This window comes from Podarcis bocagei (genome assembly GCF_964188305.1).
Source record: "Podarcis bocagei genome assembly, chromosome: 12".
Taxonomy (NCBI): Eukaryota; Metazoa; Chordata; class Lepidosauria; order Squamata; family Lacertidae; genus Podarcis; species Podarcis bocagei.
The window spans coordinates 32,487,240-32,614,666 of NC_138137.1; the positions used below are offsets into that span (position 1 = coordinate 32,487,240).

General features: G+C 46.2%; 2 protein-coding genes and 1 long non-coding RNA gene across 3 annotated transcripts; 2 read left to right on the plus strand and 1 right to left on the minus strand.

Annotated features, from left to right (window-relative positions):
* Positions 1 to 27,108: 27,108 nt before the first annotated feature.
* On the plus strand, positions 27,109 to 32,197 carry DLX5 (distal-less homeobox 5). The gene is made up of 3 exons (XM_081164915.1): positions 27,109 to 27,595; positions 29,479 to 29,663; positions 31,306 to 32,197. Exons 1-3 carry the CDS (start codon positions 27,235 to 27,237, stop codon positions 31,630 to 31,632), a joined length of 873 nt encoding a protein of 290 aa, XP_081021041.1. The 5' UTR covers positions 27,109 to 27,234; the 3' UTR covers positions 31,633 to 32,197.
* Positions 32,198 to 43,725: 11,528 nt separating this feature from the next.
* DLX6 (distal-less homeobox 6) lies at positions 43,726 to 49,524 on the minus strand. The gene is made up of 3 exons (XM_081164872.1): positions 48,776 to 49,524; positions 46,653 to 46,846; positions 43,726 to 44,472 (listed from the first exon to the last, which is right to left on the minus strand). The coding sequence occupies exons 1-3, from the start codon at positions 49,362 to 49,364 to the stop codon at positions 44,221 to 44,223; spliced, it is 1,035 nt and encodes a 344-aa protein (XP_081020998.1). The 5' UTR covers positions 49,365 to 49,524; the 3' UTR covers positions 43,726 to 44,220.
* A 1,964-nt stretch (positions 49,525 to 51,488) lies between these two features.
* Positions 51,489 to 121,308, plus strand: LOC308570268. The gene is made up of 3 exons (XR_014001059.1): positions 51,489 to 51,699; positions 117,241 to 117,437; positions 119,555 to 121,308. It is a non-coding gene; the product is annotated as an uncharacterized lncRNA (long non-coding RNA).
* The last annotated feature ends 6,119 nt before the right edge of the window (positions 121,309 to 127,427 follow it).

Sequence of the window (127,427 nt, forward strand, 5' to 3'; positions counted from 1 at the left end):
CTTGTAATCTGGGAAACCGGGTTCGCGTCTCCGCTCCTCCACATGCGGCTGCTGGGTGACCTTGGGCTAGTCACACTTCTCTGAAGTCTCTCAGCCCCACTCACCTCAGAGTGTTTGTTGTGGGGGAGGAAGGGAAAGGAGATTGTTAGCCACTTCGAGACTCCTTCGGGCAGTGGCGTTGCGTGGGTTGTCAGCACCCGGGGCAAGGCAAGTAATTTGCGCCCCCTAACCCGTGGATTTGCGCCCCCTAACCCGTGGATTTGCGCCCCCTAACCCTACCCCCCAGATGTTGCGCCTGGTGCGGCCGCCCCCCCCCCTGCACCCCCCACGCTACGCCACTGCCTTCGGGTAGTGATAAAGCGGGATATCACATCCAAACTCTTCTTCTTCTGTTTGGTATTTACGGTTTTGTACAGTAAAATCATGTTGCCTTATGAGAGAAACATTACGCAGTACATTTCTTTTGTCCTGCCGCCCTACCATTTCTGTACATGTCAGACAAAAGGGTAAAACATGGCTGCCAAGGGGCGTAGCTAGCTGCTCCGGCACCTGGAGCGGCAGGGGCAGGGTGAGCCATCCATGGGGGCACTGCGGTGATCCGCCCGGGGGGGATGCTGTGGCGAGCTGCCAACAAAATCTGCCTGGCAGACGCAAGCCCCACGCTGCCATTTCTGGCAGCGCGGGGCCCAAAGCCACCGCGTCACTCCCAGGAGAGACGTGTGGCTCAGGCGTGCTGCAGGGCAGGCCCCACGGTAAGTGCCGCTCCCGCAGTGTGCTATTTTGTCACCCCCTCAGGGATGACACCTGAGGCGGACCGCACCCCCACCCCTTCCTATGCCCCTGATGCTGACTCCTCCACGTATAGGCAGCAATTCCAAAGGCCACGTAGACCCTTGGAAATATATTTCAATGACAGTGGATTGAAAAGAAATGAGATGGGGTGATGGATTCCACCCCAGCATGGATTGCAGCTACTGTTAGTAAATGTACGAGTACTGTTAGACGTGCACTCAGCCCCTGCTATAAAGATTTCTGCCAGAATCTTCTGTAGTCTTCTCTTAGCATATCTAGGTTTTCCTGCTTCACAAAATCCAACGGGGGGGTTACTCTCAGGAGTACTCTTATAGTTCTGCCAGATGGCCTGTTTAGTCAACACTCATTGTGTGCACAAAGCTTATGCAGTGGTTAGATAATACCTGGTTTTTGTTGTGCATCCGCTCTGATTTGTTCACAGGGCAGCCATTCAGCAATTCTTTCTCCTCCTCCTCCTCCTCCTTATTCTTATTAATAATTGCATTAATATCCCAACTTTTTCTCCAAAAAGCTACATGGTTTCCCCATTCCTCATTTAATCTCCACAACAACCCTGTGAGGTAGATCAGACTAAGAGGCAGAGGCTGGCCCAAGGTCACAGTCTAACCATTACACCACAGACCTTCCCATTAGTCATTTGGACATCGATGCGTTTTTCTGTCAGTTTGAAAACCGTAACAAGGCCAAGCTTTTGTTTTTAAGTAGATTTGTTGTGCTAGGGCGACACAGAGCTTGGGTCCACAAAACTAAAGTTCTGGTATGCTCTTGAGCCTCCTCACAAAACACTGGCAGAGGCACCCTTTAGTCAAAATAGAGCATGTGGAGGTTTTTCCTAGTCATCAGGAAACGTCCCAAGTGACTCATATGAGAGTGACGCAAATAATTGAAATGGTCCTTCATTTTAACAAATACTGAGCCACCTATCATATAATATAATGGCCCAGGAACTGCCATTAGTAACAATTACAACCAAAAGAAATGTCAAGGGGAAAGCTCTCTGTCATAGAACTGCCATGAGACTTCCTTGAAAAATAATTTATGGCCATCATTTTAATCAAGATTATTGAGAAGTTATGATTTAAAGTGTGTTTTTAAAGCAATTTAACTGAACGCTTGAAAGTCGAAGGGGTTTCTTATTATTATTTTTCCCCATGATCATATCTCAAAGAATGTTATAGCTTTCCCAATATACAGTATATAATTGTATTTATAATATATCTAACCCATTTCGGTGAAGGTCATAATGTATGATGACTCAAGAGCAAAGACCTGGCAGTAATCCCAGATTTAGGTTTTATAAAATGATTCAACTTTCTGGCTCCTATGGCTAGAAGCAAAGCACCAAGCCAGGAAGAGAGAGAGAGAGAGAGAGAGAGAGAGAGAGAGAGAGAGAGAGAGAGAGAGAGAGAGAGATGTTTAATTTCTGATTGACTCCAAGGCTGCTGCTATGGGGGTGTTAACATAACACTTCTAACACTTCTTGAGGTGTTAATACTGTGAACCCCTCCATCATAGGCTCAGGTTGTATATATGTGTAAATAAACTATATATTATAAAGACACCACAGTCTCCTCTGCACCATTCCCAAAGGAAACACAGACCTCCAAAACGTTGCACCGCTCAGAGACTGGGGTAGCATGCAACGTTATGTTTCCAGTGTGACCCTGACTGCCAGTGGTCAATAGTAATTGTTGTTGTTGTTGTTTCAGAAGTTGTCTGAACTACTCCAGAAAACTGAGTATGTGGGAACCATTAATTTCTGCAAGATTTTGTTCTGTAATCATGATTGCCCATGTTTTCAACTGGTGCTTTCTGTATTACTATCACAACACACTCCTGGGATTCTCAGTGCACAAAAAAACCTCATCGAGGTAATATAATGATGTCAAGATGAAACGCTGTCAGTGCCTAGCTATAAAGATGACATAAGGGTGTCAGAAATGAAAGGGAATTATATCAATGTGTGTTGTACAGCCACTCAACAAATTGTAAAAATAGGAAAGGCTCCACAATTTAGGGCACTGCTTTGTTATGACAGACATGCTCAAACATCTTTAAAGAGAGAGAGAGAGAGAGAGAATGCCATTTTCCAGCAGCCAAATAGTTCTCTTTCCCACCCCTTGCAAATAGATCCATCAAAAAAAAAATCATATCTCAAATGGATATACTTTTTGGCGCAGGACAGTAGAGTGCATTTTTAAATTTTCTTAAAGAATATCTCACCCAATTTTCAGCCTGTTCATGCCTTTTTGTTTCTTCCTCAAGATGTCCTTTTAAGGTCTGTGATTCATTTTAAAGATAATGGTCACCTTTCCTTTGGGGCTAGATGAAAAGATGCATAAAGCAAAAGCCCCACCACATTCAGTTTCTTCTGTGAAAGGCGCGGAAGTTGCCTTTCACAGAGATAAAATGACACTCTATCCTTAGCGAAAGACGATATTGGCATTGTTGGCAGGATCAATCTCCGCCTGTCATTCCTCTAGTGTTCTCCTTACCGGTGTTCACAAATACTTAGAAAAACTGACACCCTCGGAGGGGTGGGGGGTGGGGAATCTCAGTGTGCTTCAATCACCCAATTATAGATTTCAGCACAATACCGAACATCATGGATGATCAGTATTGTTCAGCGGCAGAAAAGAATTCTGACAGGATGATTTATAAATATGGAGGCCTCAACCTCCCCAGTGTATTTAAATGGTCTAACTCCTTGGAAACATGCTAAAATGAATAAAAATTATGTGTCTCTTGCAAAATCGTTTAAAGGGGGGGGGAGGTTGGGTTGTAGCCTTCAGTTTTTGAAGAACAATCTGCTTTCAAGAAGTTTCCCAAACCATGCTGAATAGATCAGAATCAATAGGATCGTTCAACTTTATTTGCCGCACGTATGCGATTCTGCTGACTCCCTTTATAAAGTATGAACATTTACAAAATGTTGTTTAAGTACGACGTGTTGCTTATATGCTTGTATCTAGGAAAGGTGGGTGAAGGCCCAAAACACTGAAGCTCAATTCCAACAAGATGGAGGGATAAGGTCAAGAGGAGGTGTCCAATCTGTTCTGGAAAGGGTTCTATCCCCACTAAAGCAAGGCTGAGGACCTCCAGGTGTGGTCCTCCAGGTGGATTTGCAGCTCTCTTCATCCTCATCCATAACTGCTGGTGATCAGGGAGGGTGGGTAGTTGAAGTTCAACATCATTTGGAGGGTACCAGGCTGGCTGCCCTTGGATTACACTGGCCACATCCAGATGTTCCACTAAACCAAGGGTAGCCAATGTGGTGCCTTTTGGATGCCGCTGGACTACAAACCCCTTTTCCACCAGCCAGCTTGGCCAATGGTTAAGGATGATGGGAGTTGTAGTCTGACATCTGGAAGGCAGTCCTGGGGGTGATCAGATGCAAAGGAAGTTGGGGAGCTTGTACCTAATATATGCTGTTGTGTTGTTTTGCCAATTATTTTTTATTGCTTTTTCCATTTTTATAAAATGAATTAACATCAAATTAATTTGAATTTAGTACAAATTTTACAGTTGACTTCCCACCCTACTGCCACAATGCTTTACTACCCAGCCTTATTTGCAGCTCAATATTACACACATTTCCAAATTACATTAAAAAAAACTTAACATATTTTAGCATATTTAGGGAAGTTTTAATATTTAATGCTGTATTGTTTTTAACACTTGATTGGGAGCCACCCAGAGTGGCTGGGGAAACTCAGCCAGATGGGTGGGGTATAAATAAATTATTATTATTATTATTATTATTATTATTATTATTATTATTATTATCTTATCCTTATTTTTTTCTATTTTCCTCTTACTGCTGTTGCGTTTTTGTATACAGTGGTACTTCGAGTTAAGTACTTAATTCGTTCCGGAGGTCTGTTCTTAACCTGAAACTGTTCTTAACCTGAAGCACCACTTTAGCTAATGGGGCCTCCTGCTGCCGCCGCGCCGCCAAAGCATGATTTCTGTTCTCATCCTGAAGCAAAATTCTTAACCTGAGGTACTATTTCTGGGTTAGCGGAGTCTGCCACCTGAAGCATATGTAACCTGAAGCGTATGTAACCTGAGGTACCACTGTACTCTGTTGGAAGCCGCCCGGAGTGGTTGGATGTCAGAGGAGGAATGGTGGAGACTGTCTCCCCAACCTGACCCTTCCGGAGAAGAAGACAGTTCAGAATTACAACAGGGGTTTGAGGGAGGTCACAGCTCAGAGGCAGATGAGGGGGGAAGCTGGGAAATAATGGAAGAGGAGGCAGAGGAAGAAGAAGAAGCACCAGGAGGACGACAACTGATGGACACAGTGTCTTCAGAAAACATTCAAGACCCCCCCTCCCAGAACCCGGTGAGCCTTGAAAGTAGGAGGACAAAGGGCTCAGAAGCAAAGGACCTCAGCGCTACCCATAGGGGAGAAGGTAACGAATGAGAAAGTGGGAGGGGGTGGAGAGTCACTCAGGACAACGCCATTATTCCAAGAGGTTACATTCCAAGCCTCTCTCTCTAAATACTGAATAAAAAGCAGATGGTAAGGACTTTTCCTTGACTTATCCACAGAGGCAGAGCTAGCCGCTCCGGCACCCAGAGTGGCGCACATGCTGTGCACCCGGGGGCAGGACTAGTGTCCCAGGGGGGCGGGGCAACAATGTCACCCCCCTCAGGGATGACACCCAGGGCAGGCCGCATCCACTGCACCCCATTCCTCCGCCAGTGCTTATCTGGTCCTGGTAACCTGCCATGGGGGTTGTTTCCACTGCTGCCCTGACACTGGGGCAACCCAACCAGATGGGCAGCGTATAAATATTATTATTATTAACACTTCTATAGTACAGCATGCAGCGTTTTGTTCCTAAGCTATAGACCATGGGTAGGCAAATAAGGACCGGGGGCCGGATCTGGCCCAATCACCTTCTGAATCCAGCCCATAGACGGTCCGGGAATCAGCATGTTTTTACATGAGTAGAATGTGTCCTTTTATTTAAAATGCATCTCTGAGTTATTTGTGGGGCATAGGAATTCGTTCATTATTTTTTTCCAAAGCATAGTCCGCCCCCCCCACAAGGTCTGAGGGACAGTGGACCGGCCCCCTGCTGAAAAAGTTTGCTGATCCCTGCTATAGACTGTCTGCATCCCGTTCCCACATTCCCCCACCCAGCAGTTCCACTCAGAACCAAACCTATGATCAAGGGACTGAGAAACAAAAAAGGTTCTGACTGCTGGTCACCTAGGATGTTACTCTGTGCTGGTAGGGTAGAAGGCAGGGAGCCCGACAGTAGGTGGCGCCAGAGGCCAATGACAGGGAAAGCCAGGTAATTCAAGTTCTGTCCCGTTCTCCCTCCTGTTGAGTTCTACAAGGGCGACATCGAGGCTAAGGTGGAGGAAGTTGCCAGGCAACGTCACCCCTGGGACCCTTCAGAAGGCAAGCAGATGGGGCTAGCTGAAGTCAGACTGAGACTGGCAGAGCACTGCCCCATTTGCCCTAATGGACCCGCCTCCCCTGGTGTCACTCAAGGAGATCAGTTCAAACAGTCCGAGACTCTCTTACATTGATTAGCAATGTGTTTCACTAAATGATCTGCAATTCACAACCCATTTGTTGCTGAATAGTTTTATTAAAGCCGTTGAAGAGACAAGCTGCTCTGGAGGAAATGGGAGAGTGGATTGCAGATGAAAGATACTTTCTGTTGAAATATGACTCTTCACTTCACACTTGGATTATTTCCATTTCAAGCCATTATATATACAATAGCGTGAGTTGACCCTTTCATTGCTAATTGGAAATTCAGCCTTCTGGGTTCTCATCATAGGAGAATGGAGAACGGTGTGTTAGAAAGATTCTCTCCCCATTAGGAGGTAATGTAATGATTCGGGGGTGATTTAAATCTCTTTTCTACAAATTAGTCAATTGTGACTAACCATATTCAATTATATTCAGATAAGGGAGAAATAGGGGAGCTCATTTAGTTTTGTTACCTTGACCAAAGAAGTACACTACCCAGGTCAACCAGAAATAAGGCAGTTTATTCAGACAGTGTCTACTGTAAAAACCTGGGGATATTCTAATACTAGGGGCAGCACCTCTGCTCAGCAACCATACGACCATTCCCCCCACTTTAACCCCCTTTCTCCATGCACCAACTGAGCTCATTTTTCTGCTTCCCAACTCCATTTCTTTTTTTCATTTGGGGGGGGGGGCATAATTAATTTTTTAAAATATTTATATACTTTTCAAGTTTATACATTTCACTAATTTTACAATCATTTTGACATTTCAAAACTTGACTTCCTTCCCCCTCTTTCTACTGTTCCTTAAAATTATTTTTAATGTCTTCTGCATATCCAAATTAACGTAATTTGCTCATTTAGTCATCTTCTTTAAATATATACTCTTATGAAACTGCAGGTTATTACAATAATCCTGCCAATGTTTTTATCTGTTTACAATTTATCTGTAAAAAATATTCAATAAACCATTTCCATTCTTTTATGAAAAAATTGTTATCTTGATTTCTTATTCTTCCAGTAAGTTTTGCCATTTCTGCATATTCCGTACGTTTTTGTATCCATTCTTCCTTTGCTGGGACTTCTACTTCTTTCCATTTGGGGGCAAGTAAAATTCTTGCCACTGTAGTAGCATACATAAATAAGTTTCTGTACAGTTTAGGTAGTTCTGTCCCTATAATTCCCAAAAGAAAAGCTTCTGGGTTTGTTTGTTTGTTTGTTTGTTTGTTACAAAGGTTATTTTAAACATCCTTTTCATTTCATTATATATCATTTCCCAATAAGCTTTAACCTTACTACAAGACCACCACATACGATAAAAAGAACCTTCTTTCTCTTTACATTTCCAACACTTATTTGACTTAGATTTATACATTTTTGCCAATTTCCTCGGTGTTAGATACCATCAATATATCATTTTCATATAATTTCCTCTTAAACCATAACATGCTGTAAATTTTATATCCATATTCCACAACTGTTCCCATTTCTCAACTCCATTTCTAAAGTCACTTCTCTCGTCTATTCTGCAGCCCCACTGACGTACCTGTAAGATGAACGGGATCTTAAGAGCAAGCCTGTCAGCTTGTTCAATAAGAGAAGGTAAAATTCAGTTGATGGGTGCTGTGCATATATGGGTGTTTGCTTGTTAATAAAACATTTCTTCTAAATTACAACACTGAATCTGGAACATCATGTTGAATACAGCAGGTGGTACCAGGAGTGAAATACACTGTAGAAAGGTACTATGGGATATTTGAGACCCTGCATCCTTTATCTTACACAAGGCAACTGAGGAACAGAAGAAAGTGAAGTTTCTTTCAGTGCTGCTCCCTTCTTGCTGTACTCAAACAACAGTGGATGTTGACTTAAATCTGGGGTGAGAGGGACATGGAGGTGAAAATTGTGGTTTAAAAACAACAACAGAGGTTTGAGTAAAGCAGGGATGGAGGAACGCCGGTTTGTAAAACAAAATCTGTTTTAACAAGGAGAAATCGCAGAATGGGAGCTTTTTACAAATTATCTAAAAAGACAACAAATTTATTGGTTGATAACAGATAGATAGATTATGATAGATGATAGATAGATAGATAGATAGATGATAGATAGATAGATAGATAGATAGATAGATAGATAGATAGATGATAGATAGATAGATAGATAGATAGATAGATAGATGATAGATAGATTAGATAGATAGATGATAGATAGATTAGATAGATAGATGATAGATAGATAGATAGATAGATAGATAGATGATAGATAGATAGATGATAGATAGATGATAGATGATAGATAGATAGATAGATAGATAGATAGATAGATAGATAGATGATAGATAGATAGATAGATAGATAGATGATAGATATAGATGATAGATAGGTGATAGATGATAGATAGATAGAGATAGATGATAGATGATAGATGATAGATAGATGATAGATGATAGATGATAGATGATAGATGATAGATGATAGATGATAGATGATAGATGATAGATGATAGATGATAGATAGATAGATGATATAGATAGATAGATAGATTAGATAGATAGATAGATAGATAGATAGATAGATAAGGTAAAGATATGTATAACTTTATAACATGCAGAGAATAATATGTGTAGAGGAATCAGAGAGAGGAGCTGAAGGAAGTCCCTGGTGGGAGGGAGGGTGGGAGGGGGTGGGGAAAAGGGGGGGAATAATGTATGTGATTATATTGTTTGATAATTTGTTATGTTGAAATTGCTTAATAAAAATATTTATATATAAAAAACAAAACAAGGAGAAATAGCAGAGATGGGTACAACACAGAAGCGGGCACTAACAAGCTAACACAATAGAGCCTTTTCCCAACTTCCCTTCCCAACATAGCTGTCAAGTGTCCCTTATTTGAAGGGACAGTCCCTTATTCCAGCGCCATGTCCCGCTGCTGTCCCTTATTGATGGATGTCCCTTAAATGATGTCCCTTAAATTTCAAATGAAGCAACTCCTCTCCCTCCCTCCCTGCCAGCCAGGGAGGAGGCAGGCTCCAACTGTATTGCTTGGCTGTGTTGCTCACCCAATAAGAAGTCTAAGAACAACTGGGGAGTGGAGCTTGCATGCCTTGTGTGTGGCTAGTTAATGCAAGCTGAGGGAGTTTTTGAATGCTGGACGCCATTTTGTTGCACCTGCTGCTGCAAACTTTGCAGTGCAGAGCCAGGCCAGGGAGCCATCTTAAGTTGAGGCTGCATAGGCCTTGTGGTGCATGTGATTCAGATTCTATTCAGTTGAACCTCTGGTTACAAAGTTGGTTGGACAGTTTTCTCGAAGCTACCAGCATGAGTTTGACCAGACTGCAGGAGGACAGGAAGACTGGAGTGCCTGGAACAGGTGAGGCTGCAGGTCCCTTATTTTGGCTGCTGGTCCCTTATTTTCAAGGCTGCTGGTCCCTTATTTTCAAATCTGTAAGTTGACAGCTATGCTTCCCAATGAACTCAAACCTTAATTTAAATAACCACATTACATGGCTGGAGAACTGCATTGCAAAATTCAGAGAGTTGAGAATTTTGAACGTCGGCGATGTTCTGGTTCCTGCATTGTTTCAGAAAGCATGAAGTAAGGAAATTCACTTTTAATGTGAACAGGATTGACCTTCTATCCCCTCCCTACTCAGAAGTAAGTGCAATTAAGTTCAATGGGACTGAGTTCCAGAAACGTGAATGTAAAATTGCAGCTTGTTCATCTGAAGCCAATCAGGCTTTATATTATTATTTAGCTTTATATTCCACCTTTCATCACTTTTGTCATCTCCAGAGCAGATCCTGCAACTTCCAAGCTCATCTCTGGAACTTCTGCTTTCTGGAACAAGCAACCCCTTATTGTGCTCCAAGCCATTTCTCTTCCAAAGGGGTCAGATTTAAATCAAGAAGAAATATTATTTAAGTAGGGTTTTTAGAAAGAAAGAAAGAAAGAAAGAAAGAAAGAAAGAAAGAAAGAAAGAAAGAAAGAAAGAAAGAAAGAATTTAAGTTAAGTTTTGCTCCTAACCCATCTAGGATTTCAGTGAAGGATGAGTGTGTAATTTTTTGGAGGCTTCTGAAAATTTTAGCCTGAACCACTAAGGAATAAAAACAAGCTGGGAATAAGGATTTTTGGATGAAAAGGAGAGAATTAAAGACCTGGTTTTAAAATAAAATAAAATAAAATAGGGGGGTCCCTTTCCGGGAAATGTGTCCTGCTTTCACCTTACGATCCAAACATCAGTAATGTCAAAAAGGTCCACAGTGTGGAACTCATTAAAACTAGTTCATTAACCTCTGTATTTATTGAAACTGGTTTTTTAAAATCTTATTTTCCTCCTCCCTCCTCCATCAAGAAAAGTAGCTGAGCATTTTTCTTGTGCACAGAAAAGGTATGTTTAAAAAACACAAAATATTCAAAATGTCAATGTTATGACAACATATTTCCCAGGTTGAATTATATGGTGCCTTGAGTCATCCACTTTGCAAATGCCAAATTCTCATACAAAGTAACAACAAAGCCTGACGTTATTATTCAGGTCACAGATGTATTAAGAAACAGATGTGATTTCTTTAAAGAGTTGATCACCCATTTCTTTATTTCCTGTATAATCAAGACTCCCACAGAAAACTGACACTTCAAGGTCTTTCGTGCATTTATATCTTTAAAGAAACAAGCGTGTCTGTCGCCCTGTTAGTTGGCCCTTCTTGGAAAAACTATTGACTTTTCCATTCTGCTGCTTCTGCGTTCTGCAGGGCTTAAGAATACACCAGGTGATTCCTGCCTGCACAACTGATTATTCTGTGTTACACAGCAGGGATGCCTCTTATCAAAGTCTGGTTGCCCTGCTCAGAAACAGGCACATGTAAGGTAGTAAACACAGCTGCAGAAGAATTTGTTGCCGTCATTTCATTTCCATGCTCCAAAAATAATATAAATGCAGAAATAGGGAGGGCTGGGGAAGATTCCCTAGATGCAAAATACATTCTTATATATAGACTCTGACAAAAGCTGATATCCAATAGTAGGCACACTCAGAGTGGGTCCAACGAAATCAGTGGACTTAAGTAACTTGCATCTATTAATTTCAAAGGGTTTAGTCTAAGTATGGCAATAGATGGATATCACCCAGTAAGTCCCATCTAACAGATTTGGGGAACATGTGGCCTTTCAGGGTTTTGTTGGACTACAACTCCCATCATCCCTAACCACTGGCCACACTAGGTGCGGCTAATGAGCGTTGGAGTCCAACAACATCTGGAGAGTCGCATATTCCCCACTTGTTTTAGTAGCCAATTCAGAAGTTGAAATTGCTTTTTTTTTAATGGCTGCAATTCTATGCTGAAGCCAGTGTGGCTGACCTCTGCGTAGGATTCTGCCATTGTAGCCCACACATGTCTACTCAGAAGTAGGCACTCCTGTACCTTTAATAGTTGTATAGCAGAGAGGTTCGAATCCCCACGACGGTGTGAGCTCCCGTTGCTCTGTCCCAGCTCCTGCCAACCTAGCAATGAGAAAGCACACTAGTGCAAGTAGATAAATAGGTACCGCTGTGGTGGGAAGGTAAACAGTGTTTCCATACTTTCTTTCCCTTTGCGTCAGAAGGGGTTTAGTCATACTGGCCACATGACCTGGAAAGCTGTCTGTGGACAAACGCCGGCTCCCTCAGCCTGAAAGTGGGATGAGTGCCACAACCCCATGCAGTGGTACCTCGCAAGACGAATGCCTCGCAAGACAAAAAACTCGCTAGACGAAAGGTTTTTCCGTTTTCGAGTTGCCTCGCAAGATGAATTTCCCTATGGGCTTGCTTCGCAAGACGAAAACGTCTTGCAAGTTTGTTTCCTTTTTCTTAACACTGTTAATACAGTTGCGACTTGACTTCGAGGAGCAACTCATAGAACGCAGTGTACATAGTAGCCTTTTTTGAGGTTTTTAAAGACTTTGGTGATTTTTGAAGCTTTTCCAGAACTTCTTTTGCAGCCATTTGGTAAGTTAAGTTTTTAAAACTTTTTGGGGGGGTTTTGGATTTTGGGTTGGGGTGTTTGGAATTCAAGGACTTGGTGTTGGGGAGGGGTTTGCAAGAATCTGGAAGCTTGTGTGTTTTTTTCTGCATTTTTATGATTTTCTGTGACCATTGGGGCACTCTGCTGTTTTTTCAAAAAAAAATCTGGATTTGAATTTCTGTGTGCTGGGTGGCTGGAGGAACAGTTGGGGAGGGGTTTGCAAGAATCTGGAAGCTTGTGTGTTTTTTTCTGCATTTTTATGATTTTTTGTGACCATTGGGGCACTCTGCTGTTTTTTCAAAAAAAATTCTGGATTTGAATTTCTGTGTGCTGGGTGGCTGGGGGAACAGTTGGGGAGGGGTTTGCAAGAATCTGGAAGCTTGTGTGTTTTTTTCTGCATTTTTATGATTTTCTGTGACCATTGGGCCACTCTGCTCTTTTTTAAAAAAAATTCTGGATTTGAATTTCTGTGTGCTGGGTGGCTGGGGGAACAGTTGGAGAGGGGTTTGCAAGAATCTGGAAGCTTGTGTGTTTTTTTCTGCATTTTTATGATTTTCTGTGACCATTGGGCCACTCTGCTGTTTTTTTAAAAAAAATCTGGATTTGAATTTCTGTGTGCTGGGTGGCTGGGGAAACAGTTGGAGAGGGGTTTGCAAGAATCTGGAAGCTTGTGTGTTTTTTTCTGGCATGGAGAGGCTGCCAGTTCTGATGTTTCTGCGGCTGAAGACTTTGCAGCGGAGTTCCTGGAGGTTGTGAAGACGGAGGGCTACGTTCCACAGCAGGTCTTCAACTGCGACGAGACCGGGCTGTTTTGGAAGAGGATGCCCAAAAGGACTTTCATCACACAGGAGGAGGCCAAGTTGCCTGGCCACAAGCCCATGAAGGACCGTCTGACCCTGCTCTTCTGTGCCAACGCAAGCGGCGACCTGAAGATCAAGCCCTTGCTGGTGTACCACTCGGAGAACCCACGGGCCTTCAAGAGACACAAGATCGACAAGGAGCGGCTGAGTGTCATGTGGCGATCCAACAGCAAGGCTTGGGTCACACGTGTGCTGTTTGTGGACTGGGTCAATCTTGCTTTTGGCCCTGCTGTCAAGCAGTACCTGCTGGACAACGACCTGCCGCTGAAGGCTTTGCTTCTGATGGACAATGCTCCTGCCCATCCTAAAGGCCTTGAGGTGGACTTGTTGGAGGAGTTCAGCTTCATCAACATCATGTTCCTGCCGCCTAACACCACGCCACTGCTCCAGCCGATGGATCAGCAGGTCATCGCCAATTTCAAAAAACTCTACACCAAGGAGCTTTTCAGGCGATGCTTCGAGGTGACTGACTGCACCACCATCACCCTGCGGGAATTCTGGAAGGACCACTTCGACATCGTCACCTGCTTGAAGATGATCACCACGGCCTGGAACGGGATCAGCCAGAGAAATTTGAATTGCGCTTGGCGCAGCCTGTGGCCGGACTGTGTGGCACCAAGTGACTCTGATGCACCAGAGTCAACAGTGGTGCAGGACATTGTTGCCTTGGGGAGGACCATGGGCCTGGAGGTCACGGAGGAGGACGTCTGCGAGCTGGTGGAGGAGCACGACGACGAGCTGACCACCGTGGAGCTGGTCGAACTGCAGGCAGAGGCTGCGCAGGAGCAGGCCTTACTGGAAGAGGAGGAAGCAACTGAGGAACGGCTGTCCTCCGAAAAACTGAGGGACATTTGCCTGAAGTGGAAGGAGGTGCAGACTTTTGCAGAGCAGCACCACCCTGAGAAGCACGTGGCACATGACGTTGGGAACATTTTTGATACGAGGGTCATGTCGCCTTTTAGGGAGGTGCTGAAAAGGCGGATGAAGCAGCAGACTATGGACAGGTTCTTGAGCAAGAAGCAAAGAGTGGAAGAGGAGCCTTCTTCGAGTGGTCCCCCAGAGTCTTAGAAAATGTACTGTACACTTTGTTGATTTTTAAATGTTTTTCTGTCATGTTTATAAAGTTAATTTATTTTCCCTTCAGTTTTTGAACTGCTCTTTACAGTATGTGTGACTTTAAAGAGCAGTTAATAAACTCTTGTTGTACCAAATTTGGCTTTGTTTGGACTTTTTTTGACCATAGGAACGCATTAATTGATTTTCAATGCATTCCTATGGGATTTCGTGATTCGCAAGACGAAAAATTCGCTAGACGACAAAACTTGCGGAACAAATTAATTTCGTCTTGCGGGGCACCACTGTAGTCACCTTTGACTGGACTTAACTGTCATGGGGTCCTTTATCTTTTACCTTTTTTAGCAGAGAGGATTTGCATGCCAAGCTATACCGTCTAGAATTCCCTCTTTGACACACAACTATTAATGGCTTTCTTTTGTACCTGGCCAACTTCAGATTGAGGCAAGGCAACCAGGATGAGGAATGTACCAACTGAGTGGAGCAAATGGTGTGCTGCCCAACCAACTTCAGTCAACCCCCACCTGGCTGTCTTCTTACTTATGGCAAACCTGGAGGTGACCCTAGCTGTCAGCTTTCTTCTCCGTAGTCTTGGTGTTGCCCTTATAAAACTGTGGACAGGGACAGAACTAGAATTAGTTGGCTGTGTCTGACATTGTCTCTGACTCCACCTACTGTTGGGCTCCCTGCTCTCCACCCTACCTGCCCCAATGGGCATCAGCCACCACTGTACCAATCTGATTGTGGGTGGCGGGTTGCCTAATAAGAGTGGCAGCAAGCTCAGCCACTCAGATGCAGGCTTTCAGTTTGTGGCGCCAATGAGCATGTCTTCATGGAGAAGGGGTAAATGGCACCTGAGTGGCTGAGCTCACTGTCACTCTCTTTGTGGATGTTTTAAAGTTAATGTAAAATGACTATAGCCTCAGCTTCTGGCCGCAATACATATTGCAGAGTGCTGCTGCCAGACTCGTGTGTGTGTGTGTGTGTAAAAGAGAGAAGAGAGAGATTCTTTTTATTTAATTTCAGATTATATATCCTACCTGCTAAACAATTCCCTTGTTCTTTTGACAGCATTTGTTCCTCTATTTCATTCTGGGAGAACATCTTTCGCAACACACAGTGATTGATTTAACTGACAAATTATTCTCTGCACTATTATTTTTAAAACAAAATATGATCTATTCTCTCCTCCCCAAAAAAGAACTTGTTATAATCAATAATAATAATAATAATAATAATAATAATAATAATAATAATAATAATAAATAAAAATAAAGTCACTTTAAGGAGAAAAGAAATCACTTTCTCAACCCAAATGCTTTTATGAAAGCAAAGTAAACTGCAAATAAATTCTAATATGCTCTATCAAGCCTGGCAAACTCATGTAAGTTATGCAAAGGCCACATCATAAAATGAGGGAAATGATTTGTCAAAATAAACCACACACACACACACACACACACACACACACACACACACTTTAACAAATTATATAATGTAACAAAAATGTGAAAGAAAATATGGAAAGAGCTCTCTTATAATTATAATGTTGCACTTCATGTTTATATTTCCTTCTATTTTGAAGACTCTACAGCCCTACTCAGGTGTTCCAAATCCCTTGCATCAGGAGTGTGGAACCATTTACAGGCTGAGGGACAAATTCCTTTCTGGGCTATCTTCTGAGGTACACACAGACAGGCCAGCGGTGGTCTTGGTCGGAGACAAAAGTGAGCAGAGTAATGAATGAAAATTGTACAGATGGCTGGTTCTACACACCCCTCTGTGTCCTCCGTCCAACAGAGCAAGCAAGAAGCATTGCTCAGTGATGCATTGCAGACCAAAAACATTCAAGGTGCCAAATATGGGCTGGTGAGGGCTGGGGCCTGTGGAAAATCCCAAAGGACACATTTGTTCCCAGCCCTGAGGTTCCCCCATTATGTGATGAGGAAAAGTGGGGATGAGCATACTAGCTCTCCTCCCCTGTCCCGAAAGCCCTCCATGAGTTGGAGGATAGCTTCTGAAGCAGAAAACCCGGCCTACTCATGTAGCTTCTGTGGGTGATATAGAATCCTGGAAAATCAGGATTTGAAATTGCCTGGAGAGCTGCCGTGAGTACCGAAGGCTCTGTACTGAAGGAGCTGGTCCTTCAACTCATGGAGTGATGTAAACAAGGGGAAAGCGACGTGCCAAAAGTGTTGGGGCTTGCCAGCATGCCCCACTCTCCTTCGTGTGAAGAAAAAGAACACCCAAATAAGGCTGCTGTTGTATTCATATTGAATGTTCCTTATTCTTTTCACAAGCCAGGCAGGGTCTGATCATTTCTACACATACAGAGCAACTTCCAATAGTCAAATGTAGGCCCGTATTCCTCTACAAGTTCTGTTGGAATCAAAGGACTGGTTTCAGAGTAGGCATGAATAAAAATGTGCTGGTACTCTTTTAGCCAAATAGTTAAGCTTCCCAGAGCCCTCATGGAGCCTTATGGTATTCTAATGATGTCTAAATACCATGTAGGAATGAGGTCAGGAAAATGAAAAGGGTGCTGTGATAGAGACTGAGAAGGAAGCAGTCTGGTGGAGAACGTTAAAAAGTTCAAAACCTCTATAAGAATAAAAGAAAATTATTATAAATTAGTTTGGAGATGGTATTTAACACCAGTCAGATTAAATCAAATAAAGAAGGAATATTTGGTGTTATGTTAGAGGGGATGCCAGGAAACCAGAAATTCATAGAATCATAGAGTTGGAAGAGACCACAAGGGCCATCGAGTCCAACCCCCTGCCAAGCAGGAAACACCATCAGAGCACTCCTGACATATGGTTGTCAAGCCTCTGCTTAAAGACCTCCAAAGTAGGAGACTCCACCACACTCCTTGGCAGCAAATTCCACTGTCGAACAGCTCTTACTGTCAGGAAGTTCTTCCTAATGTTTAGGTGGAATCTTCTTTCTTGTAGATCCATTGCTCCGTGTCCGCTTCTCTGGAGCAGCAGAAAACAACCTTTCTCCCTCCTCTATGTGACATCCTTTTATATATTTGAACATGGCTATCATATCACCCCTTAACCTCCTCTTCTCCAGGCTAAACATGCCCAGCTCCCTTAGCCGTTCCTCATAAGGCATCGTTTCCAGGCCTTTGACCATTTTGGTTGCCCATGTTCACATGTGCTGGGGGTGTAAATATGTTCAATTTTTCTGGCAAAGGGTGATTAAGGAGATAACAGAAATCACTGGGTTAAAGCTGACCGAAAGTCCAGAGGTAGCATTACAGTGGTACCTTGGGTTACATACGCTTCAGGTTACAGACTCCGCTAACCCAGAAATAGTACCTTGGGTTAAGAACTTTGCTTCAGGATGAGAACAGAAATCATGCTCTGGCGACACCACGGCAGCAGGAGGCCCCATTAGGTAAAGTGGTGCTTCAGGTTAAGAACAGTTTCAGGTTAAGAATGGACCTCTGGAACGAATTAAGTACTTAACCTGAGGTACCACTGTATTAATTTACGATGGGGTGGAAAGTTCACAGGCTATGAAGGACTTGCTCACAGATTTATTGACAGCTGCATGAATTATGATAGCTACGGAAGTGGAAGGGGCAAGCAGAATATAAAATGGAAGAATGGATTAAAGAGGTGTGGGATATAGCTATGAATGATAAATTGACATGTGCCATTATGGTAAGACGGGGAATATGCAGGAGAAATGATTTCGAGGAGATATGGAAGATGTTTGTAGAATTTGTACTGTTAAAACGGAAAGGGGTCAAACCATCGCAAGAGATGTTGAAATTTTGGGAGGTTGGATAGTTACAATGGAATGGTCTCAGTGGTGGGGTGCACATTTTTATTCTTATTTATTTATTATTATTACTTCGTAAAAAAAAATAATGTTCAAAACCTATCATAGTCACCATACATTTCCCAAGTTTTCCTTTGGACTGAAGTGTGCAGTGACAGGTAGTATATCTGCGTTCCAACTTGTCGCTGACATCCCAAGTGACTCCTGTGGTCAGGAGTACTTATTATGCCCTGCTATAGCCATTCCTGGATCAAAGTAGCCTGGCCTTGGTTGTACATGCTCTGGTGACCTCCCACTTAGGCTCTACATGGGGCCGCCCTTGAAGATGGACTGGGGGCTGCAGCTAGTGCAGCTGCAAGGTTGGAAAAGTGGGTCAGCCTGATGCAGCCATGTGTCACCAGTCCTGAAGCTCTGTACTGAATGCTAGTGAGCTACTGAGCCTAATTCAAGATGTTAGTGGTAGCATACAATGTTCTAACTGGCTTGGGACCTGGGTGCCTAAAGGAGCAACTCCCCCAATATCAAGCATCTCAGCCCCTACAATCAGCAGAGGAGGTCCTGTTAGTACCATCTCTAGCTACTAAGCAGTTACTGCTGACAGGGCCTACTTAGTGCTGGTTCCCTGCTGGTGGAAAGCCCTCTGGAGAAATCACCTTTTGAAATGTGTTCAGCAGAGCAGGACTTGGTTTAATTACAATACAGAAGGGGTTAGAATGCCAGTGGGCAAGTGTAAATCACCTGCTTTGTATATGTTAATTGGCATTTTTACTGGTACCCAAAGGTTATACTGTGTCCAGGGTTTTTGGTTCCCACAAATACTTCTCATATGATTAAATTAGATATACAGTAAATAAGTTAATAAAAGAATCTCCATTGATGTGGAAAGGTGTGTCCTCCTTAAGCTTAGTATTAAGGTCAACACACTTAAGATTAATGTACTGCGAGAAATAATATATGTACTGAATGGTATTTGACTACACATTCCCTGAGCATATTTTCAAAAGATTCGTGTGTTATTTTCAGAAGTTTATTTGGGGTAATTCTCCACCTTGTATCTCATTTGAGTCTAGTGATATCTCCTTTTTGGTCTGAAGTTGTTGTATGTGTTAATCTTGATTTAGTGGAATATTTGGTATTTGTGGGTGTTGATGTACAGTAGTGTGGGGACTAACAGGTAAAAGGTAAAGGCACCCCTGACCGTTAGGTCCAGTCATGGACGACTCTGGGGTTGCAGCGCTCATCTCGCTTTATTGGCCGAGGGAGCCAGCGTACAGCTTCCGGCCTATAGAGCAAGATGAGCACCACAACCCCAGAGTCATCTGTGACTGGACCTAATGGTCAAGGGTACCTTTACCTTACCAAAATTGAACGAAGCTCTTTGTTCTGTCACCTGGCAAACCACTGCCAAGTTTTCATCATTTCAGCAAGGTAAGTTAGTGTGAAAGGGGGAATCGTTTTTGCAATTTTTAAAACTACCAGGAGTCAGAAATCCTTGGGGATCTAGTGCAAATCACCCAGAGATAATAATAATAATAATAATAATAATAATAATAATAATAATAATAATAATAATAATAATAATAATTTATTTATACCCCGCCCATCTGGCTGGGTTTCCCCAGCCACTCTGGGTGGCTTCCAACTGAATATTAAAAACAGATCAACCAGGAGATCCATTTCTACCTTTTCTACCCATCCTTGTCCTAAAAGCCATAGTCTGTCACATTAGAGTGTGGAGGGCTACCAAATTCAAAAATAAGTGACTTCCAGGGGTGTCCATTCTTTACCAATTAAATATTGCTAAGCAAAGGGAGGGCTCCTTCAAGGGTCATTTGCCTTTTACTGCTTTTATGCTTGTCTCCACTACAGCACCTGCTTTGCCTCAGTATCTCCAGCTGTCATCTGAAGCCAGTTGCTCAGTGACCAGGCTCTCTTCCCTTCCCTTTGGTTTACACCTTCACTGGCTCCTGGGGATGGGAGAGAGATTCATTTCTGCTTGCATTTTAACAAGAAATTGCCTAATTTGGGTGTCTCAAACCAATGTAAGAAATAATAACCATAAATAATAATAATAATAATAATAATAATAATAATAATAATAATAATAATAATAATAATAATTATTATTATTATTATTATTATTATTATTATTATTTATACTCCGCCCATCTGGCTGGGTTTTCCAAGCCACTCTGGGTAGCTCCCAATATAATAACAAAGAGATCAAACATTAAAAACTTCCCTAAACAGGGCTGCCTTCAGATGTTTTATAAAAGTCAGGTAGTTGTTTATTTCCTTGACATCTGATGGGAGGGCGTTCCACAGGACAGGCACCACCACCAAGAAGGCCCTCTAGGTCTGGTCGTTATTGAGCATGTGTTTCAGTTCATTTGTGGAGAGGTTAGGTGAGCATTCACACCCTGATTTTGCTGGCAGGGTGCTTATACATCTTCACATTCATAATCCATTCAATGCATTTCCTACCACAAAAAGGCAGTTTTGTTGCAGATGGGCAACAGTGTGCTTTAACTGTACATATGTAACTTTCTCAGTATCCCCTCCCTGCCTTGCCTCATTTCCCCCACCCATTGTCTAGTTTAAATGGTAAGCTCCATGGAGACAGGGACCTGCCCACTTTTGGCCAGTATGTAACTTGGTCTGTTGGCATCTGTGTGCCCTGGAGACAATGGAGGAGTGCGCCTTTGGGGGTGAAGTCAAACCGTTCAGTGGCGTAGCGTGGGTTGTCAGCACCCGGGGCAAGGCAAGTAATTTGCGCCCCCTAACCCATGGATTTGTGCCCCCTAACCCGTGGATTTGCGCCCCCTAACCCCCAGATGTTGCGCCCAGTGCGGCTGGCCCCCCCTGCACCCCCCACGCTACGCCACTGAAACTGTTGGAAGGTTACAGTGTCTGCTGTGGCTGTCAAGACCGATACGGGAGAGACATGTTTTGTGGCAGCAGTTTCTTCTCTCTGCCCTCCTCCCAGCAGTCATTCCTCCTCTGGTCGCTGATATGGATCCTGTCTCCAAGCTCTGCGGTCATCTGCAAGGGATTCCCACATGACAGGGTTGATGTTGCCAGCCTTCACGTCACGGTTACAGACATCTTTGACATGCAGAATTGGTCTGCCAACAGGATGGGTGCCAGAAAAGTGCCACATCCAGCTGTCCAGGCGAGTGCCATTGCCATAGGAGCCAACTCTGAGGGACCAAGGTCCCTTTGGCCTCCCCCCAATAAAATATTTGAGGGGCCTGGGGCCTCCCAAAGTTGATGGGCATTGCCATTCAAATGGGGTGAATATGCCATGTCATGTGGTAATGTGGGGTGGACCTTACCTACCCCTGCCCCCCCTATTTTATTCAAGCTGGCACCCATTGCTGGATTTACGTATAAGCTAAACAAGCTATAGCTTAGGGCCTCACTTTCTTGGGGATCCCAAAAAAATTTAAAGGGGGAAAAACTGGATGTACATTTCCAAAATATAAGATAAAAAACAAATAAAATAAAACCTACATACAGTTAGAGCTTAATAATTATTTCACTATTAATATACTTCTACTTAGACACAACAATACAGTAAGAGTAAATTTTTTGAGGTCTTAGAACAAAGGAAGGAAGTCAATTTGTGTTTATGTACGTAATGATGTGGTTTTTTCTGTAGATGTGTGCTTTTTCGTTTTTGTTTAGTTTAGTTTTGTTTCCTTTGCTTTTTTTCCTTTTTCTTTTCTGTTTTTTTTTTGGGAGGGTATGTTCCGGGGGTTTTTTTGTTTGTATAGTATTATTTTGGATTCAATGTTTGTAATTTTTGTTATGATTCTGCATTGAAAATAAAAAAATTCAAATATATATATATATACTTCTTTATTGTATTTCACTATTAATATACTTGATGGGACGTGGGTGGCGCTGTGGGTTAAACCACAGAGCCTAGGGCTTGCTGATCAGAAGGTCGGCGATTCGAATCCCCGCGACAGGGTGAGCTCCCGTTGCTCGGTCCCTGCTCCTGCCAACCTAGCAGTTTGAAATCACATCAAAGTGCAAGTAGATAAATAGGTACCGCTCCGGCGGGAAGATAAACGGTGTTTCCGTGCGCTGCTCTGGTTCGCCAGAAGCAGCATAGTCATGCTAGCCACATGACCCGGAAGCTATACGCCGGCTCCCTCGGCCAATAAAGCGAGATGAGCGCCGCAACCCCAGAGTCGGTCACGACTGGACCTAATGGTCAGTGTTCCCTTTACCTTTACATTTATTAATATACTTCTTCTTAATTGTATTTCAGTTCAACAATTACTTTGATAAAATACATATTGTGTTATGTGCAAATGGCTTTAGATACCTATTAGGGCCATAAATTACCATATAGCACATATTCAACGCAAAAAACAGTGACAATTTGTTGTTGACAAAGGACAGCTGGACATATAAAGGGCCCCATTACCTTCAGTCGCTTAGGGCCTCATCAGACCTAAATCCAGCCCTGCTGGCACCTCTGATGTTGCTTTTGTAGCCAAAATAGCACACCACCCACCCACAACTGCGGGCAGGCAGCAGCAGCCTTGGAAATGCCCATGGTTTGCAGGTAGAGGGGTGTGTGTGTTGCCAGGATGGGGGACCTGAAACCAGGAGCAGCTTCCTGAAGAATGAGCAGGCTCAGAGACTACAGAAAGCTGACTGACTGGTGCGGGTGGGTGGGTGAGAGCTGGGGGGAGGCAGCTACACAGAGAGGGGGCATAATGGAGTGGCTGAGACCTCACTCCACGTTACAGCATCTTCTCTGGTGTCCCATATATTATTGTTGTTGTTTCTGGGAGTTGATGGTTTGCGTCCTGCCTTTCTGGGGAAGAAGGATAAGCTGAAGCGGCCTTTCCTGTGGCTCTGCTGGTCCATGCAATTGCGCGAGGTTCTGTTTAACCTGACCAGGCCGTCACCGGGTCCTGCGGATCCGACCTGCAACACTTGCGCGCAGAGCACGGCTGCGAGGGTCTTCTTTGGCTACTTTAAACCTGCGCTCGGATTGAGTCCCCAACTTCCGGCCCCTTCTCCAGACTCCTTCGCGGAGCAGCTCGCCTCTGGGCCACAAGATGGCACTCCTAGTAAAGACTTCAGCCGCTCCTCGCTGCCTTTGGTGATGCTGGAAATCAGAAGTTCTCCAAAAAAAGAAGACCAAGGAAAAGAATGACTCCCATTCTTCCTACGTGTCATGCCGCTGGGATGGCACCGAGGTTCCTTCCTGCCCCGCGCGGCATCCTTATTTGTAGCAAGGAGAGGCTGCTGCTGCAAGAAACTCCAAACTCAGCAGAACACGAGGCTGAGGTTGGGGTTGAGCTGAAGGCTTTTTCCAACCCGAGTGCCGCCGCCACAGGCTCCTGCCGTGACCACTTCAGCCAGCCAGCCGACCGCCCCCACCCCCCACCTCCCTGGTCCCGGATCCCCGAACCCTAAACAATGAGCAGATTGTGCACGGACCAAACCGGCTCCGGCTTTCTTGCTGAACGCTCCCTGGACTCTCCGCTCCGGATGTGCCAAATATAAACCAGCGAAGGAGAGAGTCCAGAAATCGGGTGGGGAGGATGGAGAAAGGCTGGGACAGGGAAAGGGTGGCTTACACGTGTCAAATCAAGCATCTCATCATCTTCGCTTGATGGGCTTTCATTCAATCTAAAAACCAAATCAAACTTCTAATCCTTACACAGGAATCCCCGTCCAAGTAATTTATTGCAAATGACTACACTTAATCCGGAGTAGCTCCTAATGAAACTCCCAGATCGTGCTCCTTCTCGCCGAAAATTCAGCCCCACCGAGTTCAACGGGGTTAACTTTCCAAGAAAGTGTGTGCAGGATTGCAGCCTACTTCTACGGCGTAACCAAAGCACCACGCTATTCTGAATCGGTGCACGATTCAATACAACGTTTCACGTGGAAGGAAGTCCTCTTTTATCAACTGGGGTTTACTGCTCCAGTAAGGTTACAGGTTTAATCTGAAATTGATTTGGGACTGGCATGCTAAAACCATAAATCGGCGGGGCTTATCTCCAAGCAGATGTGTCTGAAGGTGGGGTGCATTGAAACGATCGACAGGACCGAAGCTCCAGTCCTTGGGAGTGAAGTAGCCAGAGATGCTGTGCTTTGAATCGATTGGATTAAACGAGGCACATCTTGCAAAGACGGCGAACGCAGCAGACGCCCTATAGCTCGGGTAGAACAGTAACTTTTCCCAGGTCCATGTAGGCTGTTATCCCGCACTATGCATTTAAAGCACGTCCAATCCCACCCCAATGATCCTGGGAATTGTAGTTTGTTAAGGGTCCTGGGAACTGTAGATTCTTGGGGTGGGTGTCTCTTCGATCTGTCTCTCGTGTCTCAGCCTTCCCATGGCAGCTCTCCTCCAGGCCTCTTCAAATACACATCACTTGGAGAGGTGACAGGAATGGCGGAAGCTGGAGTCTAGCAAGGGGCCTCCTCGGCCTTGATTTATGGCCTTGGCGATTTCCCTGACCCTTCTCCTGCCTATACACGCCCCCTTTCAAAAGACCATCGTTCCTACTCAACGACTGTCAAGTGGGCATTTTCATACAACACCGTCGCCACCAAACCAGTCGTGAATGTACCCCGCTTCCACCCATCAGTGTGTGCGTGTTATAAAAAAAAGTTATTTGCCATTGATTTGGGTAAAGTGATTCCTATAATTAAACTGTAAGGGATTTGCTTAATGTGATTTTATAAGAGCTGCGGCCATTTCCAAAGCAAACAGACACGCTGGAAGCCAACACACTCACACACACACGGTAGAGTCGCAAGAGTTACCCAGCTGGCTACGAGATCTTGAGTGAGCAAACAGTCTAAATCTGGAGGGTAAACAGCCTGGAGGAAAAGCGACAACTCCAGGCCACTGAAAAACAGCCTTGGATTTGTCTGCCTGCCTGATGCCTAGTGAAAAAAAGAAAAACCCTCATCCCTTCCTACCTTCATCCCTCCTGTCTCCCACCCCTCCGCAAGAGACTCTGAAAGGCGTTCGGGGTTATTTCTGGGGGAAAGAGATGCTCCTTGGGTTTGTCCCCTCCAGAGATGAGAAACCCGGGGAGAAGCATGATGCGGCCCTCCAGACCTCACCATCCGGCCCTGGGACTCAGCCTCACTGGATCTGCTCTGCACCCTACCTGGCTGGCCTATGACGATCCCTCTAGCTAGCCTATATAGCAGGTGGAGAGTGCTGTGTGTTTGGCCACGCCCACCTTGGCCACACTGGAATCCGGCCCCCCAAAGGGTTGCCCAGGAGGGAATGTGGCCCTCCGAGCCGAACAAATGGCCTGAGCGTGCCATCCCTGTCCTAAACGAATGAATGAGACTATGAACATGAATTGGAGGTGGGGGATCCTGAGACTCTCCAGATGTTGATGGACTCCAACTCCCATCCTCCCTGACCATTGGCCGTGCTGGTTGGGGCTGATGGGAGTTGGAGTCCAACGACGTTTGGAAGGTCACAATTTCCCCATCACTGGGTTTAACAAGTATTCTTCAGAGATACATCAAGCCCTGCTGGGATATTCAACTCACGCTGTGATGCGCCAGAGGCAGTAAAAAAGTATGAATCTGAGGGGTTTGGGCTGGAGGAGAAAAAGAATACTGGGATAATTAGCCCGAAGTCCCGGTTCAACATATTGCTCAATGGAACATTCCCACTGAATGCGCAGGCGGGCGCGCACAGGTTTCCTGGGGGACACACCTCGTAGTTCAGCAGTCTTGCTCAAACCATAGCGAAAGGATGGTTATGTTGTGGGTCGTCTTGTGCATTTCACTTGTTGGAAGAGGGTTGAGAAGGTCCTGAATGGTTCCCTTCCTCTCCCGGTGTTCGATTACTGTGTCAAAGTGGGCGATTCAAGGACTGTAGGGGGGTATTTCATATATTGGTCGCTTTCAGCCACTTCTCCACAGGCCCCATGCTGTTATCGGTTGGCCTGCCAATACACACACTTTTCCCCAACACTGTAAGCTACTCGGGGCTTGTATATTCGGTGGAGGGATTCCGAAGTACATTACATCGCATATTGCTAGGTTCCATGCGTGCTTCCTTCAGAAATAAGTCCCACCTAAGTAAATGGTGCTTACTTCCAAGACAACGCGCACGTTGCATTCTAAGCCACAGACTAGTATAGCAGAGCATTCTGTTCAGAACACGGTCTCCATCTAGCCTTGATTTTATTTCAGAAGTTTCCCTGTATTTACGAAGATCACTCCGAATTAAGGAGTGGAAATACGGAGCACTCGTCCGAAAGACTCCAGTGGGGTCTGAATCCCCAGTATGTTGTCATGATTATTTGTCACTAACTGTCGTCTGTTGAGGATTTGTAGGCTATAGAGCTCCTTGATCTGGGAGAGATCTGCCAGGTTTCTTATCCCCATTTTGCAGACGGGAAAACTGAGGGACAAGTTCAAAAGCTTTCTCCTGTGTTATCCATGGCCGAGTACAAACCCGGATTCAGTCCTATTTGCATTCTACAGCCATTATATCCTGGCACATGCGTTATTGAAAAGCTGCAACCTTCCTATTTAACAATTGCCCATAAATTCCCTGATCAGGGAACGCTGGTTGTCTGAGAAGTATGGGACTTTCCTAGAACATCCAACATCTTTCCACCCCTGGAGTAAGCCCCCTTTTGTCGGCCTTCCACTGCATCTGCATCTTGAAACACGAGTGTCACGCGTTCACACATATAGACGCTTGCTGCACCACCGTCTTCCTATTGCACAAACTTCGACGGTTCTTTTCTTTTTCCCTAACGCCCAAAATTCCCATCCTTGCTGGCTAGGAGAAGAGAACCCCGAGATAATGGTGCTGCTCGTATTGCTTTTTTTTTAAAAGGAGCTTGAATGGAACTTAAAAAAAGGGAAAGAATGAAAAAAGCAGAGCGCTTTGTTGTGCTAAACTAGTTGGACGAGTTAGGGTGTCGCTGCTGCTCCGGAGTGCTCTGGCCAATGGAACCCAATCCACCCCGCTGTGCGTAAGAGCGCAATTAAGGATTTAACCAAGCCTCTCCGCTCCCTGCGAGCAGTCTGCCAGAGCCAGAGCCAGCCCCAGAGAGCTCCCAGCCGCCGCCGCCTCCTCCGCCTCCTCCCTCGGTCCCTCCCCCCTGCCATGGCTGCCTAGAAGACCCAGCCGCCCGCCCGCCTGCTTGCTGCCTCGCCAACTACTATGACCGGAGTGTTTGACAGAAGAGTGCCAGCCATCCGATCCGGAGACTTCCAAGGTCCTTTTCAGACGGCTGCAGCCACCATGCACGGGCACCCGCCGCAGGAGTCTCCCACTTTGCCCGAGTCGTCCGCCACGGACCCCGACTATTACAATTCCCCCGGAGGAGCCCCGCACGGCTATTGCTCGCCTTCGTCGGCTTCCTACGGCAAAGCGCTCCATCCTTACCAGTACCAGTACCAGGGCATGAACGGAACCGCCGCCAGCTACCCAGCCAAAGCCTATGCAGACTACAGCTACGCCAGCCCTTACCACCAGTACGGCGGCGCGTATAACCGGGCGCAGAGCGCAGCCAGCCAGCCAGGTGAGAGGCGCCGGCGGGGAGAGGGCTGGAGGCGGGGGGCTAGGAAGATGCCCGAGGAGGGGGCTCCTCCTCGCGATCTGGGGGTCACCGAGGACCCTTCTGGTGACGGGGACAGTTTGACCCCATCCCACCCGATTTTTTTCTCCCCAATCTGGGCTGGGGGGCGACGAAGGAGGTTCACAGCCTCTCCTTCCACCGCCGTGCAAAAAAATTCCGGGTTGAAAAGCCAGAGAGAGGCGGAAAGAGAAACCATTCAATCTGGATTCTTTGTTGTCTCCAACTCCGGAATGGGAGGCAATACATTGAGGGGAATGGGAACAGGGGCTCCGATATTGTGGGGGGTGTGTGTGTGTCCCTTCCCGACGCTGAGGTAATAGAAAGCCACGGTAAGTAGCTGTGGCGAGGAGGGGGTAGGTACTGGCAAGATTTCTACCCTCCCGCACACAAGTTTTTATTGCAAAGGACAGGACGACGTCGGCGGCACCCCGCCGTCCTTACGCGAAGACAGGCCGATTTTTTTTGGGGGGGGGACACACAGCAGACGTGTGGGGAGAGGGAAGGGGAAGGATCTGATCTCGTGCCTTCTTTCTTTCTCCCCACCCCCTCCCCCACCAAAACAGCCCTCGCGCCCGAAGAGTCTTGCTAATATTAGCTTCCAAAATGGAATGAGGGATTAATCCCACACACGGAGACGCGCGGTTAAACTGTTTCCGTGTGGGTTCCACAAGAAGCAAACTCAGGGAAATCCAGGGCTAGGCAGGAACAGCTCAAATCCTCGTCTCTCCTCCATGCCCCCCCCATTAAAAAAAACAAAACAAAAACACCGTTGTGGAACAGGCTTATCCAATGCGATCCCGGAACAATTTCAGCTGAATGCACGAAGCCTCTCAAATTCATGTTTTGCTGTGTTTCAAACTCTCTAATTTTTCAGACTATATATATATATATAGTCTGAATATATATGAATGAGAAATATTTTTTGCTTCCACCCCCTCGCCCTATTGCCTCTCCTACTTGCGCGCGAGTGTTCATTTCTTGAGATACGTTGTTTGTTGCTCCCATCAAAGGCGAGGGGAAATGCCAGTGGCGCGTTAAGTATTTGTAAAAGGAACCAGACGCATCTGTGCCGCTTCTCTCTCTCGCTCTCTCCCACCAACCCCCGATCGGCGGCGAGGTTATTCTGAATAATCGGCTCTCTGTCTGGGCCGGATTTGGCTACTTTCGGCTGAAACGGAGGAGAACCGTTTTCTTGTGGCGATGCGGCCTTTGAACTCCCTAGACCTCAAAATTGCGTGTCCCTAGTCTGCAGAGCTTGGGCTGGGCTGAATTCATGAGGCTTCCATTCAAATGGAGAGAGGGAGAGGGAGACTGTCTGCTTGTTTCCATGCATGAAAAATCAATAGACACTGAATTGTGACCTAAAAACGCCCGGGAACTTTGCTGCTTGTTAGGTTTTTTAATTACGGGAAGACAAAATGGTAAAATCTAACCTGGGTCCCTTCCTCTCTCTTTTACGAAAACCAATGAGCCAAATACCCCCTGGGGAAATAAAATATGAAATAATATTTCGGTGGAAACCTGGGTGCTGTTTATATCCTCTCTCAAATTCACTCACTCCCAAATACATAGAAGCACTCCAAACAATCTTCCCTTTGCAAGAAATAGTCACGACGGCTGTTTCTACCATGTCACTTTCCTTCTCCCCCCGCCCTCCCACGTCCCAATTTTCCAGGGGTCTCCCGCGCTTGTTTGTCGACTTCGCGGCCGCCACGTCGGGGTCAGGGCTGCGATCCTGGCCTCTCCACCTAGGTGCGGGCTCCTTCCTGTATTCTGCCCCAGTTCTAAGCTTCCTTTCTGATTTCCTCCCCGCTCCGATTGTTTAGAAAAAGAGGTGGCTGAGCCGGAGGTGAGGATGGTGAACGGCAAACCAAAGAAAGTGCGCAAACCAAGGACTATTTACTCCAGTTTTCAGCTGGCGGCCTTGCAGAGGAGGTTCCAGAAAACCCAGTACTTAGCCCTGCCGGAAAGAGCCGAGCTGGCCGCGTCTTTAGGCCTGACGCAGACACAGGTAAGGCCAGGGGGGAAGGAACGGCGACCCTGAACATAAAAAAAAAACTATCCAGATCCTTCGCAATAATTCCTACTTGAGCGGGACCCACCCGTTCCCTGGACATAAATACTATGTAATTTTTTTTCAAGAATTCCTGCTGGAAGGGTCTAAAGTATGTTTCTGAGGGGCCTTATTTCCCTGGTCATGTATACAGAATGTATAGATATACACACTCAAATTCGGGTTATTTCTCCTTTTGTACCTTGGGGTAAGGCCAAGAGGGCGCACCGCGCGGGAGTTTTTTGCTGCTGCTCCCTTCCCTTGTTGCTCTGCGGGGCTTTTCTTTTCAGCTCTCTCCCCAAATCTTGCTTGCAAGATTGCAGTGGCCTTTAACTTCCACGCAAGCCTTTGCTTACTTTTTAGAAAAGTTAATGAGATTGAATCCAGTTGGGCGGTTTGGGGTGGCGGGGTCAGTTGTTTTGGTGAGGATCGGGGGAGAGAGATCTTCAAGTGCGCACCAGCCCCGCGGATTGCGAAAGCGCACCGGCTTGCGGCAGAGAAGACCGTGAGCCTGACTTCCATCTCGCCCTGTTGACGACGCGCAGTATTTTTGTTTTAACTGTAGCTGCAGGCTTTAGCTCTCTCTCTCTCTCTCTCTCGATCTTGTCGCACAAAAGATTGGAGCGGAGGGGGATGGGGGGGAGAAACCGCACGTGGGTGGATCTCCTGCGTTAGGAGCTTGCAAAGTGCAGCTGGACCCGGGAGGGGCTGCTTGTCAGACCATTTCGGTGCAAAGGGGGAAAAGAGTCTTTTGTGCGAAAGCAGGTTATCTCGGGATTGGGCTGGTATTGTTGCGCTGGGGCGGGTGTGGGGAGGCTGCTGAGTTGGGAACACAAAACCGACTGCAGCGAGAACAAAAGCACTCGTGCGCGCACTCACCCACTGAGTAATGTAGGAGTTAGGATCTGCTGCTGGTCCTTGGCAGACCATAATCAAGACAGCCATCGTGCCCTCGAGGCCCCCCGCCCCGCTTTAGCCTTTGTTCCTTTTGCTTTTCTTTAATTGAAAATAATATTATTTTTTAAAAAAAGAAATCCCTTAGGCAGCTGCCGCAGGGGGGGGGGGGAGGCAGGCCTGGTGTCCAAAAAATCAGAGGCCAAAGAGTGTCTGGGTTTTAGCATCCTCAGAGTCCAGATCCTGCTTTTCTGATGCCCCGAGAGAGGCCCGATCTAGCACGTGAGCGCATGATGATCCCTACTGTAAATATTAAAGTAGATGGGGCAACTAGACTCTGGGATCTTCCTTGATTCCATTGCTGCCGGCTCCCCTCTAGGATCGCCTTGCAAGTGCCATTTGAATCCTCGGGGCCTGTTTCACCGTCCCTGCCGTTTCCATGGAAATCGTTTCCTTGGGAGTCCAACACATAGCAGCCCCCCGGACTGACCTGCGCGCACAGGGCATGCATAGATTTAGAGTGAGACCTCGTGCTTCTGAAGCAAAAACGAGAATGAAATCAAGGCGTCCAAATAAACGTCCGTGGGTTGTTGTTTTTTAAAAAGGGTTTATTTCCTAATTTCTTGTCACCCATTTACTTATTTTCTTTCCCTCTTTTTCTTTCTTTCCTTCACTTCCCTCTTCTCCCCCCCCCCTCTTCCTTCAGGTGAAAATCTGGTTTCAGAACAAAAGATCGAAGATCAAAAAGATCATGAAGAATGGCGAGATGCCCCCGGAGCACAGCCCTAGCGCCAGCGACCCCATGGCTTGCAACTCCCCGCAGTCTCCCGCCGTGTGGGAACCGCAGGGCAGCGCCAGGTCTCTGAGCCACCATCCCCACGCCCACGGGGCCAACTCCAACCCGTCGCCCGCCGCCACTTACCTGGAGAACTCCTCGTCCTGGTATTCCAGCGGTAACGCTCTCAGTGGTCACCTGCAGCCCCACGGCTCTCTACAGCACCCCTTAGCTCTGGCTTCTGGGACAATCTACTAGAATAGGATTCTTTTAAAAAAAACAAAACAAAAAAACCCTCTTTCCTCGTTTTAAAACTCTTTACCTTTTTTTTGGACACTTGGCGTTTTGTTGATAAAAGGAAAAAATGCATATGGTTGACTCTCTTTTTTGTTTTGTTTTTTGTTTCGGGTTTTCCTTTTTTCCAGGGAAAGGGGGAAAAAACACTATACAGGATGAAATGTGTACAGCTCCTGCATGTAACTTATTGCATTTCAAAGGAAGTTTTCTCCCGGCCTCTTTTTTATTTTTATTTTTTAACCAAAAAAAAGAGAGACACGGACGGACTTTGGGGTTGTTTTTTGGGGGAGGGAGGGGGAAATGAATGGTGGCTTATTTTTTACTTCATCAACTGTGGACACTTTCAAAGGTGCCTTGAGAAATCTGATGACCTCAACCTTTTCCCCCCAGAGACTTTCATTTTCCCCTCCCAACAATGTCATTTTAACCCTGTACATAAGTGTAGATAGAAGGAATTAAACTGTATATTCTGAATAAATAAAATTATTTCCACCATGAGAACAGGAGAAGAGAAAGAGGAAAAATATGACGCGTTTCCCCTCTCTCCGTTTGTCGAAAGGGACTAGCTGGGGGGGGGGCAGGTTGTGTGTTATCTCAGACTCCTTGCTACATCTTTTAGATTCATTTTATTTGTGGGGAGGGGGAAAGATTGCCCCGTATGGCCCGATCCTCTGCTCACCTATATACCTGTAAGGCTGGGTAGTCGTTTAAAATGCTGGACTGGGCTTATAGAACCCGGCACGTACAAAATAACTCCCCCCTATAACATCCCTATTTTAAAGCCTCCATCATAAACTCCCCCTCTCCCACCCCAGCTATACAAAAAGCGACTAACCCTCGAACGAAAATGATCTGGAGATGAAAAGAAGCGCTGGGAAGTGGCGGGGGGGGGGGTTGCAAATCGCTCTGTGTGCTTCTCTCTACTATAAAAGCAATTATCTGGGAGAAAGCCAGCATCCCATCGTCTAATTATACAAATTACATTTGCTTTTTTTTTTTAAGCTGCTAAACAGGGCAGAAGACTAAAATGTGGACCATCCCCTCCCATCTCGATTCCTTCTCTCTTTCCCCCCGGGTTGGGAACACAAAGGCGATCTGCAAAACGGGGCCTGGGTGGTTGTTAGCCGAGGAGCCCTTTCAAAGGCGAAGGCGATCATTATCTTTTCCTTCGCTCCTGACGTCCTCCTCCTCTTCGCCGAAACTCTGCACCCTCCTCCAACCGAATCCCGAAATTAAATTCCGGGCGAGCCACCCGAGGGCGACCGGAGAATGGGGAGGGAAAGGAAGAGGGACCCCGTGTGGCCATCCACACGTGGCATCGCAGCCCTCTGTGTCCCGGCGTTGCGGGATGGAAGCAAAATGCTCGAAGGGAGAGGCCAGATACCGGATAGCTGCCTTCTCTCCCCAATCCCCGTACGGACTGGAAAACAAAACGAACCCCCTGTTTCCCCACCCAAAAATTATTTTGTCTTTCCGGATCTCCGCTTGGCCCAGGAGCAAATTGAGAAAAGGGTTCAGAGCATGCTTGGAAAAAGCACCTTTGGGTTTTTAAAATTATTTTAAAATGCATTGGGAACCCTGACCCCGTCTGTAAGTAGGAAGTAATACTTCAGGAGATACAGCAGCGAAGAATAACAGCTGGGTTGTATATTTTTTTAATGTTGTTGTTGTTAAAAAAGAAAGAGGGTTAGAACTTTTTTAAAAAACAAAACACCACCATAAAAATTACATCCTGTCATCTGCTTATTTCAGTAAGAGATGTTCCAGGGTTTGGAGACAAAAACCTGAAAAGGCACGCTTTGTAGCCTCGGGCGAATTTACCTGTCTCTGGTAGACTCTGCCTTTCTCTCCCATCCCCCACCTTTCTTTCTCCTCTTTCGGTTTTGGTCTCCCCTTCTAATTTAATTTGGAGACACACAGAGAGAGAGAGCTAAGCCATTTTTTTTGGATGGGGTGCAGTAATAAGTTTGGTGGAACATTATCTTGTGCACATATATATTAGAATAAGATATTTGTTCGTTTGGAACGCGCGGGACTCGGTGTGTGTGCGCGTGTAAACGGAGCTCCAAGCCACACGCGCCTTGCCCCATTGTTCTCCCCCCTCAGCGGCCGAACCTTCCCTTTCTTGATGGGGTGGGGAGGGGGAGAGAAGAAGAGAGCTTGTTCCAGATCACCCTCCCCTCCCCCATAAAAAGATCTCTTTCGATATGCACTCACGCACTCTTGCAGTGCTTTTCATGAGTATTATTTTAGCAGAACAGGTATATATATATACATCTCCTGCGCCGTTTGATCTGTTCAGCATTCAGTGTGGGATTTCCCTGTTTCTCCCACTGTTCAACTCTGGCCTGTTCTGTGGCCTACTTTCCATTAAAATAACCCTTCCTACGGCTCGGCAGTCTTTTTCTTTCCTTTGCAACCCCCTTACAAATATCACCTTCTCCTCTCAGAGTTTGCCTTTGCTCTCAACGTGCCTGGCTCATTAACCTGCTACGCGTTAAGCCCTGGTTGGGGACAGAAGGATTTTTATAGACAAATATGGCTGTGTCTCCTAGTTTGGGTGTGTGTGTGTGAGGTTTTAACAGCGTGATATAATGGACACCTCTTTTCTCTCTTTCTTTATGGTCCGGTCCATCTTGCCCGCGATGCTCGTGGACATTACGCCGCTCGGTTTCAATAGTATCCGCGGCTGGGATTTCATTATCGCCTCCCGTCTAAAAATGGCGCTAGTCCTCATGATCTCTCTCCCCCTCTTTCCTTGGGGCAGACAGTGGTGTCATGATGTGGAGACTATCTAGAACAAACTGAACTCTTCCCAGTCCCCAAGGTCAAGCTCTGGGGAAGTCGACTCCCCATAATCTATTGTTGTTGTGGGCACAAACGTAATCATGTACGGCGCTGCACTCAGGCGTGCATATGTGGGCTTGTATATACGTGTGTGTGTGCACACCATATACACATATACTTTTTTGGAGAGTAGGAATCGCTCCGTCGTGCCTTCCCACCCTAAGGCAAGGATATAATCAAGTGTCCTCGGTAGTTTTTAACCTTTGAAGAAGTTTTTCTTCCCTTCTCCTTTCTCTCCCTCGCTTCCAAGTGGAGCTGGGGAGCCACAGCGGGGCGGGCGGAGAGGGAGAGGGAGCCGAGAAGGAGACGCATTCCTGTGGGTGCCGGATGGCTCCAGGGCTCCGCCGCAAGGGCCTACGAGAGGGACACAGACCGGAGAGAGAGAGCAGCCCGCAAACTTCGCCTGCCTTGATCTGGTTCCTCTGGGCTCCAGCTCCACCCAGGGGTTCACCCACCAAACCACCCACAGGAGCACCCACCCTCGCTCGCTCTCTCCCTCCCTTTCTCTGGGCAAGGGAAGGTCAGGCGCGCTCCACCAGCGCGACCCACCGCGCAGCTGGGCAAGACCGAGGCGATGGGAGTTTGAGAACCTCTTTGGAGCTCAAGACACAGAATTTTCCCCCCCTCGGGTCTGCAGAAGCTGTTTGTCCTTCTGCCTTTTCCTCTGAGACGCGGGCGCGCTTGCTTGCTTTGCGATTTCTCTCTGCCACCCTCCGCCCTCGATCACGTCTCCCACCCTAGCGCGCTTTCAGGTTGGCATGGCGGGGATGAGTTTCCTGACCTGTGACTCTCCTTTAGAAACTCTTTTTTGGCTTTTTTGTTGTTGTTGTTGTTGTTGTTGTTGCACAGTTTGTTTCTTTCCCCCTCCACCTCCTCCGCGGGAGACCTTAATTAAACCCCATCTATAACCCCGCAGCGAGAGCGTAGTCTCCGTCGAACATCGCTTTTAATTTAGACCAAAGAGCTCCGCGCAAAAGCCCAGCCAGACCAACGCGAGCCGTTTCCTCCCAGGAGCGCAACTGAACCAAAGGTTTTCGGGTGAAAGCTGGCAGCAGTTGAGTTACCCCTGGATTTGCTTCGGTTGAGATTTTAAAAATCGGTTGAGCTTCAAGTGAGAGCTTTTTAATTGCGGTTTGGATGCGATGCTTGACTCGGGAACTTCCTCCTGCCTTCTTCACCTCTAACGCGGAGCTCTGTGTCTTTGGAATAGACCCGCACACCGCTTCACTTCTGCTCCTTTTTTTCTGGCGTGGGCAATTGGGCCCCTCAATATAGAAGTAAATATCTGGCACAACCCTCTATCACGTTGCAGTGGTGGTGCCTTAAATGGAAGGAGTGCTGTTAGAGCACGAAGGTACATTTCCACAGAGCAGCAGTACACATGTGCGTGTGTAAAAAGGGCCAATCCGTATGAATGCAACAACCTGCTTTTATAGGTCATTCCTGGAGAGGTGCATGGATCGTGTGCGCGCGCGCGTATTTTGAAAAATCCACTGTCGCCGCAGATCATCATCATTTTGCATTTATTTGCTTGTTTATTGGGGCCTAAAACATCTTTCCCAGCTCTGCGAGCCTTCGGGGTCCAATCCCCAATCCCGAGGCGCGTTTTTTATTGCCAGCCGCCAAATGCCAGATATTACGACCTTTAACCAAATGAAAACACCTTTAACAAGCTCGGAGCCTTTTAATGCTTTTGCTGTACTGAGAGGCTCAGTCTACACACACACAACCCCTTGCCAGCTTCCTCCAGCTTTCGTGGTCTGCAATATATGTGGGTTCTCTGGCGGGCGGCGGGTTTTCTTTTTAACCCTTCATTTCCCCGAACCTGATCACAGGAAGAGTGGGTGGGGTGGAAAAGCGAGACAAAATTGTGCTCTAGGGGGGGCATCACTGGGTGGTGTGTGTTTTTTTTAATGGTGGGTGGAGAAGAAACACACCCGCTCTGGGATTTTTGAAAATCAATGCAGTAGAAGCGCGTTTCATTTTTCTGGCCTCCCCGAGACTTCTCTGTGGCAGTGATCCTGTACACGCTCGCTTTGTTGGGGAGCAAGTCCTGGCTGAACTCAGCGGGTCTTCCTCCTGAGGAGACAAGGACAGGTTGGCTCGCTGCTTCTCCATCTCACGCAGCTGCAAGGCTTCTTCTTCTTCCGCAGGATTGCGGGCCCGCTTCTCTCTACCCCAAACACTCCAGCATCCCGAGCAACCTCCTCTCCGACATCCGAGAATGAAGGCAGCTCAAAGAGCGGGCCAGTTGGGGGAAAGGACACAAGGAAACTCCTCGGATCCGGGAATCTGGAGTCCACGAAGCACAAAGGAGGGCCTAGTAGCCATTGCCAGTTTTGTTCCTCACCTCCCGGGCTACCGATCGCCCACGTTCAAACCCAAAAACCAGTTTGCGGGGAGGGATACCGATTCTCTGGCAGAACCCTCTGCCCGTTCCCCCAAACCTAGCCTTTTGACCTTTCCACAAATCAGTTCCACGACTCGCGATGGATGCTGTGATATATCCACTTTCTTCTGCCCGTTTTACTGCCACGCCTGCGTCTATCAGTTTATAACTGTCGTGCAATCCCACTCATGTCTACTCAGAGTAGGCCCCGTTGGATTCAGTGGGGCTTACTCCCAGGGAAATGAGCATAGATAGGATGGTAAATTTGCTTGGAAAGGGGCCTATTGATTTCAACCGTGTTTCGCTTCCCCAGTAAATAAGATACGCATTGAGTTTACTTGCTAGGAAACTGTTCAGCAACACTAAGCGAGTCTACAGCCCCGATTAGAAATTTCTAAATAATCCCTCCCCGCCCCCCGCCCCAGTTTATTTCTCTCCAACCGTTTCCACGTCTAAGTGGCTTAGGATCGCTGTGTATGTGTGAATATGCATAAGAGCGCGTGTATCAAGTACCTCCTTTGATGCTTCCAATACGCAACAGCCAAAGCAAACTCTGTTTGCATTGTGCATTTATCAGACACCAGAGACAATAGACGAGAGCATTAATCTGCGACAGGCTGCTTGGTTTAATTAATTGCAATTAAAAACCTGCCCGGCTAATTGCCTTTGGGGTTCCCAAGGGCTTGTCCAATGAGTAAATGCGAACGAGGAAAATAAAGGAATATTCATTCCCTATGTGGAGACAGCGCGCAATGAAATCGAATTTGGTCTTCTAAGAACAACGACGGCTACTACTGCTCTATTTTATTTTTAAACAAAGAGCATAACCTCAGAGGTTCACAGCCGGATCCTAGCCACTATCCTTGGAGTAAACCTGCGATCTCCGTAGGGATATACTCTTGGAAGCAAAGGTCCCTTTTCAAATAAATGGGTCCACAATCCAGTGTGCTTGGGATCTGGTTATAAATAAATAAAAATCAGTGGGTTGAGGGAATTCCCTTGTAGTCTGTAGCAAACCCTGATGCCTAACCGGAAAAAGAGAGCTATACCTCTGGAAATCAAAGTCTTGAAGGCCAAACAGCCGTGGTAAGCGAATACTTCCATGGCCTGCTCCTGCGCTTCCCGGAGGCATGTGTGGCTGTCCGCTGTTGGAAACAGGATAGTGGCCTTGATGAGCGCTTGGTCTGATCCTGCAGGGATCTTTCTCTCTTTAAACAAAAACCGGAACCAGTGACATTTGGCTCCACGTATGGTTCAGTCTGTGCCACTTCCAGCATGGGACTTGTACGCCCTCTTCCCTCTCTTTCGCGGTGCAGCGAAATAGAGAGAGGTGAGAGGGTGTGGGGAGGAGGATTTCATGCACACGCGCGCGCGCGCTTACACACAAACACACAAACGGGGGGGGGGTGGACCAGCAGCCCTTGAATACACAACGAAGCCTCAGTCCCCTGATTTGCTCTGTTCTTAATTCCCGCTCTTCTTATTCCTCCTCCCCCCCTTCCCTCCCTCCACCAGAATCAACCCCGGCTCTCTCTCTCTCTCTCTCTTTCTCGCTCTTTACCCCCTCCCCCTCCCGATTTTGATTTGATCGCTCCCGTTCACATTTCACTTTTGTATTTCTCCCCCCCTCTTCCTCTATCATTACTCATTGAGTGCCCCGTGAAATTACAATCGTACATTTTCAGCTCAGCAACCCATTTGTAGTGGAGGAGAGAAGGAGGAGAGAGAGAAAAAAAGAGAGAGAGAGAGGTCTAAATAATGGCCGAATTAGCCCTACTGGACAGTTTCAGATGTAACACTCTGTAATAATTATATTGCAGGCTGGATTAGGATGCTATTATCATAATCTGGACGTTTACAATTATCTGTAATTTGCAAAGATGCGCCAGGTCTTGATTACAGCGGTGTTTTTTTTTATCAAGCTAACCATCACTAAACAGTGACAGTAATAACAGCTAATTTTGCTGGCAATATAAGAGGTGCTGGGGTGTGCAAACAATTTCACACCTGGATATGCTCAGTCAACCAAGAATATAGAGAAAGAGCTTCTGCCCTGAGACTCAGAAAAATATTCTCCTCTGCTTCTCTCCACTATAGATTTCCTTAGACCCTCATCTCTGCTTAACAGGTTTTGCACGGGGGTAAGTTTTTTTTTGTTCGGTTTTAAACCTCCTCGACTGCTGCCGCATATCCCATCAGCTGTACCTCTTCACGTTTTAATGATGGTTACTTTTATTATTATTATTTTTATTATTTCAAAAAGGAAAGAAAGAAAAAGAAAAGGAAAAGGAAACCCTGGTCATTCTAATTTCTCGATTTTCCTTACTTAGACCTTTCGATAAGCGAGTTACACGGACGCACATTTATTTATTTACTTGTCTGTTTGTTTGCCTGCTTTTATTGTAGCTTTTATTGGGGGGCGCTCTGCGGTTTGGGTGGGCGGCTCAGGATTCCCACATTTTCAGTGACTCACGTAGAGGTTCAGAAATAAGGGGGGTGTATATTGGAAGGGGGTGTTGTCTCGAAAACGAACCGGTGAATGTGCGTTGCGAGGCGGGGGGGGGGGTTGGACTCGCTATGTTGTCAACATCAGTGAAGTGCCATTTGGGAACTCCCGGTTGAGAATGACAAAGAAATACTCCACGGTGTTTTCCCTTCGAAATCTGGGTTTCCATGTTTAATGCAGAGTCGTCTCATTGCTTGAAAGTGGTCTGATCCACTGTGTTAGCTGGTGTGCGTGTGTGCTTCATCTTCTCTAAGTCTGGAAGGATATTGCACGCTTACTTACAAGTAAATCCCATTCGTGGGAAATTTCGGAGTAGACAAGTAAAGAATAGGGCTGTGAAACCCCCTTCGGGATTTCCCCTAGGTAAATGTTCTTAAAAGCAAGTGTGTGGTTTTTTTTCCCTTTTGTTTTTAAGAGGGGTATGTCGATTACAGCTCAGCTAGACACCCAGCCCAGCAATCAGGCTGCCGAAATACCGATTCTACTTCCCGCTCCTACTTTATGCGAGACACACCAAACTGGGAAAGAAATCCCATGTATTTCAATGGCGCACCGCCCTGCTTCTACTTTGGCCCTTTCACGAGCCTTTTCACGGTCTCATCTCGCAAAGCAGCCCGTTGCGGGGGAGGGGGGGAGTGAGAGGGTTAAAATCCAGGTTGCTTGAACAGACTGGAGAACCTCTTCTCGGTTTAAAGGGGTTATAAATTTGGCCTGGCTGAGTTCCGCCAGTTTCTTTCCCTGTTCTACTTCAGAACATTTACACACACAAACAAACACTCCAGTTCTGCGTGGGTTGTTTATTGCTTTTGAGGCTCCGATTCCTCAGGAACAATCCGGATCTACATGGCCTTTTGGCTTGGATTTCAATGGAAGAGGGATTATCCACACGCACAAGCCAGTGCGCGCGCCCCATATTACCTCCCCAGGTACCCCTTCCTGTTTATCTGGAAGTGGGATCAGTACTATTAGATATGTGATTAATTTAAGGGACTTTACGGGTCTGGGGGTGTCCTCTGTTTAGCTGCTAAGAGTTTTCTGGTGAAGTCCTAAAAGGAACCCCTTTTTGAGAAGCCTGCTCAGTTCTGGCACAATTGTCCCACTCTTATCTATAGATGACGCTGTTTCTCGAGCGCCTCGGCGTCGGCGTCCCTCACCCTCAGCAGCAGACAGGTAAACCTTTCTGGCTCCCCAGCTCGCCGCCACCGAGGCCCTTCCTGCAAGCACCTTCCACGATCCCTGCTTTATCTAAACGTCCATTGAAAAACGAGCAAATCGTCCTTCCGGCTCTTAACACAGACAGGGCGAGCGCGATTCTTTATACATTGCTCAGAGGAAGTCGGAGAGAACCGATTGTCCCAATCCTGAAAGTCAGTCCCATTTGAAAGCGATAGAACCGACTTCTGAGTAGAGCCCGCTAGAGGATTGCGCTGCTACACAACAGACATAAGGGGGAGGGGGAAGACGAGGACCCTTCTCATCAACTCCCACCAAGAACCGGATTTTGATGGTAGACTAAAAGTGGACCAAGCCCTCGAGATCTAGTAAAATGGGAGGAACTAACCCGTGAAAAGTTTAACATGTCATCCTGGATGCACTGCTCGTGTGTATTGGGGGGGTGGTGGTTTGAGAGATGTATGTGTGTTGTGCAGGGGTAGAGGCGATGCGTAAGGCCGGATAAATAAAACAAGCCCCTCCAGTTAAGCCAACATACTAGAAATTCAGCGGATTTCAATCTCCCGTCCAAGATCCTCAAAATCACGACAGCTCTGTCCCTGATTTCATCAGCGTGAGCCCTACCATCCTCTAACTCTGCCCTGATCCTGAACATATTTACTTTACTCCCTTGGCACTGAAGGCCGCATTCAGCTCAATGGTACTCACTTCCCAGGAAGCGTTGCTGAGAACTGGGATCTGCATCCTATCTGACGGGCTGTGTGGCTTCGCTCGCAGCATCCCCATTTTTCCTGTGGTTCCATTGGTTTGGGGAGGATTATCCTCCATCAGAAAGTCTTGGGGGCTCTTCCTACAAAGGGAAGGGGCTACCCCTCGGTTTAAATGTATGATAGCTTTCTCACTCCCTAACACGAATCTGAATAATTCAGTGAACCCCACAACCAGCTGTACCTCAGAAGCCTCTTCCATTCTTCATAGCATTATAATTTTGGTTAATTTTCAATTTTAGGTCCTACGTCTCTGCAATTTGTGTATGAATAACAGAATAATTTCCCTCTTTTGTTTCGCCTTTCCTGTTCCTGAATCTAAATAAAGATGGCTTTTTAGTATTAAAAGTGGAAGAAAATTACAGGTAATTATCTTTGACGGTAAAAACGCTGTAATCAGCGGGCTACATGAAAAATTACTCTAATTATGGCTGCATTTAAGAGAATGGGGGGAAAAACCTTCTTATGGATAAAAACCTTAAATTGTCCCCAATGTCTGCCTCAAATTGGATGGCACTGCAGCTGGGGGCTTTGTTCACAATTGATCCTGGGGAGAGCTGAACCCAAAGTTTCACAGTGGGAACGAGGAGGGGGGGGAAGAAAAGAAAACATTTTTTCCTCCTAATGTAACAATGCGAATGGTAGAAAATGACAAGACTTGATCGGTTTTAAGCCATTCTGAAGACTGACTGAGCGTGGAAGTTGCTCAACAAAAAACCGGCGCTGGTATATTGGTAAGTAGTCTTGGCTTTTGTGTCTAATTATAGTGACTGTCCTTTTGCACGACTGTATGTAGCTGTCATTATACGGAGCACTCTGAGGATCTCCATTGACTTCTGATAAATGGCTCAGTGGTTTCAAGGTTCATAATTTGAAGGATGCCCAGGGCTCTAGCCATTAATTCTCGCAGTATGGGGCATCCTGCTTGTGTGACGAAAGGGGCTTTTCGTGGTGCATGATTTCTCGCCTTTGCACCACCCTAAGAAGGATATGATTCGTCCTGGACTCGGCAATGGGGACCAGGGAGCGCTGAGAGAGAGAGACCTGGGGAACATTATTACGCAGCGTTAGCTAGTCTGTTTGGCGGAGGAGTGTGTGAGAGAGCTGGTGGGGTTGCGGGGGGGGGGGTGAGAGACCATCACCCTCTGCCACCTACAAAAGCAGGCAACCTCTCGACTTTTTGCCAAATCTTCCAAAAGGCAGTTCGAGGGCAGCTTTCGCGCCGCCAGGGTTGAAAACGGAAAAGAAAATTCCGCGGGATTCTGGAAATCCACGAATTTTCTCTGCGAGGCAGAGAATCCGAAGGGGACCCAAGTCGATTAAGAGCAAGCCACTTTGATGCTGTTGGTTTCAGAGGGTGCAAATTGGCTTGCAGATCCAAAGCAAGTCTCCTTTGCACAAAATAATTTTTACTGGTTAGCAGGGCAGATAGGTAGGTCGCAAAACCGATGCGATGTTAGGACTGGTGCACGCGTGTGTGTTATGTCATAAGCATCTATCTAGCTACTGACGTGATACATCTATGGCATAGATAACTACATGGGCATACATCTCTGACCATTACTATATTATATTATATTCTGTCTGTATAAATCTTAGGCAGGCAGACCATGCAGAGCACGTCTACTCTAGAGCAGCCCTGTGGTACTCTGTATGTGAACTATACGAAGCTGCCATCCTAAGCACGGTTACTGAGGAGGACAGTTCCGCCGAGTAATAAATTTCACATGACTGCATTTAGGATTTAAAACATGGGTGGTTCCTGGAAAGGCGCGGGAAAATAACCTTTCCAAAGCTGTAGAGTAACGCAGGACTCTTTTGACATTTTGTGGCTTTTACTCTATATATGAAAGGAGACAAAACATACAAAGTATATATACAACTAAAATTCAACAATATGTACAACAAGGTTGCTGGGTAGGCAGCTGAGAGACCGAGAGAGAGAAAGAGAGAGCTGCCAGCCAGGGAGGGAGGGCAGGTGGGTGAAAGAGATTTTAGCCTTAGGATGGGGTGCGGTTTTGTTTTGTTTTGGGGGTTTTTTTGTATGTATGTTACTCCCCCCCTCAAATTCTCTTTCTCCTGCGGCAATAATACATAGGGGGTGGGGAGTTTTCTTCTACAAGCTCCACCGAAATGAATGAGGGCACAGTTCCAATTCATTACAGCGGGGCATGCGCAGGAGAACTTCTGGTCAGTTTTCAGGTGCTTCCTTAGTTTCAAGTGACTTATGGATGTGGGAGAGAATATAGTGGATTCGCCCTCACAGCTGCCGGTTCCACTCCGAGAAAGCATGCAGATTTTACTTCGTGGAAGTGTCCTAATTAAACTAGAAAAAAAGTTTTTCCGCCCGCCCGCCCCCGCCCCAAACGGTATTTTCTTCTCCCTTAAAAAAAAAATCCCTTTCTCCGCCCCTCCCTTTCCAATCTTTTTGTTGTTGTTGTCAATCTCGGTTTAGTGAATAAAAATAGGATCGCTTCTTTTTCATTGAATAAGTTTTGTTATTTTTGTCGCGTGCTGTTGTTTTAAAGTTGCTGCGTGGACTTGGTGGGAAAAGTCTGTAAAAATTTTTTGCTTTTCGACTTGTACTCCCAGAGAGGTTTGGTGCCTCCGAGTCCCAAAGGAAATATCCCAAAGAGGAGCATCTGACGTGGGCCAGGACGTAAATGGTCTCTTTCTGCTCAAGATCAATCGCTGAGGTTTAAAGAGAAGGCGAAGGCGAAGCCGCCCCAAGTCTGTCTTCCTTTGCCACACACTCCAGATTCACCCAGAGCCCCGCGAGCTGCGCTGCTCCCCCCACCCCCGCCCAGCTTGGCAAGGCAGCGCTGGAGACAGCGGCTCCTCCGGCGAGCTGTTTCTCTTGGCCCCGTTCACATCATTTGTGGTCTCTGCATTGTGTCTTGATGTGGAGAAGAGTACCAGTGAGAATAACCAGGCATGTAGCTATTGGGAGGCATGTTGACTCCTTTGGCAGAGGCTGAAACGTCCCAGACAGGAGGCAAACCTGGAGACCGCGGAGACAGGGTGGCAGAGCCCGGCAGGGGGTCGCTCTCGTGAGGGTTGCCGCCTTGCTTGAGCAGTTTCTTGAACTTGGAGCGCTTGTTCTGGAACCAGATCTTCACCTGCAACCGAAAGGCAGAAGGCATGAGAGGTCTGCTAGGGGAGGAGGGGTGGGGTGAGGTGGGGGACTTAAGGCAAATAGACAGTTTCAAATCCATCCATGAATCTATATCTGTCTGTCTATCCAATCTTCCGTCCTTCTTCTCCCTCCGTGGCATGAACTTCATGATCTCCCCTCCCCGCTTCCATGGCCATTGTTTGAATCGCCCGCAATTAGGACTTGCTTAAGTAAACTGCGCTGAGACTGTTTGGAAAGGCTATTTCCTTCTGGGGGGACAGTTACAATGCGTGAGTCTCGTTCATTTTTTTCTTCTTCACGCGTCCATTGAAGGCAACCTACGCAGACTGAGAACCTGCGTGCGTGTATGGATATGATACCCATCGTCGGCCTATATAATGCATTACTGCATAAACGTCAAGACACGGCTACCGTTTTAGGACCGCTAGTGGGGAGGGGAACCAGGGCAAAGGAGGCAATCTATCCTACCCACCAGCCTCCCTCTGTATTATGAAACCCCACCTCCACCCCCAATTTAACCCTCCGTCCTTTTGGAGAGGGCCACAACGCTAAAGCCCTGAGCCATCACCGGCGCCATTGATCTTTATGGGACCGAGGCGAGATCCTAACCACACATACTCAGAAGTTTTTCACCGAAATCAGTTGGACTTACTTCCAAGTAAATGTGCTTAGGAAGGGGTGCCACTTCCACTTTTACGAGTTTTAAGATCAGGCTCTAAAACCGTCTGCAGCTGCACCTTCAAGGGGGGTCTAAATTGGCTTAAATCCCAAAACGCGTCAGTTTTGTTGGATTCCAGCTTGGCCTACAAAGAAGTAATACGTGAGTCAAAAGAAAAAGGAAGAGAGAGAGAGCAGCCCATTTCGTAGAGTGAGGGTGGGGGGGGGGGGGAGAGGAGAGGGCCAGGAGAGTTGATCTACTTCCCTGAGCAAGATGGTGATCTGTAGCTTATCGCGGAAATCATCCCAGTGGCGTAAAACCAACAAAACTGAGCCTTACATACATTGAAAATTTAATAAAACAAAAACAGTAGATGGAAGTTTAAAAAACAAAACAAAAAAAGAAGTAGCAGCAGCAGCAACAACAACAACAACAACAACAACAACCAGCCTTCTGCAGCAATGTAAGAGAGCTAGGTGTCATTCAAATAAGAGCTTTTTGCAAACATCCCAGCTGGGAAGGTGACAGTGTCCTGTCTCTGTACCACACTTTAGCTGCTCGGATTGTCATTAAATATGTGTGGTGGTGATATGCTGCTTTGTAAGGACACCTCCTGTCTTCTTTTGCCTTAAGGTCGCCCCTATATCACAATAAGGCACCAAATCCCAAATGCCCCTCTTTGCCTACATTCCTGGCAACCACCAGCGGATCCAATGAACATGGTCTATCCCTGTGGTTTTTGTTTTTTTCTGTCCGGAAGATTACAAACTTCCACAAAAAAGGTTTTTTATTATTATTCTTCCTTTCTGCATTCATGAATTCAAATTAATCGTTTTCCTTCTTACCTCGTGTGTCATTCAGGTTTAAATCTGCTGGGAAAGCCAGAACGCACCAACCACATTTAACTGTGGCTTAACTCGCTCTAATTTTGTACACGCTTCCCTTTGATCGTCAGCTCTATCATCACCTTTTGTACATTTCGCCTAAGGGCAAGCACTGAATTTCAGTTACTCATCCAGGATAATTTACTATTGAATATTACTAGGGAAGGTGCGCTTTCTTCGGGCCTAGAGGCTGTGCACCGTATGAAATAGATTTCCATTTCTACCAGCAAAGGATGGGGAGGAGGTTTCTCTGGGCCCCCAACAACCTTTTTGTTTTATGTATAAATTCATTTCCACCTCAGTGCTTATTATCACCTTCAGATTTGGGCTGTAACTAAGTAGATGCATGCCCAGATTCTGGAGTGGTGAACTCAAACCTTTCTCAACGCACCATCAAAACAGACTGAATTTGAAAAATAATAATAATAGAGAGAATGATATTTCACCAACGCATACTTGGCCATGTTTTTGCAGTCCACCGACCTGGGTAGCTGAGCTTCGCTTTTATTCCTAGCCTTTGGCCAATGGAATTAGTGATTTGTCTGCTTTATTTTGGCCTGGCCTGGCCTTCTCTCGGAGCCCAGGATCCCAGGGATCTCTCTGGACTTCCCCGGGAATTACCTGTGTCTGAGTTAGTCCTAATGAAGCTGCCAGCTCTGCTCTCTCGGGAAGCGCCAGGTACTGGGTCTGCTGGAAGCGGTGATTTAAAGCCTGCAGCTGGAGACTCGAGTAAATGGTTCGGGGCTTCCGGATCTTCTTCCCTTTCCCATTAAATCTTATCTCCCCGTTTTCGATAACTGTGGTTTTCTGTTGATCTGCAATAAAAAGAAAGTACATTTGAAGGGGGACGTCCAGCACAGCGAAGCCCTTCTATGAGAGACACCCCGGATTTTGTTTTGGGTGCTTTTCGTGTTGGGGAGGTGGGGGTGGGGTAGGAAATCAGAGACAAAGCCATTTCCATGCCAACAGAGTAGAAAGTGCACGGGGTGATACATAAGAAGGTCAGGCCGCCGACAAATCCTCCAGGCAGCCTTCTGCGGCGGATGATTCACTTGGACCTGCAAGATCTACCCGCTTTCCTGACAGCTCTGCTACCCAGGCGTGCTAGGAAATTCATGACACTCTCTTAATACAAGCAGTACTTCGCTCAAACAAAAACTACTGCTATTTCCAGAAATCCCTGGTCCTTGGCAAAACTGCTTCGTTTTAACCGAGAACCTGAAATGCACCCTGTTGCCTAGTTTGTGGCTACTGCATTGATCTCTCTTACCAAAACCTGTCGTCGTCTTTTTACTCCCTATACACACAAAGACACGCGCGCAGAGTTCATGCTACCTGAGCGTCTCATTTAATATTGGAATGTGTTTGAACTGCACACACAATTTGTATCTCCTAAATATGAATCTATCTCCAATCTTAGCATTTTCCCAAGGAATAAGCAAACAAGCAGGGTAGCATTTCTGCTTCGGATCTGTAGACGTATCTCCACAGCCAACGTACAGGTGCAAATGATTTTAGGAAGGGACGCGGAGCTGCGTCTTCCCTCGGCGACTTGCCATTTGTTTCTCGAGACGTTTACTGTAGATTAGCCATCCGATGGGTGCACGGACGGGATTTATAATGTCATTTTCTAGGCACAGTGGCGGGGGGCTAAAAATGTGATAAAATCGCGCAGGCAAAAAAACAACACACCACACACCTCTTCTCTGCAGTATATGCCCAACACAACAAGACACAGGAGTCACCAGCGCCTGACCTGGCTCTCTCGGGCGCTATCCCTGCTTTAGATTCTCTTTTCTCTCTCTCTGATCACCCTGCGTCAAAAGCAACAAAGAGGGAATAATCGTGACAGAGCAATTCCCTTCCCCAAAGAAGCCTGCAGTGCTATGGCAGTAGCCCGCCGTAGCAGGAGATGGGCTACGGCCCGGGCGCTCTTTCTAAGCGCATTTCTTCGTCCTGCACAGACCACCGTCTTGGAGAGGGCATCCGCGGGCTAGGCAAACAACATCCTAGGAAAAAGCAAAATCACTCCTGTTCCTCTCGACGGCTACATTATCGCAGAAGAAAGCCAGCACGGTCTTCGCTTAAGGTTTTCAATCCACACAGTCCATGGGCAGCTTCCAAGTAGAGGGCAGCGCCTCGGAGTCCCCGAAACACGACACACGTGCCTGAGCATCCCCACGCGCGTCGGCCGGCGGCCTGCGTCCAGGCACGCGTGTGGATGGATCCCAGAGGGAAACTCAGGATCCGGAGCACGCAAAGGGAAGCCAGGAAAGAGTTGCCGAAATCCGAGCCACGCTTACAGGAAAGCAAGTCCTCTGGAAGCGAATTCTTGTTGTTATTTTTTTGCGGGGGGGGGGGTGTTACCCTCCCAATGAAACCTGCACGGGATCGGGGTGAGGAGATGTCATTTCAAACAGAGATCTGAGCGGGAGAGAGCCAAGGGATCCCCATGCAAAGTAGCAACACCCCCCCTCGCCCAAGACATCCTGCGTATTGATTTGTAAACTTACTTCCGAGGGAAGGTTAAAAGTGGCGAGAGAAGGAGGAAGAAGAGGCAGGCGATGGAGGGAAAGCGAGGGAAGTGTAGCAGGAAAAGGAGACAAAGGGAGAGGAAGGGCATGCGGGAAAGAGAGACAAAGGAAGCCGGGAGCCAGCGGGCCGGCCGCGGGGGCTCGGCCCGGGCATCTCCGCGCCCGTCTCGTGGGAACGCTCCGTCACGCGTTGCCTCCCGTGTCACCCACCTGCGTCGTCCGGCCTCGCCGTCCCGCCCGCGCCTCCTCCTCCTCCTCCTCCGCCTCCTCCTCCGCCGCCGCCGGCGTGGTAGGGCTGCAGGTAGGGGCTGTGCTGCGCGTGGCTCACGTAGGGGTAGGCGGCGGCGGCTGCGGCGGCGGCGGCCAGCGAGCGGTGGCTGTACGAGTTGGCGGCGGCGGCGGCGGGGCCGGCCGGGTAGGGCGCGGCGTGGTGGTGGTGATGGTGGTGATGGTGGTGCGGGTGCTGGTGGTGCGGATGCGAGTGCGAGGCGGGCGCCGCCGAGTGCAGGCAGTGCAGCGGGTAGTGCGCGCCCGCCATGGCCGCCGCCGGCGAGCTCTGCTGCTGCTGCTGCTGCTGCTGCTGCTGTTGCTGCTGCGCCGAGTGCGAAGAGCCGCCGCCGCCGCCGCCGGGCGCCTGAGCCCCTGGAGGAGGCGGCGGCTGAGGCGGCGGCGGCTGAGGCGGCTGCTGAGGCGCCGGCGGCGGAGGCGGCTGCTGCTGCTGCTGCCCGAACTCCATGAAGGCGGATTTGGACGAGTCCGGCGCCTCCAGCCCGTCAGCCATCGTAGTCATGGTCATCATCCAAGTTGGGCAGCCAGCGACGAGCGCCTCAGCCCGGCTACTCGGCGTCGTCGTCGTCGTCGTCGTCGCCCCCCTCGCGCTCCCGCCACCTTCGAGGGAGCCTATTAGCCTGCGCCGGGCGGGAATTAGCGACGGGGCTCGCGCGCTATCCCCCCCCCCGGCGCGCTTTTTTTCCTTCTTCTTCTTCTTTAGCGAAAGCTGAGGAGGGGGGAGAGAAAGAGAGAGAGAGAGAGAGAGGTGGGAGAGGGGGAAAAGAGAGAGGGGGAGAAAGAGAGAGAGAGAGAGAGAGAAAGAAAGAGAGAGAGGGAGCAATAGGGGGAGAGGGGCCTTGTTAACTGAGGGAGGGGTGGAGGGGAGGAGTGTGAGAGGCGCTGGGGAGGGAGAGAGAGGGAAAAGGAAGGAGGAGGAGGGGGGCCAGAAAGAGAGAGAGAGAGAACGGCAGACTTAGTCCTTCCCGGGGCTTTTCCCCTCACGCTTCTTCTTTCCCTCCATTTGGGGGACTTTTTTTTTTTAATACCTCAGACACACACGTTCCCTCTTTCTCTCTCGCACCCTCCCCTTCTCTCTCCCTCTCTCCGGTTGGGGTTTGTTATTAGGTTTTTGGTTTGGTAATTTCTTTCCCCCTCGTTAAGGGGGAGGGGAACCTTGAGGGAGTTTAAGGCAAAAGCAGAGAGAGAGAGAGAGAGAGAGAGAGAGAGAGAGAGAGAGAGAGAGAGAGAGATAACCCCCTTTCTCTTTAAGGTGGATTCTCTTTCATAAAGTTGTGCTTCTGCTTTTCGACTTGAGGCAGCAGGGGGAGGGGAAGGCGCACGACAACACACAACAACAGCGGGAGCGGGAAGAGGGGGGGTGAGGTGGAAAGAGAGAATACGCCACAAGTCGAATGGTTGGTCCCCAAAGGGCAGCGCCTCCCCATTGGTCATTCCGCCCGTGACGTCACCCAGCCCGGGCACTTCTACTGGCGTCAGCGCGAGCCCACCTTCTGCACAACTTCAGAGCTCGCAGCGAGCGAGAAGCAGCCAGCCAGCAAGCCAGCTAGCTAGGCAGGCGCTTGGGGTGCATGTGTGTGTGCGCCGCACACAACCACAACAAAGCTGCGCTCCGAAGTAGCACCCTCGCTTTTACAAAGCCAAGCACCCTTCCAATGAGTTATGGGGTTTTTTTCCAATTAAAAAGAAGAATGTGCATTTATTTTCCCTACTGTCGTTGCATCGCAGGCTATCGCTGCCTCGCACGTGTCCGTTAGGATTCACAACAACACTGTCCAGCCTTGGCGTTCAGAGCCAAAGCGGTGCCCAGTAAAGAACTGTAAATTATGGTCTAGAATCCTGGATGGTAACTCAGAGTTCTTCTGGACAAAATTAGCAGGGTTCCTTCCTGAGGTATTTTCCTGATGATGCAATGTGCCCAGGGGAAGGATTCATTTAAAACACACAAACACCTACTACGCGCGCGCGCGCGAACTCGTTTTTCGGAGCGCTGTCCTTGGATCAGTACAATAGTGTCTGCTTTTTCAGCATCCTGCTCCGAGGGCGAATCCTCAGAGATCTGTCAGTAATACATCCCCCCCCCCTATTGAAAACAGAAGCTCCTGTAATGCTTTCAAATATATGCAAATGAGACATGCGGTTAGTGGTTTGGCAAATCTTGATTGCAATATAAACTACCCGAGGAAAAGTGCCTTCACCCTAAATTTGCCTTTCGATTACAATTCCAGTTGATTTTATTTTATTGTCAACATTGTTAATGATAAAAATAGAGTCGCTTCGCAGTTATTTTTACTTTCCGAAAGGAGGCAATTAGACTTCTAATCAGGAATACACAAAAAGGAGAGAGAGAAAAATCTCCCATGATTAACTGCACTACTTTGTTCAAATTGCAGCTATAAAATTCAGAACAATTTGCCTGTAATGATTATGGACTGGGTTTATTTTGGGAGGTGGAATAAAAGTGGATATAGCATAAATTATCCTCTAATTATACACCAGTGTCGCCTCAATTATCCTCTTATCAAAATGGTTGTCTAACTGCCGCATTTAGTTTCAATTCTCTCCCATTTTTTTCTATAAAAAGAACCTCATACCTTGTTATTATTAATCCATTTATTATTTGCTAGGGGATTTATAACAGAACATCCAGGTGGTATCGCCACATCTCTCGCAAAGATGGACTGGGGAAAGACATTAAGTTGGAACCAACACGCCAGCGGATCTATCGCGTTCTCGTTCTGGGGGACAAATCAGCTTGTGCTTTCTTTTTTTAGACAAAAAAGAATCTGTCGTCCACTGAGCAGGGAAACATTAGGATCCTTGGAGATTTACGGAAAAGGAGTCAGGTAGGGGGGGGACCAGACCGCTTTCAAGGGTGGGGGAGAGAAGAAGCTAGAGAAAGTTGGAGAGGCTGATAAACCTGCCGGCTTTCCCTGCATCGGCAACTTTTCTCCTGGAGGTGGGGGGAAATTTATCCAGACCAAGGGGACGTGTGATATGACATTGCTACGAGATTTGTTTGTTGCAGATCTGGCAAGTATTTATTTTTTTAAAATAAGGCCTGGAATTGAGAAGAATCAAGAAGAGGTTCTCTCTCTCTCTCTCTCTCTCTCTCTCTCTCTCTCTCTCTCTCTCTCTCTCTCTCTCTCTCTCTCTCTCTTCTCCCGCCCTCCTTCTCGCCAGGTCATGACAAACCTTAAGCAAATAGTTGGCTCTTAAGAATCCCACGGATCTTGCCATTTTGCGCGTTGCGCTTTGCGTTCAAAAGGTTTGGTTGCGCTTTGAGATGGGTAAGGCAGAGAGATCACCGCTCTGTTGTTGGGTAACTTGTTCACGGGACAGGGAGTGTGTGTGGGGGGGGAGTGTGTGCCTCTTTCAGAGATGATGGGCTGTTTCCCCCCTCCCCCCTCTTTCTCGGCGTTTAACTCCTGGAGCCTCTGGAGTCGGTTCAGTAACTCTGAATGCAGCTCTAAGTGTCTTGCCTTGTTCGCGGAGTTCTTAACAAGAGTCATACTCCGACACTCGAATAGGGTAACCCGAGACGGGCATTTACAAATCTCCAATGCCCTTTTTTAAAAAAATAAAAAATGTTCCTAGTCCTATGCAAGAACTGGGGTGGTGGTGGGGAGAGAGAGAGAGGTGGTTATGGAGTGGCGCGATTTTTAATACTGTATTTAAGAGAGCTGAGCGAAGGTCCAACTAGCGTTCTGCTGCCAGTTTCCTGAGAGGCTTTCTTCCTAGGGTGTAACTAACGCGCAGGTAGATTTGGCAGGTTTATTGCTTTATACCCTCCAGCTTCTTGTTAACAACCGTCGGGGAAGCGGTTTTCTGCAGTTGCCAAGAACAGTCGCGTTTCTCTTTTGCTTTTCGGAAAACACTGGGGAGTGGAGAGAGGACTGGGTTAGGGAGAGTTTCTGTTGTCGGTGTTATTTATTTTTCTTTCTCTCTCTCTCTCTGAAAAGCTCTGCCCGGTGCTTTTCTAGGATTGCAATTCCTATGCACTCTTACCTGAGGGTAAGTCCGCATTTGAACTCACTGGCAATGAATTCGGAGTGAACTCGCACAGGATCAATCTGTGGCTATATATGTATTTGTGTCCTGCCACACGAACCTCTGCTAAAGCAGATGATATGAGAGCGAAATCGTCAAGCGTTTTTATTTTCAAGGAAATAAAATCAGGAGAGAAACGCGCGCGCGTGGAGCGGGGCGGGGGAAGAGGCTGCGAGATCCATAAGCAGCTCACCAGGCAAATATGTTGGTGGGTAAAATGCCCCCCCTTTCTTTGAGAGTTTGTGATATCCAAGGGAACGAATCCCTATATAGAAATGTGTATAGAATTATCGTTTGTATCAATCTATTCATTCGCCTCTTTTGAATGGGGACCTTTCTGTATTTGTTCTAAAATGCTCGGCGAGATGTATATCCTTTATCTGTTCTGTTCCATCACTGACGTAACAGACACATACACGCGCTATGCACACACATACACATAGTAAGGTGATCTCTTTTATTGGTCCAACTCTGTTGATATAGAAATACGCCAACTTCTAAGCTACACACGAGGCGGAAGAACTCGGTGCAGCTCGAAGGCTTGCATACCCACCCACCTGCGGTGGAATTGCCCCAAATACAAGATATCATTCTACCTACGTTGCCATCCCTGTTCTGAGCTTCTTCGGCACCCCCACTACAGCATCAAGGTGTCGAGGCGTACCTAGCATGGTTGTGATCACGAGTCTCTTACCTCAAAGCAGACCAGTTGCTATTATTTTGGCTCTGTTGATGCTTTCGGTTCTCTTGCTAACATACGCCGCTCTACCTATAGACAAACACAACTCTTGGCAAAATCTGCATGGCGATTTTAAATACATCCGCACAGGTGGCGCCGACCTCTCTTTAATGTGTCTAGGATGGATGGACAAACTCCCCGAACGATTTTTCTCACCCGGGTTTTCCTCTCGCCACCCCTAACTGGTTGAACTCCCCGGGTCTTATCCTGGCAATTGCTCCATTATCCAAATCCACCAGGCTGGCGTTAACTTTCCGAGGCTCCCATTGGCTGGTGCGAATGGCTCTTGACTTTGAGGAGCCTCGCTGCTGCTCGTAAATATTTATTGTTTTCAGGATCCTGTTGGGAAAGAGCCTCTCACACCTTTAGGGAGCGGCGCTTGGGGGGACGCAGCTAAAATGTGCCTCCTGCCCGTTTCGAACCTCAATTCCCCTAGCCTGTGTGGGAGATCTCCTGCTGCTGATCTCCCCAGCCACCCTCGGATCGATCCCTTAGTCCCCGCTTCCCACAGGGTGCCAGTTCTCCAGCGGAGAAGGAAGGGCGAGGCCTATCCCGGAGGGATACCTGGTTCAACCTCTCGTTACCTTCCGGGGAGGGTGCGGAGGAAGCCCCTGGGGAATCTGAAGGCGAGGTCGTTCTCGGGGAGAAGTGGCGGTAGGTGGAGCTGTCCTCGCTGGTCCCGAAGTTGAGGAACCCCGGGCCTAGCCGTGGGGGGGGGGTGAAGTAGTGACCGCGGGGGGTGGGTTGGTGGTTTCCCCCCCTCCCCTCCTTCTTTACCCACATGGAAAACCGCGATTTTTTCACAAAAGACGCACGCTGTGCATTTATGGCCTATACAGAAAGCAACGTTTCCCTGTTACTTCTTATCTCCTCCTCCCCCCACCCCGTTCCTTAATTTCCGTCTTTCTGTTCTAGTCAGATCCGAAGGGAAACGTTTCGGTTTAGCAGGCCAGAATGTAAAGGGCCCAGAAGGATAATCCGAAGCCGAGAGGTTCTCTGTCTTCCCCACCTGAAATCAAGGATTTAGTATGAGATACTCAAGCTGCATTGGAAGTAAGCTCTTCCTAAATAAATAAGGGTTTGTTTCCCAATCGAGGCTATGACCCTTTAAAGCCCGGTTACTGGGGGAGAGCCCCCACCGCGGCGGGGACTTATTTCAGATCCTGTACTTGTTCAGAATATGGCGCCCACAAGCACTGCACTTTCACTGGGTGAGATTGGCCTGTGGCTCTGTTACATTCAGACCAGCTGGATGGCATTCAACTAAGTTTTTACTTCAGAGTAGACCTACAGAGGGACGCAGGTGGCGCTGTGGGTTAAACCACAGAGCCTAGGACTTGCCGATCAGAAGGTCGACTGTTCGAATCCCCGCGACGGGGTGAGCTCCCGTTGCTCGGTCCCTGCTCCTGCCAACCTAGCAGCTGGAAAGCACGTCAAAGTGCATGTAGATAAATAGGAACCACTCCGGCGGGAAGGTAAAGGGCGTTTCCGTGCGCTGCTCTGGTTCACCAGAAGCGGCTTAGTCATGCTGGCCACATGACCCGGAAGCTGTCTGTGGACTAACGCCGGCTCCCTCGGCCCATAGAGCGAGATGAGCGCCGCAACCCCAGAGTCGGTCATGACTGGACCTAATGGTCAGGGGTCCCTTTACCTTACTAGACCTACAGAAATTCCTGGACACAGCTTAGGCATGTTCACTCACCTCGCTGGGTCGATGCTGAGTAAAACTTAGTTGCGAACCACTCTTTAGTTCAACAAAGTTGTAGAGATAAAGCCATTAAGCGAAATTGCACACAGAATAAGCACAGAGATACTATTCTAAACCATTTTCTTTCCTTCTCCGCTCATCCCATCACTACGAAAAGCTCATGGCCTTGGTTTCCTCAGCGGCTTTCCTCAGGCCTCATTGCAAGGAAAAGCCTGACTTGGGGAGGGTGTTTGGTTGCTAAGATGAGCTCAGTTACAAGGTTCATTCTAAGGAAATTAGACCTGTATAAGTAGCCTTTGAATCCGCAGGAATAACTTGGTGTTCGTTTACACGGGTCTCGAAATAAATCGCACCGTGTGAGAAAGCCAGCAACTTTCTCTCCCGTGGATTTTTTATTTTATTTTTTTGAGGTGTAGTGGCTGTAAGGAACTGAACATAAACTGTCAAAAGCGAGGCCCTCAAACCTGTCAAATACAAGATCTACACACACACACACACATCCCCCCCCCCTTGCACATTTGCTTGGAAGGTCTTTCTGGCTTTAAGGACGCAAGAATATTCCTTAAATTGGAGAGAGGCTGTTAGTCCATTGAGCTCCTCATAGTCTAAGTTGGCAGGCTCTACGGGAAACCATCTAATAAAATGGTGTGGCAAAGTTACTTCTACAGGCCTTTCTTGTTTTGTGGAAATTGATTCAACATCTCGGTGGCTCCCCCTCCCCAAATTGCTTCGCGGTCCTTCAAATGAGATTCCTCTAGAATTAAGATAATGAAGCGGGAGAGGCCGTTTCCTAGGAGTAGTCTCAAACCAGTAGAACCCCGCTTAAAACACATGCACACAAAGACAGCCGTGGTTTCTTCCTCTCGTCTCTCTGTAACTAAGAGAGTTGTCCCCCTTTCCCTTGCAGAAAATCCGGAATCAAGGCCGAACTCTCTTTGCTTTGGGTTACGGACCTCCTACTGCAGCCAAATCCTCCCTTATATTTAAGCATCCCGGTGCTGGATGCAGCAAAGGGCTTCTTAGGGCCGCAATCCAAAGCACGCTTCCTCTCCTCGTGGTAAGTAACTCTCTTAGGACTTATTTTGGATTAAAAGTGGTTAGGATCGCGCTGCGCGGCTCTCCTCGTGGGTCCGGATGGAACTTTCGCAGCGGGTCCAGTACATCGCGAACGCATTTATCTTGGGAGCAACAGTCGCTTTCAAAGAGTGGGACTGCACACACACACACACACGCCAGTGAAAAATGGGAAAGGTCTACATGATGTGCGTCAGATCGAGAGTGTAAAACTGTTGTGATCCACGCACACTGCGCGCTTTGAAGCCAGTGATGGACCTCCCTTCCACGCAAACGTTCGCCATGAATTTTTCACCTAGGGTGTATTAAAGCACACTCAGAGAGACACTCTCGCGCACATATTCCGCTCGCTCCTGATACTGCAAGGAGCTACCGAGAAAAGGCTTCTTCCCAAACTCCTAAGAGTGAATTTGTTGGAAGAGAAACAATATTTTTCCGCCCGTCCCCTCATCCCCCGCCAGATGCACGCAGGATATTGACAGATGCAATCAGTGGGTCTTTTAAGTTATTTATTTCTCCTGCGCATAGCATATTTCATACCGGGAGCTTAAGACCCGGTGGATCCTGAATGTGAGAAAGAGAGAGGGTTGGAAGTATTTGATGACGAAGAAATCGACCTCGATGGCCGCGAAATTTGGAAGTAAATAGATGTCCCGATCTGCAACCCAGGGAAATGAGAGTGTCTTTGAACAGAATCTGCCTGGCAGCCGCCGACCACAAGGCTCTATTTAATGGGTCCTACTGATGCCAATGGAAGGACCTTTCCAAACCAGCCTAGCTCCTTATGCAACTCGGACCCGAACGCATTTTCCTAACCCCGGAGAGACCTCTTTGTACTTAGGAAAAGTAGGCGCAGCACCAAAACCACTTGCGCACATACTGTCGCGTGTGAACACTCGGTAGTAGGGACGGTCTGTGTTCCCTTTTCTCCGCCTCCTCCCCTTCCCGAGTTTTTGTTAATAGATACATTCCGAGAACAACAGGAAACGGGGGTCCTATTTTTAGAGTGATTTATGCGGAGTCGGTAGAAAGTCAATCAGACACACTTCCAAAACGCCACTGGGTCGCTCATATAATTCATTCCACTGTCAAACGCGACATCTTACACAGTATATTTTATTCCTTTGCTTAAAGGGTTTATAGACCAGAGTTTTGGGGGAGGGGAACGCTTGAGCTTATCTCATACAAGGTTTTTTGGGGCATGGGGTGGTGGAGGATGAGAAACCCACCAAAACGCTCGTCCTGAAATGAATGGAAGCAGCTCCCTTTGCATGCAACTTGATGGCATTATTTTATGTTGAATTGTTGTTAGCCGCCCTGGGGACCGATTGTGGAAAGGTGAAATAAGCAAATAAATAAATTCGCAGCGCGGATGGCGCTCTGCATTCTTTGAGGGCATCTATGCATATATTCTTTAAAAAGTAACAGGGTACTGCAAAAACAATGGAGTCTTGCAAGGCTTCAAATATCCCAAATTGTATTATGATAAAAGCTCCATGGGCTAGAATGTGGACATTGGTTCACGGAAGCTTACACTGTAGGTCCTGCCAAGAGATACATGGGATAGGGTTTTTTCAGTCATGGCCTCACATCTGGCAGATTCACTCCCGCAAAAAAATATGTGTGGCTCCCACATTATTGTTGGTTTCTATGGATTAATTGATACTGCCTATTTTCTGAGGGCCTGTGATATGGTTTTTACTGCGACAGCGTTCTGGTTTGTTAACACAATTTTGTACACCGCTTTGCAAGGCAATGCGCACTGAGAGGCGGATTAGAAAGAGCGTTTTCAATATAGAAATCATTTGTTCCTCCTTAACGGTTCCACCAGATTCCTGGTGATGGTGGAGGCTTTTCAGAAACCCATGCTTGCAATTTAGTTCTGTATCTAACTTTTTAGTTCTGGGTGTGTGCGTGTCAATTTAAAACCAAGCAAAATATGTTTGAAAACATTTCAAGGTTGTGTGTGTATATATATATAATATATATATATATATATAATATATATAATATATATAATATATATATATATATATATATATATATATATATATATATATATATATATATATATATGCGCACCGGGGAAGTAGGGGTTGCAGGGCTGCTACCAAAGTCTTGTTCACGAATTTCTAGAACAGCTGGCACTGTCTACAGTGGATCTATCCAGCCCCTCGTGACAGCCCCCACCCCCCAAAAAAATCTCGACATGAACAAGCAAACAGTTTACTTGAGTATTTGAGCGCCGGTCATATTTCATCGGAATTAAACATGGCTTATGTTGAACAGGACTCGCAATAAACACGGATAGGATTGGGCTGTGAGACACCAGTCCTTTGCACTCTTACTCATATGTAAGTCCCCTGAGGTTACTTCCAGGTAACAGGCTGGCAGCCCCAGTGTCTGGAAGAAAGAGAGAAAAGAGGCTTAAACTGCTGTCCTCTATGAACTCACTGGAACTTACTTCTGATTAAGACATGTGCAGGATTGTTAATATATATATATTAGGGATGTAATATATATATATATTAGGGATGTATTTAGGGATGTAGACTATATAGAGCACACACGCGCGCACCATGTTAAAATGGGCTCAAAAAGAGAAAATGTTTCTTTTGTTTTCCTTTAAAATAATGAGAGAGGGGGAGTGAGGAGCTCTCTGCTTTCTGATCTTACTCTGATGTAATCCGTTATATGCGTGAGAGAGAGCGAGAGCGCGCGAGCGCGCGAATACATGAAACTGATCCATTTAAGCTGACCCCTAAAGTTTGGCTTGTGTGTACACAGATAACTGATATCTGTTTTCTCCCTTCCTTCGTTTGATTTCCAGCTCGCCCTATGCCACAGGCTCAGAGCAGATAAGATTGTGACACAGTGTCTTGTTCTCAAGGAAAAAACCCCTAAAGAGTCAGACCTCAAACGCAGGAAAATAAGGAAATGGGTATCACCTATTTCAGAATCCACTGAATCTGGAAGAGTCCCAGTCTGAGCTGGAGACAGGTTTGTGGGGAACGGATAAAATAAGTCAATCCACACACAAAGACGCGATTCCTGGGACATAGCCCACTCTGTAGGTAGGTTGATAGAGAGATAAGGATGGATGGATGGATGGATGGATGGATGGATGGATGGATGGATAGATAGATGGATGGATGGATACTTCTGGGGATATTAACGTATGCATAGTGCGTTTGCTCCGCCATTCTAAGGACGTTCACTCAGAAGTAATTCCTGTAGTACAGTACTCAGTGGAGCTTACTTCATAGTAAGAGTGCTTTAGCAGGATACACACTTCTCAATGCTTGGGATTATACAGCAAAACTTGCGCCATCTCATCCAAGGGAATAAGCCCCATTGATCCCAACGGGACTTCCATCTCAGCAGACTTCTATAGGATCGCAGTGCACGTGTACAGCTCACTTCTTAGGAGCAAGATCCCTGAAACGTGTGTGTCTTTCTAAGCTCGTGCCCAGCTTCTGAGATGCCTCAGAGACATCTCTCTGTCCTGCGGAGAAAAAGCGCTGGAATCGCGAGTCCTTCTGGCGCGATGGTCTAGAAAGGCAGCGCTGCCTCTACCAACCTTTAATATCCATCCGAGCAAGCCACTTTCTTGACATCAGTAGGAGAGAGCTAATTAGGAGTGAATGAGAAGTGCGAGCTGAATGAAAAGGCACCTGCCTCAATCCTTCGTCGTCGTCGTCGTCGTCATCATCATCATCATCATCATCATCATCATCATCATCATTATTATTATTATTATTTATTATTATTATTATTATTATTTTACCCACCTCCTAAAATTTGACACTATTCTCAAATATAAGCATTTGCTTAAAAGTTTTTCTCCTTCCTTCCTTCCTTCCTTCCTTCCCTCCCTCCCTCCCTCCCTCCCTCTCAGGCTAACCTCCCGCCCCCCAAACCCCCTCTCCATCTGCTGATCACATTTCCAGCGCTTCCCCCAACCCTGTTTACCCCCAAACACATTTGCTCTTCGTCTTCTGCCGGGATGTCATATTGTCATCTCCTTAATAGCGAGCGAGTGGGAAGCAAAGGATCCCACAAAAAGAGGTCACCTCCTCTAGATGAAAGCGAGCTATTTTAAGGAGAAGCCAGGGAGTTAAACGCTGCCAGTCCGAGAATGGATGGAGGGGAGAAGACGCTCTCCACCGCGCGCACCCCCCCCCCCGCACCCCCGCGGCACACACACTTTCTTTTCTCCTCCTCCCCCTCCTCCTCCTTCCTCGCTTTCTGGATTGTAAACCCACGAGCATTATAACAGACTGGCAGGCGTCAAGGGCTTTCCATACCGCTAGTGTGAAGGAAGTGGCGGAGAGCGTGCGGGGGGGGGGGGAGCAAGCGGAGAAGGGAGAGGGAGGGGGAGAGAGGGAGGAAAGCCTACACAGATGGATCACACACGCAGCGTTTGCTGCACAGCACCCTGGGTCAAAATAATGGAAGGCAGACGGGAACGATCCACAGAGACCCAGCCACTGTCTCTTGTACAGATTTGTACTGTAATTTAAACCGGATCCTTCTTCCAGATGGGTTCAATGTGTGCTGCTGGGGAGGCGATCGAGCGCTTTCAAAGCCCTGCGGGAGAGGGGGGCGGGGTTAGGAACAATGACTTTCCCTGGGATGGGGGTGTAAAAGCCGGTGGGTGAGGAACTAAACTGGGGATGTGGGATGATCAGGGTGCAGAGTCTCGGGAGTTTAGCAGTAGGTGGTGCATTGTTTTGATGCGCATGTTCTGGTGGAATCCGAGGCAGCAGCTTCCCCGTGTGAACGCGTTCTGTCCTCACAACATCTGCCACGCACGGTGACCCTTCATCTGGATCCTGAAGGCACCTAAGGCCGCCCCCAATCCTCAGCATTCTTACTAAGAAATCAATTGGCCTTATTCCCCCCGTTGCAGTGCTGCTTAGGATAACAGCCTGCTAAGACCCTCGCTTTCCTTGCTTCTATTTAAACCACCACCACCTTGTCTTAATTCGAGATACTGTTTCAGAACGGTTTCTTCTGGCTTCAGGGGCAAACGCCTTAAAAGCCGAGCGATTCCTTAACTGGGGACTGTTTGGTACCTTCCAACCTTTACTCCAAACCTCAATAGTCTCTGGCCGGGATCCACAACTCCTCCTTCTCCTCCTCCTACTTATGAGGGCTGACTTTTTAGGAGCGTGCTCAGGATGTGGTTCAAATCCAGTGCAGTCACACAGCACCCCTTCTTCCCTCCACGGATCAGTTTTTCGGCTGCTGCTCTCCTCCACATCAGTTTCATTCCAAGCATTTTAGCTTCTCCAAGTTACGGATCGCTCCAAGGGCGATGGCTGCTGCTGCTGCTCTTCTGTTGATAGTATCAAATACTGCAACTAAATATTAAATACTGCTACTAATAAATCACTACCACCAACTATATCTATATTTTAATCCTGCCTTTAACCGCTGGGATTGTGTGCCTGGCATTCCTCCATTGTGCCCTCACAACATCCCTGTGAGGTGGGTTGGAATCCAGAGGGAGCGTCTGGACCAAAGCCTCTCTCTGAGCCCACGTTGGAACTCAGGACTCCGTGGAAATTAAAATCAGGGCCGCAGCAGCAGTTCAGAGGCCAATTCACCACGAGACGTTTTCCACGATGATTTATTGGCCCCATTATTCTGGCTGTGTCGTACTATTCTCCCTTCTTGATGTGCTTTTACAAATCTTGCCTTATTCCTCTTATTTTCTATGGGAGAAGGTCGGCCCGTCTCCAAGTTCGGAATGTGCCAGGGGGATCAGGCGCTTGGGTGGATTCCTGTCTGCCCACAAGTTTGCTTTGGCTTTGCTGAAATGAGAAAAGGAAAGAGGAGAGGAGGAAGTGGAGTGGGGGCGGCGGGGTCGATTCAACCTACAACCCCATCGGAACCTGTGGGGTTTACTTCTGAGGGGGGAAAAGACCTTGGATCGAGCGCCCCGGCTCTAGCCAGAGAATTGCGTCCGCGCGCAAAAGTGCAACAACCAGCATCCATGGACTTTTCTTCCGTATTTCGTTTTCTAATCCCTTCTAAAGCGGGGCGGCGAGCGAAGGCTGCAATTTCACAGAGCTGGCTCCTTAAGCATAGACGCGGCGCTCTCCTGCCTGCATCTCCGATCGAGTTGCAGCCCCGTCCATCAATATTTCAGACGGTCCAGCAGCGAACTCCTTCTCGCTGCAAGGAACCGACCCACCGGCCGGATCTTCTCTCTCTCTCGTCACATCTCCAAGAGCATCGCCGAGAGCCAGAGAGAGCGAGGATCGCCTCGGCAAATGAAGGCAGACACTTTAATTGCATCAAATTATCGCGATGGCCTCCTTCCCTCTTTCTCCTCCACCTTCAGCTTTTTCGCTTTCTCTTGTAGCTTATTTTTAGCGAGCTTCAAAAAGCCTCCGCGTCGCTTCCCCTTGTTGCGCTAAAGGCAATTATTTACTCTTACCTTCAAAGAATACATTTACCAAGCGTGGCATGGGCTGGTAGTAAACACAGGAGACAGAGACAGAGGCAGAAGTTTTCATGTTTCTGTTGGAGTTGATTTAATTAATGCAGTTGCCCTGGCTTCTCCCCCCCCCCCCCACTTTCGCCCCTGCATTTCTTTACTCAGGAAATTCTAATTATCTAACTATACTGGAAAAAACTCGCTGGCTTTCCCCTCCCTGGCGGCTTCCGTCCCTATAAACTGAGCGGCTTCTTCATCAAGTTCTCGGTAGACAACGAAACATAAGTGAAAATTAATTACGTATAAGCGATCCATTGAGAGATCCATTATCTATTAACTCTGGGGAGAGACGTAAGACACAGACAGACACACACAGAGAGAGGGAGGGAGCCGGGAGGGAGGCCTACCACTACGTTGAAAGTAGCATCTTTCTGTCACGCACATTTAATTAAAAAATTGCAAATTAATAGAGCCGCTCCATAATTCAATGAAAGACCATTCCGCCTCCCATGACTTCAACAGGGCTCAAACTATCGCGTTGGCTTTAGTTACACTGATGGGTTTAATTCCTCTTCTAGGGAACTATTTCATTTTGAGGCCAGAATAATTTATTCCTGGTCTGATTGTCCCGTCCGTCCGTCCATCTATTCATTCTTCCTTCTTTTATGGCAAATGAATAGGAAACTGAGGCCCAAGCGTAGTAACGCCTCCAAGGTCACATAGACAGTCGTGTCTGACACGTGCAATGAGCGAGGGGTTATCCTTTTACGTATTGTTAATGAATAGCTCCAACCCCACCCCTAGACCCCATGAAGCCAATCGCAGAATTGGGGTGACACATAGAGCGGTCGATGGTGATGAAATCGGCCCCCTCCCCCCCCCCAAATGCAAAGAAGAAAAGAGTAGCTTTCCATGTGTACTACGCGGGAATACATTTTGCGCTACGTCCTCTTCTGTAACTGTGCTAAGCCGGAAGGCATGTAATTAAAGCCACACGTTACGGACGGCGACAGTCAAGGTCTGCCCCTGCGCCCCGTTTCCCTCCGCAGATCTGCCTGCCGCCCTTTTGCAGCCACTCTGAGAGCGATTTGTTTCGAACTTCCGGTCACTTCCTGGAGGAATTCTGAGCTTGGTTCCGGTCAGCGCGGGGTGGGAGGCCGCCCTAGAAGTCTGTGTAAGTCAGCTCGAGTTCCCGGGAGGTAAGGAAGGGTGTAATGAACTTAAGAAAGTGCCTGGTCAATGTTGTTCAGTCACTGATCTATGCTCCATCATTTCTTAATACTACTACTACTACTACTACTACTACTACTACTAATAATAATAATAATAGAAGACATGGATCTGCCGGATAAATGTAGACAACTGAGAATTATCCTTTGGTCCAGGTAGGGATTGGTGTAAATATATACAGCTGCGTAGACTTGCGACTTACACAGCACTCTTCTTCCCAAACCGCAGAAGACGTGGTGGACCCTGTCAAAGATCTCATATTCTATCCCCTCGTTAGTCCCATGTCTACTCTGAAGTAAGTCCTACTGCAGTCAATGGGGCTTACTCCAAGCAAGAGAGGTTGGGGTTGCAGCCTTAATTATTTTATTCCTTAGTCGAGGCTCCCTGTCTCTTTCTCAAGACCCAAATGCATCGACATCTGACTGGACGCAAGCATTTAGAAACGGCTGATCTGTCGAGATTATAATCTCAGCTAGCGTTGTAAATCCGACTCATGAGCTCCTTAGGTGGGGAGGTCTGTTTTATGTGACATTCCTGTGTCAGTGCGGTTCTCCCCCCAAAAAAGAAAGAAAGAAAGACTATAAACGAGAATTGGCTAGTTGAACCTGCCAAGGGATTGGTTTGGTGAGGAAGTTTGTGCTTTAAAGGGCAATAGAGAAAATCTAGCTCAAGACTGTGATCTGTCCCATTTCGAAGCGAATTTATTTATAGCACTGTTTCCTTGCGATTCTCTGGAAAGGAAGCCGCTCAATTCTACCGCGAATTTGTGCAGAGTGATCCTACGTAATATTCCCCGTGGGACTTGACATCAGACATAGGAGCCAACTCCATAAAATATTTGTGGAGGCCGAACCACCCCAAACTTGATTGGCATTGCTGTTTACATTGTGTGCATGCACCGCGTCGTGTGATCGATTATGCGGGGTGGGGCTTATCTGCCCCCCCCCTATATTTTATTCAAGTTGGAACCCTTGGCACCAGATAGAAATGCATAGCCGAGCATGGCCTCTGCACGCAAGCCCACGTGGCTGTGACGACGCCCCGATGTGCAGTCCAAGGGAAAAGGGCAGAGCACGTGCTCTGAGTGCCAAAAGGGTCCCCGGGTTCAGTCGCCAGGCTCCTGCCTGAAACTCTTAATTAAGAGCCATTTTCCAGCCAGGACCCACAATACAGTACAGAACTAGGCAGACCAATGACCTGCCTTTTCTAATCTAAAGCATCCTCTGAGTCATGAAAGTGGAGATAGTCATGTTGTTGTTGAACTGCGATTCCCAGCAGTCCTGGCGGCTGGTCGGGGCTGATAGGAGTTTTAATCCAACAGCATATGGAGGGCACCACGTTGCAAGGGTGCCAACTTGAATAAAATATTGGGGGGGGGTTTTAAGCCCCGCTCCTCAAAATCTATCGCAAGACACGGCACACACCATTTGAATGACAATGCCCATCAACTTGGGGGGAGGGCTGGACCCCTCAAATATTTTATTGGTGGGACCGAAGGAACCTGGGGCCCTAGGAGTTGGCTCCTATACAACGTTTTTAAGTCCACCCCACTGGCTCCTATGGGGTTTAGTCCAAGGACAGTACTCAGGAGAATGCAAGAACCACAGCCCCAAGTCCTGTATCTTCATCTCTCCCTCCTTCTGTAGGGGTCACCCCCCACCCCCCGTCGAGTTGTGTAGAAAGCATCTTCCAAGCCTTTCCGCGGGCTAGAAAGAGCGACGGTGATCGCGGGTTTAAGCCGCCTTTCGCCTGATTTCCGCAAACCGCCCTAACCCAGCAGCGCTGCTCGAGCGAGGTTGCACGAAAATTGATAAATCTCCTTCTCCACACCCTGTTCTTTTAAAAAGCGTGAAAAGCAGGCAGTCGTCACCACCAGCGGGTTTATGTTGCGCGGACTCCGGCCTTACCGCCGCAGCTCCAAATTACAGCAGTCAAAATCCAATCAAGAAGGATCTGGTTAGTCTCCACTGAGGGGTAATTAGTAGTATTAATTTGCCGATGTCGACAGCTTCAGGGGGAAAAGAGAGAGAGAGAGAGAGAGAGAGAGAGAGAGAGAGAGAGAGAGGGAGGGAGGGAGGGAGGGAGAGAGAGAGAGAGGGAGGGACGGAGGGAGGGAGGGAGGGAGGGAGGGAAGCCACGCTGGAAAAGGCCTATCAATCTTCCAAGCGCAGAGGTTGGATGGGGAGGAGAGAAGACCAGCGAGTGAGCGAACTTGGCGAGGGATTTCCAACCAGGCAAATAAGTCAATAACAACAGAGAATAGCAAAATTGCTCTCCCAAGCTGTTCCTTTGGGGAAGGACTTGTAGCTCAGCATGTAAAGAGCCCAGGTTCATTTTGGTCTCAGGCTCTGGAGATCCGCTGGCAGTCAGTGCAGAAAACTTTGAGCTAGATGGATCAAGGTTCTGATTCCCTTCCCCGTAACTCAAGCAGTGATCTAGGGTTGGCATGACAGCACCCCTGGCAGGTGCTTAAAAAGGAGAGTCTAGTAAAGGAGAGTCTCCTCCACAGCCTGTTCCACTGTCGAACAGCTCTAACCTAACCTTAGGGAAGTTTCTCCCAATGTGTAGGCAAAATCTGCCTCCCTGCACTGATTCCGTTCCTGCCCTCCGAAGCAGCAAGGAGCAAACCAGCTCCATCTTTTGCATGCGGACCCTTCAGATACTAGAAGACAAGCCTTATAAAGTGGGTAGCAAGGTGTCTGATCCAAAGGATAGAACCCATTCCTTAGAACAACTTGTGATAACCATTGAAAACAGGAAGGGGAGTCAGGGGATATGTATGGAGTCACTTAGCAATGCCTGTTGTTCAAGAGGGACTGCTGCGTGGAAAGTTAAGAGTTCCTCAAGTCCAGCCAGCTAAGAGAAAAATGGTAGGGCTGGAAGAAGGAGGAGGAGGAGGGCAAGGTGAGTACACAGGTGCATAGGAAGTTGCCTTTTTCCAGCTAAGATCATTGGCCGATCTGGCTTAGTATTGTCTACAGTAAACTGACTGGTGGTGACTCTCCAGGACCTCAGGCTAGGACTCTCTTCCAGTCCTATCAAGAGATGCTGAGGATTGAGCCTTCTGCATGCATAGCAGATGCTCTGCCACTGACCTTATGGTGCTTCCCCCATTGAGAAAGAGGCAAGGGCCTGGCTTCTGCAGGCACTGCTCCAAACAATACATTGCAAAGTTATGCAAGAGAGACAGAGACACTCCCAGGAGTATTCCTTCCACCCCTTTCCTATTTGTCTCCCACTAGCACAGGGTCGCTTCTCGTAGAATCCCAATACTCTTGACCCTCCCCAGTCCTCCTGCAGTTGACCAGCATCCTTACCATATGAGAGCACCCCACAATTTGAACATCTCAGCCATGGGTAGGCAAACTAAGGCCTGGGGGCCGGATCCGGCCCAATCGCCTTCTAAATCTGGCCCATGGACTGTCCGGGAATCAGCATATTTTTAATTAGTAGAATGTGTGCTTTTATTTAAAATGCATCTCTTGGTTATTTGTGGGGCATAGGAATTCATTCATTATTATTTTCCCAAAATATAGTCTGGCCCCCCCACAAGGTCTGAGGGACAGTGGACCGGCCCCCTGCTGAAAAAGTTTGCTGACCCCTGATCTCAGCAGTACAATCAGTAATTTCAGGGGGAACCCCTCTGGGGTCTAGATATACTTTAACTTAAAAAAAAAAATGCATTCAAAAAGCAGCAGGGACCAAAACAACAACCACTTCATCTCTAGAAAGCAGCCATAGCTTCCACACGTTTGTACCTGCCTGCTGCAGCAGCTCAGAGAAAGTGAGAAAAGGTAGCAGATGAGTCCTGGGGTGGGTCAAGGCAAGCAAAGAGGACCAGAGTGGGGACACTTCCTCTTCTGGGGTCCATGTGCCAGTAGTGGATGGCACCCAGAGGTGCCAACTTGAATAAAATATTGGGGTGGGCCCGAGGAAGCCCTGCCCTACTTAATCAATCACATGACACAGTGCACAGACACCATTTGAATGGCAATGCCCATGAACTGGGGGGGGGGGGAGAGACCCCTCAAATATTTTTAGGTGTGTGTGAAGACCTCTCGGCTCCACCCCCTAGGAGTTGGCTCCTATGATGGCTCCACACGCAAAAGCAGAAGGAGTAATAAATGCAAACTTGTCTGCATGGTAGACACTCACACAGCTCTCCCTAGGCTCCATCTAGACAAGCCAGAGGCATGATTAGAGTTCAAAGATATATTTCAGCCAGGTGAAAGCGTGGGAAATGTCCCAAGGGCCAGAGAGAAAGAACTGGGGGGGGGGGGCACATCTGGCCTCTGAGTCCAAGGTTCGCCATCCCTGAAATAGGAATTATTTCCTGTCAGGTTAGTAGCAATATGTTCCTCATTGATTGATTGTGTTTTTTTTGTGTGTGTGTGTTTGGTGAGGCATTCATGGGCAATTCACTAAGATCTATAGCTCAGTCAGTAGAGCACGAGACTTTTAATCTCAAGGTCACGGGTTTTAGCCCAACATTGGGCAAAACATTTCTGTGCTGCAGAGGGTTGGACTAAGAGGACCCTCGTGGTCCCTCCCAACTCTACAATTCTATGACCCCATAGGTGAGCTCATCACAGGAGGCAATGTTTAACTCAGTGCGGTAACATGCAGGAGAACAGGGGGAAGAATGCTGAGATGGTAGAGTGGGCTGTACTACTATTTCAGACTGCAGGTGTGTTTGTGTGGCGGGGGGGGGGGGGTCCGGTTTCTGCATACTTCCTTATGTCAAGCTCTCCATCCTACCAGCCCAGCATGGTGCCATCTTGTTCTGCTACAAATGCGTAGACCAGGGCAATAGCACTTGAATATTCAAGAGGTAACTTTGTTTTAGGAAACAAAACAAAAGAATCCAAAGCAGTCGTCTTCGTGCTTTTGAAGAACAGCAGCTGCCTAGCCAAAACTGTCAATAAATTAAAGCTGCGATGCTAAACCCTTACTTGAAAATAGGTTGGGGTTGCAACCCATCAAGGATTGCCCTGAACACTTTGTGGATGGCATCGTGTCATTCATTTGATCCCTGAACCCAGATGACACCCAGAAACATAGCCTTATGCTGATTCAGACCATCAATCCATCTAAGCTCCGTATTGTCCACATCATTGGTCTTCAACTGGTGGGTCTCTGCCTGATCCAAGGTGGGTCGCAACAGGAGCTCTACCACCATGCAAATATATGGTAAAAGGTTGAGAAAAGGGTGCATGTTTGCATGAAAAGTGGGTCCTGAGTCTGAAAAGGTGGTCTACACTGACAGACCGTTGCTCTTCCGACAGGAAATATTTCTCAGCCATTCCTGGAGATGCCAGGAACTGAATTTGGTACATTCTGCATGTGCTCTGCTATTAAGCTACAACCTTTCCCCAGGGCTGAGGGTTGTATATTATTTTGGAAGTGGGAGTATCTTTTCACCTTTAATATAGAATAACATAACAGGGTGGTCTTCGTTTATCAAGCATAAGGCTTAGGTTAAAGGAAGAGAAATAGTTAGAGCTCCATGAACAAACAGAGAGGGAATGCAGTGTGACTACAAATGTCCAGATTGGTGGCTCTTTGAAAAAGCATCTATTCTGTCAGAGCAAATCACTCAGCATTGTCGCAGCTGAGCCACTACCAAAGATAGACCAGGCAAGTAATTCTGCTTACCGCAATAGGCAATAGTGCTAGGGGAGAGAAACCCAACCTTATTTGTTTATTGCTGTATCCATTGCCCTGCCATTTTGTCATACCGTTCTGCTGATCCATTGGGCTTGTCCAGGGAATGTATGGGGGTGGGGGGAGCTTTGAACCTGGTGCAACCATGCCTACACCCTGACATGCTTCCAATTCACTGTTGACATAGGAAGTTGCCATATACCGAGTGAGACCTTTGGTCCATCTATAGCCCACCATTGCCAATACAGACTGGCTATAGCTCTCCAGGGTTGCAGGCATGAGTCTCTCCCAGACCCACCTGGAGATACCAGGAATTGAACATGGGACCTTTTGCAGGCAAAGCATGTGCTCTGGCACTGAACCCTTCGCTTCATGCTTAGCTCCCCCCAGCAGTTTTCCATGTGTCGTCCCACCAGCAGACCTCCTTCACAGATAGTCCCTAAGTCCCTCCATCCTCCATCCTGGGGAGCACTGAGACTTGGGAATAAACTCTATGGGACACATGCATAGGATCGCACTGTTAATTGGCCTCTGGGTATCTTGGTGGTGGTAAGATCTGGGTGGACTTCAAAAATGCCTTTAAAACCACAACAAAGCACACTGTTGTGAAATTTTCTGTTTTTATATGGTGAACCGCCCTGTGATCCTTGGACAAAGGGCAGTATATCAATATAATAAAGAATAGTACTTCTTGTTACTGCATTGGTACCATATTCTTCATCATCCAAGGAGCTCAGAGCATTGTGTATGTGTGTGGTTCCCAGGTAGTCTCCCCATTCAGGAATAACCAAGGCTACCCTTGCTTAGCTTGAGAAACATAGGTGTACCACGTGACTTCTGAACATTCTTTGGGGGAATAATATAAAATGAAACCTCCCATCACTTCTATAGTCTCAGAATCTTGGCAAATGGCATTTAAGAATACGCGTGCTGAAATAGTGCACACTTTTGGTGGGTTTCCTCACATGAAGTGTGAAGAATTACCATACTTCATATATAGATTTCCTCATTCTAATAAATCATAAAAGTTGGAGCAATCATATACACATTAAAAAACAATAACCCCTTGTTTCCATGCAGCTTTTCTCACTTGGAAAACTGGCAAAGCAAATTCTCACTAAGATCGGGTGGGGACAAACTCCGTCCTAGAAAATGTGCTTCAGATGCTGGTGTTTTGATTTTTGGTGAAGTTTAATGGAGCCAGCCTTCAAAATGCCCTGTAACTCCCACTTCACTGGTCCTCACAGCAAGCCTCTGAGAGCCAGTGTGGTATAGCTTCCAGAGTGTCTGGGGAAACCTAGGTTCAAATCTCTATTTGTGCACAGCTGTTCCTATGCGTTATTGGGCCAATCACTAGCTGTCCACCTATCCTACTTCACAGAGCTGTTATGAGCACAAAGGGGGAGACATGGATGTCCCAAGCTCCTCTGCAGAACAGCAGGGTGAAATGTAAGGACTAGAAATCTTCCAGTTCACAGACATGGTCTGCAACTAAGGCTTGCATAACTTGTTCCACACAGCTCACCAGCCATGCATCCTGGCCTGATGGGTACTTGTCCTCCCTTTTTCTCCTGCAATCCCAAGCAGGTAACGAAAACACATACTTATTGGGTCTCTGGGAGGGTGTGTTTGAATTGACAGGTCACAAATTCTGTGGATTTGGTTGAAGCTGAACCGTGTCCTATTGACTTCAAAGGGACTAGCAGCTAGATTGTATGTGTTAGCTCGAAAGTAGATTCCATTGATTTCATTGGCGTTTGCTCACACATAGATGTGATGGGACTACAGGATTCCTACTTACTTGGGAGTCCTGCTGAAATAAACTGAACTTGCATTTGCGCAGTTGAAATAATGATGGGATTATCGCAGTGTTTGTTTACTGCATAATTGTTGTTTTATTCAGTTGCTGGCTTGTTGATTGTTTATTATGTGTTATTCTTTGTGTGTGTAATCTACCTTGATTCCTTCTTAGGGAAAAGGGTGTGAAATAAATGTATACATATATATGTGTTTTTCATAGAACTGGAGATCCTAGTTAGCTATATTAGGTAATAATCCAGTCCCAGAAAGCAATTGTTTTACTTTTCAAGAGTTAGAGGCATTAAGACAGTCAACTGTATTTCTGGTTTATCAAGTGAATTAAATTGAGAGCCAAGACTACGTATTCAGGTTTCACAGTCATAAGCATAGTTTTTAAATTTTGTTTATTTATTAAATTTGTACACCTCCCTTCATCTGTAGACCTCAGGGCTGTTCACAACAGAAAAATACAAAATAAAAACACAAAATACATAATTAAAACAAGAACAGCCCCCCCAACAAACCAATAAACCACCTTCCATTCCAACAGCTGAACAAAACTCCTTATCAATAAGTTTAGTTCGTTTATTTCCCCATATGATCTGAGCTAGAACTTGTGATCATCACTGGAGGCCCTTCTTCATGTGCCTCTTCCATGAGAGGTCCGGAGGGTGGCAACACCAAAACAGGCCATTTCTGCAGTGGCTCCCTGTTTGTGGAATGCTCTCCAGGGAGACTTCCCTGGCACCTTCATTAAATATCTTTAGGCACCAGGCGGGAAAAAAAGTTTCTCTCCAACCAGGCCTGTGGCTGATTAGCACCCTATATCCCTTTAAATGTGTTGGGGTGTGTTATTGGTTTGTTCTTGTTCTTGCTATACAGTGGTACCTCAGGTTAAGTACTTAATTCGTTCTGGAGGTCCGTACTTAACCTGAAACTGTTCTTAACCTGAAGCACCACTTTAGCTAATGGGGCCTCCTGCTGCTGCCTCACCGCCAGAGCCCAATTTCTGTTCTCATCCTGAAGCAAAGTTCTTAACCTGAAGCACTATTTCTGGGTTAGCATAGTCTGTAACCTGAAGCGTATGTAACCTGAAGCATATGTAACCTGAGGTACCACTGTATTAAGTATTTTGTGTTTTGATCTTGTAGTTTTATGCTGTGATCTTTGGATGAAGGGTGATATACAAATTTAATAAATTATTATTTGAGGCCCAGACAGAGCAATGCTAAGGCGACTGTGTCAACCACGGCTTTTGTGAGAGGCCACTGTCCTTATTTTGCATTCACTGAAGCTCTAGTTGAATTGATTGTTCTGCATGCATTTAAGCGCTAATTGAATTGCCACAGATGGTAGGATTTGCATTTCACTGCCATTGAACTCCAACTTGCTCATGTCTCCAGTGCCAACTGCATTGGATGAAGTGGACTTTAGCTTAAGGTTCCAAAAGACTCTCTATTGTTCTCCTTGCAATAGACTAACTCAGCTACCTCACTTGGAAACCTTAACTCCAGAAGGTTGCTCTTATGTCAGCTACAGCAGGCGCCCCAAACAAATGGAAACAAAAGGATTCCATGCAACTTAAACTCTTGCACCCTAGGTGTTGCATTAGCATAGCAAAGCTGGGGAGAATGTGTTATCTGCCAAGGAGTCTGTGCTTGCTTTGTATACATAGGAGCTCTGAAAAGAAAATTCAGTGGCATTTCATGCTCATCTGGCCACACATGGTGTGTGCGTGTGTGCATTGTTTTTGCTTCTGCAATAGGCTAATACCGCTTCTCCACTTTAATGAAAGTCATAGAGGCCAGTGAAGTTAAACAAGTTGAATCTTTTATTCAAAGTTGCAACATGCTTAATTTGTAACATGCTTAGCCCTGGCTTGTGTGAAGACACTGAAAATCCCCCCCCCTCCATTCACTTCTATGGGTTATTAAGAATGCAGTCCTAGATTCTCCTTGCATTTTTGTTTGGGCCATTTGTTTGCAGCCATTGTTTGGGCTGGAGAGCCAAAGCAGCATAACCCATGACATATTTTATCTCAACAATCTGTAGACTACCCTTCACCAAATTTGTGCTCCAGCCAGAACTTTTTGTGTTGATAACTTGGCAGCTGGACACACTTTTGTGTCATTTTGATGGGTTCCTATGTCCCCTCACTCCCCATTTATGGACCAACTTTTATTTTTTAAAGAGCTCTTTATTGTTTAAATTTGAAGTCCAGTTGGATGGAGACTCCCTCCCCAGCATAAAATTACCAGCGAACATTAACTTCAATGGAACTCGCATAACAACCCTGAACTGCCTTACTATGCATTTTTGAGAATGCGCCCCATTGGGAAAAACATCAGCATCCCATCCATGGGGGAATGTAGTTAGAGTCACGTGAAAGGAATGAGACTAGCAGCCTGGTCTACAGAACTGTTATTTGGGCCGACACATTTTCATTAATACCCGGATCCCATCCAGCGAGGAAGTGCTAAGCTCGACTGATTCCTCAGGAACTTGCCAATAACTTGCCTGGAATCCTACACTTTACTCGCGAGCAAGAATCCAACTAAGACCGGTTTCCGCCTTTCCACTTGCACTCCACGCAATCGAGTTATGTTTCATCCTAGAACGCATCCCGGACTAAACGCTTGGCGAATGGGTCTCAAGCACGACTTTCTAAGTATATACATCAGTCCAATGGGGTTCAGGGCCCAGGAACTGCGGAGAATCTGCTTTAGGGGCATTGAAACAGTCCATTACCGAATTAGTATGGAATCCTGGACTATCCTTATGGACGCTCACCTTGCGCGCTGTGAGAGGCCCCGACCAATTGCGCACCAGCAAAAACCGGGGCAGAGGATCATCTGATCCTAAAGGCAATCGCAACCTTTTCTCTCTACATTTATTTCCCCATGCATTTCCCTGATGCATTTAAACAGCCACCACCATTATGATGATGATGATGATGATGATGATGATTATTATTATTTAGATTTTTATTTTATTTTATTTTATTACAGCCTGAGCTTGAAAGTCCGTTGTGGAGGGCTTGATGTTTTGCTGTGGGTGGGCGCATCTTGCAACTTCCTTCGTTTTTGTTTTTGTTTTTAATTCCAAGCCAACCAAAGAAGGCTATACTGTATACAGTACGTATATATATTTGCAAAATTTGTGTCCCTTTCTTTTGAAAGGGGAAGGGAGCTGGGGAGGGGGTGGGGGGTGGGAAGGAGCTCTATGTCATAAATGGGAACATTGTGCCTGAATGCTATTTCTCTCTCGCTCTCCCCCACCGCCCCCCTTCTTTCGAAGACATTATTAGCTCTGACAGCATGCGGCTCAGGTTTGGAGGAGAGGGTTTTGTAAAGGGATGACGGACAGGAAGGGCAGCAATCATGGTCTTCTCGGGCTAAAGCTCCCCCTCCTCCCCGCTCGCTCTCCCCTCCTCCCCCCCTCTCTTTTTTTATCAGAATGTTCTGTTCGATGCCATTTATCCTTGATGATAGAAAATTGCTCTGTTGCCAGGACGCTGCTGCTGCTGCTGAAATAGAGGGCAGGCGCTACATTTCCATTTTGCAGCTTGAAAGCTATTCAAATGAATTCCTAGGAAAAGAAAAAGAAGAAGAAGAAGAAGAAAGGGGGGGGGGGTCGCTGGTTTGGAAATCCAGAGATAAACAAATGAGAGGAGGAGAAAAATCGAGGTCCCCTCTCCTCTCTCTCTCTCCACTTCCATTTTTAAATTTGGTTCCCCCACCCTACGTGTGTGTGTCTTATGGGGGCGGCGGTTTGCATTGTCTCCTTATGCACGTAGAGGGTTTTTGTCACCCGCGTTGGAAAAATAGGAGGATATCCCATATACATCAGGGGTGAAATTCTTCAAGGAGGAGGGGCTTCCAAGCTTAACAAATAAAAATAAAATACACGATTGGGGTATGCTTGTGCCGACACTCAGTTTTCCCCAATTTGTTCCATACACGTATACTGTACAGTAATACCATATTCAGGCTACGGTCCTTCTTTCTTTAGTCAGTTTCATTGTAGAAATCAGTTTAACACGCGTTGTGACCGAAGGAAGGGGAAGTATACTTGGTTTATAAATCAATTGCGCAGAACACTTTCTTGTAGATGTTGGAAATATCTGCAATCCAGTTAAATTTAAGTTTTGGACTGCTTGCTCCACCGCTTTGGTTTTTTTTTTTTTTGAAATGGTGAGAATAAAGACCCTTTTGGTTTGAGTCAGGTCCCCCAATGTGGCTTAGGATTGCAGCCTTACCTGCTCCCCAGCCCCCTAAAAATCAGTGGGATTTACTTCCGAGGAAACAGGTTCTTGCATACGCAGGGGTTTGAAAACGATGCGTGTGTTCGCGTGCGGAGAGGGTCTCTTTAACGTTGTTTAGGCTTAACTGAGCTGTGTGTATCGTGTTGGAAATTCGGGCGCAACTAAGCTTGCAGAAGAGATTCTGGCTCTGTACCCTAAAGGGCTTCCAAAAGCTACCGGTAATTGACCCAGCGATCCCCATAGATCGACGTGTGAATCAGCAGCTCTGAAGCCTCCCGGCTTACGTGGGTTGTGGATGCCTGCAGAAGGCTGCAATTCTACGAGCACTTACCCAAGAGCAGCGCTTCCCCCCCCCCCAAAAAAAATATGTTTAGGGGTACTCTCATTTTGGCTCAAGAAAACCACCATTTTACAGTTCAAATCGGGAAAAATAAATGCAGTAAATGGACAAAAGTACAAAGATTCACAAAATATTTAGGGGTACGCGTCCCCCCAGAAAAAACACCGCCCAAGAGTAAACCCCGATAAACACATAAGGGAGGTTGTTTTCCGTCAGTGGCACGGAAGGAAAATGGACCAAATATTGCCTTCTCACTATCTCCACATTAGCACGGGACTCTAGGCTTCCAGCAACACACAAAGCGCACCCAGCACCCCAAAAGGGTGGAATCTTTCCTGTCGGTTGATAATTGTGAAAGTCGCCTCTCTCCCCGCCCCGCACCCGGCCGGGCGTCCTGCGCATAACGTGTGAATGGCTCTGACCCATTCAAGGCAGCTTTGCTTGGAGGTAAGCTTCATCGACTGCACGTTTAGAGTCCAAGAAAGTAAGCCTGCACAAAATCTCAACCTTAGAGCGCAGTTCTATGCATGTTTACTCACGAGCAGCGGGGTGTGTGTGTCTTCTCCCCCCAATAAAATATTTGAGAGCGCCCCCCCAAGTTGATGGGCATTGCCATTCAAATGGTGTTCATGTACAGTGTCATGTGATCGATTCTGCAGGGCGGGGCTTACCTGCCCCCCCATATTTTTTTCAAGTTGGAGCCCTGTCCCCTAGTAAAGTGTGTGTGTGTGTGTGAGAGAGAGAGAGAGAGAGAGAGAGAGAGAGAGAGAGAGAGAGAGAGAGAGAGAAGGGGCGGGGGCGGCAGAGAGGCAGAAGCTTGGCTTGGCCCATTTTTTTGCACAGGCCCTTCCCCAGTAGGCAATTGTAGACTCTACTCTTTATGGGGGGAGCTACCTTACTTCAAAATGTGATAAGCCAGTCCTGCTGTATTTTGGGGACCCCTTCTGTTCATCAGTTCATGAATTGAGCTGGACCCTTTAATCCGAGGCCTTTCCTTTAAAGCTGGAACATCTTGCTATAGATTTATTCATTTTTATTCTGGTTTATTTGATTATTACAAAAAAAAAATACCCAAGGAGTTCTCTATTGATGCTTCATTGCTGCTTTTTTGATTTAGGGTTTTTGTTACCTGTTTTGAGCAATTGGTAGGGAAATGGAGAAGTAGTACAATATTTAAGTAACCAAAGACTTTATTCCAAAAGTGCATGCGCTATGGTGAGAGCTTGGGCTCAAAGAACCTGCAGGGGGATTTGGAATTTGTGCCATGAGGCCAGAATGACTCTGAGCATGTTCTGGGTGCTGAATGCCCCTGTGTGTAATAGTGGGAATGAGGAACAGGGGATTTGCAAATCCTAACCAGAACATCAACAACAACCACCCACACCTGTCAGCTCCTGGAAATTAGAACTGAATAATAAAAAGGAAAGTAAAAGACAGCAGCAGTCCTAAACATAGTCTCTTGAAAGTTAGCTCAAAGTCAAAATCAAGAGGAATTCTTTTTAAGGAAGACAAGTTTTGGATAGGAGCATTCTAGAGGAGTATATAATTTTTTTCTTTTTCAGAAATTTGACATGATGGGACTCTTCCACCCAAGAAATGCACTTGTGTGCCCACCAATACTTTTTTAAGATGCCAGTTTAGGTGATCTAATGTGGGGCAAATTTTGGAGTAGTGGGGAGGGGTGTATGATCTAGGGTAGCCAAAAGCTTATTTGTGGGTGCGAACACCAGGACTTCATTCCTGTGTGGCTGTGGGAATCATATATTAAAGTGTGATGGGTGAAACCAATGCTTTCAACCAGAGTCAGTGCTGGGGCATCTGAAGGGGGTTAGACTCCTGGTCATGGGGATGTAGGATTTGGGGTGATTCAAAGTTTAGGATGCAGAGGTACAGCAGCTTGTGCTGCTCTTGAGGCTCTTATCATGTATAAGAAACATAAGGACCAACTAGTAACTGTAAGACCCTCCCCCCTTACATCCTTTTAAATTGTGCATTTGTGGTGATTTGTGATCATGATGGCATCCAGGTGGTTACAGGCTACTCCACTGCCGATGCTGTTTGCCCCTGCTAGAATTGAACATAAGAACATAAGATGAGCTTGCTGGATCAGGCCAATGGCCCGTCCAGTCCAGCATCCTGTTCTCACAGTGACCAACCAGATTCCTGTGGGAAGCCTGCAAGCTGGACCTGAGCACAAAAGCACTCTGCCCACCTATGATTCCCAGCAGCTGCTATTCCTAGCATGATGCCTCCCTTGTTGATTGTGTGATCCTGATTGAGCGCTCCCAAAAAAAAAAAAAAATGCTCAAGAACTTTGGCTCCCCCAAAAAAGCTCAACAAGAGTTTGGCTGGGAGTTGGACATGCCTGTTATATAGCTTAACTAAGGGCTCAGTCACACTTTTCCTCTAGGCCAGGGACGCCCAACTCTCAATAGACTGTGATCTACTCACAGTATAAAAAAAAACTGGCAGTGATCTACCCATTGTCGTAAAAAGAATGGCAGTGATCTACCCAAAGCTGTGGACCTTTTTTTAGGAAGCCAAAGTTGGGTTGTTTTGTGTGTGTGTGCTTTTTTTGCTTTTTTTGTAAGGATATCGCTGAGGGGCCAGAGGTCAACCAGGATCTACCAGGAACACCCCGCAATCTACCAGTAGATCACGATCTACCTGTTGAACATGCCTGCTCTAGGCTTTCAAGATCTGGTTGAGTTTTCCTTTTCTTTTTTTGTCCTGCTGCTTTCCCCAGGAAAACCCACATTTGAATTGGAGCAAGACCTGTGTCTAGAAACATAGCACAAAAGGAAGTATGGATGAGCCCTATGTGAAGTAGTATGTTCTTTTACCTTTCCTGAATTTTCAAATATTCAGCTTCATTGGATATCCATGCGTTCTAGGGTTATAAGAGAGGTAGAACAACTTCCCTCTGTCCACTTCCTCCAGACCATGCATAATACTCTCTTAGGTGAGAGGTGACCCATCTTGAAATATCACAACGAGGTGATAATGCTGCAGAAGCTTCCAACCTCAGTGGGAGATGAGCCATGGATTGCAGCAGGATGTGGTTTGCACCCACAGCTCAGTGAAACTGACTACAGCAACCACAGCTTTAGGTGGAGCGCGTCCCACAATAATTCCCCCCCAGCTCCTCTTACTGCGGTGGAGAGATGAAAAGAGGAAAGGCACTTCACACACACACACACACACACACACACACACACACACACACACACACACACAGTTTTGGAATCAACATCTTTTTCATTGCACTTAGAAGAAGAAACCTGTTAAGTTGTGGGTTGACATAGCAGACGACACAGCAATTTCTCCAAAGCAGCTCTTTATTTTGTAAGCTGGAACAGAACTAAGCTGAGGAGCTCAGTCAGCCTGCTTATATAGAGCTCCAGAACAATGTAACTGTTGCCATTTTCTAAAACTATCCAATCACTGAACGTCACTTTCGATCCTTCATTTGCATAACTATCTACAGTATCCCCCTGCTGGCCCAGGGTGAGAACTTCAGTACATAACAAAACCTGTCTTTCGTTTGGTTCCATTTTGGAACAGATGCATGCCTCCCTCCTTCCACCATCTCTAGGCCAGGTCAGCCACTCCCCTTCTCTCCCCCCCCTTCAAAGGCCTAATATAATTGTTTTCAGTTGGTGCCAGAAGTTCATCAGTGTCAATGGGCTTTGCTCCTCATCTTCCCCAGTAAATGGGTATGGGAGCTGCAGCCTGAAAATCTTCCACCTTGGTAAAACAAACAGCTGTTCTCCTTTTGCTGGAAGAAAGCAAAAGTTGCATTGTTGACATTTGCTTGAGGTCTCTTATGTGGGAGACTGGAAAATCCCAGCCATTGGATTTGGGGGGCTTTAATGGGAGATTTTGCCTCCCACTCTTATGACTGTTCAAGTAACCTCCTCCCCTTTCTTGCCATGGGATAGGCTGGTGTTAGAAATACTATAAGGCATTTCCCTATGACACCAGGGCAGAGGGAGTTAGTGGGATGCAATGTGGCGCCAGAACAACAAAGTGGATTGTTTTGCTTTGAAGGGACACTCTCGCATTAGAGCAAAACACAAGTGGGACAAAAAAGCCCCCCAAACAGAACATTTGTGGTATAAAAAGATTTATTCAGGAAGCTGCAGGGCACACACTTGTTGGAAATGTAGTCTTCCCTATTGGGAAAGGTGGCATGATTAAAAAGTTCCACTAAACTAAACTGCTACATGTCATGGTCACAGAATCATAGAGTTGGAAGGGACCCTGAGGATCATCTAGTCCAATCCCCTGCAGTGTAGGAATATGCAGCTGTCCCATTTGGGGATCAGACCTGAAACCTTGGCTTTATCAGCCTCCTGCTCTAACCAGCTGAGTTATCCATACGGAGTGAAGGAGAAATGTCACTTAGACTTGCTGCACACAAATTTGCTTGGAAGTAAGTAGGGCTTCCTCCCAGGTAAATGTTCAAAGGATTTCAGCCAAACGGCAGGACTCTATGCATGTTTACTCAGAAGTAAGCCTCACTGTGTTCAGTGGGGCTTAGTGTGAATGAGATTGGTACCAAGTTTGTGCTGGTGCAAGAAGATCTCCAAAGTTGGTCAAGGAAGCAATGCCTGCTCTCCCTTTGAAAATATAAAAGCCATTATTTAAGATCCATATTCAGGGCTCATTGAAATCCTGCTCTTTCATAAGCTGGAGAGTCGAAGTGATGGAAAGGATGAGAGTCTTTTCATTAGCAATCCTGGGAAATAATTTTAGGTGGCACATTAGGCAAAGAGTCACTAGAAGCAAGCTGTGCCATATTATCCCAGTCCTGGTGGCTGGACGACAAGCTTAAGGCTATTTTAACATATCACCCGCCCCAAATTGGCTTCAAGAATATTGCTTTATTAGTCAGTTTGTCTAAAACAAATTAAGCTATATGCATTTCTAAACATCGCTGGGAATTATTCTGCTGACGGGAGATATATTTCAACATGTATTCTTTGTCTGTTCTCAGCAAAAGCTCCCAGAGATGTATTTGTGTGTGTGTGTGTGCTGCTCTTCATTTCCATTCTATTTCTAGAGGTTTGCAGTGCACCAGGGAAACACACACACAAATTACCCCAGTCCTTCTTTGATCTGCAGAGGGTGATCACAGCAGTAATCCGGTCACCACGCTGCAGGGAAATAAGCTTTTGGTGAGCTCTAACCCTTGGTTTCCGGGGCCTCCATTGCCAGGTGGTAACTGGGGAAATGTCAGCATAGAGGAATAACTGGTCATTTGCAATGAGAGATTAAAGCGGACCATGGTCAAAGCATAGACTATTAGCCTATGGATGAAGGGCATTGTGACTGCACCTTGCACTCACCCAACATGAAATAGGTTTACTAGCTCCCCTTCTGTGTGTGTGTGTGTGCATACGCATGTGTGTATCTACACATTAAATGCAATGTTAGCATCCTACATTTGTGCATGGGCTCCTCAGGACATTTTAAAATGTACCCCTCCTTAATATACTCTATAATATGTTAGAAATGTAGACCACATTCACTTAAAGCACCGTGATGCCATTTAAAACAGTCATGGCTTGCTACCAAAATTCTGGGAGCTATAGCTGTAGCTTGTTAAGGGTTTTGAGAGTAATTAAAAGACCCCTAGTCTCCTCCCAGAGCTACAGTTCCCAGAGCTCCCTGTGCGATTGATTGTTAATTCACTCTGGGAAACGTAGGTCTGTTTTTATATAAGTAACTCTCGAATATATATGTTATTACACTGTAAATCACTTCAGAATGCCTCCTGGGAAGTGATTCATCAATGAAACAAACAAACAACAGAAATATTAACATAACAAGTTTTGTTTTATAAACTGCCCGTGAAGCATTGCACAAAACTGGCAAACTGATGTGGAATTGCATAGAAATTAGGACAAAGCAGGGGGAGCTGCAATAAAATGTTGCAGTGTGGGGGTGCTACATGCTTCCATTTCTCCTCTTTCTGTTCTTATCCCTCCTGGTGACAGTCAGCATTCTGTCCTCACTGAACATGCTCAGTTCCCACTGGGCTGTTTATGGAAGTTTCTCCCTTCATGGATGGCCATCTGTCATGGATGCTTCAGCTGAAATCCCTGCATTGCAGGGGGCTGGACTAGATGACCCTTAGGTCCCTTCCAACTCTACGATTCTGTGTTTTTTATTATAAATATTCTCTGCATTTTGTCACTCCCCCCTTTGGTGACACCTGGGGCGGCCCACACCCGCAGCACCCCCCTTCCTCTGCCCCTGGTGAGGGAACCGGCAGAAGGCCCTCGGTGCTGGATCTCAGTGTCTGGGCTGAATGGTGGGGGTGGAGAAGCTCCTTCAGGTATACAGAACTGAGGTGAAGTGTCCAGAAGGTGAAAAAACAGGACTAGAATTAAATTCTCATTGTAAATACGCTAACTCTCCCTGTTTTGGCCATTGAGAATGGCTTGCTTTTATTTTGTTGCGAGATTTACTATTCTTCACGTTACCTAGTTTTACCCTTACCTAGTTTTACAGAAGTTAAAGCTGTGGAGGAGGGGAGATAAATATTCTTTATCTAGGTAAAGGTAAAGGGACCCCTGACCGTCAGGTCCAATCGCGGACGACTCTGGGGTTGCGGCACTCATCTCGCTTTATTGGCCGAGGGAGCCGGCGTACAGCTTCTGGGTCATGTGGCCAGCATGACTAAGCCACTTCTGGCGAACCAGAGCAGCGCACAGAAATGCCGTTTACCTTCCCACCGCAGCCATACCTATTTATCTACTTGCACTGTTGTGCTTTTGAACTGCTAGGTTGGCAGGAGCAGGGACTGAGCAACGGGAGCTCACCCCGTCGCAGGGATTCAAACCGCTGACCTTCTGATTGGCAAGCCCTAGGCTCTGTGGTTTAGACCACAGTGCCACCCACGTCCCATTCTTTAGCTATGGTACATGCAAAATGCAGATGAATGACTACTAATGCACCATGTAACGCACAGCCTGCCAAGTCACACACCAGTCAAGCTCATTTTCAGCAGTTAATAACAAACTGCAGGACTGTTGTCTTTCACCAGCATATCTTCAGCCCAGGGATGGGAAATCTGTGGCCTTCTGGACTCCAGTTCCCATCAGCTCCAGCCAGCATGGCCAGTGGTCAGGGATGATGTGAACTGTAGTCTAATAACACTTGGAGCCACAGGTTCCCCATCCCTGCTTTAACTTGAAGATAAGCAACTATTTGTTTTTGTGTTTTTTTAAAAAAAATACAGTGTTGCATAGGTTACCACAGTGTAAATGAATGCAGTGTACAGCAGGAGGATTAGAACATTTAGCAGTACGTAATGGGAAAGGGTAGGATTTTAATAGGGACATATAATAGTGACATATTTATTCCTGTGAAGCATTGTAACATATCACTTCCAGTTAATACCTGTATGCAGTGAAGTAGAGATGGACCCTATATATCTTCCCCTCCATTTCCAGTAGCCACCAGAGGGCAAATTATTTAGACATGCAATAAAGCCAGATGATATCTGTCACACACATTATTTTTTATTAAGCACAGTTTGCTTTTATTCCTGAAAATAATGCATGCACTTTCCTCAAATATTATTAACAGGTACACAATTTAAATTTCAGTGCAATGGTGATAGGGACAGTCAGCGAAGTCTGTTACAAAATCTCAAATAATTTATCGTGGAATTGTGAAAGAAAGAGGTAGGTTTGCTGCTATTGTTTTCTGTGTAGTCAATACAGTGGTACCTCAGGTTACATACGCTTCAGGTTACAGACTCTGCTAACCCAGAAATAGTACCTCGGTTAAGAACTTTGCTTCAGGATGAGAACAGAAATTGTGCTCCGGCAGTGCGGCAGCAGCGGGAGGCCCCATTAGCTAAAGTGGTGCTTCAGGTTAAGAACAGTTTCAGGTTAAGAACGGACCTCCAGAACGAATTAAGTACTTAACCCAAGGTACCACTGTACTCGGAACCAACATGGACGCCAGAGAGAAATGGTCATGAAATACAACCCCATACCATCTAAAACAGGGAGTAGGAGAAGGTGGGTTTTATGGAACCTTGAGTTTAATCATGTGGCGAGAGTTGGGCGCTGACTTTAATAGTCATGTTTTACTTGGAAAGATCAAATGGCATTTCCATTATGAGCATACATTTCAAGGCAATGATATAACCTAAAACACACTTTGATGAATGCTCCAGTTGACAGAGTTTGCTTCATGGGAACAGATTCATTATGGGTTCTTCTGGCATTTCCCTTGGACTAATCAGTTGTCCCCCAGTCAAGTTCTCTATAAAAACCTTGAGGCTTGCTTGGAGCCGATATTTATGCACCACACCTGGATGCAGCAATGTAGCTGGTCGCTCGGGTGCCTGGTATGAGGGCGTGTCCTGCAGCCAGGGGCGGGGCGAGCCTCTCCGACGCTTGGAGCCTCTCTGCTGCCTCCCCTTCAGCTGTAGGGCGGCTGAGGGAGAAGCAGTAGGCAGACACAAGTCCCATGCTGCTGTTTCAGGCAGCGCAGAACCTGCAGGCGCCTAAGCCACCACGTCACTCCTAAAAAGTTTTGTGAGCCCATTTTTTTAAAAAAACAACTCCTTTTGTCATCCCCCGCTCTGTGATGGCACCTGGGGCATACCACACCCCCCAGCCCCTTCCTCCGCCACTGCCTGGATGATCCATTTTATCATTCTTAGAGAAGAGAATGAAGCTCACTTGATGACCAACCAATATTTCCCTCTTTAGACTGGCAAAATCACTGAGCTTAATTTTTAGTGACAGGCTTCATGAGCAGAAGAGGGGAAGTTGACTGTGCTGAGCTTAGGGAAAGACAAGGATTCAAGAGGGAACAGGATCCTAGCCAGGCTACCACCATGCCTTGTTATAAACAGAGTTGTACAACTACAGGCATTGTCTGAACCAGTAATTAGAGTGCAAACCTACCAAAGGGGCCCATGCAAAATCACTGGAATTTAATTTCAGATTCATTTGTCAGTCCCACCTAGCCTCTGCATCCTTTGTTCCTGGTGTTTACTTTGTTTATTTTAATGTGATTCAAGACATTTCCATACTGTTGATTATTCACATACATAAAAACAATCCAAAGAAAGCAGGGCAACGAAACAATAACATATTATCATAAAACCAAATGCTGAGCACAATTCAAAGTGTTGGTGCTGACATTTAAAGCCCTAAGTGGCCTCGGCTCAGTATACCTGAAGGAGCATCTCCACCCCCGTTGTGAAGCCTAGATGCTGAGATCCAGTTCTGAGGGCCTTCTGGAGGTTCCCTCAAGGCAAAAAGTGAAGTTACAGGGAACCAGGCAGAGGGCCTTCTCGGTCATGGCGCCCGCCCTGTGGAACGCCCTCCCATCAGGTGTCAATGAGATAAATAACTATACAACTTTTAGAAGACATCTGAAGGCAGCCCCATAATGGGAAGTTTTAAATGTTTGATGTTTTATTTTGCTTTTATATCTGTTGGAAGCTGCCCTGAGTGGCTGGGGCAAACCAGTCAGAGACACGGGCTACAAATAAGATCACCATCATCATCATTGGTGGGTGGGGGGCTGTGCACATCCCTAGTAGGTGGTTAAACACATAGGAAGATGCCTTATACCAAGTCAGATCATTTGATTAATCAAGCTATATATCGTTTACAGCAGGAGCAGGCAACACTTCATATGTTCCTGGACTCCAACTCCCATCACCCCTGACCATTAGCCATGCTGACTGGGGCTGATGGGAGTTGGAGTCTAATGACACTGGCAGAGCATGCAGTTGGCTACCCATGATGTATGCTGACAGACAATGGCTTTCCAGGGTTTTGAGCCTATCTATCAGTAAAGACATCACCTTGCCAACAAAGGTCCATATAGTAAAAGCTATGGTTTTCCCAGTAGTGATGTATGGAAGTGAGAGCTGGACCATAAAGAAGGCTGATCGCCAAAGAATTGATGCTTTTGAATTATGGTGCTGGAGGAGACTCTTGAGAGTCCCATGGACTGCAAGAAGATCAGACCTATCCATTCTGAAGGAAATCAGCCCTGAGTGCTCACTGGAAGGACTGATCGTGAAGCTGAGGCTCCAATACTTTGGTCACCTCATGAGAAGAGAAGACTCCCTGGAAAAGACCCTGATGTTGGGAAAGATGGAGGGCACAAGGAGAAGGGGACGACAGGACGAGATTGTTGGACAGTGTTCTCGAAGCTACAAACATGAGTCTGACCAAACTGTGGGAGGCAGTGGATGACAGAAGTGCCTGGTGTGCTCTGGCCCATGGGGTCACGAAGAGTCGGACACGACTAAACAACAACAACTATCTATCTCTATCTATCTATCTATCTGTCTGTCTGTCTGTCTGTCTGTCTGTCTATCTATCTATCATCTATCATCTATCATCTATCTATCTATCTATCTATCTATCTATCTATCTATCTATCTATCATCTATCTATCTATCTATCTATCTATCTATCTATCATCTATCTATCTATCTATCTATCTATCTATCTATCTATCATCTATCTATCATCATCATCATCTATCTATCTATCATCATCATCATCATCTATCTATCTATCTCTGTCTGTCTGTCTATCTATCATCTATCTATCTATCTATCTATCTATCTATCATCTATCTATCTATCTATCATCTCTATCATCTATCTATCTATCTATCTATCATCTATCTATCTATCATCTATCATCTATCTATCTATCTATCATCTATCTATCTATCTATCTATCTATCTATCTATCTATCTATCTATCATCTATCTATCTCTGTCCTACCTATAGGATGCCGGGGATTGGATCCATGTTCTTCTGCATGCAAAGCAGATGCTCTACCTCTGAGCTCTGGCCCTTCCCTTGTTCCTGCACTGCAAGCTAAGCATGCACAGCGTTGAGAAGAGAACAGAGCTCTTTGTCTCCTAATTGAAGTTTACACAGCTTGCAGAAAGCAATTTCCTTAACTTTTAGATCCCATTGCTCCACTATTTCATTTTTATATTTCTTCAATGAGCCCCTGCCCTCTTTTCAAAGCACTAGAGTGGTGCGGTAATAAAAGCTATGTATTGCTTAGCACCAACATTCCAGGAAGAAAAGGAAACACATTTATTTGTACTGTGCCTGCAGGGAAGGACAAAGGATCTTGGCTTGTGAAATTGATGTCCTGCCACAAGTGGACCATCTTTGCTGGCTAGGATGCTCCTTAATGTGACACAACCCTTGCTCATTTCTCCCTTTATTTCTCAATGCACCTGGTTTTCATTTTCCATGTAATTTTATAGCAGTCAAGAGCTTATGCAGTATCAGAAGAACTCTAAGCTACAAATTCCCTGGCACCCAATGAGTTCTCTCCACTGTGTTCCAGACATCCTGGGTGAGATGATACAGCAATCAGAACTGCCTGTTACCTTCAGATGGAAATCAAGATATACCCTGTCTATCTGTGTTCCTTATCGTGGCTAATTCCCCAATAAAATAACATGTAAATTATGTGATGCAGCTCAGGGTACAGAGTCCCAGGACACATCCACAGAGGAATTATTAGTATGAGAGGAGCAGTTGCATTCACTCGGGTTATCTGATCCCTGAAAAGCATCTACAGCAATCAGACTGGTGCCAGCACCCTGCAGGGTGGGGCAAATGCCAAGTCCCCAGCAGGACCCCATGTCTCCACTGCCAAGGCTGCCACTACAGCTGATGTGGCTCAGCTGAGTGGCAGCTGCACTGCATGGAGCTCAAAGCCCACTTGGCATGTGTGTAGTTACTAGCATCACCCTGTTAATCATGCCGGCTCTGCCCCCAACATGCATAGATTGGCGGCAGGGACAGCATCATGAACAGGGTAGTGCTGGCCATTAAATGTTTTCCAAGTGGCCCTGGAGGTCCCATCCCAATGCATGTGCTCTGGCAGACACTACCCTTTGGAGAATGCCAACTTCACTACAACATAATGCATACCTAGGTCAGGGTCTGAACCAATACTGGTGCGCACTTGCCCATATACATACCCTCCAACATTTCTCTGGTGAAAATAGGGACATCCTATTCCACTACTGCTACCACTACTACTATTCCCCGTCCATCTGACTGGGTTATAATAATAATAATGTTACCATTTACACACACCCCCATCTGGCTGGATTGCCCCAGTCACTCTGGCCGGCTTCCAGCACGTATAAAAACATAATAAAACATCAAACCTTAAAACCTTCCCAATACAGGGCTGCCTGTCTTCTAAAAGTTGTGTAGCTCTTTATCTCCTTGACATTTGATGGGAGGGTTTCTACAGGGTGGGCGCCACTATCGAGAAGGCCCTCTGCTTGGTTCTCTGTAACTTCACTTCTCGCAGTGAGGGAACCACCAGAAGGCTGGGTTGCCCCAGCCATTCTGGGCGGCTTCCGACACATATAAAAACATAACAAAACATTAGACATTTTAAAAGCCCAGCCAGATGGGCGGGGTATAAATAATAAATTATTATTATTATTATAAAGGGCTGCCTTCAGATGTCTTCCAAAGGTTGTATAGTCACATATCTCTTTGCATCAGGGGTAACATAACTCCACACCCTCCAACATTTCTCTGATGAAAATAGGGATGTCTGAAGGAAAAGCGGGACATTCTGTGATCAAATCAGAAAGTGAGATGTTTTCTGTAAATCCGGGGCTGTCCCTGGAAAATAGGTACACTTGGAGGGTCTGCCTATACACATGTAAAGTGAGCCTGAAACTCCACTTGGTGATGTAGCCCATCCTACCAAGTAGAATCTGGCAAGGGGGGCAGCATGCTGCTGGGGGAGACCACTATGGGCAACTCCCCCCACCCCCGGTGGGACTTAGGTTTGCTAGTCATAATCATAATCATAATCATAATGCAGTGTTGGACTATTAAAATATACCGTAAGTCTTTTCATTTGATGCTAGAGATGCTACAGACTTCTATTTTTGGGGGGAGTAGGGGAGATGAAAAACATATAGTCCTGGGTGATACTCTCTCTCTCTCTCCCTCCCCAAAATGGCAGGTTTTACACAAGAATAGCATTTCCCCAACACCTTCATTGTCAAAAATCATAATCATAGTTATTGTTTATGCATTAGGAAAATCTTATCCTACATGGGGCACAATGTGGGAAAGATCAGAATCTGACACTTCAAAATAATCATTATCATTTAGCTGCTGTTCTACATTCTCTGTGACAAGCTTGACTTGGGAGAGGGAACGTAACATGCTAAGAGCCACGGACAGGTTTTTTAAATGTCACGTCAAGATGCCCACCCTTTTGTATTTCCAAGAGAAGAGGAGATCACACAATTCTGTGGCTGTACGTTTGAAGGAGACTAAACACCCCCTTTCATATGCAATCGACAAAGGCAAAAGGAAGGGGAAACTCTGGGAGGTAAAACTGTGGCAGCCCAAGAAGATCAGAAATTGCTATTTAATTTCATTATCTCAAAATAATGTTGCCATATGTGTTCTAAGCCTAAGATGCTGTGAGATAAAAGCAAACTTCCTGGATTGTTACAGTTGCAGATAGGTAGCCGTGTTGGTCTGCCATAGTCAAAATAAAAAAATTCCTTCCAGTAGCACCTTAAAGACCAACTAAGTTAGTTCTTGGTATGAGCTTTCGTGTGCATGCACACTTCTTCAGATACACTGAAACAGAAGTTGCCAGATCCTTCTATATAGTGAGAAGGTGGGGAGGGGTATTACTCAGAAGGGTGGTGGGAATGGGAGATTGTTAGTGATTCAATTCTTCTCTGAACACATCTCTTGATTTGCTGATAGACTGAGGTATAACGAGGGCACTGAGTGCTGTAGCACAATTGTGCATGTTTACTCAGAAGTAATTCCCACTTTGTTCAACAGGGCTTTCTCCCTAGCAAGTGTGCTTAGGGCCCCAACCTTATTCTCACTCATAGCACCCGTTTGCTTCTGGAGGACAGTCATCAAATGTGTGTTGTGTCCATTCATAAAACAACAAGGCTGTAGTTCCAGAATGGAATGTAGAAGTTATCTAGCTTGGGGAGATCTCTATGTTCAGCAAAGTCACATGATAGAGGTCTTCCTCTCCCATAGCAAGCTGGAGATTTAGAAGTGGGTTTCTGCCACAGGCATGCTATAGATCTGGCTGGTGCACAGATTTAAGGAGTTTGTGTTTATAGTATGATTTTCAAAGATATAGATCCTTTCCTTTAATAAAAAAAGAAGAAGAAGAATAAAAGGTAGCATATACTGTATGCCCTATGTTAAAACCAACAAGAAACAACCACAATAATTGTTCTAAGAATACTTCACTTTTGCAGTCTCAAATGTTTCCATAGTTGGCCTTAGGGCTTCAATGAATCCATGCGAGTTTCCATACTCTCCGAGTGAAATCTGAAATGTTTTTTCTGGAAGAATTATGGGGGAACCTCGATATCAACAGTATACAACTTACCTCTCAGTGGCAGACCAGCTCCTCTTGACCCTCTCTCAGTCACCAGCCAGTATGACCAAGAGGAAAATTGCAGCTATCTGTTTGAAAGTAAACAGAACCCCCCAAACTACACAAGATAATTGTTTTCACCAGCCATGTAAATGCCCTATGAAGACTCAAACAGATAGGTATTATTGTTGAATAGAGTACAGCTAGCAATACCTTGATATAGAATTTCAGCAACAGAGGCAATGTGCAAGGATTGCAAGAGGAATTGCCATGGAATTTGGGTGTGATATTTTAATCTTTCTATTGTGCAATTGTACTGTCTTTTTGTTTAAAAAAGGTCACACAGAAGCACATATAGATATGCCCAACCCTGTGCCTGTCCAGCAGTGTCCCCAATCTGTCTCTGTGGTCCAATACCAAATGCAAATCCTCTATGCCCATCCTAAATTAAGAGGCTTCCTGGAAACAGAGATGGTAGCAGCATGGACAATGGTACCACACAGGTCCCCTTGGCCCTCCAGGCTGGCCTGATGTACCCAGTGCTTTTTTTCCTTAAAATAAAATGTTTAGGGGTACTCTCATTTTGACTCAAGAAAAATCACCATTTTATAGCTCAAATTGGGAAAAATAAATACAATAAATGGACAAAAGTACAAAGAGTCACAAAATGTTTAGGGGGGCGCGTACCCCTGAATCCCCCTAGAAAAAAGCACTGGTTGTACCCAACACATTGCTGAGTTTCAAGGTCATCATCACTGATCGTCCAGAGCTATGATGTTCTAAGGTAGGCCTTCAAGGCCTAGTTTATGTTCTGAATTTATCTGAGGTGTAGTAGAGGATCATTCATTAGGATGAAAGGAACACTGCTCTACTCAATGGCTACTAACTCTGATGGCTATGCTCTACTTCCACAGCAATGCTTCTGGATACCAGTTACTGGAAACCAGAGGAGGAGAGAGGGCTCTTGGGCTAATGTTCTGCTCGCCGGCTTCCCATAGGCATCTGGTTAGCCAGTGAGAACTGGATGCTGGACTAGATGGGCTATTCTTATGTTCTTAACTTCCATCTGTCCTCAGTCAGTTCCACCTTACATCCAGTCTTCTTACATCCAGTCCAGGTGGCTTTAGGGCGGTATATAAAATCAATCAATCAATCAATCAATGCTGTAGAATGGAGCATGAGCAGTGGGGGTGGTGCTGAACATGAGCATCACCCAGAGCACCGCTGAAATTTGAGTGCCCAAAGTCCACCATTGGTATCCCATTCCACTGTGTGCAGGAAGCTTTCTGATCATCCCCAGAGATGCATTTGCCTGGAGAATGTCATGCAGAATGCACAATGCCATCTAAAGAGGTACTTCTCTCTTTGAGAATGCCAGGCCCAGAGTCTTAAATTACCCAACCACCACTGACCCTGGTGGACCCAGCCAAAACACAAGGGAAGCAAACCGGGGTAAGCAAAGACAAGTGGCAAGTACTGGCAGAATTAACCCCAGCGCTGCTCCCCTTAGTGAGCAAACCCCATTGCCATGGCAACAGACACACAGCCAGAAAAAAGCGGAGGAGGAGGGGGTGGAACAGGCTAGAAAGAGAGCATATTCATTATTTTCTAAATTAATATTGATTCCTTCCACTTAAATTATATATCTATAGTTTCGAAGACGAAAATGAATTAGACGCTTCTCGTTCTTTTATACTGTATACTGTTGTTGCCTTTTTAAACATATTTTTAAGCACCTGAAAAACCTGCTTATTTCCACTGACCCCCTCCGGGTGAGATTATACTGAGAAAACCCTCCTCCCGCTTGAAAGCAGATTTGAGTGAGTGATTGTGTAGAACCAAATGTGTAGGCTAAATCTGCGACTATCCTGCGAAAAAAGTTGATGAACCACCGTCTCACTTTCAGCAAGTCATTTGTTTTGACAAGAGAGGAAAATATCTTATCATTAATCATTTCTAAGATTAAATTATTCTTTTAAGTACTTGTTACGCATTCTTGTAATGTGAAGAATCTCTATTAACAGACTATAATTTAGCAGTGATTACCTACCACTGATCGGGTACAATAGTTTTGGTTACTACTTTGAAAGAGAGCACACAGTGAAGAAATGATGGCATGAGGGACTGACAGCGACCTCACATTTGTAGACATTTATAGTGGCTTCATGTAGTAGAACGTATCTGGTACTCTGACATCTTCATGCTGGACATTTGGCCATTCTGGTTCCATATTGTTGAGCAGGGGTGGCGAACCTTTGACTAGGGTTGGTGCAACTATTGGGCAAAGGGAGGCAACTGCCTCAGGTGGCAGAAGCTAAGCACTACCTCCTTGGCTGTTCCCCTATGTTGGAGGGCAGAAGCAGGAGTGTCCTGCACCTCCTAAACTTGACCACAGCCCTCAGGTGTGCTGGGGGATTCTGCTATTCTGTTGCCAGCTTTGAAATTTGAGTCAGCTCTCAATCCAACCACCTTCTGGACATGGAAGGTGGGCACCATTTTGTCCTTTGCCTCAGGCAGCAAAATGTATTGGGTCAGCACTTCCTGTGACCCTCCATCTGTTGCTAAACTACAACCCCCATCAGCCCTGACCATTGGTCAGGCCAGCTGGGACTGATGGGAAGTAGGAGTCCAAAAACATCAGGTTCCTCTCTCTGATGTTAAGCAAAGAATGGAAGGCAAGGGGTTCATGTGGTGATGTGGAAAAGTTGCCAACTCTTGGAATGAAAATCTTGGTACCTGCGTAGGGTCTAGGGGCAGAGGTTGTGTCACACACACCTAAGAGGCAGAACCTACATGTGAGTAGGGTTTGAGTCCACACAAAACAGCTTGTTTATCTCAGGTGCCAAGGTACTGCATGTGCTTCCAGGTCATCTACAACACAGCAATGCCAGCTACACATGATATTCTCTGACAGCATATATCTAGGCAGATAAAACAATGGGGTGTTGGAACTATTAGAGCTTTGCTGCAAATAATTTGCCAGGCAGTTTGAGGATAGGGTGGCCATGTTTCTTATTTTACAAAGAACAGTTCTCTCTTTCAAGGGATTGTCAGAATACAGTCCTCTATTTGAAGAAAGGTGTGGTTCAAGTCTGGTTTAAGATAATAATAAAAATTGCAAGAAGGGAGAGCAGGAGAGTTTGAAGTTGACCACCAACAATTAGAAGCTGGATTGAGCAGGCATGGGTCACCTGATCCCAGTAATCCCAGTTTTCTCCACTATGATGAGACATACTGCATTTCTATTAAAATTAATTACTTCTAAATTTGCATCCGTACATATAAATTGTGCAAAGTGTATGCATATATGTGCCTACTTTTTTGGTGTAAGTGGATGCCTTATTTGAGGGCAAAATTGCTTTTCTCCATGCTGACTTGAATGCTGCTGTTATTAGGGAGTCAGGTGAGATGTCTTGTATAACATCTAACCTGATTTTGAGGGACCAGTTTCAGCTGATGAGGTCTGAGGATGTGGATGAGGTGCTTATAGCAGCTGAATTCATGACATGCTCTCTTGTCTTTTGCCCATCACGGCTTCTTCAAGCTAGCTGATGGGTTTGGCTGGGTGGGTCCAGGGAGAGGTCAACACATCTCTGCATGAGGGAGCAGTGCGGCCACATTGAAGGAGGCAATAATACAGACACTCCTAAAATAAGCCTTTCTAGACTCTGAGGTATTTGACAGCTGGCACATGAACACAAATCTTTCCATTTTCTGGGTAAGGTGTTAAAGAGAGTAGTGATGGTTCAGTTGCAGACATCCCTGGAGGAGCACAATGACTGAGCAATTTAAGTCTGGATTCAGGTCCTATCTAGGGACAGAACTGGCCTTGGTCACTCCTCAGTGCAGCTCTTTCTAGAACTGATAAACTCCTCAGCTCCTGGATCTGGAAATCAGACACATAATGTTTCATAGCCATTACTGGTTACAGCCATAGAAGGAGGAATAAGACCACTGTAAAACAGTGCCCTCACGGCAACAGTCCTAGGAGGTTATAGTGGTCCATTGTATCGAAAGCTGCTGAGAGATCAAGCAAGAGCAACAAGGTTGCACTTCCGTCCTTCTCCAGAAAAAGGAGTGACCAAGGCCAGTTCTGTCCCTAGACAGGACCTGAATCCAGACTGAAAGTGCTCAAAATCATTGTGCTCCTCCAGGCATATCAGGTATATGATTTTGGGAAGTTTCTATCTAGAACCTTCTCTTCACTGGAGGGTTAAGAAGCCTCTGTGGTGAAGAACACCTGTGATCAACATAGGCTGATACTCCGCCTCTGACCTTTCCAGGACATGGATAGCTTGGCCACTGTAACTCATGCATTGGGAATCTTCCTGATATGACTACTTCAGTGTGCTCTTGTAGGGCTTCCCCGGAGACTTACTCTTTCTAAGCCAAATTATCGGGGCTTACAGCAATAACTTTATTGTCTTTTAAAAACCCACTGACTGATTCACACATGCACATGTCTCAGCCATCAATTTTTCAATGTTCAATCCTCAGTGACTCACAGGCAGTTGTGTCTGAAATGCTGTCAGGCAGTATGGAAAACTTGCTAAATATATTCATAAGTTATGGTGCCTTTCTTGCCCACATGCAACTCTGACATGCAGTGGCGTAGCGTGGGGGGTTGCAGGGGGACTGGCCGCACCGGGCGCAACATCTGGGGGGGCGCGCTCGCACTCGCAGCTCTCTGCCCCTACCTGCCTCACTCACTCTCTCTCACTGCAGTGCTGGCTGTGCGAATCCGATCCGAGCCGCTGGGTTGCCGCCCACTGTGGAGGGGGGGTGCCAGGCATGCGGTACGGTGCGGAGAGAGAGCGAGGGACTATCTGGGGGAGGGACAGTGCAGCGGCCGCCCAGCGCAGCGCTGAGTGCGGGAGAGAACCACACCAGACCAGACCAGGCATCAGCAAGAAGAAGCTGGCAGCGGCGGCAGGTTAGGGGTTAGGGGGCGCAAATTACTTGCCTTGCCCCGGGTGCTGACAACCCACGCTACGCCGCTGCTGACATGATAGCCAAGATGTCTGAGACTTCCATCCCTTGGTAGCTCTTAAAGGATGTACCATGTGCACAGTGGCTCCTACATTGACTTGGGGAGGTCAGAAGACATCAGCCATCTGAAGGATCTTTGTGAGCGAAAGGTTTTGCCAGTTGAATGTAATTTGACTTAAGAGTTGCTTTGAAAAGATCGTGCAGCTGATAGCTTCTCATTTGGGTGCACAGCTGAGGAAGAGGTGAGGAGGAATACATTATTTCATCAAAGCCTGCTGCTTTTAAATGAGGTGAAATCCCTCCAGCAGGAAAAGAGATGCCATCGATTCAGAGTCTGTGTCAGTTAATATTTCTCTTTCCTTAGCAGCACCCTTCTTATTGGTGTCTTCACCAATCAGTGTTGACATCAACAATGTAATGTGCTCCTTTATTTGTGAGACAGGGGATATTCTTCAAAAGACCAAGCAGAGAGAGGCTGCTTTTGCAAAAAAAAGAAGAGCAAGAAACCCCTGAAGCTCCTTCATTTGGTGCTGCATCTATAGCAGCAGCAAGTCTCAGATACTACAAGCTTCCTGCTGTGCTCTTGAACCACACACTGCAGTTAGGGTCAGTTATGGAGACAGCACCACAAGACACTTGTGCCCTTGTGCTGTAGCTCCTATTGACAAAGGGCTGGTCCACATAACACAGGTATTCAGAGAACAGGTCATTGCTCAATGGGAGAGCACTTTCTGCACAGGTAGAAGATCCTAGATCAGGACCCTGGCATCTTCACACAGCACATGGTTAAACTGATGGCTTTAAAGGGATTGGACGAATTCATGGAGGAAAAGCTTGTCAATGGCTACTAGTCATGACAGCTATGCTCTGCCTCTATGATCGGAGGCAGTAATGCTTTTGAATACCAGTTGTTGGAAGCCACAGAAGGAGAATGTGCTCTTGTTCTCAGGTCCTGCTTATGTGTTTCCCACAGGCATCACAATTGAACAGGCTCTTCTTATCTCTGGTGGAAGTTGGGGAAGACTTCTGTTTGGAACTCTGGAGAGCCTCTGTCAGCCAAGAGTTGTCAAGGCTCAGCTAGATGGACCAAAACTCTGACTTGGTAGCTTCGTATATTCCTCCCATTTCAGCTATAACCAGACCAATGGAATCTTTGTGCTTACAAAAGATCTCCATGCCATGATGAATTCTGCAACCTGTATACATTCTGCAAAAAAAGCAAGTGTGCGCGTGTGTGTTATCTTGGTTTGCAGAAATGATTTTAATTGGCAGAGGGAGCCTTTGCTATAGGCCAAACAACCTCTCCTGTACCCTAACTTCTGAGATTTAGAATGACAGGGTGCAGCTTGACACAGAGTCATGTCACTGGTCCTTCAAACACAGGATTGTCTAAAAATGTTGGGCATAGCTCTCCAGGGTATCAGAGTGCCCATCACAAGAAAAATGGCAGTAGGCTTGTCAAACAAACTCTGGCTCATTATACCTGGTCTATGTAAACAGCATGTAGGAGGACAAATTGTGACAGCTTAAGTCTTTTATCACATCACATCACATCATGTCGTGGTGGGGTGGGAGTAGAGTCTCATTTTCAAAAAATCACACACACAGGCCAGAAAATTAGCCTCTCCAGGAGAAATCTATATCAGAATCTTTGCCCTGACACCTAGCTTTATACACACAGGTAGTTTTATATTATGTAGAAATGTATTCTAGCCCGCGAATGTCCACAAACTCTTTCAACATCTCGTCTTCTGCTCATGTAGACCAGGCAAATGATTCTCTGGATGGTGAATCCAGTACCAAACATGACGCCTGTAAAGTGGGATGGGGACTGAGAAGTACACCTGGAAGTACTGATAGCACCTTGTAGGGGAAGCCTATATCGGAGTTACTTTGAGTAACCAATGCACTTATATAGCACGTCATCTGGTATCAGCCTCCTCTGATCTTCTGCTGCCCCATGACAAGGCTTCTATGAGTGACAGGCCATGTCATCCACAGTGCTCCTTTTGCTGGCATTGGTGTGTCCACCAGGGAGGGATATCTGCTTCTTGTGTGCAAAAGCAACAGACCAAAGGTACAATCTTCAGCAGAAGTCGCTTCAGATGACTGGGAATTGAATGAGAGCAGGGGCCAGGGATGATTGGAGCTGTACTATGATAACACCTGGAGAGTCACGGTTCCTGCTCTAACCATTACACTGTACTTGCACCATTAAAAATCTACAAGTCAGATGACAGAAAAACAGAAGATCCATTAAAGAGCATTAATTGTTTTTTTGAAAGTCAATCTGATCGGACCAAGTATTTTGATCCACCTGTAATAACCAATGGGTTTCAAACATTCACATCAGGGCAGAGCGAGAATTAAAAAACCAATTTAAGACAATGGGTGGATTAGCCTGCAAATGTATCAAGCTCTCTGAATTGCACTCACCAATAACAGATTCATCTCAAATTTGTTTTATTAATATTATTATTTTATTTTAGAGCTGCTGGAGAAGAAATTGGCATTCCTGGACAGCACATCCTTAATCTTCAAGCATCCTTCCGTCACGTTCTTTTTATCTGCTGCTCCCAGTGTCTCAGCAGAGGAAAGTCAATCCCTTGGATATTTTAAAGTCCTCTAAGTAATGAGGAGTGTGTAGGACTCCCATTTCTTTCAGCAAAGCTGCATTCATTCATTGTGCATCTAATGTGTCGGCCATTGATTTCAAAATACCCACCTTGATGCTTGCGCAAGTCACCTGAAATGAAATGGGCCATGCAATTTGAAATGTCAATATATCTTACGTCCTGATTCAGACATGATTGATGCTGCCTTGGCGACATCACTTATCAGGGTAGCTGGAGTATCATATACATGGGAAGGATTTGTGTGCAGTCAGTGCATTCCTTTGGGCCACGGATCTTTGAAGTGCAAATAATGCTGCATAACATGGTCTGCTTCATGTGAGAAGTGCCTTTTACCCATGGTGTGGGTCAGGGGCATTGTTAAGGGGAGCCTCAGGGGGACAGCAACATATGCAAATATTATGCAAATTTGTATCATGGGCCTGTGCCCCAAGCCTTTTAAGCACTTCTAGCAATGGCCCTGGTGTGGCTACATAAGATGCCAATACAGATAACTGCTTTTTGTATAACAGCATTTAAGCTGTGTACACACCATATACTTAAAACACAGTTAAAGCACATAGCTCCCACCAATGAACCCTGAGAACTGTGGTTTGTTAAGGGTGCTGGGAACTGTAGTGGTGTGAGGGGTAAACTAAAGATCCCAGGGTTCTTTGGGGGAAATCCACATGCTTTGACTGTATTTTAAGTGTACCGTGTGCATATAGTCAATGTTTAAACTGGGCCACTGGATGAGGCAATGGAGATCCATGTGAAGCAATTCCAGTGACTCAGACCATAAATGAATCTACGTGGAGAACACCCCTGGAAAAATGTTTGTCTGATGACAACACCATCCCCCATGCTCCCCTTCAGCAGGGGGAACTGAGCCCTTTCATTCTGTCAGCATAGCTGGGTTGACACAAGTCCATGCCTGAAGAGACCACTGTGGTCTAGAAGGTTCTAGAATCTGCCTTTGCAAAAGAAGCCATCGGTTTGTTCTCCTTCCCATGGTGGGATTGGTTTTGGCAGAGAATGTGCACACATTCCTTCCCTGCTGGCGATTCCTTTATATATCTTGTGTGTTCTCGGAGTTGGGTCTGTTTAACTCTACTCTTGGGCCCAGCTAACTGGCTGAAGAAGTTTCTTCTTCTTCTTTGCTATGGTTTAACTCTTTTGGACAAAACCATCTGTCAGCAGCTGTGAAAGGACCAAGTTTTTCCCAGATGTGACAGGGAGCTGATTCAGAGCCAGGATTTATTAACAGGCAGAGTGTTTGACTTTGACCTGGGATTGGTTTGGGTGGTGAGACCACACTACAGTCCAGACTGGTTTAATATCCATTACCTCTCCCTTGAGTTATGAAAGAGCAGGGAGTTGCCAAACTACAGATCACAGGATTCTTGGGATGGTGGGGAGAGTCAGGGCACTTACATTCATGTAGGTTATAAGATAGAGTTATCTCAGTCACATATCAACCAGGAGTCCTCAGTTCAGACTGGACATAAGAATCTGCTAAATTGAGCAACAGGCCCATCTAGCCCTGTATTGTCTATCATCCAGAGTCTCCTCAGAGACTCAGGTAGAGTAGAAGTCATCCTTACCTCTTGCTCCTTGCCAAGGGATTGAATGTTGGCATGATTTCTATGTAACGTACGTATTTTTCGCTCTATAAGACGCACATTTTCCCCTCCAAAAATGAAGGGGAAATGTGTGTGCATCCTATGGAGCGAATGCAGGCTCCTTGGCTTCAGCGATAGCAACACAAAGCCTCCGAAGCGCAGTGGGAGCGCTCCTACCGCTCTCTGGCGGCTTCGCGTTGCTTTCGCTGAAGCCTGGAGAGTGAGAGGGGTCAGTGCGCACTGACCCCTCTCGCTCTCCAGGCTTCAAGGATAGCCGCCTGAAGCCTCTGGAGCGCAGCTGGGAGAGGGAGAGCTGCACAGCGCCCCGTCAGCTAAGCGGGAGGAGAAATGGAAGGGGCTTCATTTCTCCTGCCGCTTCGCTGAAGGGGCACTGCGCAGAGAGGGGGAGATATTTTTTCCTTGTTCTCCCCCTCTAAAACAAGGTGCGTCCTATAGAGCGAAAAATACAGTATGTGCTCTGCCACACAGCTCTGGGCCCCGACTACAAAAGTACAGCCACTCTACCCCCACCCCAGCTGAATTTGAAGTTGTGGGAATGTTCAGGGAGGCAGGAGAGGATATATTGTTTAATTATATCCTTCCCAATTTGTGTTAACAAGTTCTACAATTTAGCAGAGTAACATTCCCCTTTTTAAACTTACACAGCAGATAACGTTTTTGCCAGACTTGTTTAGGCCTCTAAAATAAGTTTCCTGGTAATTCCCCTTTTATTCCCTCCTAAAAAGATAGACGCAACACAGTCTTGTATAAAATAGTTTATTCACAGTTTCATTCAGTTCACAAAAGGATCCCTGAAGGCAGGCTTAAGTTACAAAATATATACACTTGGAATCCATCCCATAAGGAGATAGTTCCTTTGTCCTTTTTGTCCAAGAGAGCATCTCAGGCTGATGCTTCTTCGATGAAATCAAAATGGAGGAGAGATGTGGTGGCCAGTCCTGTGCTTTTGTTACCTGCACAGGTAAAGTCACACCCACCTCTGGTCACATGTAGAGGAAGTTTGTCCCAGCACAGGAGGAAACAGAAAGTTTATCTACTGACTGGACAAACATCCCTCTTCATGTCTAAACATGTCCACTCTAGGAATGTTGTATTTAACTGCTCTGTGTTTCACACCCCACAGAAGTCAGGACCTCTTATGCCCTAAGGACACTTATATCCCCATTTATTTGTCTGCATATTTATGGCATTTATAACCCACCTTTCCTAAATGGACCTCAAGGCAGCATACATGATTCCACTCTTCCATTTTAACTGCACACCAACCCTGTGATGTAGGTTAGGCTGAAAGATAGTGATTGGCCCAAGGCCATCCAGTGGGGATTTAAAACCTGGTTCCTCAGGCCCTAGTTCAATGCTTCAATCCTTGTATCGCAGTGACATGTCTAGACCAGAGGTGGGCAAACTTTTTCTGTTATACGATCAATATTCTAGACTAGGCTATGGCGGGAGGATAATCATGTTCTTGATAGCTTCCCCTGTCTTCTTCACCACAAATATGCCTTTTTCTCCATTCACCACCTTTCTGCATCATATACTGTCATCATGTCCCCCACTCAGTCCTTTCAAGATGAAGGTCTTAATGCTTGAATGCCAGAAATTTTCTTCTGTCCGCTAACACTGCACTGGACACCAAATAATCTGTGGGTAGCCAAAATCTGTAACATTCCCAATTCCCAATGCTTCTGAATCCCATATCCCACAGTGATAGAACCGCAGGGAGAATTAACGCTGCTGTAATGCTTGGCACCTATGGGATGACATTTGGAGATGATCCCAGAATACATACGGGGTGGGGAGAGAGAATGATATTCTAACTGGTTATACATATACTTTCCCTCAAAATGGACCTTTTGGAATAAGAGTTTGCATTCCTGCTAAGCTGTGTCTATGACACTGCCCTCAGAAAATATATATGGGAATTAAATACCGGTAGATGTGGCTGCGTTATATTGGAGTAAAATCATTGGTCCATCATTACTAATATTGCCAATGGTTCTCAGGTATCTTTGGAGAGTCACTCCCAGCCAGCCAGAGTAATCAAAACTGGGCTAAATTTACATTTACATTTACATATATATACCACACACACACACACACACACACACACACACACACATAAATAAATAAATAATTTCTTATTTATACCCCGCCCATCTGGCTGGGTTTCCCCAGCCACTCTGGGTGGCTCCCAATAGAATATTAAAAACATGACAAAACATCAAATATGAAAAACTTCCCTAACCAGGGCTGCCTTCAGATGTCTTCAGAAAGTCAGATAGTTGTTTATTTCCTTAATATCTGATGGTAGGGCGTTCCACAGAGAGGGTGCCACTACTAAGAAGGCCCTCTGCCTGGTTCCCTGTAACCTCACTTTTTGCAGTGAGGGAACTGCCAGAAGGCCCTCAGAGCTGGACCTCAGTGTTGAACGATGGGGGTGGAGATGCTCCTTCAGGTATACAGGGTCAAGGTTGTTTGGGGCTTTAAAGGGCAGCATCAACACTTGAATTGTGCTTGGAAACATACGGGGAGCCAATGTAGGTCTTTCAGGACCAGTGTTATATGGTCTCAGTGGCCACTCCCAGTCACCAGTCTGGCTGCCACATTGTTGATTAGTTGCTGTGTGTGTGTGTGTGTGTGTGTGTGTGTGTGTGTGTGTACGCGCTGTGATCACCACACACATGTAACAGTCAGGCACACACCACAGCCTGTTCTGTTGCCTGCGATGCAATCCTTCATTCAAGCCTAATTTCAGCAGTCGGAGAAGACTTTGTGGGTGCCAAGGAAGACCTCTGTGGGACCATGAGCACCAGGTTGGCAGCTCCTGCCCTAAGCTGCAACAGCCATGCACCAAATAATTCTCCCCCTTTCGCTCCACAAAGTGAAAGGCTTCATATATAGAACAGGACACAGAATTGGGCATTAGAAGAGCAGGGTCACTTCAGGGAAATCCTCAGGTCCAATGTGTACCAGCATTTTGTACAAAAATCCATGTTTTCTTCTCTCTTCCCAAGGCAGAGCCATGAGGGAAGTTCACGCCGATTGAAAGCAAGTTGGAGATGCACAAATATGTATGTATTAACATGCAATAAATCATGCAGAAATGCCAAATCACAACTGTAACCTTCTGATACTCTGTGACATGATATCAATCAACAGGCTTCTGTGTAAATATGTGTCTTTCTTGTGGGGTGCCTGCTCATCTACCCGGACTTCATCATTGGCACCATGCTAATTAATATGCACGATTCATAATAAATAAATTATTTTCACCAGCTAAAACATGGAATTTTGTTTATTTGCTTATTTGAAAGTAAACATGCTACCCACTGACATCTGCTGAGAATGTGGCAACAAATGGATGACAGCAATGGTAATGAACAGTGTCTGCTTTATTTATGTAACTGCAAACAGTTGTACACCCATTCATAATTCTTCCAATAAGAGGGAAGCCCACACAGAGCAGAGAGAAATGGAATCCAGACACCAGTTTGTGCAAATGAAGGACAGATTTGGTTGCACCATGCAAGCTCTCAGTTGTTGTATTCTGTGACTGAAGCCACTGCAATTAGTGCTGGATTATAGCTACTGTAAAACCAGATTAACAGTGTGTATTCATAAATTCATAGTATGAACTAAAATCCTTTAAATGTGAAAAGGGAGGGGGATATTATTATTATTATTATTATTATTATTATTATTATTATTATTATTATTATTGCTTACATCTCACTTTTACAATTTGGGCTTCTGAAAGCAGCTTGCAACAAACAAGAAAAACAATTACCACCAAATAAACAGATAGCAAAGAGGGATATTATTGCATTATAGCACAACAAAAGCAGGAGAAACACACACACACACACACACACACACACACACACACACTTCCAGTGGAGCATTTGTGGTATGAAATATCCCAGGATTTTAGCAGGAAGCTATGGGGCATGCTCGCCACATGACCCGGAAGCTGTACGCCGGCTCCCTCAGCCAATAAAGCAAGATGAGCGCCGCAAACCCAGAGTCGGTCACGACTGGACCTAATGGTCAGGGGTCCCTTTACCTATGGGGCATGCACACACAGCAATAGGAAGCAACATGTCCACTCAGAAACTTTTGCAGGTGAAAAGAGAATTGAAAGCATATAACCACCTTGTTATGAGAGCCAGGTCCTGGGAGACCAGGGTTCAAATTCCCCCAAAGGCCATGAAGCTCACTGGGTGCCTCTCAGTCTAATCTACCTCACAGTGTTGTTGTGGGGATTAAATGAGGAGGGGGAGAACAATGTATGCCACCTTGAGCTCTTTGGAGAAAAAGGTGGGACATGAACACAATAAATAAAAAAAATTGAGCACAAATCATTATGAATACAAATAGAAAGGATCTCGGGGGGAGGGGGACAGGGGTTGATGACCTTGAGTCTCCAAATCTGAGTCCCCCAAAGCTTGATATGGTCCTATAAATATGCAGCAGCATCTCAGATGGGCTTAGCTGGTGTTAGGAGCCCTGCCATCTCCACATCTCTGGGAGAGGCCACTGAAAATATACAATCCCCAGCCGGGAGTGATTTAGGGAAATGAAAAACAGAGAGCAGAGCTGGAGGAGGTGTCAAATGTTTCTCCTCGCCTCCAGTTTGATGTGACCACTTGCTTTCCCTCAACCCCCCCCCACCTGTCTACCTTTCCTCCTTGGCTGCTGTCTACTTTTGAAAGCTAAAATGCCCAATGTCAATAAAAATTGCAACAGTGGGCAGGGGGCAGGGGGGGCACACACATTTTAATTGGTGTGTTATTATCAGTTGATTGCAGTACATTCAGGGAAAGGAAGAAATGAAATGTCAGCTTTCTCCGGTCTGGTGATCCAGATGTTTTGATCTCCACCCCCCCCCAACCAGCCCCAGTCCGAATGGTCAGGGGTGATGGAAGTTGTAGTCATACAATATCTGGAGGGCACCGGGTTGCAGAAACCTGGCTTAGACTCCACAGTTTTCTCTGAAGCCCACAAAAAGGTATAAACTTCTGGTGAATTTCGCCTGCCTTGGCTTTCCTTTCCCAGAGAAGTCTCTTTTCCTTACTTCAAAAGACAGCTGCATTAAGCAGATGGCAACCAATGTGGAAGAGACCAGTAAATGAATAGGGCTGGGGTGGGTTTTGAAAGACATAGAGCATGGGTAGGCAAACTAAGGCCTGGGGGCTGGATGCGGCCCAATCCCCTTCTAAATCTGGCCCACGGACGGTCCGGGAATCAGCGTGTTTTTACATGAGTAGAATGTGTCCTTTTATTTAAAATGCATCTCTGGGTTATTTGTGGGGCATAGGAATTTGTTCATTATTTTTCCCCAAAATATAGTCCTGCCCCCCACAAGGTCTGAGGGACAGTGGACCAGCCCCCTGCTGAAAAAGTTTGCTGACCCTTGACATAGAGGTTCAGTCATAAACAAGACATACTTGGGGCCTGTTCACTCTTAACACTTGGGGGAGAGACCTCAGCTGGGTGCCACTGAAAAGCTATCAGCACACCAAATCAGATCATTTATTCACCTGGTCCTGTATTGCCTATTAGAGTGTCCTACCATGCAGTGGACAGTACTCTGTTTGAAAGGCTGCCCAGCCAAAGTCCAGTTTGAAGATGAAGAACCATATTGAAGGAGAGCAGGAGGGCTCTTGAAGTTGCCCGCCAACAGTCAGCAAACTGAGAAAGCACACAGATTACTTCAGTACAGTGGTACCTCAGGTTACATACGCTTCAGGTTACAGACTCCGCTAACCCAAAAATAGTGCTTCAGGTTAAGAACTTTGCTTCAGGATGAGAACAGAAATCATGCTCTGGCGGTGTGGCAGCAGCAGGAGGCCCCATTAGCTAAAGTTTAAAAGTCTTAAAGGTTAAGAACAGTTTCAGGTTCAGAACAGACCTCCGGAACGAATTAAGTACTTAACCCGAGGTACCACTGTATTCTCTTCCACAGTGTATTACACTACTGTTTCGATTACAGGGCCCTTCCAGGGTGGAGTTTTATTAAGGGTGCATTCTGTAACATTTTCTGGATACAATAATAGTGCATAATAGTTCATTGATGAGTCCCCAGTGCTACCACAGGATTGCTGTCCAGAGAGGCTAAAGCACAACAAAAGCAGGGCCGAAAGAAACTTGAACATCTGCGGTATAAAAAGGGATGGGGTTTCAGCAGGAAGTTATGGGATATGCACCAATTAGACAGGAAGGAGTGTGACCGCCCCAAAATATTTGCAGACACAAACAGTATTGAAAGTTGGATTGCACGTAACTGCCCCCCCAGAAGTGTCATGAGTACAGATCTTAATAAATGTAGGGAGAAAAAAGGTGTCTGGAGGGGGCCTTAGTCATTCTTTTCAGATTTGCATACATTTTATTAACATAACATTCCGGCTTGGTCTAAGGCCCCATGTTCCTGAGATTGTACAAAAAAGCCCTTAGAGCTATAGCACATCCCTGACACACACCCTGCCCTTTCTGTGACAACATATGCTAATTTAGGTGGGAGCTGAATAGTAAAGTAAGGAACCTCAGATCATAAGAGCATAAGGAGAGCCCTTCTGGATCGACCAAAGGCCCATCTAATCCAGTACCCTGTTCTCACAGGGACCAACCAAATGGAGATGGGAAGCCTGCAGTCTGGGTCTGAGTGCAACAGTACTCTGCCTCCTTGCAATTCCAGGCATCCAGTACTCCAAGGCTTAAAGCCCCCAACAGCGAAGACAGAGCACAGCCATTGTGGCTAGTAACCACCAATAGCTTTCTCCTCCATTAATACTCCTCCCAGGTTCCACTAGGCAACATCCTCACAGGTATTCTGAGGTGTCCAGGTCCTCCAGAAGTTGTTGGACTCCAACTCCCATCAGATGCCAGCAGCAGTTAGGGATGATGGCAGTTGTTGCCTAGCAACATCTAGAAGGGCCTCAGGCTTCCCCATCTCTGGCATGACGTTCCTAAGGGCAACACAGGCCTACTGCGATGAAATAGCCGACTGCAACCGACACAGGGATGAGTCACGTACATACACAGCATTTCAGGCACCACATGAAGCCATCTCTCCCCGCACAGGCAAGCCTGCCAGACATGTGGCACTCATCTGTTATGATGGAGCTGAAAGTAACCGAACAATCTTCTCCCTTGTTGCCTCGGCCCACAAGGCTTCCGCAGTGGCATGAGTAGATGCCACTCTGTGTGACATAGACATATCTGCATATTGTTCGGATGGAGGGTGTTAATCTCTCCTCCTACGTGGTATTCTAAAACACACAGAGAGAGACCACAAGCCAGGCAAGGAGGATGTTCAGTATCTTTCATTTCGCTGCCCTCCCCCCTTCCTTCCTTCCTTCTTCCTCCTTCTTCCGAAAATGGCCTATGTTTAAAAAGTACTACCCCCGTGGTTTCTGACTATTGCTCAGGGCAATTTTGCTTAGCCTAGCGGAATGTCCTGGAAACTGCTGGCAATAACTTTTAGCCCCCAAGACTGGAACATGTTGAGCAGAGACAGAAAGCCTATGAACAACTAATGGCCGGGAGCCAGAGTAAACAAGTGCGGTTCGTCGGGTTGCGGTCAGAAATGTCTCCCTTTTCAGTATGCAGCGCAAAATCCTCTGCCAACAGTTGCCATAAAGTTATTACACAAAGCTGTTTTTCCTCTCAGTAAGACAAACCCAATGAAAGGCTGCTTCTCGTCCAGCCCCTTGCTGACATTAGGCCTCCGAGATAGTCTGTCATGCCAAGAGAGACCTGTGTGAGCTGCGGTCTCCCTTCCAGGCTGCGTTTTTCATTAGGCTAGTTAGGGCTTCTGCACAGAAGCAAGTGAGAGGGGGTGGAAGGAGGGGAGAGAGCAGAGAAGGAGAGCAGAAGATTACACACGCACACACTTTTCTTTCAGGATAGCATGACAAACCACAGAGCAGCAAATTCTGTCCTCCCTTTCCAAACTCCGTCCTAGCTGGCCTGGGCTCGCGAGGGGAATTGGAGCATAGCCTGGGCCTTCAGCAGTGTGTCTATACTGGGGTAGGGAACTGCAGACCCAGAGGCCAAAAGTGGCCTTCCTCTCCCCTAGCCACCAAAACCCACCAGAGCACCATTTCTGACATGTTAAAGCTCCTTAGGAAGCCGCTACGTGCCCAATGTGCCTTTAAGCTCTTTGAAAGAATTTGTGCAAGTCTGATTTGAATTAGTTATAAAACTCTACCTCTTACTTACGTCCACATTTCCTCCCTGATTATAGGTGCCTACCCCCTGAGGCCATCATACCAAGCAATGGTTTTGATAGTGAGGCTTCTTCGTTCTTACTGATGTCAGAGTCAGCAAGCACCTGGTACTCATAGTATCCTCCACAATGTATAGGGAGCAGGGTTTACATCTTGGATTTCAGTAGTAGAGACGAATGTAGTAGTAGGATGAATGGGGCACTGCCTCACGAACTTCAGTCCACCCTGAGCCAGCCCCTGCCAGCCTGCCGTCTTACATCCATTAGAGGGAGCGGGTGGAGCTGTGGTCTAAACCGCTAAGCCTCTTGGGCTTGCTGATCAGAAGGTTGGTGGTTCGAATCCCCATGATGGGGTAAGCTCCCATTGCTCTGTCCCAGCTCCTGTCAACCTAGCAGTTCAAAAGCACAACAGTGCAAGTAGATAAATAGGTACTACTGCGGTGGGAAGGTAAACGGTGTTTCCGTGCGCTCTGGTTTCCGTCACAGTGTTCCGTTGCGCCTGAAGCGGTTTAGTCATGCTGGCCACATGACCCAGAAAACTGTCTGGACAAACGCCGGCTCCCTTGGCCTGAAAGTGAGATGAACGCTGAAACCCCATGGTTGCCTTTGACTGGACTTAACGGTCCAGGGGTCCTTTACCTTTTTACTTTACCTTACATCCATTGCAGGAGGTAGCTCTGCCTGTCACCTTCCTCCTTCTTAGTCTCAGTGTTGCCCCTTGTTAAACTCAGCAGGGAGGTCGATGGGGACAAGACTAGAATTAGTTGGCTCCAGCTGCTATTGGCGCTGTCTCTATGTACTGCCGGCCTCCCTGCCTCCCACTGCACCATTTCCAATGGTACCACTGGGTGGTGTTAGCTGGAAAAAGTGAATCCATCCTCTCTTTCCCCTTTCTTTTTTTACGGTACTAAACTCTCCTCCGGTGCCTCCAGGCCCCCGGCTTCCCTGACAACAGCCAAATGCATTTCCTCCATGCTTCCTCTGCCTCTTAATAAGCATGCATTATTGTGTGCTCTCTGTGCTGCGCCCAGCAGATATAATAATAACACCGTCTGCTGAGCTTTTCACAAGGCACCCTGCAATAACAGCACCTTCTCCTCTCCTCTGAGTTAAAAAGAGAACAGGCTGACATGCATTCCGAATGCACCATACCAGTGTAATGATAGCAATGATTACATGGGAAAGTAAAAGGTTCCATGGCATCCGTGTTATTTCAATCCACTCTGACAAGGAAGCGTTTGAGCGGCGTCATTTGTGTTCCTCTTGTGCCTCCCTTTGAAATGACCAGTTTGGCACAGCAGGTCGGTCGGAGAACCTCTGATGGAAGGACATGAAAAGCAGGTACCAGGTGCAATTATTCCGTGTATGCACATTTCACCCACAGGGCTAATATTATTTTTTACCAGATTAAGAGTGAATGTGAGAAGTATGGATAGCTTTCTGAACCATTCCTAGCGGTGCAGCAATAAAACTGCTAGCACATTTGCAAAGCTGAGCAGGGTCTGGGATGGTTTCAAATTGGATGGGAGACCACATGTGTATGGCCCTTGGGGTCTCTTAAGATTATACGGGTGCAAATTCCTCTGTCCTTCTCTTCTTCCTGACCATGCAATGTGTCATCTTGTCACTCTGTATTGGGTCAAACTTATTTAATCTGCTCCTAACAGGTGGCAGGAGCCTCAGGGCCCTTCACGCAATATCAACTCTCCCTATTTAAGTTGGATATTCTGGAATTAAAGAAGCCATCCCAGCTTCTGATTGGATCCTGGAATGTCCCATCTTTTGGTCCGGTGCTCTGGTGGGAAACAGCTGGCTCGTGCAGAGCCCCAGACCCAAAAGTAAGCATCCCAGTTTGGGGCCGCCAGATATTGGAAAGTATGCAACATACATGTTGATCTTTCATGGAATTCTTGGCAAGCAGCATCACATGGTGCAGAGACGCTGTGCTAGATGCAAAGGATGCTTGCCAACCACTTACTGAAGGGGCATTTCTGAAAGCCAGAGTTTCCAGTTCTGAAGTCATTCAAGAGCAGTTCTCATGCTCATCCTAGATGTGTTTGTAATGGGAACCCAGCTCCACCCTGATGCCTATGGTGGAATAACAATGAGCAAATAGGTCATAAGATCATGTCTCCCCTGTGGGCTGTTACCTACAGATACAGTAGTATATAGGTGACGTGCTATAGGTCACACAGGATGAGCCACAGAAACCTCACACTATAAGTGGCACCATCACCTTCAACCCTATTTGCAGCTCCTATGGATGCAAATTCCTGCCAACCTAGCAGTTTGAAAGCACGTCAAAGTGCAAGTAGATAAATAGGTACCGCTCCGGCGGGAAGGTAAACAGCTTTTCTGTGCGCTGCTCTGGTTCACCAGAAGCGGCTTAGTCATGCTAGCCACATGACCTGGAAGCTGTACGCTGGCTCCCTCAGCCAATAAAGCGAGATGAGCACCACAACCCCAGAGTCGGCCACGACTGGACCTAATGGTCAGGGGTCCCTTTACCTTTACCTTTATGGATGCAAATCAGATGCCCGAGGCATAGCATAAATCGCAAAGAACCCTAAACACATGGCTCTGGATCCATTCCAGTCCGGCTTCCGCGCTGGTCATGGGGCCGAGACGGCTCTGGTCGCCCTAACAGATGATCTTCGTAGACAGCTGGATCGAGGCGGGTCGGGGCTGCTGATTCTTCTAATCTGTCAGCAGCTTTCGACATGGTCGATCATGAACTTCTGGACCACCGCCTCGCCGACGTGGGGATCCGGGGCACAGTCCTTCAATGGCTGCGCTCGTTTCTCTCTGGTCGGGGACAGAGGGTGGCGCTTGGGGGGGAACTGTCATCCCGCCACTCCTTGGTGTGTGGAGTGCCTCAGGGTGCGATTCTCTCCCCGATGCTTTTTAACATCTTTATGCGCCCCCTCGCCCAGCTTGTCCGGAGTTTTGGGCTGGGCTGCCATCAGTATGCTGATGACACCCAACTCTATCTGTTGATGGATGGCCATCCTGACTCGGCCCCAGACACACTGATCAGATGCTTGGAAGCTGTGGCTGGATGGTTACGTGGGAGCCGGTTGAAGTTAAATCCTTTGAAGACAGAGGTCCTATGGCTGGGACGGGACGATATGGGATTGAGGGGGCAACTCCCATCTCTTGCGGGGGTGCAATTAGTGCCAGCACCGTCCGTTAAGAGTTTGGGTGTAATCTTCGATACCTCCCTCTCCATGGAGGCGCAGATTGCAGCTATAACAAAGGCGGCATTTTTTCATCTCCGCCAAGCTAAGCAGTTGGCTCCTTACCTCTCTCGCCCTGACCTAGCCACTGTGATCCATGCGACGGTCACCTCCAGACTGGATTATTGAAACTCGCTCTACGTGGGGCTGCCCTTGAGACTGACCCAGAAACTCCAGCGGGTGCAGAATGCCGCAGCGAGACTCCTTACGGGGTCTTCGCTGCGGGATCACATTCATCCGGTGCTATACCAGCTGCACTGGCTCCCGGTGGAGTACAGGATCAGGTTTAAGGTGCTGGTTTTAACCTTCAAAGCCCTACACGGCCTAGGACCCTCGTATCTACGGGACCGCCTCTCCTGGTATGGCCCACAGAGGAACTTACGGTCCTCAAATAAAAACATCTTGAAGGTCCCAGGCCACAGAGAGGTTAGGCTGGCCTCAACTAGAGCCAGGGCTTTTTCGGCTGCGGCTCCAACCTGGTGGAACGCTCTGTCACAAGAGACAAGGGCCCTGCAGGACTTGACATCTTTCCGCAGGGCCTGCAAGACAGAGCTGTTCCACCAGGCCTTTGGTTAGGGCACAGCCTGACTCCCTCCTTTGGCAATCTTTACAATACTTTAGTTTATGGTTGCCATCAATTTTGATTTTAATTAATTCTTATGATGTTTTTATAATGTTGCACTATTTTAGTGTTGTTAGCCGCCCTGAGCCCGGCTCCGGCTGGGGAGGGCGGGATATAAATAAAATTTATTATTATTATTATTATTATTTGGAATGGGACCACTTTTGACTTACACAAAAAAGCAAAAGGTCCTTTGTGTGTGTGTTTTAAATAAGCTCATATTTCTTGATACAGCAACTAGGTTTTCGTTAAATTGGGGGAGGGATAGTCACCATCATTTCCTTGATTTTTGCAAAAATGGACAGAATGGCAAGCCATTTCTCCAAAAGCATATCCAGAATGGGCAACATAAATCTTCTTGTTGTTGTTCTTGTTTAACTATCTACTAAAAGACACCCATCTTTTTTTAAAGTTAATCTTTTGCGGTATGCCTTCAGTGTTTGATAAAAGTTTGAAATCAGTTCCACAGAAATCTGACACTATTGATCCAAAAAGTAACTGAAGGCAAGGATCTAGCCCTCCACAGGCATACGGTAAAAATAGTGAAACAAGATTACAACTGGTAAACAATATATAGTATTCACTCCTTTTCTTTACAGTTAACCTAACATTCTCTAGGTGTAAAACAGTGGGATCTTTATAAGGCTGATAGATGGTTATATATTTTATTTTCAACACACCTTTTCATCAAGACTTGATTTTAAGGCATCCCTTCCATCATGTATGCATCAATGTACGAAGCTGACCATGTATTCCTCAGCAATTCCCCAGAGTGGTACTTAGGCTGCAATCCCATGCACACCTGCTTGAGAATAAGCTCCGTTGAACATAAAGGGACATACATCTGAGTAAATGTAGGATTTCCTCTTTAATCCTCAGAGTATTAGGTAACCCCTCTAAATATTATTTAACAGTGTGATTCCTTTAAGTTTGTATACTGATGAAAGACAGAACCTGGAATTCAGGTATGCTACCAATCAAATTATTTTAAACAAACCTTTCAGACACTTTCCACTATATAAATAATTTTTAAAACACACACACACACACAGATGGTTTTTAAGTACAATATAGTTATTGCCAGGGTTTCAAACCTGGGACTGTGTCTGGGGAGCCATCATTCAGTGTAAAAGCCTGACGGTTCAGTATTTTTTGTTTCATCCTTATTCTTCAGTCCAAGTAGCTGAATTAGCCAGAGGTAAGAAACCCTCTCAGTCCCATTTGTAAATAAACAATAAAAATCTAGTCCACACAATGTTACTTACTTAATTATTAAGAAGACCAAGGGTTGCAGGACAATGCACATTTAAAAAAAATTACAATGCAATAAAACATCTCACAACAAAATAGAGAGGCAAAACAAAACCAGGAGTCACAAGAATTTGCTTCTTCGGCAAACATTCCTTGTGCGCTACTGTTTTGTTATCAGGAACCAACACAGCAAGAATCAGGAACTGTGTGGAACTGAACCCTGACGCTGCTTATAAGGAGCGATTATGGGCAGCTGTGGATGGGAAAGCTTGCAGGAGTATGATGGCCTCTCTCAGCCCAGCCTCCAGGGTGGATCCACCTATCCAGAGGGCCACCTGGCTTCCCTTGACCTGGTAGGACTATAAAAGATTCCAGCTCAGGAATGAGCTTTGCTTCAGCAACTGTTAGCCTTGAGCTTGCTTGGGTCTGTTATCCCTGGTGCATCTTTCCCTGCCTGCCTCTCTGGTCGTGGTCCCAGGGACTTTGTACCTTCTGTTCTCTACCTACAGTGCCAGTTCCGTGAGGCCTCAAGCCAGATGTCCATGGTGGGTCCCCTACCACTCAGGGCCCCCTCATTCTTCCCCAGGCTCACCTACTTGGGCTCTGCCCCAGAAAATAGCCACTAGGGATAAAAGAGAAGAAAGCAACCCCTCCGGATGGGGGGTGTGTGTGTGTGTGTGTGTGTGTGTGCATTCCACAACAAACCATTGATACAATAATAGTGCATTTGTGGTGGGTTTATACTGGGCCGTTCGCATATCATTCCGCTTTATTCTGGGATGCTTCCCCAGTGCTATCACATTACAGTGGTACCTCAGGTTACAGATGCTTCAGGTTACATACGCTTCAGGTTACAGACTCTGCTAACCCAGAAATAGTACCTCGGGTTAAGAACTTTGCTTCAGGAAGAGAACAGAAATCGTGCTCCGGCGGCGCGGCAGCAGCAGGTGGCCCCATTAGCTAAAGTGGTGCTTCAGGTTAAGAACAGTTTCAGGTTAAGAACGGACCTCAGGAATGAATTAAGTTCTTAACCAGAGGTACCACTGTATTGCCATCTTGATGAGCGCTCATACACTGTAGCACAATAAAAGAGGGACAATAAATAAACCAGAATGCCCTGGTATAAAAAGTTACAGCAAGAAGGGATAGGACATGCACTGATTGGAAACAAAGCAGCATGCCAGCCCTGAAATTTTTGCAGGAGCAAACAGTCATGAAAGTGGAATTATGTATAACACGCCAATACCATCATGAGCACAAATCGACATGAATGCACCATAAAAGGACCTGAGGTCAGCATCAAGCAGTCAGTAATGGTAAACAGTTGGTAAGGGCAAGAGGGGGTGAGCATGAGGAGCAGAATCAGCAGCTTGTGGGCAATTGTGGGTCCCCTGCTGAGGTGTGGGCCTTGGCAAATGCCCGCTGAGGTCAACCTCTGACGTTGACCTAGTTTTGTTTCCAGGCTGCCTCCAGCTGTCAGGGGCTGGTCTGGATCGGACGATTGGGGAATGCAATTGCAGGGAGATTGGCTCCTAACAGAAGAGGAGGGGAAATATTCACATGTCCCCCCCCCAGTCAAGCATTTCCAGAGGCAGAGAGATGGGCAGAACAGAAGATGCACAGTTGAGAGAGGAGCTACTCAGCTATGAGATAATAGCTAGCCAACCAGAAGGGAGGGAGCAGCTGGGCGATGCATAATTCGAGAGGGGGGGGCATGTCAGGAAACAAAGGAGACGCAGGGGGGAGGAACTTCCTGTTGGTGTGCTTCTTGGCTATGGAAGTGGGGAGGAGTCAGAGTAGGCAACTGCTATCCTTGTGGAGAGTTGCCTGTGTGTGTGCTTGTAACATAATGCTGGAATAAAAGGACTGTAAATCTGCCAAATGTGCATTAATCCTTATCGATGTGTCACCTGAAGGGAGAGGGGAACTCCCGTACTTGACAGAAGCCCAGCATCTTGACACACCTAGGCTAGCAATTGCAGATCCACCCTATGACTTCTCCCCAGCCTTGCTTTCTTTTTCGATGGTGGGGAACCTCCAGCCCAGTAGTCTAACTAGTCCACCCAGGGCCGGATTTAGGTTTGATGAGGCCCTAAGCTACTGAAGGCAATGGGGCCCTTTATATGTGATATTTTAGGGAGCAGGCTAGCAGGCAGGGCCCATTACTTACATCACAGGAGCCTACACAACACAAAACACTGTTGCTGTGTGTAGGTTTTATTTTATTTGTTTTTTATCTTATATTTTGGAAATGTATATCCAGTTTTTTTCCTTTAATTTTTTTGGGGCCCCCCAAGAGAGTGGGGCCCTAAGCTATAGTTTGTTTAGCTTATACGTAAATCCGGCACTGAGTCCACACCTTTTTTTCCTTTCAAGAAGAAATACCAAAGATGCAGGCATGCCAGAATGCACTTCTTAGCAAAGACTTCCTGGCACCCTGACCCTACCAAGACTATGTGATAACCTGTCCTATCCTTGCCCAAGGCCCCAACTAAAGCTTCTTTATTGGATAGAGTGTGTCAGCGGCAGAGCTTTGCACACAGAAGTTTCGGTCTCTGGTTAGGATGGGAAAGACATCTACCTAAGACTTTGAGGAGCTGTAGATGGGCGAATGGTTTTGACCTGATACGAGACAGCTTCCTACAGACTTAGATAAAAGTTCAGATATATATAATACACAGGGGGGTGTCCTCTGTAAGCAAGCAATATTGGGGGCGAGAAAATTACCATGGAAGTTGTGAGTCCCTCTTACCCTTGTAGAAATGAAATTTAAAAACTCAATCTCTTGAGGTCATATTAAGCAACGAGCGTTTTGTGACTGTACCAGATTTCATCCATGAAAAATAGGTCCGTGCTAAAGAAGAAGATGAAGAAATCTGACAAACGCTGAACTTTCCCTCTCTGCCAATAATAGTTAGGTCTACTGTGGAGCGCCCCCCCCCCCCGAGCCGGGAGCAGACATTTGTTAAAAGGAGAATGAAAGAGGGCTTTTCCACCCTTTCTTGCATCCTCTTTATGTCCTTAGGAAGATTGCTTTTTAAAATGACAGGCCTCTTTATTATGGTTATTATTAATATCGCTTATTTTCCTGACCAATTTGAAGAAGGATGTCTTGTAGCCTCAAAAACCAAACTCCTTTTGAATATGCCAAATTGTGGGCTGTCAAGTTTGGCCGCCGGAGCTATCAAGGAGAATGAGCGAGATTATTTTGTCCCGATTGCTTGATTGGATTGACTGCATTCTTCTCTCCTATATCCCTTTTTCGCTGCCCCTTTGGGTGTATTTGTGTGTGTGGCTTGCAGTTGAAGCCTCTATTTATTTTTCTTTCCTTCTTTCTTTTTAAATCACGCGCTTAATCCCCCTTCTTTCACACACCTCCTTTCTCCCTCCCCCCTTTTAGAAAAGAGCCATAACAGAACTTGCATTTCAGAAGTAGTGAAGTTTGTGCTTCCCATCTGTTTTGATACCAAAAAAAAAAAAAAAGGAAAGGAAAAAAGTTGCCGGGCAGTATCTGGACACTGTCAGGGTGTTGTAGTGCATATCTCAAAGTGACTTTGTTATAAAAAAGGCGTTTAGTCTCACCTTCCCCCCCCACCCCAACGTAACCTTGTGAAATTTCCACATTAAAAAGCAATCACATCTTTCAAACCAGAAATGATTGTATTTGGCAACGTGGCTCTAACTCCCATGGGTGTCAGTCAGGGCTTGTTTTTCGCTAAAACAAAACCAACTTTCAAAATAAATCAGCTGCAACAATATTATAGTCCTCAAATCTTATAATCCTATTAACAGGGGTTGGATGTTTTCGTTGGGTCCTCCTCTGCACCTCCCTGCTCTCGTTGCCACCGGGCTGACATAATTGGCCAGGTTTCAGTGGTAGAAAGAAGCAGATAAATCTGAAGAAGAAAGTAGCCAAAACATGCAGTCAGGGCCCTGGCTTCTTCCCAGCCTGGCCCTGTGGTTAAAGAGCTCTTAATGACTATTGTAAGCCCTTAAATATCATCATCTGTATTTCACCTCCATCTAATGCGCCGCCTGTGTAACATGTTTATGTCCTCAGACAGCGGCGTGAGAGACTCAACAAATAACTCTGTGAGAAGAACGGGAGGGCAGCGAGGTCGCCATGGCGATTCCCGTGAATGAGGCCTCTATCGAAATTGCAGAAGGGTGCCAATGTGCTCAGGGAGGCTGTGCCCAAAACTAACCTCAGCAAAGTCCCCTTTGCCAGAAGTGGAAATGATGTGGTAATATCAAAAAGTAAATGGACTTACATATAATTCTAGATTTCTCTACATATATTTTTATTGGAAAAACGACAGGAAGGCTAAATCTTGCAAGTCTTTTTTCTGGCTCGCTCTCACAAACCCTTAGGCGTTTGAGTACTCCTGGTGGGAATCTGCACATAAATGACTACTAAGGGCTTATATAGGAACTGACACTCGGTCCTTCGCAGAGACAAAATGCTCACTGAACTAAACGAGAGAGGCAGTGATTTAGAAGTCCTGAGGTGGGCAAGGTATTGAGCCGCTTCTGTGCGACTCGTAGTCACTTAGCAGAGCCCTAACAATTCCAACTTTCACTTTCCCAGCTTTCACGAAAGCAAGCTACTAGTCCCTCAGGATAGTGGATTTGTGCCAAAGATGAAGGTTAGAGACAGGCAATTGCTTTTTAAGAGGTGAATATGTTGGACAGAAGCCGCACCTAACGGTGTACTGTATAGTCTAACATTTTTATTTACCTTGCTGTTTAGGTCAAGTAGGCTTTGTAAGTTTTTGAAACAACATGAAAGTCTGCAAAATTTGCTTAGCAGAGATGAAAGTGGAAAATATACTTAACACAAGGGATCCAACAATCTTCAGTTATCTGGAAAAACTATCATATTTTTTTTAGCCGAATGAAAAATAACTTAATTTGCTGGCGTGTGACTGAATCTCACCCTCAAAACAGTGCGCTTGGAAGCACTCCTGCTTGCCTCTGTGAGAATGGCATGCTGGACAAGACAAGCCTTTGGTCTGATCCGTAAGAGCTCTTATGTTCCAATGCTCTTAATTTTAAACCTTCCATTACAGATGGCTGTCCAATTATATTTTGCTTCTGACTATTTGTACTTCTATATTATACCGGTCATTTAGCTCCATATTAAACACTGATTTATTTTAGAAAGCTTTCTTAAGCAAGCCAATACAATGAAAGCAAGGCCAGCCCTACCGTTAGACAGAGTGAAGCCACATTCAAAGACCCACCTTTCATGTGTGTAGGAGAGCCCTGAATGCTGCTATATGAGGATAAGACAACAGACACCTGTGCACTGATGTGGGTGCCTATCCACTGGGGTAAATACGCATGCAGATTACCATGCACTGGCCATTTTCATGTACACCCAACAGGTACAATGCAGTGACACAGATGTCAGTGAGTTTATCTCACAGGTGAGAAAATGTGCCTATATACTTCGACTAATGTCGCTGCAAGTAGCTGTTCCTCATGTGATGATCATCACACACAACATCCCATCGTCCATGATTATTGCTGGATCATGATGGCGGAACCCTTTGCCATTGCTTTTGTCTACCAGACAATGGTACTAGTTCCAGAGTGGGGAGGGAGACTTAAAGTGATGTCTGGTTTATCAGAGATTCTACTGTAGTTTTGGAAAGTGTCGTATTGGCAGAAGCTGGACTGGATGATACCACTGCACCCCAATCTTAAGTCTAATTTTTTGCTATATTGGAAACGTGTGAACAAGCTGAGATGATAACTCTTAATTTCAATCATGGGGTACATGTATTCACCATGGTGTGTGTGTGTGATAACTGTGATTCTTTGAAAGAAGAGTATCCAATTGTGGAATTTCAGTCTCTTCTCCTAAGCTTGGGGAATGTGATCAGCATAGCAGAGACTACAGGATCGCCTCTGTATGTCCCTCACAGACCACACTGTTGGGTCAAATGAGGCAGTGGCTTTGAAAAAAAACTTTTCAGAGAGCACTGTACATGCCTTTTTGATGAGGAAAAGGTCACTCTGACCCCTTTTTTTAAGCAGTAACGGCCCAGAATAAATAGCAAAATGCTGAAGGAAGCCACTTTTCTGCCTCTCTGTCTTCTCGCTAAAATTCATGCATAGTTTTACACAGGATTTGGGGTATCAGAGCAACAATGGCTAGAACTGAAATCTTCCCTAATAATCATTGTAATATACCAGCTAAATGGTAGCTGTACATTAGCATGAAAAAACACTGTGCCACTTTTCTTGGGCAGAATAAATTCCCGGGGGACAGTATCTTAGGTAGCGTTGCATGCACGCAGACTTGCATAATTATTAAAAATACAAGAACTGAGAAACTGAGATGTAATCATTATTTTTCTCTTTCACAGGGCAAACAAATCTCCAGATACAGCTATAGATACGACAATTTACACCTTTTGAGTCATAGAATCACAGAGTTGTAAGGGACTCCAAGGTTCACCTAGTCCAATCCCCTACAATGTAGGAATCACAGCTGAAGAATCCCTGAGAGATGGCCATCCAACATCTGTTTAAAAACCTTCAATGAAGGAAAGTCAACCACTTTATGAGGTATTCCATTCTATTGTTGAAAGCCTCCTATCCATAACTCAGAACCCAGTGAATGGCTAAGAATGTGAGCTAGGAACCCGGAGGTCCAAACATCACCTCCTCAGAGATGAACTTACCAGAAATCCTTATGCAAGTCACTCTCTCTTTCAGCCTCAACATCCCCATCTGCAATATGGGAATAATAACAATGCTGTTCTACTTTACAGGTTTGGTAAAAACTCAGAGATAAGTACAAAACCCTATAAGAATGCTAGGTTTCTGTAACTTATCTTCCATCACTGCAAAATCAACAAAGAGCGCTCACCATTTTCTATATTTTGTTTAAAAGAAAGAAAGAAAAAATTGCAAGCAGAATCATGGATTTCCCATTGCAGAAATATTACTCTTCCCCAGAAAGGTCAACTCCCACATTACCGTTGCAAGATCAGATGTTGCAAGAGTATAATGCTAAACATGAAATAAAGTTAGGGCATGCTTTTCTGATTTTAGGGAATGTATGCCCATGAATGCTCTTGTCTAAAAGCAAACACAAAAGTAAGTTAGAAATCACAGGTTAATCCCCATTTCAGGTAAGATTGCCCAAACCCTGGTGAAGCCACCATTTTCCTAATGCTTCCTATCAGCAGAATCTGAATGGAGTAAAGAGATAATTGAGTAGAGGTACATAAATGAAAGTCGCTGTGTTATCTCCTTGCCATTCCTTGCACCATCAGTGCCAAATTCATTAAAGGCTCTAAATTCAGAAATGAATTAAAACTAAATTGCTTAAACGATCACAAAACAAGAACATCAATTTCCAGGTCACCCCAAACCAACCAGTTGCCTCTCCTAGTACTATCAGACTTTTGTACAAAAGCTCATTTCTCTTTCAGGCACTCTAAAAGTGACTTAGAATTTATTTTCCGGTGAACACGTAGCTGTATGCAGCACCGACAGCGATTCAATTTAGGCAAAATTGTAGTCAAAACTAAACTGATTACATTACTATAAATGGGAAAGAGTTAAACTTAGAAAGGGAATAAAAAAGAGAGGAAACTAGCCTCCCCTTTTCTTTTATAACATTCCCCTCGGAGAATTTCCTCGTAGTCTCTTCTGACTCTTCCAAGAGATGTTATTTTCCCTCCCAGTACCAATTTCAGCAGTGATGGCCTAAAAGGTTCTGGTGCCCCAGGCGAGACTAGATTATAGGACTCCATATGGGGTCAAAAATAGGAGAGTCCTTACATGTGTTCGCCAAGAAAATAAAAGCCGTAGGATTTCACTGCACTTCAAAGGCAAGATACCCAGCCAAGCCAAGCCTATTCTAGTCACTCAGGCAGTGAAAATGTTGCAAGCCTGTTTTGTGCGCCAACTGCACAGTTAAAAGTCTAGAACATTTTGTGTGTGGCTGGTATCACACTTCCTGGCTTGCCTCTCTCCCTTTTGTCGGCTGAATGGGACTGATGCAAAATGTGGGCTGGTTCGTGGTCTTTCAGCAAAATGTTTGTTGCTGCTCTCAGTCCAAGAGCATGGTTGAGAACTTCTGCATATGTGGTGGCAGAGGAAGTGGGGGGTGCGGTCCACCTTGGGTATTATTACTGAGGGGGGGGGTTGGCAAAATGTTTGTTTGTTTTTTTAAAAAGGGCTCACAAAACTTTTTAGGAGTGACGTGGTGGCTTAGGTGCCTGCAGGTTCCGCCTTGCCTGAAACCGCAGTGTAGGACTTGCATCTGTCTACTGCCTCTCCCTCAGCCGCCCTACAGCTGAGGGGGAGGCGGTGGAGAAGCTCCAAACATTGTAGAGGCTTGCCACGCCCCCATGGGCAGATCGCCCCGCCCCCGGCTGCAGGACACGCCCCTGCACCAGGCACCCGAGCGCCTAGCTACACCACTGTGCATATGTCACTACCACTCAGGATGCCTTTGCTTTGACCGCAACTGATTACGCTAAGCAAGAGTCAGGGCGTCATCAAGTGTTTTGCATGACTGTATGTGGATGCACAAATCACATGTTCACTCGCCCCTCTTGTTCCAGCTATAGCAGGAGCAGGGAAACCTTTGCCAACCACATTCCCACATTGACAACTTTTCCGGTGTGTGTGTGGCGCATTCTGATGGTGGACCAGAAGCAAAAAAAGTGGGAGAAGCAATGGATGTGCCTCTCACTTTTGTAAAGAGGCTACAATTCAGTCAGGGGGGGGGGGTTACACACCCATGCCCCCCTCCTCATGCCAGGCATACAAGAGACACTATTCCAGTTCTAGGGCACATTCCAACGAGGCGTAAGCACTTGAGTGAGGAAGGCTCAGTGACTCGTGTAACCTGGCAAGAAGAGGGGGCTTTGGAGAGTCCCAATGGAGAGGCCTGGAGGGCCATAAGTGCTGTCTGGGCCTCAGCTTCTTCACCACTAAGCCAAAGTAAAATAGGAAGCTGCCTTAAACAGAACCAGACTATTGGTCCATCTAGGTCTGAATTGTCTACACTGACTGGCAGTGGCTGTGCACGGTTTCAGGCAGGAGTCCTTCCCAGCCCTATCTAGAGTCAAAAGGACAATGTACCCAACTACCCTGAAGAAAGGCGAGGAAGCTCTACTTGCAATGCTGCACCCATAGACAGACGGGTATTATTTATTTAGTTGGTCCCAGGGTGGGATGAAACATTAAAACATATTTAATATTGAAAAGACAGATATTACAATATTGAAAACAGTTTAAAACAACTCACAAGATGATAGCAAAGTAGATCTTATCTGCATGCATGTGTAATAGTGTATATTATTATAGTGTATAATATCTGTTAGGATATTTCCGTTCCACCTTAAAAGGGAGCAGGCTTTGAGAGTCACAGAGTCTGCGTATTTCCTGTTCACAGGATGTTTACGTTTCCTATTGCTTTCGTTTCTCTCTGTGTCTGGAGACACTGATGCAGGCAGTCATGTTTTTCTTTGTTCTGATCAACGCTGAATAAAACTTGTAAATAATGCTCTCCTGAGTGCGACTTTGGCTGTGCATTATCTGCTGATAGAGTGTGCATGAGCTCTGGAATGTGGCAAGCTATTTCTAGAAACTCGTGTCGCTAATTGCTGATACTGTATCTACGGGAGATCGATGGATCGTCCAGCAGCTGGCTTGGGGGCCATGATGGACTTTGTCTCCCTGGCAGTATCCCAACACCGTCCCCTTGAGTAAGACTCAGGCGAATGAATGAGAAAGGGTTGCATCGCGTTAACAGGTCAATGTCCATATAATAAATGATAGATTGGTTGTTTGCACTGCATATGAGTCACCCGCTACAGCTATTCCTGGCTGAGGATAGTCTAGCATTACTTGTCAATGTGCATTTGTAAGATACAATGTTCTGCGAAAGTGTCTTCATGTCCCTGTTACTGAGGCAAGGATGAAGTATTCCAATCTTAATATCTTAGAGATCCCATAATTGGTAAAAAATAAAAAATAAAACCCTATAAAAGACCCTGTTGTTTTCATCCACCACATGGGGAAAGATTATCTGATGCTCATTTACGGTAAGTTCTCAACAGATCAGATTTGACTATCTTTTGACCTTCTATGTCTATGGTATCCATACCCTCCAGATGTATGTTGTGGATGCTTGCTGTGGAAAGCTGTTGTGAATTCTTCTTGACAAGACCTGGGATGGATGAATCTGTCAACTGGGAAAATGTCCCATTTATTCCAGCTCTCTGCTTCCTGTTATTTAACCAGTTCCTGATTCCCAAGAAGACCTCTCCTCTTATTTCTTGGTTGCTAAGCCTACTTGGAAGTCTTTGGTGAGGTACTTTGTTTAAAGCTTTTTGGAAGTTCGCACCCACGTGTTCTCGCAGGCTGCAACCTGCTTGCGGCCTTAACAAGGACAGCTGAGGCAAGGATCAGCAACCATGTCCATTTGTAAATTTTATTCTCTCCTACTAAGCTTTATGACATCCAGAACAATATCTCCATGGATGGATTGCAGCGTTACTTCTATACCTCCACCTCTATTCCCCCCTCCCCGCTTTGCTGCATATTTCTGCCTTGTAAAAAGAGTTAATGTATGTTATAATTATAAATCTCGAAGGGTGTTTCCTCTAAGAACATCCTTCAAGCATGTAATATTCCCTAAGGGAGTTGGAACAGGATGGGTAGAGCTGTTCTGGAAATTCTCATTTGGTAGAACACGGCCAGAATGCAGAGCTCAGCAAAACTGGGTATATGGGTTTTTAAAAAAATAAAAAATAAAGATTTTCTTGATTTACAAAAGTACATGCCTTTTCTCTTTTTTCGGGCTGTACAGTCTTCCTTACAAATCAGTTGTATTTGTTGTGAGACATTAGTGTTGAGTACAGTACAGGGTTGGTGAAGAAGAGAGGGGAGAGGAAGGGTTGGGCTGGTGAGCCTTATATTCTTTTGTATAGTGTACGTGTGGGGTTTTGTGTCAGCGTCGACTGGGTAGGTCAACCATTTCTATTCATTTATTACATTGCCTTGGCAGTGAGAGGTATTGGAGGGCAGGGCGTGGTTGGTTGGCTGCAGTGGGGTTTGTTTGCATTTGTTGTGGGGAGAGCTTGTTGGGTGAGGTAAACCAGATTGATTTGTATGCTGTCGGTGGATTCTTGTTGTTGTCCTGTTGGGCTGTGTATGTGATAAAGGGGCGCCATACTGGGGTGAAGGCGTCCTCTTCTATTTGTCCCCGTTTCAGTTTATTGGTTAGCTTTTCTAGTAAGGCCGTTTCCCATACAATTGGATACCATTGGTCCAGGTCTACTCCTGACAGGTCTCTCCAGTGTCTGGCTATGAAGCTGGCTATGAAGCTTCTGGCTGCTGAGAGTAGGTGGGTTATAAACTCTGTATAATGTGAGTGGCCATTATGAACTTGGAAGATGTTCAGTAGGGCCAGTTCTGGGGAGAGTTCTAATACTTGTTTAATTATTTTGCCTATCTCTTGTAGGACTGCTGTCCAGACGGGTTGGATTTTAGAGCATTCCCACCACATGTGGAGGTATGTGCCTGTGAAGGTGCAGCCTCTCCAACATCTTGGTGAGGTTCCTGGGCATATCAGTGCCAGTTTCTGTGGTGTTAAGTACCACCTGTAGGTGAGTTTCAGTGTGAGTTCCCTTCTTTTGGAAGATATGGACTTAAAGGGAGGTTTAAACCACATTCTAGTCCATTGGGTGGGGTTAATTTCATAGCCTATGTCATGCTCCCATTGTTCTTTGATTGCGTCAAGGGGCTCTGTGGGATTTTGGAGCAGTATTTTGTATATTGTGGATATTATCCCTTTGCCGTGTCGCTCTACTGTCAGGAGAAGGTTTTCGAAGGTGGTCAAGGGCCTAATGGCTGCTGATTTTAGTGCTGGATTGTTTAAGAAGGCATGTAGTTGATGGTGTGTTAGTATTTGGGTGTCCCTTGGTTGTCTTGCATTTGTTGTGTTGGTATGGGTTTGTTGTTTTTGCAGTGTAGGCCTTTGGCTTGCCAGATTTTTATCGGGAAGTTTTGTGCTGCGTGTTGAAATAGTGGGTGATAGGCCTGGGGGACTGGTGGAGATGGGGATAGTTTACCTACTTTCCCCTTCCATGCTTTAAGCATGGACTGTGTGAACCTGTCAGTGTTGTGGGGATTTTCTTTAGTTTGTTTTGGAGAAAACTTTGTCTATGTTGATAGCAAAGCCAGTGGATATATTGGGCCCAGTTTTGCAGGCACTCACTGTACTTGAGCCATATTGAAAGGGGTGGGAGTTAAATAAGGGCATGGACTAAGATTCAGTACTTTTAAAGTAGGGGAGCAGCTGCCCCAGGCCTCACATATAAAAGGGGAATTTACCAGAAGGGAGCTGCTTACAAACTCACTGTGGGACAGATGTAATGACTCAAAGAGCTGGTAATCTGCAGCATCCAGTCATACAGCAAAGCGATTCATACCACGCTTTTGCAACCAAACGGAAATGTGGGGCGAGTGAGGATGAGGTCACATTTGCCTCACCATTTGGCAAGACACTTTGGTGACTGAAGCCGAATAACCCCAAACGGCTCCAGTCCGCATATGACGGAAAGCCTCACAATATCACATCTGCTGCAGCACTAAGCAATGTGTAACTTGTTAAAAGCGTGATGAAGTATATTAACTATAAATCTTTACTGTTCCTCCATTTGTTTACACATAAATTGGAGTCTCTCTTCATGATGAAATGTGCATAATCCACAACATACATACAGCAAAGACATAATAGCATGCTATTATCTGTTATACATACCACATATAAATAAATGTAATCAGTATCCAACACAACACAGTACATAAATTTAATTGTAGGCTCATCTGAATTTTACCCAGGGACTAAACTAAGATGAATCATGATGGCTTTTTTGAAACAGGATGACAGAGGCCCTATGAACACTTACCTGGGAATAAGGCATACTGAAAACAATGAAACTTACCATAAATAACAAGCAAACACCAGCCAATGCTTTGTGTGTAATGCACATTTAGCTTGTATATAGCTCATTAAAGACTGTTCATCTCACCCTTTATGTACCCAATCGACAACTGCGTTATGCAGGAGAGGGCTTCCTGCATTTGCTATTTCATCATGATGGGAGTGAGATTCAAACATGGGTATGTCCCCATCTGTCTCTTAGGGCCCATCTGCTGCCCAAGATCGATGACTGGATGTGTGTGTGTGTGTGTGTGTGTGCGCGCGCGCGCGTGCGCAGATACATAGGACTCAATTTTTCGTTGGTGAAGCAGAATTAAAGGGTGAAGCGTTGAAGTCAGCCTTCTAAAAATGCTCCAAAAAGTCACTAGCTCACAAAAATCATCACTGTTATTTATTAATTAAATCCATATCTCGTCCTTCCTCCCAAAGGGATGATAAAGGAGAGATTGAGAACTCTGCAGACAGAAGGCCTCAGGGCCAACCCTTAGTGGATCCAGTTTAAAGGACCAAGCAGTTAGCGATGGAGAAGACTTTTGATCAGGGCCCTTGTGGCCAGAGTACGCAATGGTGAGTCAGTTGGCTAAATTGCCTGACACAAGGTAGCTTCTTAGGAGTGAATACATACATCTATTTACATTCGCAATTTCACTCCCCCACTCCCAATGTCGTCCCCCCCCCCAATACTATATATAACAAGCAACCATGTATGGGAACTCATTGGGCTACAGAGCCTAAATGTTTACATTCATGGGAGGAGGGCTGCACCCCCTTCCCTCCCCCCCCAGAAAAGAGCCCTTGCCCATTTCTGAAGCAATCAACATATAGACATGCATAACATTACCTGTTGACTATCACCAAGGCTGAGTTCAGCCAGGGATGCCTTCAGACTATTTTGCAAGAGGGATTCAAGGGCAAACCAGAAATTTAAATCAAAGTAGATTAAAGCCACCCTAGCACAACAAATCCATTCTAAGAAGAAATGGGGGTGGCTTTTTTTAAAAAAACAAAAAACACCTTCGGAAAGTGACTGGGAAATGCACTGAAAAATGTGGGCTTAATGGATGATTAATAGGAAGAGATATAAACATCCTTCAAGCAAATCAGGATGAGTGTAGGTTGAATGCTTGTTGTTGTATAACCACCCTGAAAACAAATTAAAACAAATGTTCAGTAAAACCCGGACATAATATAATCTCCACATAAGCATTGTGCAAGCAGATCAGAATAAATGCTCAGTAAATAAGTTGCCTGAAGTCAGTGGCGTA

Excerpts from the sequence above, each read along its gene's own strand:
- DLX5 (XM_081164915.1), top strand. The coding sequence starts at position 27,235 with ATGACCGGAGTGTTTGACAGAAGAGTGCCAGCCATCCGATCCGGAGAC. Across the intron at positions 27,596-29,478 it reads GAGCGCAGCCAGCCAGCCAG|AAAAAGAGGTGGCTGAGCCG; the intron begins GTGAGAGGCGCC and ends CCGATTGTTTAG. Across the intron at positions 29,664-31,305 it reads TAGGCCTGACGCAGACACAG|GTGAAAATCTGGTTTCAGAA; the intron begins GTAAGGCCAGGG and ends CTCTTCCTTCAG.
- DLX6 (XM_081164872.1), bottom strand. The coding sequence starts at position 49,364 with ATGATGACCATGACTACGATGGCTGACGGGCTGGAGGCGCCGGACTCG. Across the intron at positions 46,847-48,775 it reads GGCGAGGCCGGACGACGCAG|ATCAACAGAAAACCACAGTT; the intron begins GTGGGTGACACG and ends TTTTTATTGCAG. Across the intron at positions 44,473-46,652 it reads TAGGACTAACTCAGACACAG|GTGAAGATCTGGTTCCAGAA; the intron begins GTAATTCCCGGG and ends TTTCGGTTGCAG.